Source organism: Nomascus leucogenys, chromosome 5, assembly GCF_006542625.1.
Source record: "Nomascus leucogenys isolate Asia chromosome 5, Asia_NLE_v1, whole genome shotgun sequence".
Taxonomy (NCBI): domain Eukaryota; kingdom Metazoa; phylum Chordata; class Mammalia; order Primates; family Hylobatidae; genus Nomascus; species Nomascus leucogenys.
In genome coordinates, this window is record NC_044385.1 from 43,052,129 (window position 1) to 43,196,307 (window position 144,179).

At 43.9% G+C, this 144,179-nt stretch overlaps 1 protein-coding gene across 2 annotated transcripts; it reads left to right on the plus strand.

The window, feature by feature from the left end:
• Window positions 1-448: 448 nt before the first annotated feature.
• Window positions 449-69,855, plus strand: PGM1 (phosphoglucomutase 1). Of its 2 annotated transcripts, none has more exons than XM_030812942.1 (11): window positions 449-947; window positions 38,877-39,039; window positions 39,394-39,540; window positions 41,139-41,264; window positions 44,222-44,412; window positions 45,627-45,781; window positions 48,395-48,510; window positions 58,190-58,325; window positions 61,345-61,528; window positions 64,010-64,144; window positions 69,223-69,855. In XM_030812942.1, the coding sequence occupies exons 1-11, from the start codon at window positions 702-704 to the stop codon at window positions 69,310-69,312; spliced, it is 1,689 nt and encodes a 562-aa protein (XP_030668802.1). In that variant the 5' UTR covers window positions 449-701; the 3' UTR covers window positions 69,313-69,855. The 2 variants fall into 2 exon arrangements, with proteins under 2 accessions (XP_030668802.1, XP_003265220.1); XM_003265172.3 differs by lacking the exon at window positions 449-947 and adding an exon at window positions 32,921-33,220.
• Window positions 69,856-144,179: the final 74,324 nt, after the last annotated feature.

A 144,179-nucleotide genomic window follows, 5' to 3' on the forward strand; every position in this document is an offset into this window, starting at 1 on the left:
AATTTCCGTTTTGTAAGCATAAAAAGGGGAAAAATAAAACCCATACTTTAGTACGGTTTAGAAACACTACACTCAGCAAGTCACAGCTAAGTCACCGTCACCAATGGTAGTCAAGTGTGTGGTGCAGCAGGAAACACTTGGAGTCGACTCCTTTACGGAACTCAAATGCCCTCACATTTAGGGAGAAATAGAAAGAATTATGACTCATGAAATCGAGCTGTGGCTGGCACTTCTGTCCCTCCCAACAGGTTTCCAGAAAGCTATTTACACACGATGCATTCGCCAAACCACTGGAAATCATTCTACCCTATACTTTTTTCCACCCTGCCTCACGTCCTTGCCCTATGACCGGGTTCCTACCCCAACCTCTGCCCCAACACTTAGGGGAGGAGTTGCGGGCCTCTTTTTACAGTGGATAGGATTCCGAAGGGGAGAGTGAATCAGTAAGGCTCCACCCATTTCACAGGAGGCCTAGAGACGGCCGCTCCCCTTTCCCCTCCCGCCGGACCTGCCAGGAGGTGGGCTGGCGCGGAGGGAGGGCCCTGTCCCCTGTCCCTTTAAGGAGGAGGGCCAAACGCCGACCGAGAGTGCGGCGTAGCCCCCACCCGCCGCGCCCTCACCCCAGAGCAGCTGCAGCCCCAGCCAGCCGCCCCTCCGCCAGCGGAGTCCGCCGCTCTGACCGCCGGCAGCAAGTCACCACCATGGTGAAGATCGTGACAGTTAAGACCCAGGCGTACCCGGACCAGAAGCCGGGCACGAGCGGGCTGCGGAAGCGGGTGAAAGTGTTCCAGAGCAGCGCCAACTACGCGGAGAACTTCATCCAGAGTATTATCTCCACCGTGGAGCCGGCGCAGCGGCAGGAAGCCACGCTGGTGGTGGGCGGGGATGGCCGGTTCTACATGAAGGAGGCCATCCAGCTCATCGCCCGCATCGCTGCTGCCAACGGGGTAAGGGATGCGCGGCCCCGCGCCGCTGTGCCCCCTGGCGCGTGTGCGACGTGCGGTCCGCGGCGCCCTCCCTCGCTCGGGGCCGGCTATTTCCGCGCGCTGCCGCCCAGGTCTCCAGCTCCCGCTCCTCCCCCTCCTCCGCGCTCGCTCTTCTGGCCTGGAGGACCGACGGAGGTCGCCAGACTGGGGAAAGTGGCCACGGGACCCGGCAGACCTGCTCGCCTGACTCCCGGGGCGCGGGGAGGTGCGGGCGCAGTCTACCAAGGTCACGCCCGACTCTCCGTCTCTAGCCGCTGCTTTCCCTCTCCCCGTACCCCGCCCCTCCCTAGGCGTCTGACATTTGCCTTAACCTTGCCGCCTTGGAAGATACGGTTACGGCGCAGTGCTGTCGCCTTAAGCAGGAAAGGTTAGACTGCCGCCGCCTCGCCCAGAGCCCCCTCGCATCCCGCCCGCTCCCCTGCTATTCTCGGCTAGTACTGGCGCTTCGTGCTGGCTCGGAGCCTGACACTGTGGGGCAAGGGTGGCGAGAGCACCCATCCCCCTGGGGCGTCAGGCTGGCAGATCTCAGCAGGCGGGTGCCAATCTTCTCTCCCCACCCCCTAGTTTGCCTTGGTTCCGAACTCCTGCCCTTTGTGCGGCCTGCTTGCTGGGGGGCAGGCTTTTGAAAAATCTAGTCTTTGCCCAGTGGTGCCCGGGATCTCTTCCACCGACGGGGCTGGAGCTGAATTTTCATTAGAATGGCAACATACCGAAAGGCGCCCTTACGCAAGCAAGCAGTCGTGGCAGGCCAGGAAATTAACTCAACACCTTGGTTCCGCCCCCGGCCAAGGGAAGTTTAACTGACTTGACTGGGCGGGTCCACTCGGATAGGGGAAATTTTAAAAAACGGTTTTTCAGTAAATTTGATAAATGGAAATGTGGGGCCGGGCATGGTGGCTCACGCCTGTAATCCCAGCACTTTGGGAGGCTGAGGGTGGTGGATCACCTGAGGTCAGGAGATCGAGACCATCCTGGCTAACACGGTGAAACCCCGTCTCTACTAAAAAATACAAAAAAAAAAAAAAAAAAAAAAAAAAAAAAAAATTAGCCGGGCGTGGTGGCGGGCGCCTGTAGTCCCAGCTACTCGAGAGGCTGAGGCAGGAGAATGGCGTGAACCCGGGAGGCGGAGCTTGCAGTGAGCCGAGATCCCGCCACTGCACTCCTGCCTGGGGGACAGAGAAAGACTCTGTCTCAAAAAAAAAAAAAAAAGAAAAAAGAAAATGTGGATTGATAAGTTGGGGCTAATTATTCACTTACTTTTGTAAAACATTTCTAAGGAGTTCTAAGGACCAAGTTTTCTATATTTTAAGTGAGATTTGACTTATGCCCAATTCTTCTGGAACGCATCCCCTGAAATGGATATTTGTATTCGTTTTAATAGTACTTTATTTATCTTATTTTGTTGACATTGAGTACTATTTGCCAAGCACCATGGTAAGCGCTTCATTTCTGGGTCTCATTTATCCTCCTGCAGCCCTATAAGGTAGATGCTATTATGGGTATCTTCAAGTTGCCAACGAGAACACTGAAGCTTAGGTAGGTTAAATAATTTAGAAAAACTATAATGGCAGCACTAAGAGTCCAATATAGATCTGCCAATCCCAAGAACTTGAACAGCTCCTGAGAATGAAGGGACCCTTGATCTCGAAGATCTGTTTTCCAGGCTCCAAAATCTAAACTGGGCGCTGTCTACATCTGCTTCCCTGGGCCAAACATTTATAAGCATCAGTGAGAGACGATTGCCTGGATTTGTTTACTTTGTGCTCCTGAATTTTCAGACAAGCACAAATTCCCATGAAAGAAGAACAGACAATAGCTGTATCCCAGTAGATCCCTTCATGTCCCTGTTACCACCTGTATTTGCATTTCATTCATTTATTCAGTCAGTCATTCAACAGATCCTGTTGAATACCATGTTCAGAGAAATGTGTGGACTAAAAGGAGGATGCAGACCCAAGACTTGTCCTTGAGGAGCTTACAGCAGAGTGGGAATTTTAGGTGTCCAGATGGAAATTTGTCCATTGGGAGTAGTGTGGGGTGGGAAGGAAAGAATTAGTTAAGACTAAAAAAAAAAAGTTCTTAAAACTTCATCACCCTTTAGCCATTGCCTTATTGCGCTTCTCTCAGCCAACCTTTGTAAAAGCTTTCTGCATTCACTATTTCTCATTCTCACCTTCAGTTTACTCGCCATTTCACTGCAATCTGGCTTCTGCCCCCTCCACTACTCCAGTAGAATTGCTCTTACGAAAGTTACTAGTGACTTGCCAGTTGCTAAATTCATGGAATACACTCTAGGTCTAATCTTATTTGGCCTTTCTGCTGCATTTGGCACTCCTGATTTTGTACTCTTGTAAAGTTCTTCCTCCCTTGGCCTTGCTTACTCTCCTGATTCTACTCACACTTTTTGGAAGTTCCTTCAGGGGCTGCACATTGACTGTTCCCTAGGTTTCTTTTTTCTTTCTTTCTTCTTCTTTTTTATTTTTTTTTTTGAGATGGAGTCTTACTCTGTCGCCTAGGCTGGAGTGCAGTGGCGCAATCAGCTCACTGCAACCTCTGCCTCCCAGGTTCAAGCAATTCTCCTGCCTCAGCCTCCTGAGTAGCTGGGATTACAGGCATGCACCACTACACCTGGCTAATTTTTATATTTTTAGTAGAGATGAGGTTTCACCGTCTTGGCCAGGCTGGTCTCGAACTCCTGATCTCAGGTGATCCACCCTCCTCGGCCTCCCAAGGTGCTGGAATTACAGGCGTGAGCCACTGCGCCTGGCCTATTCCCTAGGTTTCTACGCTCAGGTTGTTCGCTGATTTTGTTCACTCCGTCTACTCACTCGGGATTTAAATATGCCACTCTTTCTCTTGTGATATGATTCAGTCCAGATAGCATCTTCAGAAAGCTTTCTTGATACCCCATCCCTACCACTCTTCTCCACCTATTAAGTGCCACTTTCCCATAGATAATTCTAGAATATATATATTAAATTCTAGTGAAATTTTCTGTTTACATGTCACAGCCTCCCACTGGAGAGTAAGCTTCTTTAAGTCAGACCTGTGTTTTACGTGTATCTGCAATGCCTAGGACTATGTAGCATTCAATGAATTCTTGTTTATTTGCTCTGAACTGTGAGTCACTTTTGTATTCTAGCACTTGATTTAAAGCCAGCATATAGTTGGTGACCAATAAATTTATTCACATCAAACATTTATTATGTGCTTGCTTTGCATCAGACATTGTACTTGAGATACAAAATATTTTTGCCCTTGGGAAAGACATAGTCTGGGAGGGGTGATAGACAGGAGCAAGCAGACAGCACGATGTGTCAGGTGTTGTGATGGAGGGATGTGCAGGTGTCTTTAACCCGAAGGACTGTACTTGGGAAGGGAAGACGAAGGGAGGGAGGCTCCATAGAGGGGTGGTAGCTGAATTGAGTCTTAAAGAATGACTTGGAGTTCCCAAAGTGGGTTTGTCTGGTAGGAGGAATTCTCAGCAGAATGAATACAAATTGAGGGAGTTTAGATTAGATACAAATACAAATTTCTAATCCTTTTTTGTTTCATCCACAAAGGTTGGGAATAATACATACCCGGAGAGCCTGTTGTGAGGATTAGATGAAACAACATATTTACAAGTACCTCACTTGGAAACTATTGGAATGACAGATGTGTTATCAATGTTTTGTTGGTATTAGGACACAATCCAACCCGATGCAGATATGAGCCACCCAGATGGTCTACCACCTTCCTCTAATCCTCAACAGCCTCTTAACCAATATAGAGGGGTTCCGTGTTAGTCAGAACCCAATTGGGTACAAATGACAAAAACCTTACTTGGATTACTCCAAGTGAAAAAGGAATTTATTGGCCCATGTTACTGAAAAGTCCAAGAGAATCCCAATGAATTCTTTAGTTGAAACTACTCCTGGTCTCTAAAAATCACTTCTGGGTCTAATGCTCTGCAAATGACCAGCATCAGAAATTGAGGAGAGTTTAAGCTCACAAGTAAATGAATGTGTGCATATTTTGAAGGATGATTTATCACCACCCTAAGCAAACTAAAATAAATGCCTTCGTGGGAACTTATGAGTAAGGAGGGTATTTGTTGTTGTTGTCAAGTTACAGGGATTCTTTTGTCACAACTCCTTTGCTACTCATTTGTGCAAACTGTGGAGCCCCTTCTCAGAATATATATTTTTTAAAATTTGAGACATGGTCTTACTCTGTCACCCAGACTGCATCGCAGTAGCGCGATTGTGGCTTACTGCAGCCTCAGTCTCCCCAGGTTCAGTTGATTCTCTCACCTCAGCCTCCTAAGTAGCTGGGGTCTACAGGTGCGTGCCACCATGCCTGGCTAATTGCTTTATATTTTTTGTAGAGATGGGGTTTCACCAAGTTGCCCAGGCTGATCTCGAACTCATGGGTTCAAGCGATCTGCCTGCCTTGGCCTTGCCTCCCAAAGTGCTGGGATTACAAGTGTGAGCCATCGTGCCCGGGCAGAGTAATTTTATTTTTAAGTGAATAAACCAAAATACAAAGCATTACAAAGGAAGCAAAATTATACTGAAGTATAATCAAAATATTAAAAAACCAGATTCGTGATATATCAAGATACATGCTTCTTTACTGACATATTAGATAGCAAGATTTGTGGAGGATTTAATACTGCCTTACTTCAGAGTAGTGGTGAGTATAAACGATGTTTTGAGACGTCTGCAATCTCAGTATTTTGAGATAACTATAATAGGATATGAAAATATAATTTTTATTGATGATAAATTCCTAGGTAGTAGTAGTAATAGTAGCAGTAGTAGTAATAATACTGTGGTTTGCTTCCTACATTTATAATAAAAGGAGGTGCTAAATTTCAGTTAGATGTTAGTGAAAATAAAGATTGTTTTGTTTATTTTGTCATTCATATTTATGGATCCCACTGAATTCTACCCAAGCACCTCTTGAGGTAGGGGAAGGGGGTGTAAGCATCCCAAGTTAAGAACCCCACACTAAACAATGATCCTTTTTTAGTGTCAGATGATGCCTGCACCAAAATGGACCTCAAACACATGACCCAGAGGTTAAGGGTCTCATGTTCTCAGAGCAAACTAGTGGGACTTTGCAAACTTCGCCTTATAGTGGAGGAACTCCACTGTCTCCCGCTTGAAGTGAACCACCCTTTTCTGAACTTTCATGAGATCCATCTGCAAACACTGCTGAAGGAACATGTTTCTGGCTATAGCAGTTCACATTTCCTGAAAAGAAAATAAAAGAACACTGAGCAGGAAAGGGAAGGTTTTGAGACTCTTGGGTAGTTGGAGTTAGGTGGAGGCACCTTGCTACCTTAACTTTAAACCTTATATCCCTGGGGCAGTGATGACTTGGCAGAGAAACACCTTCAAGTCACTTTTTTTTTTTTTTTTGAGACGCTGTCTTGCTCTGTTGCCCTAGGCTGGAGTGCAGTTGCAGGATCTTGGCTCACTGTAACCTCCACCTCCTGGGTTCAAGTGATTCTTCTGCCTCAGCCTCCCGAGTAGCTGGGACTAGAGGCGCGCACCACCATACCCAGCTAATTTTTGTATTTTTAGTAGAAACGGGGTTTCACCATGTTGACCAGGATGGTCTGGATCTCTTGACCTCGTCATCCGCCCGCCTAGGCCTCACAAAGTGCTGGGTTTACAGGCGTGAGCCACCACGCCTGGCCCAAGTCACTTTTTAATATGCTGTAACCCCCACTTTAAAAAAAAAAAAACAAAACACTTTTTAAATTATGGTGAGGCCGGGCATGGTGGCTTACCGCACTTGAGTGGGTCACTTGAGCCCAGGAGTTCCAGCTTGGACAACATGGTGAAACCCCTTCTCTACAAAAAATAAAAAAACTTAACCTAGTGTGGTCGCAGGCGCCTGTGGTCCTGGCTACTTGAGAGACTGAGGTAGGAGGATCACATTCAGCCTGCGAGGTCAAGGCTGCAGTGAGCTGTGATTGCACCACTGCACTCCAGGCTTGGCGATGGCAAGACCCTGTCTCAAAAATAAATAAATAAATATAAAATGAATTATGGTGGGCTTTGAACAATTGTTCTCCCCTTGTTTACACTTTCTGATTTTGAATCAGCACTGAATGCCAGGATGGGTAACCTATTGTCCTTTCCATCCAGGAGCATACAATCTTTTGGGGGAGATAAGACGGAAGAAACACATAGACATACAAAGAACAGAATTAGAAGACATGCTGAGCTCAGCGAGAGAGAGAGAACATTTTGGATTGGGAAAGAAGAGGTGCCTGCACCTAAAACCAGTTATGTCTTGAAGAGTGGATAGTGTGCGATAGAAGATGGGGCTGCCCTTCAGGAAGGGGACCTGCCGAGAGAAGTGAGAAAGAGGGAATAGGCAGGACTCTTTTTTAGAGCCAGGCACTTAGTCACTAAACAATGTTTGTTACATAAAATATTTAAATCAACTTCCTTGGGAGTTTCTCTTTCTTGGCTTCACTAATGCTATTGGTGAAACATCTTTTTCCTTTTTCTTTCTTTTTTTTTTTCTTTTTTTTTATTAATTTTTTTTTGCACACAAAAACAAACATTTTCTAAAAATACATACAAACAAAAAGATACGTATCAAACATATTAGGAAGGTTGCACATGGGAAGTTGGGGAATAGAAATGGGGGGTGGGAATTAAAATAAATGAGAGAGGGACTTTATATGGATCAGTGATAATAACTCAATCCTCTATTTGACAAAGAAGAAGGAGAAGGAAGAGGAAGAAAAAGAAAGTGGGATAAAGGATCAGAAAGGGAGGAAAATAGAAAAAATTAGAGTATGACTCCAGGGTAGACCTGTTTTGTTGTCACTGAGTTGGTTGGTTGGTTTGTCTGTTGTATTTTTCATATGTTTCGCCATGTTGGCCAGGCTGGTCTCGAACTCCTAGCCTGAAGTGATCAACCCGCCTCGGCCCCCCAGAGTGCTGGGACCACAGGCGTGAGCCACCACGTCCAGCCCCCACATTGCCTCTGGCCTCCGTGGTAGACCTCCCAGACGGGGGCGGTCGGGCAGAGGCGCTCCCCACATCCCAGACGGGGCGGCCGCGCAGAGGCGCTCCTCACTTCCCAGACGGGGCGGCCAGGCAGAGACGCTCCTCACTTCTTCCCAGATGGGGCAGCCGGGCAGAGGTGCTCCTCACTTCTTCCCAGACGGGGCGGCCGGGCAGAGGTGCTCCTCATTTCTTCCCAGACGGGGCGGCCGGGCAGAGGTGCTCCTCATTTCTTCCCAGACGGGGCGGCCGGGCAGAGGCGTTGCCCCAGACGGGGCGACTGGGTAGACGCGTTGCTCATTTCTTCCCAGACGGGGCGGCCGGGCAGAGGCACTCCTAACTTCTTCCCAGACGGGGCGGCCGGGCAGAGGCGCTCCTCACTTCTTCCCAGACGGGGCGGCCGGGCAGAGGCGCTCCTCACTTCCCAGACGGGGCGGCCGGGCAGAGGCGCTCCTCACTTCCCAGACGATGGGTGGCCGGGCAGAGGCACTCCTCACTTCCCAGACGATGGGTGGCCGGGCACAGGCGCTCCTCACTTCCCAGACGATGGGTGGCCGGGCAGAGGCGCTCCTCACTTCCCAGACGATGGGCGGCCTTTCTTTCTTTTTTAATCAAATCTAATGCTCATGAAATTTTGTCTAATAAAAAGAAAAACATTCTCTCTTTTTGAGATAGAGGGTTTGTTTTGTTTTCGTAAACAAGATAACATAGGGAAGAGTGCTCTACTGTTTTGGAAAGAGTGACTCATTCAATAAATATTTATTGAGCACCTATTAGGTTCTGGGTACTAGGGATACAACAGTGAATTGAACAAAGTTTCTGCTCTACAGAGCTGTGGGGTTCTCGTTGAGCCTGACAGATGATAAACATGTCAAATGAAGATAAGTTCTCTGAAGAAAAATAAAACCCAGTAAAGGGGACAGCATTAGAGGATGGGCTGCTCGTTTTAGTGCAGCAATTGGGATGTCTGATAAACCTCATGACAGCAGAGACCTGAATGAAGTGAAGGAGTGAGCCATGCAGATATCCATGAAAAGACTTCCAGACAGAGGAAGAGTTAGATGGAAAGGATAAACACATATAATCATTTAATGTTATAAAATTATGCCTCAGGTAAATAAATGTAGCATACATTTTATTGTATAAAGCGTCCCAATATACTATGACATTTTACATACAGATTATAAGTATTATTCTATTATAAATTTATCTTGGGATAATAAGATGTGTAATCAGCATTGATCAAATATTTAACAATAATTTTTTTCTCTCTTGGACTCTAGGGTAGGGAAAACTTTTCATCTACTCTCCTAGTTTATATATTGGGGGCTTGCAAATTAAATGTAAAGGACAAATGAGCAACACAAAGACATTTGTGGGAGTTTACAGAAAAATGTGACAGGAGGCAATTAGACTTGGGGGCCTATACATCATCTCAGTAGGGGAAGGCGGAGGAGGAGAAGAGCATTTGCTGGAAACCACGACTTTAGGGAAGATAAATCAGCCCTTAAGAGAATAGGTAGGAGATGTGGTAGTTTTATGCCAGTGTCTATTTAGTTATGGTAATAAGAGTCGATCTTCCCTGGTTGTGAAACTCCAGAGTTCCTTTGGGGCATGCTGCTTTTAAGACAGATGAAGGAGTTTAGTAAAAAGCCTATTTTTAAATGACTTTGGCTCAAAATAATTTTTATGTCACACTGGTATAGTCTGGACCCCTTTAGACTTTAGAAGAGCTTTCAGGAGAATGATTTGAGTGAGCTACACTTCTAAGAAAGTGAAGCAGGAAAGTTTGAACTGATCCCTTTATTCTCCTCCAAGTTCCCTTGAGGCCCACAGAGACATATTCAGTTACTCTGTTGACTTTGAAGCTGTGCTCACAGTTGGGATCCACCTATGAAAAAATGGCTCCTGAGTGTGTTAAGTAAATAATGGCTAGCCAAGGGTTTCGGTTGGGAGGACTGTGGAGAAGACTTTTCTCCCCTGGGGTCCTCAAAGGGGAAATAAATCACAAGGGGGCAGCATAGGGAGTTGTTTGGAAAGGGTGAGAAGGCTGTGCTTAGTGTTGGGATATGTGGATGGATGTAAGCTGGGTTTGATTTTGTTTAGTTTTTTAAACTTCAGCTGTTGGAAGTCCTCCTTCCTGTAGCTTCTCCAAATCACCACTGAGCTGATTCCCCAAGGTGCAAAGACAGCCCTGAATTAACACAGTGGGGAATGCTAATTAAGTCATGCCAATAAAGATTTAATCATGAATCAGAAACACTTGGAAAATTATGTTTTCATATTGGAAAGATGTTCTTTTTTTCTCCATGAGTACCCCAAAGTGTTTTTGAAGGATGAAATGCGATAGGTGGTAGGACAGAAATATTTGGTTGACTTGTCCAGTATGCTAATGGTGTTGGAACAGGGACTCCAGTCTTCTGATATTTCATCTGGTTGGTCTTTTCCATAAATAAATATATCCCAGAGCAAGTAGTTCTGGGGATTGTTATAATATCCTGGTTAATAGCATGGAGAAACTGGCTTGGGCAATGTTAAGTAGGAGTTTCAGAGCTTTTCATATATGAGTCCTGAGAGTTTGTAAAAGGACCCCAAACAGAACAATTTTGGGAAATACCAATCTATACCATGCTGGGTTAATAGGACCATCTATACTATACAAGAATCTTCACACATTTAAGTTTCTTCTTTTTAAACTGCCATTTAAGGGCATGCAGGGAAGGTGAAATTTTGTTTTCGTATCCATTTATACCATATGGCTTATTTTGGCAACTAATATATGAATTTGTTCTTGGCTGCTTTGAGTGTGATTGATTCAGCCCAATAAGTATTTTCTAACCAGGTCACCACATGTAGGGTTATGAGGTAAGTGACAAAAGTCCTTCTGACCAAATATTAGTCCTGTATGTTGTACTCCAATATGCTCACAAGCATCTCTGTTGCTCAAGAGTGAATTGAAATGGCTACTACATTGTGTGAGTCCAGAGGGCTTAATCTGCATGGTGTCATAGCCATTTGGGGGCTAAACCGACAAGTGAGAGGATTGTAAACTGGCAGGGAGCTCAAAATGAGCTGATTGGTGAAACTTTATGGTGATCTCCTAGGATGCAGCAGAGAACAATACAGGCCCAGTCCTCACATGCTTGGGACTTAAGATGAAGGTTTGTGTTGGAGGCTAGGTGGGTTACGGACAAGCAGAGAACTGCCACAAGGTGCTGTCAGCACTGGGATGGAGGTGAGCAAAGGAGGCTAGGAAAGCACAAAGGAGGCGTGCCTGGTTCCAGCAGAGGGAGTAGGTAAATGACAACTAAAACCAGACCTGAAGGTGAAGAGCAGAGAGGAATGTTCCAGGCAGAACCAGAGGTGAGAGAATTTGGCATGTTGAAGAGAAAGCTCGCCTCACTGCCCCCCAACTCCATATTTTTGTTTCATACTCTACAAGGAGCAACTGCACTAAAAATGTACCTCATGTTTTCTATTTTACAAGTTACTGCCACATGCATGGCCTTATTTCCTGTCTACAGCAAACCTTTCAGGTGTCCCAGGTCACAAAGTCAGGAAAAGAGCCTGGGAACTGCCCCCACTTTTCCTAGAATGTAAGAGGTGTTGGGCCATGTTCCAAATACCAGGTTCCCACTGAGAGTGGCTGAGGATAATGCCAATCTGGGCAAAGTTTTAAGCAGGAAATGAGTATGTGGAGTAGGGAAGTGCAGAGATCTTGCTATGTAAGTCAGAGCTACTTTTCTTACTACTGGGTTGAATTAAAACCAGTTTCTGGAATCACAATGTAAAACAAAAGGCAAAATCCACCTCGAGGCACATTGGTTTTTATTCCTTAAATGTTTCATGTAAAAAAATGAAAACTGAGTCAGTAGAACAGAATCCTAAGACCAGATGGCTTCCCAGGATCAATGGGCGCAAGCCATTAACTATCTTCTAGTTAACAGAGGAAATTGCATTTTACAGTGGAATGGGTTCTAGAGTTCGAGTGGAAGATGAAACTTCAGTCAAAATCATCTTAAAGTCCCATAGGAAAGTACCACATTGGAGAACAAGGTGTAACACAACAGAGTATGTCTTTAAATAGCAGAAGGACACTCAAAATGCCCATACTTTCAAGAAGCACGTGGGGACTAAGACTGAGCTAGGGCCTGTGGTCACTGGGTGAAATGGTGGCAGAATTGCCCATGCTGTTTAAATTTCACTCTTTTCTTCTTTGTCTCCCTAGAAGTTCTATATACAACAGTTAAATTTGTGCAAGGTAAATACTTGTATGATGTGACTACACTGCACATTCTTTTTTTTTTTTTGAGACGGAGTCTCGCTCTGTCGCCCAGGCTGGAGTGCAGTGGCGCAATCTCGGCTCACTGCAAGCTCCGCCTCCCGGGTTCACGCCATTCTCCTGCCTCAGCCTCTCCGAGGGGCTGGGACTACAGGCGCCCGCCACCACGCCCGGCTAATTTTTTGTATTTTTAGTAGAGACGGGGTTTCACCGTGGTCTGGATCTCCTGACCTCGTGATCCGCCTGCCTCGGCCTCCCAAAGTGCTGGGATTACAAGCGTGAGCCACCGCACCCGGCCTACACTGCACATTCTTGATGCTACTCAGAGTGCACATATGAGAATCATCTCAATCATAATTCAACACATGCAACTTGGAGCACTTATGCCCTGTGCCTTTCTACCTGGCTTATATTTGAAATCTCTGTTAGATTTCCCTGTCAAGGCTTGGTCTTACCGCTGTAGATGTGTTTGGACCACTCTGAAAGAGTATAGTTTGAGGTGTCTTCCAAAGCGAATTTGATGTACACCACGTAGCCTATAAGGAATTTTTACAATTTTATAGGTTCAATCAACTGTTGTAACAGAGACTCAGAACAACAGTGGATTAAACAAGATGTTTTTCTGTCTTGTGGAATATTCTGGTGTCAGCAGGCCAAGACTAGCATGATGGATCCATGATGTTGGGACCCAGCCTCTTTAATCCTGTTGCTCTGCCATCTTGAAGGTGTTGCCCTTGCGCATCTGGTTGCAGATGACTCCCACCATCACATCCACATTTCAGCTAGTGGGCACAGGGGAGAGATGGGGCAGAGTGTCTTCCCCCTTTAAAATCAGGAAATTGCGTACCTAACTACTGCTCACAATCCATTGGTTAGATCTAACATGCAGGCCACATTTACTTGCAAGAAGGGCTGAAAATGTAGACTCTATATTGAGAGGCATATGGCCCCCTGAAAATGAGTGGTTCTGTTACCTTAAAGAAGAGAAGGAACACTAGAAATAGGTGCCATGGTCCACCTCTTTGGCCATGAAGACAACCATGCCCATTGTTCTTCCTGCCCATGAAACACAGCACTCCTTTCCAGTGGAGGCACCCCAAATTCCTTCCAGTTACCCAGTCAGTACTCAGTGTTCATAGTTCTCTCCATCAAGCCCATGTGTGGCTCCTTGTGTAAACTTAAAGGCAAATTATCAGGCCCCCCATCCCCACTACATAACTATGTGTAACTATATAGGGAGGGAGTTACATAACTCTGTGTGTGTGTATAAAGAAAGGGGATATAGTTGTATATTTACATATGTAGACCAGTCACTAGCCATAGGAGTGTTCACATTGTCGCATTGTGCTGGCTGGGAATGCGCACTCCTGTCCTGGCAATGGAGGAGTAGGTCCGCAGTTCCCTGTGGACCACCCTTAGGGAGGAACTCTATCTACCTGCTCATGTAAATATATTTATTAAGTAAATATATTTATTGAGTAAGAGTGGACATTGGAGAAGGCCCTAAAAGTCCTTTTGGGGCTGTACAGCTTATGTAACCTGCTTCCTGCTGATGAAAGTTGGAGGAAAAGAGGCAGGGGTGACTTTTGCAGGCCAGGCTCCTGGCTGTTTCACTGTACAGTACCTTCACAAATTTAGTAGGCTTCTGGCCTGTCCTGATCAGTTACATGTGCTGGTAATCACAGTGAAAGTTCTCACCGAGATAGTTTTGAAACCTAAAAACTTTGACTTGTATTTATTGGATGCTTTGTCCCTGCCTTGATTTCTCTATTACTGATGGCCACCTTGAGACAGGTGGAAAAGATAGGCTAGTACGAAGACAGTATCCTTAATCTGATTTTGCTGATGGGCTAGTTCCCATTGTCTGACAGACAATCCTGGCGAATATTTTATTTATTATTATTATTTTTATTTTTTTGAGACAGGGTCTCACTGTGTCATCCAGGCTGAGTGCAGTGGTGTGATCAAGGCTCACTGGAGCCTCGAATTCTCAGGCTCAAGTGATCCTCCCACCTCAGCCTCAGCCTGGGACTACAGGCATGCACCACTACACCTGGCTACTTGTTTGTATTTTTCTAAAGATGAGGTTTTGCCATGTTGCCCAAGCTGGTCTCCAGCTTCTGAGCTCAAGCAGTCCACCCACCTTGGCCTCTCAAAGTGTCAGGATTACAGGTATGAGCCACCGCACCTGGCGCTGGGAAAGATTTTAGACACAGCCTTCTCTGCTAAGCCTGCTGCTTACTGTATAGCTGATTTAACTTGGTTGCACAGATAGTTGTCATCTCAACTCTGCGATGCCACAAATTCCTGGACTTGGGCAGCATCATTTGCAGGCCACAGTAAAAAAAAAAAAAAAAAAACTTCCCTTAGCAGAGCCCAACCTGCCTTTATTTCTGTCTACAGAATGGCCAGCCTTTGCCTGAGCTCCCATCTTTATTGTAGCACGAGGTAGTCGACAAGCACTCATGTTCTGAATTCTCCAACCATTTGTCTCAAGCTACAAATTTGGTTGGCCAGTAGTCTGCCTTCCATGCTATCAGAGGCAACAAATTTTTCCATGCCATAAAAAGCATGCTGATGCCACATGTTTTAGATTCTGTTTTGGTACAGAATACCAACTTTTTTGTTAAAATTAGGTTTGGCTGCTGTTAGCAGAGTTTCTAAATAAAGTACTTAAAAGTTGATAGTAATGGAACCCTTCATTTCATATCCTGGGTGTGGGCAGTCCAGGGTTAATGTGTGGCTCCATTATACACAGGGACCCATGCCCCTTTTCTTCTGTTGTGCAGCCTTCCCTGGAGTGTTGCTCTTATCTAGGTCCGGGATGGCTGCCCACCACCTTACCTTCATGCCAGCCAACATGCCAGCAGGGGGAGAAAGATGGAGGAAGGCACACCTTTCTCAGAGATTGAACGTATCTGTTGCACTCATGTCCCATTAATCAAAACTTAGCTAAGCCCACCTCTAGCAGCAAGGAGGGCTGTGAAATATCAGTCTTATTCTGGGTGTCATCTGTCAAGCTAAACATTGGGGACTTGACAAACTAAATGAAACAGAGAATTGATGTTGGGAAACAACCAATAGTTTATACTGTCCTAAGCATTCCTTCCAAATTTGGTGAAAATCACTGTCATTTTCAAGTGATAGTGTTACAGAAAGAAGACAGAACTTAATTTTATATGGGCAGCTAGATTTTTGGAAGAGACCTTGGCCATCAGTTATTCCAACCCCACTTTAGAAAGGAACCAAGGCACAAACATTGCCATTGTGCAAGAGTCTTAAACTACTTTATTGAGATACGATTCACATACTATATAATTTACCCACTTAAAGTGAATCATTCAATATTTTTTAGTATATTCACAGAACTGTACAACCATCACCACAATCGAACTTCAGAATATTTCCATGATCCTAAAAGAAACCCCTTACATTAGCAGCCAGTCTCCCTTGCTTCCCTACCCCTTCAGCCTTAAGCAGCCGTTAGTCTACTTTCAGTCTCTACGTTTGTGTGGGTAGACTTTACATGGACCAAACGTCCAGTTTTGGTTGCCAGGCAGGGGAAGTTACATTTACCAAGTGAAACCACAGGATCATGAGAAGCAAAGTAAGGGCTGTGTCAGGAGCAGCGGAATTAGTATCCCATGCTTCTGTATGCCTTGTCCTGAGCGTGGGAGGGTTAAAGATGTCCTCATTCGCAAGGAGCTGCCAGTTGAATGGGGAAGATTGACACATGCAAAACCAGACAGTAACCATTAGGTGTTATAAAAGCTAACACAAAAGGAAAAAGAGATGGCCGTGGGAGCTCAGGGCCAGCCTGGGATAGGCGATTGTGCCCAGGATGGGTGGTATGCGCGGCGAAGGAGTTCTGCAGAAGATAAGTGTGTCTTTCTCGGCAGACTCTGTCCACAGCAGACCAGGCTGTCAAAAAAAGGAGGCGACATTTCTCCAGAATAGCTTCTTCATTTTCATGAGGGTAAGCAATCAGATTTCTTTTTTTATAAACATATTTGAACTTATATATCCAAATTAGTATCGTACCCTGCCAAATCGCCACTCTGGGAACCGTGCGCACACTCCAGTGATGCGTCTCGTGCTCAGAGCATTTGAAACTCCTCTATGGGAATTATCTTTCAGCCAGTCGGTTTATGGGTCACCTAGGAAAACCAGTCACATTATTTTACAGTCATGCCTCATTTTTCACCTAAAGCGATGTAACAAGATTTGATCACCCACTTTATTCATTAGACATGGCTCCAGCCAATTTTTGTCTTTTTCCAAAGTTCAAATCTGTTCTCAAAGGATGAAATTTGTCATGACTGAGGACTTTCAAAGAAAGTGCCACAGACAGTAAAAACAGTTCCCCACTAAAAAGAGTTAGAGAGATGTCAGCATTGTTTGAATAAATATGTTGTTTCCCAAGGTGATTGTTTTGAAGGAGGTAATGCTAATTGAGATGAATGTACTCTGGCATAACTGTTTAAAGGGAGTTACTGTGTTTTATACTGTTCAAGCACGTTGACCTGTAGAGAGGAGCTTAGGAGACAGTTCTTGCCGAGGCAGAGTGTGGCATTCTGCTTTCTGCAGCCTACCGCGGTGGCCCGGGGACACAGATCTCTTCCATTCTGGTAAACATTTAAACCTGCTTAGGTGAGGCATTTAGGAGCTGTACAAAATGGGAAGGTTTGTTAAAATATAAACAGACAAAATGGCCAAATACCCGGCCCTGACTGAGGAAGAGAGTCGTGTCAGCTCTAAACCACAGAACCTGAAACCCAAATGCTAAGCCAGTGCCCACCTTGACTCTGTGAAATTGTCCCCTGACTTCAGAGGCCAGAAAATGGATCTGGGATGGCATAACTGGGTGGGGACAGGGAAAGGCCTTTTGATTTAGCAATAAAACTATTAGGTTACACCACCTCCATGGGGACTTTGAAAAATGCATTCTGTGGAACAAGATGAAGTGCTTTTTAAAGGAAGATTTTGAAATGAAGCAAAAGGGAAATAAGTGTAGAAAACTCAGATGGAATCAGGGATAAGATTGGCACCTGTCATGAAAGCCCAGCTTCCTCTCTGGGCTGGGCCCACAGTTCACTCCAACCGCTTTGTGGTCAAATCCATGAGAAAATCACTTACCCCACAGTTTGCCATAGACAGCTCCTCCATATGTAGAAGTGGTATTCAAAAGAGTAATCGTAATATCTGCCTTGAAACATTCTTGTGAGGATCAAATAAAATTTGTGAAGCACTTATGGTAGGGCCTGACATTGTAACTGGTTAGTAAAGAGAAGATTCTGATGATTCTATGATTATTATGATTATCCCAAATACTGAGGCCATTGGAAGGCAGAGGGAGGGGACAAGAAGATGGGCCTAGGGAGGGTCTTTGTGCCTCCTACCACCCTCACTTTTTGGCTGTCCTATCCTGCCTCTGTCCACACATTATCCCTTGGACTTTACCTGTCAGGCAGAGGTTCACAGTTGCTGTAAATCTCAGCCACAGGCCCGTCAATCTAAGATCTTCACCTGGTTTGAGTCACCAGCTAGCAGTGGCTGGCTAAGGATGGATATTTCAGGATGGATCTGTGGAATGGTTACTGGGTCCAGGCCAATGTCTTGCTGCAGATGGGAAGCTGCAAGAAATGTATGCTGGCATTTCTGGAAACCTCCCAGGACATGTGGATGTGTTCATTTGACAAGCATTATGGAACACTCTTTGTGTGCCAGGCACTGTGCACAGTGGTTGGGGGTACAGGATGAGTAAGACAAAGTCCTTGTGCTTAGGGTGCTCATGCTGGTGGAGGAGACAGGCACTCCATGGCTAGTTACAACAACAGGGTGTGAATGCTAGAACAGACAGTCCTTGACTTACCATGGAATGATGAATTACAGTTGTTCAACTTTACAGTGGTGTAAAAGTGATACACATTCAGTAGAAACCATACTTCGGGTTTTGGATTTTGATCTTTTCTCAGGCTAGCAAAATGCAGGATGATACTCTAGGAGCGAGCCGCACCTCCCAGTCCACCATGCGGTCCCGAGAGTAAACGACCAGTAATGTACAATACAGGATACTGTATTTAATAAATTACATGAGATCTTCCAACATTTTATTATAAATTAGGCTTTGTGTTCAATGATTTTCCGTAACTAATAGGCTAAGGTAGGTGTTATGGGCACATTTAAGGTAGGCTAGGCTAGGCCATGACGTTTGGTAGGTTAGGTGGATCAGATGCATTTTTGACTGATGATATTTTCAACTTACAATGAGTTCCAAATGGAAGTCAGGCCACTTGGTGGCTACCTAATTTTACCACATAACTTCAGTTCATAGTAGCGGGTTGGAAGTGAAGACTTTGAGCCTTTGCTTCAAATCTCAATTTCATAATTAATTGTACACTATTATGTATTCCGCTTAACTTATCTAAAACTGTTTTCTCGCCAGTAAAGTGGGATTAATTCCAATATCTGCTATGTCAGAGAATTTTATGAGGATTGAATGAAATAATGTACATACAAAGGTTTTGTGAATTCTAAGGTGCAACTCAAATATGAATTATTTGGTTGTTTTTGAAACTCCACTGTTGCTTCAGGAAAGTCACTCCACTGGACTAATTTAAGCCTCTTGCCCAAAACAAATCTGTACACACAGTTTCGTCTAGTTCTCTCAAAGTCCAAAACTCAGATGTGCTAAAGAATAATAAAAAAAAGTTACAGGCATTATGCCATTTTGAGAATCTTAGTGGAATATCAAAATTACATCTTTTATGTTAAAATTTATGTTAGAAGTATATATAATCTTTGGTGTGAGATCTGAGTTTGATTCCTGGACATGCTAGTTATTAGCTGTTTAATCTTGGGCAAATTGCTTGAGCTGCGTCTTTACTCATTTGTGAAATTAAAATAATATGTTGGGGGTTTTGATGGGAAATACACTTTAAACTTCTTGCTAAAGGTTTCCCAGCCATTACCCCCTCATTTTAACTTCTCTTCTTCCCAGATTTGCCAATGACCTGTCAAGATGCTCTACACCTGTTAGCTTATAAATTTCAGAACAGAAATGTCTTTCTTACAGAGAGTGTTTCATGCATAGAGCCTGAGGGGAGGGAGAACTGTTCTATATAACTTTAGGTTTTCAGTAATATGTCATCAGCCTGATACTTACTTTTCTCAAAAGAACACAGCAGCCAGCCCCAAAGTAAGCAGAATTGATCCTGAGTAGCTTAAGTACTGATTATGGTGTTTTTGTATGCCAGGTCTACCCCTTACAGTTTTAGGATAGTGGTTGTGGTAAATAGTTGGTTGGGTCCACTTGCTCCAGAAACCTCCCTGAATAAGATTTGATGGGGTGCTTTCCATCCCTGAAACATTTACTGAGCGTTTTCTTATTGCTTAATACAGTGCTGTGTATTTGGGGCATGCAGTAGTGCATAAAACGGTCTCTGCAAGTGGGCATCGCAATATAGTGTGAGAAGTGCCTCGTTAGGGTGTACTGGGGGCCCTAGGGAGGGGAACACGCAGAGGTGGTCAGAGGAAGCTTCCCAGGGGAGATGTGTTTAAGCCAAGTACTGAAGGATGATGAAGAGGAAGCCAGGAAAAAGTGTAGACACGGGGGTATGAAGAAGACATTCTATGTAGAGGGAGCAGCACTTGCAAAACAAGGAGGTCCTTGTAGAAAGTGAAACCACAGCCTTAGACTGTAAAGTAGGACTCATCCTAACTCCAGCATTGCAGGAAGGTAAGAGGGAGGCCACCAGTGACTCAGCTGCCTTAACCCGTGAGGTCACACAGGTCCTTAATCCCTGACGCTTTCTTTTATACACAGGCCAACCTAAGATCCAGTCTGGGAATTATCTTAAGGCCCAGCCTGGGAATTCTCTTATGGCCCTGAGGGAAGGGAGGATTTTGGAGACAGGATCAAAAATGTAAAAAGCTATCTGTAGGCCTGGCGCAGTGGCTCACACCTGTAATCCCAACACTTTGGGAGGCCAAGGCAGGCAGATCACAAGGTCAAGGGATCAAGACCATCCTGGGCAACATGGTGAAACCCCGTCTCTACTAAAAATACAAAAATTAGCTGGGTGTGATGGCACATGCCTGTAGTCCCAGCTATTCAGGAGGCTGAGGCAGAAGAATCGCTTGAACCAGGGGAGGTGGAGGTTGCAGTGAGCTGAGATCGCACCACTGCACTCCAGCCTGGCAACAGAGCGAGACTCCTTCTCAGAAAATGCTATTTGTAAGGAGAATTGGGTTGAAGTATTTGCCCAGTAACATATTAAGGCTATCAGGAGCTGGACGTGGTGGCTCACACCTGGCCTGTAATCCTAGCACTTTGGGAAGCCAAGGTGGGTGGATCACTTTAGGTCAGAAGTTCGAGACCAGCCTGGCCAACATGGTGAAACCCCATCTCTACTAAAAATACAAAAATTAGCCAGGCATGCTGGCACATGCCTGTAATCCCAGCTACTTGGGAGGCTGAGGGAGGAGACTCGTTTGAACCTGGGAGGCAGAGGTTGCAGTGAGCTGAGATCATACCATTGCACTCCAGCCTGGGGAAAAAGAGCGAAACTCTGTCTCAAAAAAAAAAAAAAAAAAAAAAAGGCTCTATCAGTTTGCTATGACTCTATCTTTCTTTAACCAGCAGGTTGACACGTAACACCATCTGCATGTGACCTACTGTCTTCACTGGGGCAAGCCTTCTAACTTGGGTCAACTGGCCTGAACCCATATGTAGAATGATTGATGTATAGTTCACTAAGTTAAATTATACATTTGTAGACGCAAAAAAAAATTAGACATACAGTGTGGTTGTATTGTATCCTACTGCTCTAATATTAGGAAAGGGGCTGGGATGCTAGCTCAGCTGTGACCCTCTTTTTTTTTTTTTTTTTTGAGACGTAGTCTCGCTCTGTGGCCCAGGCAGGAGTGCAGTGGTGCAATCTCGGCTCACTGCAAGCTCCGCCTCCCGGGTTCACGCCATTCTCCTGCCTCAGCCTCTCCGAGTAGCTGGGACTACAGGCGCCCGCCACCACGCCCGGCTAATTTTTTGTATTTTTTTAGTAGAGAAGGAGTTTCACTGTGGTCTCGATCTCCTGACCTCGTGATCTGCCCGCCTCGGCCTCCCAAAGTGCTGAGATTACAAGCGTGAGCCACCGCGCCCGGCCGTGACCCTCTTTTTCTTGTTTGCATTCATCTCTATTTCTCTCTTACTCTCACCACTTTTCTACCTCATGTTGAATAGCGCTATGAAGACCCCTCCTTCATCACTGTGCCTGCAGTTATCCTGGGAAGCAATTATAAGCTTCCAGCCTCAACCATGCAGACTAACCGGCTCTACTTCCTTCACTATTGCAGTTTCTAGTTCTGTTCATAATTGTTGCACAAGACTTTGTGCTATTGCAGTTACTTGGAATGCCAGTTCCCAGGCAGAGTGCCCTCTGTTGCAGACACCTTGTGCTTTGGGAAGTTGTCTGTGATTAGGGGAGTAATTTTCTATTTGAGGTTGGTCTCAGGAAGGGAAACCACTCCCGACTACTGCCTGAAAACTCGCCTCCTTGCTCAGAAACACTAATTACAGGGGTCGTTTGATGCTCTCACTTAAATATTTTAGTCACTCACACATTTATTGACTATCTGTATGTGCCCAACCCCATTCCAGGTACTGAGGTTAAAAATGAGTGAGATGCAGTCTCTCTCTCCACACCACTGAGCAAAGGAGGAAGCTTGTTTGTATATATGGAGCCATGGCCCATGCAGGGTTACTTAATGCTAGACACCAAACACTCTGAAGCAAAGAAAAGGTGTAGGGGGTTGGGGGCAGGGTGGGGGAATAGTCTACCCAGAGTGCCTGTCACTCAGACCAGCCACTCTGCTGCAAAAGGAGTTGGCTTATCTTTATTCTTTTTTAAGCACTTAGCAGTTTCCTAGGGCTGCCATCTGCCGTAACAAACTGTGTGGCTTAAAACAATGGATATTTATTCTCTTGCACTTCTGGCAGCTTAGAAGTCTGAAATCAAGGTGACAGCAGGACCATGCTCCCTCTGAAGGCTCTAGGGGAGAATCTTTCCTTGCCTCTTCCTAGCTTCTGGTGGTGGCTAGCAATCCTTGGTGCAGTGTAACCTCAATCTCTATCTCTGTCTTCACATGGCATTCTTCCCTATATATCTCTTCTGTCTCTGTCTCCAAATTTCCCTGTCCTAAATCCTGTCATTGGATTTAGGGCCACCCTAATCCAGTATGCCCTCATTGTAACTTGATTACATCTGCAAAGACCCTATTTCCAAATAAGGTCACATCCCCAGGTACCTGGGTTAAGACTTCAGTATATCTTTTTTTTTTTTTTTTTTTTTTTTTGGAGGGGGTGGGAGTAGTGCACCATTCAACCATGACATCTATGCTCTGTCCACCAAATGCAGGTGGGTTTTGTACAGACACCAAAGCACATATACTTTGCACTTGGCCAATAGCCCTTTGGGAGTCACTTGGGATCTATTTCCTCTTCATTTTCTTCAAGTTTAAACAAATGTGATCATCCAAAGGAGCCATACGTAGCCCAGTGATGAGAAACATGAGCTTCGGCTTTAAAACCGGCGTTGAAGCCTGCCTTTCTAATTTATTGTGAGTCCTTGAGCAACTCATGTAACTTCTCTAATCCTCAGTTTCCTTATTGGTAAAATGGGAATAGTGAGAATACCTACACTGCTGAGTTGTTATTAAGCCTGCATGAAAACCTACATGTAATGATATTCACTGTGCTGAGCACTTTACATGATCTCATATAATCTTTTCAACAACTCTTAATTGATTGGTATTTAGACTCCTGTTTTACAGATGCAGAAATAGAAGCTAAGTGATTTGCCCAAGATCTCCAAGATACTAAAAAGTATCAAGAGTTGGAATTTGAACCTGGATTTCCACTGTGCTCTATTCCTCAAGACCCTTTTAATAGTTATCTAGTGCTATAGTCTAGGGGTTCCTAAACTTTTTAAGTGAAAGTCCAACTTTTTATATCCCTAAAGCCTTGCTCTCACTGAAGCCTTGATTGAGGCCAAGAGAGAATGCCTTGCTGCTGCCCCCACGAACCACTGCCCATCTCAGGAATTCCCATAGATGCCCACATTTACCCGCATGCTGTTTTAAAAGCTTTTGTTTATTGAGTATTTGCTGTTCACCTGGCTGCATATTACATTACGAGGCAAGGTAGCATGACAGTTATGTGTCTGGGCTCTGGAGACAGACTGCGTATGACCTGGTGTCTTCTTAGAGCAAGCCTTCTAACTTGGGTCGGCTGAATCAAATCTATATGTAAAATGAATGATATACAGTTCACTAAATCAAAGCCCATCTCCACAATCTGCCTGACCTTGGACAGATGACATAATCTCTATATCCCCCATTTTCCTCATCCCTAGGATAAGGGTTGAGAATAATAAGCCCCTATACAGTTGTGAAGATTAGATAAGTTAATGCTTGTAATGCATTTGAAACATGACTCAGCACATTGTGGCCTACTGAATTTATCTTCTACTATATACAACAACCTTTAAGCAGGCATCATTGTCCTTACTATTTTACAAATAAACTGAGGCCAGAGAGGCCATACACCACTAGAAGGTTCAAGCAAAGCCAGGATTCAGATTCAGGCCTGTTTGACTCCAGAGCCCAGTGGTTAGAGCAGGTACTGTACTTGATTCTTTAAATCCTCCTTCTGCTACCTGTCCCATTCCCCCAGTGCCTGGACCATTGGAGATGTTTATTCTGTATTTATCCACAGATAAACCCATTGCATCTATGCCCTCCTACCTGGGCTTACCTGCTTTCGAGATCAGGGGATGTGTTAGAAGGATGCGATCAGTCCTTATCAACACCCCTTTCTGTTTTTAGTAGTTTGAATAACATTTATTGAGTGGCTACTATATGGCCAGGCATTGTGATAATTATTTCACACATACCTTTCCTCATTTACTTTCAGAACCTTTTAAAGGAGGCTTCACTCTCCCCATTTTATAGAAACTCTGGCTTACAAGGACCCCATAGAAAAGGATGTTCCCTCTTTGTGGCCACCTTCATTCATGTCCTTTACAGCTGGACATCCTATTTTGGCCAGACCATATAACTGAAAGTGATCTTAATAATGAGAAGACAGAAAATAACCTTACCATTTCTCTCCTCTTCTTTTTTTTTTTTTTTTTTTTGAGACAGAGCCTCACTCTGTTGCCCAGGCTAGAGTGCAATGGCGCGATCTCGACTCACGGCAATCTCCGCCTCCCGGGTTCAAGCGATTCTCCTGCCTCAGCCTCCTGAGTTGCTGGGATTACAGGCCCTGCCACCACGCCTGGCTAATTTTGTATTTTTAGTAGAGATGGGGTTTTGCCATGTTGGCCAGGCGGTTCACTTGAGGTCAGGAGTTCTCTCCTCTTCTTAAAAGCCCCAGAGTCCCACCATATTTTAATTATTTGATGGAGGGCCAACCACTGCCTGCCACAAAACTTAAAGGGGCACAATTTCCCTTGTGATCTTGCTGAAGGGAGCACCTATATTTGTGCAAGGCAGCTCTGGGCAGAGGTGAGTGAAGCACTGCCACTTACGAGGCTGCTGGCAATCTTGCTTGTTTTTCCATTTTCCACCACAAGAGGGAAACATTTGACCATGAATGATTTGAAAATCAAGCGATTCCTTAACTGATTCTCTTTTTACCAAAGAATTTTAATAATTGTGCTCCTGGTAAGCTAGAACGGGGAAGGTTCTTCTGTTAGCGCCAAGTGAGTATTCTTAAGGGATTGAAATTCAAATTGTTTTGAGAATTCTCCAAAAAGGAAATAAAAGACATAGAAAAATGTTATATGAACCACATAAATGGCTGTTTTTATAGGTCAAAATGTTTGAATATGGGTCATTTCTGATAAAACAGGAGATCTTCACATGTGCTTTACTTATGAAAAGGGGTTCCTAAGCCTTGCACGTCTTCAAATTGAGGAGATTGTTTTCAAATTGTTTCAGACGTAACCACGTGGGTTCAGAATGGCAATTGTGCACATGGGGAATGCCTTCCATGGCTTCTCTCTGCCCTCTGAGTGCTCATAACTCTCTTGTAGGCTCCCAGATGAGTACTTTTTACTCCATTTTAAAATGATTTGTTGGCTTATCTATCTCTCCTTCTGCACCAAAAGTTTCTTGGCAACTTGAGTCTTCCTGAGGTGTACAGTGCCTGGTGAAATGAATACGACACATAGGTTTATATAGGAAATGTTGGGTAGGTAGATGGGTGAACAGATGGACAGCCAACTGACGCATGCTAAAGATTGTACACTCTCTGAGGCAGCTGTTTTGTTTGTTTTTATTTCAAAGTCTACTTCAGGAGTCTTTGTGAACATGGGATTCTGTAGAGCTCTAAGCCATCTGGCCCTTGTAATTCTTCTGACCTTGTACCTTCTTCCAATTTCAGTGTAATTTCTCCTTTTCTTTAGAGAACATTTCCTAACTCTACTAAAATGCACAAAGCCAATGGCCCATCCCAATAGTTGGGTATTAAACACGCCTGCATGTTTTCAGATTCAGAGCAGTGCTAAAGGCTAATACTTAACGCAGGGCTCGCAAAGCACTAGAACTAGCTGGTGCTAAGCTCTTTACATTTGTAAACTCCTGTCTCTTTATACAACAAATCTATACAGTAGCTACTTTCTTTCTTTCTTTTTTTTTTTGAGACGGAGTCTCGCGCTCTCGCCCAGGCTGGAGTGCAGTGGCGTAATCTCGGCTCACTGCAAGCTCCGCCTCCCAGGTTCACGCCATTCTCCTGCCTCGGCCTCTCCGAGTAGCTGGGACTACAGGCGCCCGCCACCACGCCCGGCTAATTTTTTTGTATTTTTAGTAGAGACGGGGTTTCACCGTGGTCTTGATCTCCTGACCTCGTGATCCGCCCGCCTCGGCCTCCCAAAGTGCTGGGATTACAAGCATGAGCCACCACGCCCGGCCTTACAGTAGCTACTACTTTCAATCCCTGTTTCAAAGATGAGAAAATAGAGGCACAAAGAGCCTACATCCCTTGCCCACGGTCCCCTAGTCAGAAAATGGTACTTGGCCTGTCTCCTTGCTGTGGACTGAGGGAGCTCAAAGGAGAAGGGGAGGAAGTGTTCTCTCTTCCTTTTCTTGCCTGTACTGGACAGCAGGTGAGGCCTGGTTCACAGCTGGCAAACAGGACCCAGGTACTACGGAGCCCTGGTCAGCCCTGTAAAGAGATATAAGCGGCTATAAGTAGCAGAAGCCCAGTTAGGGTTCAGTGAGCCCCCATGAGGCCTGACACACAAGGACTGCACATAGAGAGAGGGGTGTCTCCTGCAGCCACAGGCTTCAAGACCCTGAGACACATTTTGGGAGGCCAGGCGGGCGGATCACTTGAGGTGAAGAGTTCGAGACCAGCCTGTCCAACACAGTGAAACCCCGTCTCTACTAAAAATACAAAAATTAGCAGGGCATGGTGGCGCACACCTGTAATCCCAGCTACTCAGGAGGCTGAGGCACGAGAATTGCTTAAACCTGGAAGGCAGAGGTTGCAGAGATTGCACGACTGCACTCCAGCCTGGGAGACAGAGTGACTCCGTCTCCCCCCAAAAAAAGACCCTGAAACAAGAGGAACCCAGGCAGCATCTCCTGTTTCTTCAGCACATCTGCTTCATTTTCCTCTCTCTCTGCTGACCCATTTGTCAATGGAAGTTAGGTTTCTCAGTGTGTTATTTTTTTTTTTTTTTTACAAACTCATTTAATCAAGCACCTATGAATATTTCAAAATTTTAAGTCAAATATTTGTTTTCTTTTAAAATTCCTTATCTAATAAGGAAAACTTTTCAAGTATTCAAATTGTTCTCATGTAATTCAAATAATAACAGCAGATCCTTGCCCAGGGCATACTATAGCCGCCCTGGTTTCAGAACTATCTGTAAATTGCTTCATTCAAACATGACTACAACAAGTAAAATAGAGCTGCTATCATTATCTCCATCTTGACAGATGAGGAAATGGAAGCACAAAGAGGTTAAGTAACTTGTCCAAGATCATATTACTACTAACTGGTGGAATAAGGGTTCAGACCCTGTCACTTTGGCCTTAGAGTCCATTCCCTCAAGTACTATAGTATACTGTCTGCATGTAATGACTTAAACTTATAAATGTAACACAGTCCAAGTTTTCTGGAATGTTCCACTAATGTTTATAATTTTGATAAAATTCTTCTCATAAAATTCTTCTCATACCTCCTTAAACTTAAAATCCTGTCTAAATAAGTAACACAACCTGCACTTAATTATAAACTGGAACCACAAGGCTGATCTTTAGATAAACTAATATCCCACATTTCTTAAATGTATTTCAAATACCAAATATACCTAGTTTTCCCCCACTTACTCCAAAAATATTAATGCTATGTTCATTTTATTATTTGTATCCTATGCGATATACTTCATCATCTGTACACTTAATTTTGAGAGAGTATGTTTTAAAATGCCTACTTAGAAAACCATTTCTCTCCTCAAGTGATGAGGGGTTACCTTTCCAGTTGAATTGGAGTGACACCAGCTGGATGAGGTGTGGCTTGGCCAAGGGTCTGGATGTGGACGCTCCGAGTCCAGAATACCAGCGCCAAAAGGGAATCTCCAGTGGCTTGTGTTCCCAGCCCCTGTTCCCTGATTCTCAGATCTGATGAATCTGCAAGCCCTACCTACATGAGAAGATTCATCGGACCTATTTTCTGCTTGATTCTATTTCGAATTATTTTCTGATTCTTCCCGTACATCAGATCCACAACTCTTAGAGATGTGTGAATGATCCAGAGTTGGATCCTGCATAGCTGTCACGGACTCTCACATATTGTCAGGCTGTCGGCAGCAGTTCTGTGGATATTCTCATGACTCAACTGTTCTTGCCCCACAGCTGATAAGTTTACCTGTCTTTCTGGTTCAAGGGCTAACCTAATCTGACTAGTATACTTTTGAGTCCCAATTCTAGATTCCAAGGAGAGAAAACATGAGTGGTCCGGCTTTAGTCAGGTGTCTACCCCTTTGGCTCATGGCCTGGAGTCAGGGTCCTGGCGTAGAGAAATGGCCTCAGGCCTTCACTCTCATCGCATAATTGGGGGACAGTTCTCAGAGAAGAGAGGGGATGAGTAGAAAGCACAGTATGGAAGAAGGGTCAGAGGAAAGAGGTCGTTTAAGGAGTATCTTCACAGTAGGAAAGAGAGAAAAAACAAAACAAAACAAAAAACAAAAAAAACAGTGCTTAAACTGGGCCAAGAACTCAAAGTTGAAGCTGTGTGTAGAAAGCTGGCAGAGGAACAGTGCTAGACAAGATCACATTGACTGGGACCCTCAAAGCCACCCCAGCTAAGGATGGAACCCTTTTTGCAAGGCTTGGTTAATCTTTTTCCAGTCTTACTTCTCCAAGCCATTCAAGGCACCACTGCCAGCCAGTCAACTTTCCAAAAACATATTGGTTTATATTCTTTTTGCTTACAAATTTCCATAGTTCCCCAGCACTTTCAAAATAAAGTTGAGCACGATTCACAAGGCTCCATAGACTTGCCCCAACTATTTCTGCAGTCTCATCCCTGTCACTGCAACCTCTTGAGAGCCACAGCTCTATAAACACACCTTCAGGATAGCACCAAGGCCACCACGCTGTGATGGCTCCTTTCTGATGTGAACTTTTTGAGAACAGAGGCCCGTCCACCTTCGTTTCTATCTCCAACCTCACTCAAAATGTGAAAAAAAAATTCGTATCTTTACATCATTTTCCAGTTCATAAAGGCTTTCCTAGACATTCAGTGAGGCAACCTTCACAAAAACCTTGGGAGAGAGGTATTATTTCATGAAGAAATTGAGGCTCAGAAGGACAAGGGGGCTGACAATGACTGATAATCTACCTTTTTTTTTTTTTGAGACGGAGTCTCGCTCTGTCACCCAGGCTGGAGTGCAGTGGCGCGATCTCGGCTCACTGCAAGCTCCGCCTCCCGGGTTCACGCCATTCTCCTGCCTCCGCCTCTCCGAGTAGCTGGGACTACAGGCGCCCGCCACCACGCCCGGCTAATTTTTTGTATTTTTAGTAGAGACGGGGTTTCACCGTGGTCTCGATCTCCTGACCTCGTGATCCACCCGCCTCGGCCTCCCAAAGTGCTGGGATTACAAGCGTGAGCCACCACGCCCGGCTATGATAATCTACCTTATACCAGGCACAGTACTGGGTGTTTTCACATGTGACCTGTTTTCAGTTTTCTGAACAAACTTCAGAGCTATCCCCATTTTATAGGCTCAGATGAGTTAAGTAATGTGCTCTAGATTGTATCTCTCATACATTTTACAGTGAAAGGTTTGACCCCTAGTTGTATCTGGCTGCTGAGCCTGTGCCCTTTCCATTAGAACGTAGTGCCTTGCCTGGGGCTGAGCATTTACTACCTGCCTAGTTACTGGTGGCTGGAGAAATGAATGACCTTTTTCCACTCTTGGGGACAAACACTTTAAGCCCTCTGGAACAGGCATCTGCAGCCATCACAAGCAGAGGGCCTTAGGCTGGGGGGTCTGATTAACCCTGCTGCTTTAAGCCAAATTTCTGCCTTTCTGTCTAGTGCTTATGCCTGGAAATAGGATTATCAGGTCCATCCCTTATGCGCACTGCTGGGACATTTGCTAAAAAAGAACTCTTGGTGTGAAGAGGTGAACCCATTCAGGCCAGCCCTCATATGGGGCCTGGGACATCATTATTAACTGTCCATTAAATATTTTTTAAAGAAACATAGAAAAGAAAGAGTGAATAAAGCATTGGTAAGTCTACGGTTTCTGCTGTGCTCTACTGGGAAGGTATCACTGCTGATGCGAGTGGGAGCTGGAGTCTTTGCGAGGCTGGGAGCGAAGGGGTTCATAACTCTGCCATTGTGAAATTGATTGGACCCAAGACCAGTATGAAAGTTCCTTGTCTGAAGGGAGTAATCCTTAAATCCGCCATATGGTTTAAATGTAATTTGTGTCATTGTGAAGGAGTACTGGCAATGCAGGCGAATTCATTAGGCCAAATTGGGTTCGCTATGCTTGACAGTAACATTTCTGAAGATGAAGCTCAACCTTTGCTGGAGAGCTAAAACAAATGAGTTTCTTAATAGCTGCCCCACTTAGTCTGAGTGTCTTAGGAAGCTTAATGTTTTTAATGTCTCTTCTTTTTTACTATACTTCACAGTCCATCTAACATTGCTGCTTCTGGTAATATTTTTATATGGGGTTGAGTTCTGCAGTGTTCATAAAATTATGATCAGGCCCATTTTTAGAATAGAAGCTTTTCTAGGGCAAGGATTATGTCCTTTTGGTATAGTTTCGCATAGTGACAAACACCATGCCTGGCATATGTCGTTGCTTAAAATGTTGCTCTCATAGTTCTGCCCTCGGAAAGAACTTCACTGAGAGACTGGCAGGCTGCAGCAGAGACCAGGCTGGAGTGTGGTGTATTATGTGGGCAGAGAGGCTTTGGTATGGGATGTGGGAATATCCTTGTGCCCAAGCACCCCCAAATTTACCCTGGGATTTCAAGATCTCATTAAGAAAACTACCAATTAACGTGGTTGGCTGCTCTGTTAATCCAATGAAAAGATTATTGGAATGATATTTTATAAATCTGGATCTATTATCGAATATGTCAAGACACACATGCCAGCCTAATGTACAAGCCCATATAAAACCAGGGAAAACTTGGCACAGAACTTACAAAATAGGAATTTAAAAAATCATTTATAGTAAGTTGAAAAACAGTGGTTATGTAAACTGTTAATAAAGCAGGCTTGCTTTTTCAGTTAGTTTCTAAAGAATTTGATTTTTAAAAACAAATTAAGAGCCCAAAATAAGCTATAAGAAGTAGTTGTCTTTTGGCTGACTGGTTTTCAGTGTAATAGATGTGTTTTGTGAATTGTGTTAATGTTATGTCTCGAGGCATTTCCTGCGCATGGGCCAGGCCCATTTGTCATTTGAAGGGGCTCCCTTGCCAGTGGCCTACTTTCTGCCCGTGAGCCTGTTATTCCCGCTGGTCTTGTGCAGAGCAGCCCCGGAACACAGGGGCATTCTTGACAGAGGGCAGTTGGCAGCTACCAGTGCCTGTCTACTTTCGGATGCTACTTGACAAGTTAGTATAAAAAGACTCAGATTTTGTTGCTCAAGGGATGATTCACTTTTCCCTTGAAAACCTTAATTCCTCAGTGCATGCTTGGTCTGTTGTCCAGGCTGGAGTACAATGGCACGATCTTAGCTCACTGCAACCTCAGCCTCCCAGGTTCAAGCAATTCTCCTGCCTCAGCCTCCCAAGTAGCTGGGACTACGGGTGCACACCACCACGCCTGGCTAATTTTTGTATTTTTAGTAGAGACAGGGTTTCACCATGTTGAACAGACTGGTCTCGAACTCTTGACCTCAGGTGATCCGCCCACTTTGGCCTCCCAAAGTGCTGGGATTACAGGTGTGAGCCACCATGCCTGGCTGAGAACATACATGTATATATTTAAATAGATCATTAATAAAATCTCAGGGATCAAATGGAATTGGATATGAAATTTATTTAGGTAAAATGTTTTTAAACATCCTAGTTTCTTCAAATACAAAGGACTTAAACTGCTTCCCTAAAAACATTTTATTAAAAGTCAAGTATGCTTAAAACTGAGAAAATTTTAAAAACTAATCTTATATTCATATTATTTTTCTAAATAATAACTTGATCCAACCCTGTGTACTCAGAAAAACATATGTACATTTTTTTTCCATGTTTTGCTTACATTTTTAAGGACTTGGTACATCCTCATGCCTATTTTTTTGTATGTTCAAAGGAATGACCAAGCTTTCGGTTATTCAGGGCAACTTTGGAGGTATCTGTTCTTCTAGAACTGAACACTATTTTGTTAAATCTTTGGTGGCCAATGAATAAATCTGTTAGATGATTTTTTTCCTGATAGATTGCATGTGTGAAGTAAAAAAAATTTCTTAGGTTTCAAAATGACAGTGATGTAAGAAAACCACGGGTAACTTGAGCTCCCTCACTTCCATTTTAAGGTTGACCTTTAACTTGCTAGGTGGCGTGGAGCAACTTTCGCTGCAGATGGCCTTCTCAGAGATGAATGCCCAGAGAGGCTCTGGTGTAAGGGGTGGCAGGAGCAATGAGAGCCACACCAGGGTGTCTTGTTCACAAACCTGCTTCGTGGGACTGCATTTGCCCTCTTTGCCTGGGCTCTGAGAGTAGAGCCTGTCAGCCACCTGGTGTTTACAACTGAAGTTGGCTGCATGCAGCACTCCTTGGAGCTATCTCTACCCTAACAGGGAAATGAGACAAAAATAATTGAAGGGTATTTGGCTTGGTTAAGTGGGCAGAAGTGTCCTCATCAAAACAACTTTGAAGACCTGCTTTGTGTGTGGGTGCGAGTGGGTGTGTGGCCCTTAACTTGTTCACAAGGGACAACAACAACAAGGAATTAACCAAGCTTTCTCACTGAGAGTGATCGTCCAGGCAAACCCTCTATTTTAGTTACTCGTACGGCACTGTTGCAGCTTCAGGTTGGACAGACCTATTTTGGAGTCCCTTGACTGCTTTCTGGACACCCTCACTGAGCCAGTTGGTGGAAGTGAAGGATGAGTGATTTTGAAGAATGGATTTCTGAGACATACAGAAAAATGGAAGAAGGTCCTCTCCCTCTGTTGACTTTTGCTACAGCTCCCTACCACGATCAGAAACCAGGAACAAGTGGATTACGGAAGAAAACCTATTATTTTGAGGAAAAGCCATGCTATCTGGAGAATTTCATCCAGAGTATATTCTTTTCCATAGACCTAAAAGATCGCCAGGGATCATCACTGGTGGTTGGTGGAGATGGGCGGTACTTTAATAAATCAGCAATAGAAACAATAGTGCAAATGACAGCTGCCAATGGGGTGGGTATATGATAAGTATTGTTATGTTTCTGGCTCTCCAAATAACCTTAATTTTACAGAAGTATACAAACGTACAAGGATTTATATGTGGCATACAGTTCAATTCTACTAACATCCAGTTAAGTTTCATTGTAACTTCAGTGATTGTATATTGTGAAAATACTTCAGAAATTACATTAGCCACACTGGGATACAGGAATGTTAAGTTCAGCATCTTAGGTATTATGCTCTGTTTTGTTGCTTGACAAAGTACCTGTTGCTTTTTAGACATTTAAAGCACCCTCCCGTTCTTAAGCTGTTTTATCTACATTCTAACTAGCTTCAGGGGCACCCTGTCCTGTGTAAGAGGGCTCTACTGAATGGTGGAGAGAAGAGGATTTTGTTTTCTTTCAATGGCTTTCTTGTTGAAGTTCAGTCACTTGTCAAACAGGAAAACAAAAGCCAGGGCATGCTGTTGTTTATGGATCCTTGTAGTCACGCAGAAATACTAGGAGGAGGTTGGAAAATGTTAGGTGTGAACCTTTCGAGAGGACCTGTTACAGGGGCACCTGCTTATAATGACCTTGGACACAAAGAAGCCCTGTGCATGGTGAATTTGTGCAGCAGGGTAGAGATAATAACTCCTGTAAGACTATAGTATGAGGAGGCTCTACTAAACCTCTGCATCGTGAAAAACCGTGTTGGCTGGATTAAGCAAATGAGAAGGAATATTGTACCAGAAAGCATTGATCTTGATAATCGAACAATTCGCACAGCCCACTGGTTTACAGGAAGGTGGGCATCAGGACATTGATGTTTTTGCTCTGCAAATTCCTCTGTGGGACCAAAAATACATTTTTAGTGTTTTAGATAATGATTAGCAATTAGTTGGAGCACATAGTCCTTCAGTATCCACAAATTTTAAAATCTGTTGTATTTCTTTTCTGGAAGAGATTCTGATTCTTACAAGATAAAATTTAGTATTGCAACTAAATATGTTAGACATTCATTTTCAGTATATTTTCAAAATATGCTGAGCAGGTATGTTTGCAAAAGCCAAATTAAAACAAAGCAAAACAAAATAAAATGTACCACCACACTAAATTTAAAAATGTTTGTAGATCCTATTGTTCATAATGAGAGTTTTCCTGATACTCAGTTTCAGAATCTGAATGCCTCTTATGTAAAAGTTGCTGATAAAGCACTCAAATATGAAATTATTATGAAGCATACACATTTTTAAGATAAAATGTGACATGCCATAAATTTTTTCTTTGAGGAGAGCTGCAAAGGGAACGGTATTAAGATGCTTTTAATCTTTTGAGAGGGAATGAATGGAACATTATTTCTCCACATATATCTAGACTGTTGAGTGGATCTGGTACACTATCCCCTTTGCTGTGATATATTTGGCTCCATTTCATTTTTGTGTGGAGCTGAAGGATGTGGAAGAAGTGGTAGGAATGTGTAATGCAGGCATACCCTACAGACTTTCTCAGATTTGCCCTCTGAAAGTTTGCTAAATAATACATTTAAATGATAATAATGGACTAAATATGGTAGCTGCCTATTTGTTAGAGCTGTTGGCAGCCCAAGCAATATTTTCAAATCTTTTCGAGGTAAGCTTAGAGGTGAGAGCCGCCTTATTAAAAATAACGCTGCATTTAAAACAGTCATGCTAACCAACTGAATTGCTTAAAATATTAGTGGACTGATAAAGCACTTCAATCTGATGCACTTTAAACCTGTGAAATTCTAAAGGGTTTGATTTCTTCTCTTTCTAGCATATCCTGAATTCTGACTGTTTTAACATGCCTTTGATTATGGGTAGGACTGCAGGGAGGAAATCTAAAGGAAGGGTAATTATTGCCACAGATTTTGACAAAAGTCAATGCTCCTTTCTCATTTTCATTAATACCCACTGTGCCCATAATCTGATTCTTGGAGGGCTTTTCAGCCCACTGAGCTAAATGGAGATCATTTTATTTTTTCCCTTTACCATACTTTATCTGGTGCATTTATGGGTTATGAGTTTCTCTTCATTTTTATTTACATAGAGCTCTCTGCTTTTAAAGGACATTTTATTGCACAAAATAAGATGTTGATGGGCCCCTTTCAGAATATTGATATCTCATTCAGTCCCCAGAGCTCTAAACTGAGAGGTAAGTTTAGAGGTAAGAGCAGGACCCATGTGCATGATTACAGGACAAAGAAAAAATGGAACTTGTTTTTTTTTTAATGAAACCTAAGAAAATACCAAGCCCTGTCTTCAATTAAAAGGAATATTTAAAGTTTACTCCCTGCCATGTTTGACTGTTAGATGTTTGGAGAACAATGAAGTGCCCATTTTGGTGGGGAGGCGTGAGTTTTAAGGAAGGAAGTCGTGGGAAAGGAAGGCAGGCAGGGGAGGCCATTTGAGGATGGACTCTTAGTGCCTGGCTGAGGGGGTTATCTCTGACTTGGGAGCCAGGAAAGGTGAAATATACATAACATCAGATTTACCCTTTTAACCATTTTCAGTGTATGGTTCAGTGGCATTAATTACACTCACAATGTTGTACAACCATCACCACTATCCATCTCCAGAGCCTTTTTTAAAAATCATCCCATACAGAAACTCTGTACCCGTTACACAATCATTCCCCATTTCCACTCCCACCAGCCTCTGGTAACCTCTGTACTACTTTCTCTCTTGATGAATTTGCCTATTCCAGTTACCTCATAGAAGCAGAATCAGATAATCCTTGTCCTTTTGCATCTGGCTTATTTCACTTAGCATAATGTTTTCCAGCCTTATCTGGGCTGTAGAATGTGTCAGAATTTTATTCCCTTTTTTTAAGTTAAAAAATATTTATCCTTATGATCTGGCAGTCACATGAGAAAACAAAAAAGAAAAAAAATTATCCTATATATGTCCTTCCAATCACATCCATATCTATAGATTGCAATGTCATCTTTGAGTACAGTGACAAATTCTTTAAAAAGTTTTAATTGTGGTAAAAACATAATAAAATTTACCACCTTAACCATTTTTAGTGGTTCAGTGATGTTAACGGAACATTGTTGTGCAACATATCTCTAGAAATTTTTCATCTTGCCAAACTGAAAGTCTATGTCCATTGAACAACTCCCCATCTTTCTCTCTTCTGAGCCCCTGGCAACTACCATTGTACTTTGTGTTTCTATGGTGTTGACTTCTTTAAATACGTCATGTAAGTGGAATCATACAGCATTTGTCTTTTGTGATAAATGCTGTATGACAAATTTCACTTAGCATAACGTCCTCAAGGTTCATCCATCTTGTGGCATATGGCAGGACCCCCCCACACACACTTTTAAGGCTGAATAATATTCCACTGTATGTATACACAATATTTTGTTTATCCGTTCACCTGATGATAGACGTTAGCGTTCTTTCCACTCTTTGACTTTTGTGAGTAATACTGCTATGAAATTTGGTGTTTAAGTGTCTGTCTACGTCCTGCTTTCAATTCTTCAGGTATATACCTAGAAGTGGAATTTCTGGGAGGGTTTTGGAGTCAGAAAAGGGACACAGAATTATGATTTAGAAAGATGAACTAGATGGGTTTGAGTAGGTCAGATGGATCCAGCCAGGGTCGAGTAAGAGAGATTCATGTGGGAGAGAGGCAGGGGAGGTTGAGTTAGGAGCTGTTGCAGTGGTCCAGGCATCTTTAAGGGAAGGAGGGTAATAGAGCAGTGTCTCCCCTGTATCAGATCGAGAGCAATATTCCTGAGGGTGATTCCCAAGAAAGAGCCTGATCTGGAAGGGGAGTTCTTCCACCAGATGTACCTCTTCTTGGGCTCAAGAGAGAAGCTACCTTGCTTCTATCTCTCAACTTTCCTTCTTACTCTTACCCCTGGCATAATCCCCTCAGCCTGGAACCATTGCAAATCTCACCATAAGGAATGGTAGAATTAAGGGGTGACATGGGTGGTGTAGCTTAATATTATCAGCCTCTCCTTCCACACCAAATACAATCTATATAAAAATTGGTATGCTTGGTGTGTAAATACAACTCGACAAGCCACCCCTAAACCCCTCCTATGGACATTCTGGAACTGCCTGAACATAGGCTTTTATTCTCATCACAACCATACCTGGAAACTGCTGGAAGGTGAAATGTCACTGTGTTGAGTCAGGAGGTTTCAATACTTTCCCCCACCATGGCCGCTAATATGCTGTGTGGCCTTGTCATGTCATCTATGCCAGTGTCTGCCATAGCACCTTTCCATTAATGCTTGTTATTATTGCTGCTGGATGGAGGCAAGAATGAATGAATGGGCAGGATCATGATAACTCTGGACCTCAGCTTCTTCATGTTTGCGGTGGTACTTGGGAGGAGCAAATGTGGGAATGGATCAAAAGTACCATGGGATGTAGAAAGCACTCTGTAGCTAGTAACAATCATCGGTATTGATTCCACACTATCTGCAGGTTCCTGTAGTCTAAAAAGCAGCCTACTGACAGCATCCACCCTGGTGGTCACCATTTCCTGGGGAAGGCAGGATATAACCAATATATTAAGGGAGCTACAATAAAAATTGTTCAGAGATCAACATATGAGAGCCAAGAGGTAACTGAAGTGAACCAGCTGCTCCCTGGGAGGTGGTTGGTAGTGGAGTGGTTGACAGTTTTCAATGAGCTATGGAAGGGTGGCAGAGCCAACAGTCCCAGAGAAACTCTCCCCAGGGAATCCAGGTATCTCATGGACATTTTCAACATTAGAAACACATCTTCCACCATCAAGTTGTTTCTTCAATCATATTTATCTTGGATGAAGCAAAAAGAAATAACAAATGGAAGATGTAAAAAAATCCCTGTTTTTTAAGAGGAACTGACAGCACCTCAACCTTCTTTTCCAACTTGAGTCATGTTGAAACAGATATAAATTACTGTCATTTTAGCAAAAAAAGATTTAGGAGCGGTACTGATACCGTCTGTAAGAGATGTGGGAAGTTAAGTTAAGAATGTAACAGAAGTCCCATCTGTCGCCCTTTCATGTAGGTCGTTCTGACTGGTTTACTCAGGAATAACTCCAGCATTCTTGTCTTAGGCCCAGGAGATAACCCAGGTACACTGTAACAGAAGTAGGTGTATCTTGCTTTGAGGAAACCCACTATATGAAAAAGCCAGGCTTGACTGGAAAGATAAATTGATGAGTCATTTTTCAATAATCTTGATATAAAATTTGCCCTTTTTACTTTAAAAAAGCCTTCTCTTTGGGTAGAATCCCTTTAACTAGCTAAACCTTTTCTTTTCTCCCATTGTGGATTGAAAGTATGATTGAATTGGATAAAAATGTGGGTTTTCTCATATTCTTTCAGTGCATCCAAATTGTGACCCCGATGTGGAAAGGCTCTTTTTAATATGCTGTGTTTTCATGCTGGAGCCTTACAGCGCACACACACCATACACTTCTAAAACTACAAAGTCCCAAAAACCATCTGAAGGAACTTGTTCAACATTGCTGATTCTACTTCAGTAATATGGTGGAGACATCCAAGCTGTAGGTTTTTATTAAATGAAATCTTTTCTTGTCCAACAGATTATTATTATTATTATTTTGTCCATCTGCCTGTTGTCTTGGTGTTGTTTCTGAGCTGTGACTCTGGATGTATTGATGTTAAAGAGTGTGTTCTGGATTTCTTCTCCTAGATCGGTCGCTTGGTTATTGGACAGAATGGAATCCTCTCCACCCCTGCTGTATCCTGCATCATTAGAAAAATCAAAGCCATTGGTGGGATCATTCTGACAGCCAGCCACAACCCAGGGGGCCCCAATGGAGATTTTGGAATCAAATTCAATATTTCTAATGGAGGTGAGTTTGCTGTCATTTTGAGGACAGGTACGTTTATATCCAGTAGGATAAACCAATACCTGGAGCCTTGGGAAACCAGGGTTTTGGTTCTGATCCTTTGCAGGGGGTAGGGAGGCGCTCTTTGCTTCATTTCATTGACAGTGAAATGCTTCTCATTTGACTATATCTGAATATGAAGAGCCATGCACGAATCTTCCTTAACATGATATTTTCTTTTAGAAAAATCCTGCTAGTTTGCTGGCTGAATGATGAAATGGTAGATGTGCTAGTGAAGAGGAACTGATGAGCTTTGGATTCTTTGTATTTCCATGTGAGCTGCACGAAGTGACCCACTGTTTGCTGTTTGGTTTCCAGGTCCTGCTCCAGAAGCAATAACTGATAAAATTTTCCAAATCAGCAAGACAATTGAAGAATATGCAGTTTGCCCTGACCTGAAAGTAGACCTTGGTGTTCTGGGAAAGCAGCAGTTTGACTTGGAAAATAAGTTCAAACCTTTCACAGGCATGTTTACTTTCCTCCTCTTTCTCCCCACTCCTATTTCCAAGTTGAGCGATTTTCCTTTCAACGTTTTAGTAGAGGGTCTTCAGCTTTGGAAAGATTTCCGTGAGTGGTCTGTAAGCTTTGCAAGTGTTCGTTAATTAACAAGTCTGGAATTAGGTTTGGGAGTCCAGAGACGTGGGCTCCCTGGGCCCTGCCAGGGATCAGCTGCATGACATCGGGTAAGACATTTCCAACACCCTAGGCCTCAGTTTTCATGCCTTGACTAGAAGACCTGTAAAATTACATTCATAGTTAACTTTTATTGACCTCTTGCTACATACCAAGGTCTTTACACACGTTAATCTATTTTATTCTCACAGTAGATCTGTCAGGGCAGCACTGTCAGCATTTGCTATTACAGATGAGGAAACAAAGGCTGAGAGAGATTAAGTAACAGGCTCAAGGTCACAGTCAGTGAATGGCAAAACCAGGATTTCAACTCAGGTTTGAATGATTCGCAAGACTACACTTTCCATTTTAGTTTTCCTCATTCAGTAAAATCAATCAGACCATTTTGGGGGAACCAAATTGCAACTCCCTACATAGGCAGCTGTGGCTAACACTTTGTTGTTGAATTATTATAATAGTTGACAGAATAAATATTTATAAAAGTATTCTGATTAATAAAATGAGGATGAGATGATTGGTAATGAACTTGCATTTTGACTTTGCCCTAACATGTTTTCTTTCTTCTGGATTGCAACTTTATGGAATGCATTTTATTAGTCATTCAGTTCCTGGCTAAAGGATGGATTGCATTTTTTTGTTTGAACCTACTCATGGAGAGCTGACAGTTGCATCCTAACAAAGATAAAGTGACACTTTGATCATCTCGAAGACATTCTTGAGGTTCAGAAGATACCAGTAGAGAGTTTCTTAAATTCTTCATATTTTGAAAATGTTCAGAACCCCTGAATATCCAGCAGTTCTGAAAATGTTCAGAAGCCCTGAATATCCAACAAGAACAACAATACTAAGTTCTTATATTTATATAAGTTTTATTTTTCTTTTATTCCTTAAGCAGTACCTGTGAAAAGTGATTCATTAAAAAATTTCATTTTCCACTTAGTACCATTAAGTCGTGATGACAATGGACTTGGAAAAAGAAAAGGAAAGAAAAGTAGGCATTGCATTTTCTGCTCTCTATAACACCAAAACACACCTCTCAAGATGACGAATGGGGAAGCACTGTGGTGGCATAGCAGAATTTATACAACCTCTGTTGAAAATCCCCAGTGTGCCTCATCCAAGCTGTGTGGGCAAGTTTCTTAACCCTTCACATGCTGAGTTTCCTCATCTATCAAACAGGACTAATAACATTTACCTCTTAGGAAAATTGTTAGTATGGGATAAGGATTGGTAGTATTAGATAGTATTGGATAAGGATTGGTAGTATTAGATAGTATTGGATATCATTTAACAGTTGTATTATTGGAGCTGTTCAATAATTGTCCTTTTAAAATAGCAATAGCAGGTTTACAGCAATATAATCACATCAGAATATAATATTTCTAAATGTGTTTAGTCCTTCCATCTTTTCATGTTGCCTGTTCTCACAGTGGAAATTGTGGATTCGGTAGAAGCTTATGCTACAATGCTGAGAAGCATCTTTGATTTCAGTGCACTGAAAGAACTACTTTCTGGGCCAAACCGACTGAAGATCCGTATTGATGCTATGCATGGAGGTATACAATCATTTCTTTTCAATTCCCATCTCTCGAGGATAGGAAGTTGCCCTCTTCTGTGTGTATCATGATGCTTCAACAAGGCTTTTCTCAAGTCTCTCTGATGGTTTTTAAATAGGGTTATTTTGCAACCGGAGCAATAGTCACACAGATAAAAATCTAATTGTATGTAGCGAAAAATAGTAGAGACACTCCTCGTGGTAAGCTTGTGTGAAGGTCAGCGTTTCCACATTAAGCATCAGGTTCTGAGTAACATGCAACTGCTGTTGTGGACTCTCCCTCCCCCTCAGAAGATACCTTACATTCTTGCTGCGCGCCTCCATGTATTTCTGAGAGGACGGTCATTTGGGAGATGTGATACACATACTTCTGAGCCCCACACCCCCACTCACCTGCCCCCATATGCTCCTTTTCTTAGAAGAGGGCAAGAGCGAGCTGAGGATTAAATTCAGGAACAACAGGATGTGTGCAGCCCTCTCTTCTTCCTCCGTGGATTGCGTGGTCAGGTCCATAGAGAGGGCAGCTATCGCTGTGAACCAGAACCACGAGGTTTTCTCAGACATGTAGGTATATGAGAATCCCTGAAACCTATACACATACATCTGCCTGGTTGCAGAAGCCTTTCTGCCTGCGATTGAACCCTTTTAGTGATGCGGTTCGGGGATTCCTGTGACACTGCAAACCACAGAAAGTCTTCTCCTGGTGAACTAAAACCTTCCATCCTTGAAACTTCTCCCCTTGGGTCCTAGCTGGCCTCCGGACTCCCATAGAATGGATCTACTTCCTTACTCAGACAAAAGCGATTCTGTCATTTTAAACCATTCAACAGATGTGTATTGCATACCTGCAACATGCATGCCTGGGGAATAGGCAGGAACTGGGCAGATTACTTTCTTCAAAGAATGTGCAATGTTTGGGGAGACGAGGTGGGTAAAAAACTAACCCCGGGGTGAGGTGCGGTGGCTCACACCTGAAATCCCAACACTTTGAGAGGCCGAGGCAGGTGGATCACGGGGTCGGGAGTTCGAGACCAGCCTGACCAACATGGTGAAACCCCTTCTCTATAAAAGTCTCTATAAAAATACAAAAATTAGTCGGGTGTGGTGGCACATGCCTGTAATCGCAGCTACTCAGGAGGCTGAGGCAGGAGACTAGCTTGAACCCAGGAGGCGGAAGTTGCAGTGAGCGGAGATCACACCACTGCCCCCCAGGCTGGGCGACAGAGCAAGACTCCATCTCAGAAAAACAAAAAATCCCTAAAAAACTAACTCCTGCCAGGCCAACAAAATGAGAGTTGGAATTTCAAGTATTCTCTTTGGGGTTGGAAGAAGGCATAATTTGACTAGGGGTATAAAGAAAGGTTTCCTGGAAGAAGTGGCATCCAACTCATTCTTATGAAAGAAAGATCTAGAGTGATGAAAAATCAAGCAATGGTCGTTCTCATGGAGTCGGTGGCTGTGGCAAAGGCATGAAGGCTTAAAAATGGATGTCACATTAGGGAAACGAGAGGCCTGGGCTGGCTGGAGAATGGGGCATGTGAGGAGGGCATTGGGTAAGAGGAGCTTCTCAGGAAGTAGACTACTTTTCTCCAGGTCTTTTGGCTGTTCCTCTAATGCTTTCGTTTCTATATGCCTCACAGCCCTGGCTGCCTTGACCTCATTCTGTGGTGTGTCAGTAACCTGCTTAACAGGTGACCCCTCATAGGACACACTTAATCTACAGTGTTCTGACCTCTGGGGCATGTACTGTATTGGGATTCGTACCATCCTTGATGAAAATACTCTCTCAGCATTTCAGAGATGCGTGTTCTTGGTAGTTATAGAAAATGCCACTGTAAACATATGTAACTGGCTTCTCCTGTTTGTTGTTGGTGGTGGGTTTTTTGTTTTCTTTTTTTTTTTGAGACAGAGTCTTGCCCTCTTGCCCAGGCTGGAGTGTAGTGGTGCAATCTCAGCTCACTGTAACCTCCGCCTCCCAAGTTCAAGCGATTCTCCTGCCTCAGCCTCCTGAGTAGCTGGGATTACAGGCACCACGCCTGGCAAATCTTTGTGTATGCGTGTGTGTGTGTGTGTGTGTGTGTGTGTGTGTGTGTGTGTATTTTTTTTTTAGTAGAGGCAGAGTCTCACCATGTTGGCCGGGCTGGTCTCAAACTCCTGACCTCATGTGATCTGTCTGCCTCAGCCTCCCAAAGTACTGAAATTACAGGTATGAGCCACCGTACCCAGCCTGTTTGTGGTTTTTTAATCAGTTTGTCAGCTAGCTTGTCATAGTAGAAAGATAACAGTTCTGAATCCCAATTCCCACTTTTCCTGGCCATGTAAGTTTGGGCAAATGTCTTTACCTCAGAACACCAGCATTCCAATGTATCTGTAAACTGCAGGTGATAATCATAATATAAACATTTATAACCTATCTGCCAGGGGCTATTCTCAGTACTGCATAACCATTAACTCATTTAATCCTTACATCAATCCTGTTAGGTAGTTAGCATTACTACCCTCATTTTGCAGATGGAAGAGACTGAGGCACAGAGAGTTTAAATAACTTTCCCAAAATTATTATATAGCCAATGATTGGCAGAGCTGGGATTTGAACCCAGACACTCTGATTCCAGAGTCCAGGCTCTTAAGCGTTAAGCTTTTCTGAAGGACTGAATGGGAAAGCACAGGTGTACAGTAGGGCCTTCATAATGGTTGGTTTCCTTTCCTTTCCCCACTCTGCCCTTCATGAACTGGCCCCACCTTTTCCAACATAATCTCTCATTGTTCCTTTTTAGAGAACATTCTTCTCCAGTCAGGCGTATCTCTCCACTAGTCCCTGAACACATTTCACACGTTCCTGTTGTTTCTCATGCCATTCTTCTCCCCAGAATGCATCCACCTTACCCCTGAATCCTCACATACTTTAAGGAGTTTCATTTTCTGATTCTGCATACTTTTATTCCATGCTGTATATAGTTGTGGGACCGTATGTAAAGAAGATCCTCTGTGAAGAACTTGGTGCCCCTGCGAACTCGGCAGTTAACTGCGTTCCTCTGGAGGACTTTGGAGGCCACCACCCTGACCCCAACCTCACCTATGCAGCTGACCTGGTGGAGACCATGAAGTCAGGAGAGCATGATTTTGGGGCTGCCTTTGATGGAGATGGGGTGGGTATAAGTGCATTTAAGTGAACTCTGGTGCAGGCCAGGCCTGATCCTGCAGATGGGGAAAAAAGTGGGCTGCTTCTGCCAGACCCAGGGAGTGACTGTTAAGCATCCCTCATTCTGACCCGAAGTCAGAACTAAATTATTAGAAGCCCCTCTTGAGCAGGAATAGGAGTCATTAAATGAAACCCACACGTTTAATTTCAGACATCCATACTTGCTAACAGTGGCACGATGATTAGGTTCTGATTATGATAGAATGACTGGTATTTCCTGAGCTGGGTGAGTTCTAGATGCCTGTCTTAAGGTAGGTTTCTGCTCTTAACCAGCAGCTGGCTACTTATTTAATCTCTGGACAAGGTTTTGGTCTTATAATATACCCATTCGTTCATTCACATGAGCTGAATATTGAAGCTATAATTTCATTGCCTATATGAAGATGATATTGAGAGAATTAACATTTTAATCATTCTCTACAATTAAAATGTTTAGAAATAAGCTGTTTTATTTACAAGGGTGACTATGTACCAGACAAGGAAGAGATGTGTCTTAGGTTTATATCCCTGGTATCTCACTGATGGTAGGCACTGTATACATTTACTTAGTTGAAAATAAATTTTTGTTGTTGCTAGTGTTACCATTAGCTAGAATCCACTGTTTCCTGAAAAATAAGTTTTCCCTTATCAAAATGTTGGGAAATTAAAGGGGTTCCAGCAGACATTATTCTGTAGTACATCTTTGTGATGCAGTGCATGCTGGGGGTGTTTTTTGGCCACCCTCCCAGTTACTGTGGTACACAGACTGTGGTACACAGCTTACCCAGTAGACCTACCAAACTATGTAAACAGCCAGTATTTCTTCTCTCATTGCATTTTCTCCTCCCCTGGGAAAAAGATGATTGGTTCCAGAGTCTGGAAAAAGTCTAGGAGGTTAAAGTTAGCTAGCCTCTGGAGGGAGAACAGAGGACTCAGCTCAAAAGGAGGTTGTGCTTGGATTTTAATTGAAAACAGTTTTAACTCTTTGGCATGGAGGTGCCTTTGGCCCAATGGTACTGTATAAACTCATTGAAAATAAAGCCCAGTGTTAAAAATGCAGTATGGAAAAGAGATCAATTTCAAATTTTATAGTTTTACATTTTATAAACCCCCCATGAAAGATAGTTTGATTTCTTGTAGTTTGATTAAAAGGTCTTTCTTTGATCCTCTCTTCTCCCCAAGGATCGAAACATGATTCTGGGCAAGCATGGGTTCTTTGTGAACCCTTCAGACTCTGTGGCTGTCATTGCTGCCAACATCTTCAGCATTCCGTATTTCCAGCAGACTGGGGTCCGCGGCTTTGCACGGAGCATGCCCACGAGTGGTGCCCTGGACCGGTAGGTGTCTCCATTCCCTTGGCCTTCCTGTCTCGGATCGTCCCAGTCTTCACCGTACCCTTCACTGTGCCTGGAACATGTGTCCTTCCCTTTCAGCATGGACATCTGATGCATAGAGTGTGCTGAGTGATTCTTGTGTGAGGGGATGGGTGGCTTTTTCTGGATTCGATGCCCCTCTCCGCACTCCTTTGGCACCCTGGGCCTCCTCCTCCTGGCGCTTACCACACTGTTCTAGTAGCCTGTTTTCTTGATGGGCTGCCCTGCTAGACTGTATATTTCTGCAGAGAAAGGACTGCCTTGTTCACCATCCTGGACTCTGCCTGACCATAGTGTGCCTGGCACATAGTAGGACAAACACACACACACACACACACATATAATTTTTTAAAGTTAATGAATAGTTGAGTGTTAATGAATAACAGTAGAAGTACTCAAGACATCATTCTGGAGGATCACTTTCCTTTTGCAGTGTGTACAGAGTGTGGGTGAAAGAGCAGTTTGAAGTAATTTTAGAGTTTTAACAACTGGATCACTCATGACCACACAAACACAGTGGATGTTTATATATCACTTCATTGTACAAAGACTTTGAGGTAGCTTGTTAGATCACACTTAAAAAATTGAAAAATGAAAGTCATAACAGATGAGGACCAGGGAAAGCATTAGTTAGAATATGTTAAGTGTGCAGGAAATGTTTGATGGATAAAAGGTAAAGAATGAATGAAACAGCCGGGCAGGGTGGCTCAAGCCTGTAATCCCAGCACTTTGGGAGGCCGAGGCGGGTGGATCACGAGGTCAGGAGATCGAGACCATCCTGGCTAACACGGTGAAACCCCGTCTCTACTAAAAATACAAAAAATTAGCCGGACGTGTTGGCGGGCGCCTGTAGTCCCAGCTACTCGGGAGGCTGAGGCAGGAGAATGGTGTGAACCCGGGAGGCGGAGCTTGCAGTGAGCTGAGATCGCGCCATTGCACTCCAGCCTGGGGGACAGAGCATGACTCCGTCTCAAAAAAAAAAAAAAAAAAAAAAAAGAATGAATGAATGAATAAAAGCTCAAGGCCAGGGAGGAAAGTAGGCTGTAATATATCTCTAGGCTCTTATAATAATAGCTGATATTTATTGAACATTACCTTGTTGTAGACACTAAATATTTTACATGTTTTAATTCATTTAATTCTCAGATGAACCCCATGAGGTAAATGCTGTATTTAACACCTTTTTTTCTGGTGGGAAAACCAAAGGACGAAGAAGTAACTTACCCGAGGTCACCCAGCTGGTAAATGGCTGACTCAGGATTTGAACCCAGAGCCTTTGCTCCCACCCACTGGGCCATGCAGTTGTTTACTGTAGAGGGGAGATGGTTATAGAATTGGTGCTGACTTTGCTTCAGCTAACAAGAAAATAGCCGCTAATATCCATATAGTGGTTTGTAGTTTGTATAGTGTTTTTTATATTCACCGTCTCAATTGATCCTCACAGCAGACCTCATTTTAAGGAAGAGGAAATGGAAAGTCAGGGAAGTTAACAGTCTTGTCCAAGATCTCACCACCAAATTAGAGCTAGCATTTGAGCCCAGCGCATCTACCGCCAGGTCCTGCATTTGAAATTATGAGCTGGTTTGAGGTCACACTATCATACGTTAGGCCTGTCAGGTCCTGGAATACCTTCTATGTCATCCAAGAACAGTGTAATTCCAATTTTTGGAAAAATTGATAACCCACATATAGAATCACAACTGAAGTACCTCATTACCCAGATAAAAGTTTATTGTACTTGCGTAGTTTTCAAAATCATAGATTTGATTTTTCCTCAAATATCAGAATGCAAAGCTGACATTGCTTTCCTGGAAATAAGGCAAACATTCTGGGGAGCCAATGTCACTCAAACAGTGAATGGAATTTATCAGGTAACTTTTCATGTTCAAAGGGAAAGGAATTTTTTTTAAGTCACTCAAAGGTTTTAAATAGTCTAAAGATACCTAGAGAGAAATAAAAGACGTGTTAGAAGGGAAGGGGAACCACGAATCAGTGTGGGTGAAGCCAGTACTTAGGGGAGACCCCACTGGGCGTTTCCCCTGGGGAGACTTCTGATGAGACAAAAGCAGCACTGACCAGACAGCTAAATACTGGGCGGTCGGTCATCCTGGCTTTGTGACCTTGGTCTGATCACATAACATTCTGGGCCCTGTTTCCTTCTCTGTAAAATGCTAACTGCCAAGACCCAGTATGTCATGATTCTGTGATTATAGGTGCATCAAAACATCATTCTTCTCTTCTTTATAGATTGATTATAGATGCAGTCTGTATCCCAAATGTGGGTTTAAATAGCCTAAACAGCAGCCCTGAACATTTTACTATGGATGCTTCTTCTAAAATATTAAACTCCATGATCTGAATTAATTCTTTCTTTTTCCACCTTCTCTGAATCCACATATAATAGCCCATTGTAGACAAGGTTTCTCTTACGATTTTCCACCAATCTTAGAATTATGTATGACTCTGAGCAATGCTAAATGGGACCCTTGATTACAATAACGATTGCCCTTTTCCGTCCCTCACATGGCTCCGCTGAGAGTGCTGCTGTGATGTAACTTTGATTTCATGCCTTTGAAGGGTGGCTAATGCTACAAAGATTGCTTTGTACGAGACCCCAACTGGCTGGAAGTTTTTTGGGAATTTGATGGATGCGAGCAAACTGTCCCTTTGTGGGGAGGAGAGCTTCGGGACCGGTAAGTCACACTCCTGTGCTAGCATTTTCCTCCCTGTAACCACTATTTCCAGTAAAAGCTTAAGACTGCTAAGGTAGCACTGAAATAGCAACGGTAGCCGATGTGTCCTAAATCAAGGTACATATTATTTATAACAACCCTGATGAAGTGTACACATTTGAAAAGGGGTGAGCACATTCAGCCAGAAAGGCTAATTTTACTTTCAGAGGATCACATCGACTCAGACAGGAAGCTGGGGGGCCGCGTCGGCAGCGTGGTCATTGAGTCTGCAGGGATTAAACAGAGCGATAAACAGATTTTTCTTCCTTCAGTGGTCAAAGAAACCTTACAAATGTTTTCATTTCTGAGAAGAAATACGGTGGAGCAAGTCGGTTTTTTGTTTTTATTTAAGAAGAGGTTTCAGCACAGCATTAAATCTTTCTCTTTTATAGGCCCAAGTTTTCTATAGCAGAGTAATCAAGGCTAAATGAAGGAAGACCATGAGGGTGGAACTAAGTTGCTAGGTGATCAAGAAATTAAAAATACATCCTTGTGCCTGAGGATGTATGTGTAATTGTATTAATATTAGAGTGAAAGAAGGGTACCTAGTATTCTCAGAGGATGACCCAAGACTTATAGACCTCACTCTCCGTGCTCTTCTTCCTCCTCTCTGCTTGTCCAAATATTGACCTGAACTGCCACCTCCTTCACGACCTTCTCTGCTACCTCATGCTGCCTGTATCAGTCTCTCTTTTCTAAACATGTATTCAGGTGTGTGGCCCTGTCCCATGTATCAGTCTCCGGCCAGGTTATAAGGTAGTTAAGTGACTGCATCTCTTCTCCTTTTATTCCCTCTACCCAATATTTTTAAGTAAATGCGCTGATCTTGGTCCTATAGTACTCTACTGTCACCCTTTAGTGAAGAAAAGAAGATCAAAATCAAGCATTCTCTCAGCTTTGCAATTGAGTTGCAATTCATGCCAGGTTAAACAGAACAGAATACTGATTTCATTTCCTTTCCTATAAGTCTGCAGGGAGGGCAGGTAGAATGAGCTGCTAAATTGGAGGCACATATTTACAAAGTTCTAAGCAACTTGATATTTTCGAGAGTGGTAATATTCCTTGGCAATGAACTGCCTTGATAGAATTGGAAGGTATGAAGGCTGGATGAGTCTTGGGGTTGAACAACTTCCACAACAAAGGCTAGACAGTTTCCGAAAGTTGTGGGTGTTTAAATTGGAGATTACAAGACCACTGCTTAGTCCTTTTCTACTTCATATAATGGGCATGGTGCCATGCTATTCTGAGGGATACTACATGAATGCCCAATGAGCCTATGAACTGGTCTTCTCCCATGAAACTCCCCACAGTGTCATCTAGTTGAGGCCTCGCATCAGTCATTCTTTATGAATGAAGATGTCTTTGAAGGCAGCAACTGTGTCAAAACCTTTGGTTTCCTGTTCCCCTGTACCTGTATCAGTGTTGAGCCTAGTGAAAAGATAAAAGTCTAGAGTCAGGTTTCCCAGAGCATGTGGGTATGCGGAAGAATACTAGTTCCATGACAGGGTTCTAGGGGTCAAGAAAAATTGGGAAAATTGGACCACACTTCTCTATCTTGGATATTCACAATGATATTAGCATTTGAAGATTCCAGAACATTCTGCCATAAAGAATCCTGTTAGTACAGTTTTGCCTAAATATAGTTTACCACTATATATAATAATTATGATGATATTATACAATATCATCACCGCAATAATGATTATTATTATTATCATTTCGTAGTATGTACAGTAACATCTTTTTCCACAGACGCATGTGGGAAGCCTTGGGCAGGAGGGATCAGAGCCCCAGAGCCAAGTAGGAATCCCTGGTGCTGACCAGCAGGGAACAGGCCTGAAGACAGGATGGCACAAGCTGCTCCTCTTACACGACAGGCCTTCAAATACAAGAAGCAGCTCTCAGGTCCTTCTTCAGGCCGTCCATCTTTGTTTCCTCCAGTCATTCCTCATTTCACATTGTTTATAGACTCAGCGCCAGCCTCTAGGTGCTTCTGAGTTTGCCAGTGCCACTCTTAGAAGGTGATGCCCAGAACTGAGCCCAAATCTTCCAGGGTTGGCCTGGCAAGTGAAGAGTGGGGTGGGATGATTATTTCTAGTGATTAGGACACTGTATTTTTCTTGACATAACTTTTCTTTATGTTAGTTTTTAGAAAGTTGCATAATACTGTTTAGCCCACGTAGGGTCGTGGGTAATTAAACCCTTACAGTTTTTACCTAGAACTATTTGCCAAGGGAAGTCTCTCATGTTATGTTTGTGGAATTGATTTCTCTGAACCAAAGTATTAGACTTTAGACTATTGTTAAAGTTTGTTCTCATTTATTAACACATTCAACAAATACCTAGTACCAATCATGGTTTTATATTTCATATCCAAAGAGAGAATGCTCTTCATTGTCATGAGGATAATCACAAGCTCTTTCTCTCTCTCTCTCTCTTCAAAAAAAGAAAATTGTTGTGTAATATTTCTGAGATAAACATTTAAACAGCCAGGCTGCATAGCCATAGATCTCCGCTGTTGTGAACGAGTGCAGCTGGACTTTTTGAACTGAACTCCTGATCTTCTTATTTATAGAGGAGTTAATTTTTAGCAACCATGTCCCTTGCTAGTGAATGTTTCCAACAGTTCTTTCATAGAGTTTCTCAGGGTAGACATTAGTGACTCTATGGACTTTGAAACATTTGAATTCTATAGCTTAATTGAGCACAGAGTGCTTTATTTCTGTATTTTTCCAGGCGATAGCAGAGATGATTTCTCAAAAACGTTTCCTTGACCTTTCAGAGTGGGCCAAATCCCCTGATTATTGGCTCTTGTGGCACCGTGTACCTCTTCTTTGTTGTACTTGTTGCAGCTGTGATTTTACAATTACTTATGGTTATTTGATTAATGTCTCTTGGCTCCACTAGACTGTATATGCCATGAGGACAGAGATCTTATGTGTCTTATCCTGCATTGTGTCCCTCGAGCCTCCCGTAGGGCCCAGCATAGAACAGGTGCTCAGTAAACGCTTGTTGAATGAGTTCGTGAACACTATTCACTTGGCACCTTCCATTTAGACAAACAGATTCCTGCTGTTGGAAAAGAAAGAACTTTGAAAGGTATCTGATGTAAATTCCTGTATGATGCTGGAACCACAGTGACTGGTCACAGCTTTCCGGCTTAACCACCCACCTCAATGGAGAATCCACACCTCACCTCTTGCCGTAGTCTGGGGCCCTTGTAATGACTCAACACCACTTCCACTCCACAGTCCAGGGTTGGGAACCCCAAGGTCTTTGCGGGAAGGAATGCACTTTTACAAAAGAAAAGAAGTTTGCTTGCAAAGAGGTGCAAAGGAGTCTAACTTCAGGACTGGCCCACCGAGTAAAACAAACCACTAGCATCTGAAGAACAATCTTGGAATATTACTAACATTGTACATTAGTCTGTTACATTAGTCTGTTTGTGTACATTATACATTAGTCTGTTTGTGCTGGAGGAGCAGCAGCTTTCTCACCTGGATATGGTAACCACAGAAGCTAGGACACTTCTTCAGAGGTCAGCTTTACAAACACCAGGGATAAATGGGGACCAGAACTAGACAGGAGGAGCCTGTTGTTGTTTGTTGATCTCATGGTACAAAGCTGTTTTTTCTTCCTAACCGTGGATGATTATGTACATGTTTATACACAATGGCAGAGGGCAGACTGTCAGTTCCATTCCACCTTAGAATTGTTGGGACTTTGAAAGTGAGGTCACTGAATAGTATACAATACCATGCATTTGAACCCTTCCTCAGGAAAATAGGGGGGCTTGGGAAAGAGCGATGGGAAACCAGGTTGATGATGAACTTGGTATCACTTAGAGATATGTAAGTTATGATCTGGTCAGGTCTAGAGGCTAGCAATATTTTTTCCCTGTCCTATCTTTAAAGGTTCTAGTGCTAATGCATCATACAGGAGTGATAACTTAAAGAAATACAGCATTAATGCTTTGCAAATTTCTTTTAATTTTAGTTTCTTATGAAAAGTCCTTCATGTTTGTACATTTTGCATTGATTCATTCCTCAAATATTTATTGAACTTTGACTTTATCCTGGATACTGGGTTAGACTCTGGGACACATGGTGAACAAGGCCTTCTCTCAGAGGGCTCCATGAATTACAAGTGTGCAAAGCAATAGAAGGTGAAGTACAGGGGTACTTCAGGAGCTTTATTCTCAGGGTGCCTAACTTGGTTCTGTGGTGTAGGAGATCAGATTTTCTTTCTGGCTTTCTGCCCATTCTAACTTGCATAGCTACTGAGTACATTTCCCTGTAGGCAAAGCCCACAGGGGAAGATTGTAGCACCCCATGTCTGGGCATAGCCTAGACAGAATACCCCAGTAGAACTAGGCTTATACCCTAATTATAACTCACTCAGTTAAACTGTTATCTGCCTGTCTGTCTCCCTCACCTGTATGTCTGTGCTCATCTGTGAGGGCAGGGGACACGCCTTGTGCATCTTGGTATCTTCTTATGTGCTTGGTACATGCTGGCACTGATTTACATTTGTTGAGTGTAAAGTGAAGTTTGCGTTAGGACACAGTTCCTGCTTATCAGGCACGTAAACTACCTTCTTCCAAAGGCACCTTTTGGGAAGGAAAACAAGTTCCAGGGGCAGTAATGAGGCAGGTCAGGCCTCATTGCTAAGTGGAAGGCCTGACAGTTCCTGGGGCCAGCCTCCTGGGGGCTGGAGTGGTCTGGAAAAGGCTTTCCGAGGAGCTCACCTTCCTTTCCAAGTGAAGTGGTTTGTTCAGTGGAAGGCCAAGAGGACAGGACTGCAGACACAGCAGGTCAGCTGAGCCTCCCAGCCAGTCAACTGGGGCCCGGCCATTCTTTGGGCAGACTGTCTTTTTTTTTTTTTTTTTTTTTATTATACTTTAGGTTTTAGGGTACATGTGCACAATGTGCAGGTTTGTTACATATGTATCCCAGACTGTCTTAACAACTGACTTTGGGCCAACCCCTGTTTGGGGAGTACAACTCATAGTTTAGAGTACGGCGTGATCACAGGGAGTGGTAGAAGCACAGAGGACATGGGGAGGGCATCCTGGATAAGACTGAAGTTGAAAGTAGTTGCAGGACATGTTAGCCAGGCTAGTAGGTGTATGTGGAATGGGCTTTCCAGGCAGTGAGAACTGTATGTTCAGGGGGCTGGAGGAGAGAGAGAAATTGACAGAAAAAGAAAGAGACAGACAGACACTAGTACTTTCAGGGAACTCCATGCAGCTGTTTTATGGCCGCCATGCCCCCATCCTCAGGCCTGTCTGTCACCTGGCAGGGGCAGAAGCCAGGACAGCTCCTGAGATGCCCATACTGGTAAATGTAACCCAATCCCTAACCTGTTAGCTCTTGGCTCCCTCAGGAATGGTTGACATTTTTCTTGGCTGAGACCCAGGATGTGCCCTACTGAGCCGAGTATGTGCTTATCACGAGGTGCTGATTAGGCTGAAGTAAAGTGACAGGTGTTTGAAGATGCTGAAAGGGTAGCATTCCTGTCCCCGAGCGGAGCAAGGGCGAAGAGAACCAGTGCAAAACCCACCACTGTCTTTTGTGCCAGCTGGGACTAGAAGTCCTTGCCCAGAGTGTTTTACCTTTCTCACAGTTAAATGAGCTTGGCTTCGTGTTCTTTCTAAAATTAAAACATAATGAAACAAGTAATTTATGTTCATTATGAGAAAATAAGGAAGGAGGAAAAAAACACTGTAATCCCAGCGCCCAGAGGAAAGAGCATATTAGGTTATATTCTTCCATTTTCTTCTCCAATATGTACAATCAAGGAGCATTATTTTTAAAAGCATAATAAAGTCAGTGGAAAATGTAATAATTTTCCATAAAAGCCTTTTATTTTTCCCTTTCTTCAAAACAGTAGTAGTTATGTTACACCTTATTTATACAATTTATAAAATTTATACAATTTATAAAATATTTCTACTTGCTTTTTCATAGTAATTTCTCAGTTATGAGAGAGAAGTTAGCATTATTTCTGTTTTGCAGTTGAAGAAACTGAGGCTCAGAAAATGTGATTTGTTCAAATTCAAGTAGTTTACAAGTTACAGAGCCTCAAATTCAGGTTTATCTGATTCTTAAGTATCAAGCTTTATCTACTGAGCCACAACTGCAAAAAGAATAGCTTTAGAAACACGTACCTGCACCACTGGTATTTTCCACTGGAAACCTGGCGTCATTCATCAGAACCCTGAAGAAAATGAAATTTGCTCCAACTTCCTGAGTATTAATTGAATTACCTGGAGTTTTTGATACATCCAAGGTGATTAGTGATGAACCAGAATATCCAAAGAGGCTGAGGATTATGCAATTGGAATCAGATATTTGTTTATGTTACCCAGGGCAGGTATTTTGTTTACAGTATTAGGTGTATGATTTAGTTATCTCCAAGTAACTTGGCCAGAGTTGGGTAAGATTTTTAGATTTTATTTTCATTTCCACATAAAAGAAAAAATCAAGTTCCTTACTTAGGGCAGGAAAAGCCACAAAGGAACACTGCCTTCTATGCTTTCAGTCTAGCCAAAAAAGAAAAAAGAAAAAAAATTAAGGAAAAAAAAAAAGAAGGAAGAAAAAAACCCAGTGGAGACAAATGATTCCAAGCTGTATACTGCTGTCATGAATTCCCAATATATTAGGGAAGCTGCCAGAATCTTGCTTCTCAGGATGAACTGTTGCCAAAACATATCATTTGCAAAAGCCGTAAGAGCCAGAGAGCTTTTTGCTCCTTAAAATAGCAGTAAGGGCAAATAAAAGTCTAAAGATAGTAAAATTAGGTAAACATTTTTAAAATACGTTATATAAAGCACTAAAAATATTGCCTACTCTCTAGTTTTGCTGGCATCCGGGTTTTGAGGACTGTTAACTTCTAAAAGTGGTATCCTATTGAAGAGAAAAGTCTTTTGAAAGAAAAAGTCGTGTTTTTTTTAAGAACCAAAAATAGAAAGAGAAAGTGTTGGAGTAAATCGATTGGTTGATTCATTCACACAGTCTTTCATAATTAGTTATTTACCATATTCCTTGTGCTATGCTAGTCACCAGACTTAATTACAAGGATGAATAAGAGATGCCCCTAAGAAGCACACAGTTAGTGGGGAGAAAGGCTCACAAACAGATGGTTGAGGTTCAAGGAGGCTGATGCTACCCCAGATGTTTTGTGCAGGTTGCTATAGGAGAAGAAAGAGAAGGGAGTTCATGACTGCCTAGGGAAGTTGGGAGCTAGCCTTAAAAAAGAGAGGACATTTGAGCTGGGTCTGAAAAGATGAAGAGAGGAAGGAAAAACAGCACGTGCCTCCTGCATACCCAGCATGGTGCTAGATACTCTTAACAATTCCAAGAAGAATAAGACCCAGCGGGAAGTGCAGCAGGGCAGGCACATAAAGAATTCAACATAGGATAATGTGAGAGCATGATTATAGAGCAATTATATACAGTTCTATTCAGAAATCAGAAAATAAGGCTCCATGTAGACTGCTTTCTTTAAGAATAAGGAGTTTAAAGGCAAAAAAATGAGAGTTGTGCTCCATATCAGGCTCTTGGAAAAGGGTGTCCATGCATATAAGCACATTCTCCCGAGAAGCCCATTTTAAAATTTTGTTAAAGATTTTAGCAAGGACCTTAGCAGGAGACAGATGTCTCCTTTAAGAGACATCATTAAGGTTTGTTTAACCAAGGTTTGTTTAACCAAATGGTTAAAGAACAGGGTCTTAGAGTTGGAGTTGCTGGATCCATGAGTAGGTCCAGTTTGAAGGCTTTGATACTTTTTTGCCAAATTGATGTCCGAAAGGATTGTGCCAGCGTCCACTCCCACCAGCTGTATGGTGGAATCCCATTTCCCTTTTATTCTCCTGGCACTGGCTGTTCGGAATTTTACACTTGTGGATTTTTACACCTTTTGTCAAGCAAGTAGCAGTTTCTCATTGTGGTTTTAACGTTAATTTTTCTTAAAAATAACACCAGCTTTTTATTATACTAATTGGTTGGGTGTATGTGTGTATGTGTATTATTTGGCAAATCGCCTATTGATATCCTTGGCCTGTTTTTCTATTGAAATTCTTTTTTCTTATTCATACATAAGAATTTTTTCTATATTGAATGTATTAAACATCTGCCTTAAAATATATCAAATGTGTCCGGGCACAGTAGGTCACGCCTGTAATCCTAGCACTTTGGGAGGCCAAGGCGGATGGATCACCTGAGGTCAGGAGTTTGAGACCAGCCTGGCCAACATGGCGAAACTCTATCTCTACTAAAAATACAAAAATTAGCTGAGCATGGTGGTGGGCACCTATAATCCCAGCTACTCGGGAGGCTGAGGCAGGAGAATCGCTTGAGCCTGGGGGGCAGAGGTTGCAGTGAGCCTGGGCGAAAGAGTGAAACTCCATCTCAAAAAATAAAATTTTATATATATAGTATTAAACATCTACCTTAAGTGCTATCCACTTTTAAACAACCAGATCTCTTTAATTTTTTAAAGTTTGTCAATGGGCTTTTAATTTTGTCCATAGTAGTTTTACAGTATAGAAATGCTGATTTTTAAGTAGATAAATACATCAATTTTTTTATGAATACTGAATTTACATTATCACCCCTAAGATTTATATATGTAAATATATAAAAAGACATGTATATTAATATAATATATACTAGTATTTAAAAGCTTTCAGGTTTTACATTCGAATTTTTAGTTCAACTGGAATTATTTTTGTTATGGTGTTCTATAGGGAAGAAAACAATTTTTTAAAGCTATTTATCCAGTTATCCAAACGCCATTTAAAAAGTAATCTACTCTTTTCCCACAGCCTCGCAGTGAGACCTTTGTCATACGCTCAAGCGTCATGCGTGCTTGGATCTCTTTCCAGATGCACTCTGTTGTTCTGTTAAGCTACCAGACTATTTGAATTATTGAAATTTTATAATGGTCATGTTCTTCTGCTGTTTGTTCATTTAAGATCTATTCTGTTTTTTCTTCACATTAATACTTTATAACTGATATATCAAATTCCACCTAATTATCTCACTGACATTTTTATTGACTTATGCCTTAAATTTCTAAATCACTTTGGGAAGCATCAATTTCTTTTCAGTATCATGTTGCCTACTTAATATGTGATTCCTCCTGTGTACCCAGGTCCTCAGTCAGGCAGTGTGACTCCTTTATTTGGATCTGCACACCTACTGTTGAGTACTGTATTAGTCTGTTCTCACGCTGCTATAAAGAACTACCTGAGACTGGGTAATTTATGAAGAAAAGAGATTTAATTGACTCACAGTTCTGCAGGCTGTACAGGAACCATGGCGGGAGGGCTCAGGAAACGTACAGTCATGGCAGAATGATGAAGAGGCAGCTGGCACCTTCTTCACATGGCTGCAGGAGAGAGAGAGTGAAAGGGGAAGTGCTATACACTTTTAAACAACCAGATCTCATGAGAACTCACTTACTATCATGAGAACAGCAAGGGGGAACTTTGCCCCCCATGATCCAATCACTTCCCATCAGGTCCCTCCCTCAACATGAGATTTGGGTGGGGATGCAGAGCCCAACCATATCAAGTACCTTTTCAGGTACTGGGAGAAAGCACGTTTCTCACAGCAGCTTGCTCTCCCCCCGCCAGGTTCTGACCACATCCGTGAGAAAGATGGACTGTGGGCTGTCCTTGCCTGGCTCTCCATCCTAGCCACCCGCAAGCAGAGTGTGGAGGACATTCTCAAAGATCATTGGCAAAAGTATGGCCGGAATTTCTTCACCAGGTGAGCCACAGCCCAGCTGGGGTACAAGGTAAGGTGAGGAAGTGGGCAGAGAGAATTCTCGCGCATCCACAGCCTCTCCTGTCTTAAGTGCTAATAAAACCCTAGTTCATCCAGCCTCTCTCAGTTGGAGACTTTAAAAATAATTCGCTCAGGGATGAAATGAAGTCAATTTTTATGTCAGCCATAAAGAGTGAGGCTTTAAAAATTTAGCTAACATAATCAAAAGAATAAATGCTTTATAAGCATTTTAAATGTGCCCACTGGGTGGACATGATCATAACATTGGATTTGGATTCAGAGAAATGGGTTAGAATTTTATTTCTTCCCCTTACTAGACTGGGGAGCCATTTAGCTTTTCTCTGTACTCAGTTTTGTCATCTGTAGAAATGGGAATAACAGTCCAGCTGTTGAGAGGATTAAATGAATAATGAGTCTGAAAATGTTTTGTAAACTCTGGGGCACTGAAAGCCTAGAAACTTTTTTTCATAAATTATAGAAACAGTTACGCTTAGTCCACATCAACTTTTCTGCCTTGTGAAATAGGTCCCCAAGGGCTATATACTTGTCAATATTTTTTTAATTTATTCAACAGATATTTACTGTATACCCAATTTCCATCGGGTGCTTGGAATTCAGCAGTGAACAAAATACTTAGAATACTTAGTAATTATTCTTTAGCATGCATACTTCTATTTTTTAAAAGCATTAAAAAAATTTTGACAGTAGTACTTTTCACTAATTCCAATTTGCCTTTTCCCTAGTTAGTGTAAAAATCTAACAAGAATTTTTCTGGACCTCAGTATTCCAATTATAGAAAGAAAATATGGTAAGAAACATATTGGATGAATTGTTTATGTATAAGAAGTGAATAGGTGTAATTTCTCTGGACCTCAGTTGCCTGTTCTATAAAATGGGTGAGTTAGACTAGAGAATTAAAAAAATATATCCCAGATTTTATAGTCCATGATCTCTGGATAGTCAAGAAAGAATTCAACTAAGTAAATTAAGCTCCTTCATCAGAATTATTTTATTAACTTTGGATGGGTTCATTGATCTCTTTCTCTCTCACGTTATTCTTTTGTGGAAGGAATAAGTAATAACTACCTGATACCACACAGTAGCCCTGGGAACCAAGGCAAAAAGTCCCCACTTTATAACAGACAGAAAAACCTAGTCATTCAGAACAGCAATCATGAACTCTCTAGAACCTAGAGTATCATAAAAACAGGGCCATGTCTGTTTTTGTACCCTAAGCACCCAATTCATAGTAGAGACTGCATAAATATGTTTTGAATAGATGAATGAATGAGTTAACAGGTGAACAATAGCCAGAGTAGAATAAGGTTAGGAGGGGTTGTTCAGAGAAAGTGTCACACCCTTGAATTAGTCACAATCCTCCATATAAAAACTACTTTAACATAGTTTTATTAATTATCAAATATAACTGCTAACCAAGTATTACAAATCAAGTCCTTAGTACCTGCATTTGTGATTAGTTAAAACTCCATTATACCTTCCACTTATTGAACAGAAGTGCTAGGCACTTTTGCATGCATTGTCTCACTTTAGCCTCAGAACAGTTATTGATAAGGTAGCTGAGATTCTGAGAGATAGGGCAACTGGCCCTGTAGTCACACAATTAATAGCCAATAGAGGCTAGATTCATAGCTCATCTGTCTGATTGCAAAACCCAGACTCTTTCTATTCCACCCCTCTGTGCCTAGGGTTTAGAAAACATTTCTCTGGAATACTCAGAGGTCAAAAATGTAAAGCACAAACACCTGGTTGTAATTTCTTGTTGTTTATCATGTTAACTGGGGGGAAAAGCTGACTTTAAGATTAAGGGGACTGTTTGGCCCTTGATTCATAGAATCCTGGAGCCAGAATAGGCTGGCCTTAATTCCTCAGCATTTCTCATGTCTCAGAGGTGTCATCTTGCATATATAGTATCTATTTCACGATTACAAATAAATATAGACTCTGCTATCTTGAGCTTCTAAAAAATAACTCTCTCAAGAGGGTGTATGCCACTAGGTCAAGAAAAGCCACCTGTACAAGTCTTTAACATCATAAGAAAGAAGTCAAAAAGAATTCTTGAAGGAAAACTCATCTTTATAGAATTTCATTTGTGGTGCACTTTTTTCCTTGGCCCTTTTTCATCCACACTGGGCCTCATCTGTCAGGGCGAACCCAAAGGACCTTGGACCAAAATCCACTCCCACTGAAAGGAGGGAGGTGGAACTTAAAATAAAACAAAATTAAAAAAAAAATTGGAAGAGCATCAGGATAAACAGCTAATGCATTTGGGGCTTAATTCCTAGGTGATGGGTTGATAGGTGCAGCAAATCACCATGGCACACATTTACCTATATAACAAATCTGCACGTTCTGCACATGTATCTTGAAACTTACTAAAATTAATGAAAAAAAAAAAAGAGGCATTTTAGATGTAAAGAGTCAGTGTTTGGCATCTTCATCTGGTCAGTGAAAACTTGGCCCTGCTTTAGGAAGCTCCTGTGGAGCTGGAACTCTCCTTAGTCAAAATCTCAGCAGCCTCAGGCAGGTCTCAGGCTGGGAGCAGGCCCAGCATTCACTCCAGAGAAGCCCAGGGAGCTTGGAGGAGAAGTGCCTGAGTCACGTGCTCCTTTCAAGAGAGTTCTCCAGAGATAACATTGCTTTTTATTTTACCTCCTCAGGATGTGGTGACTAAATGTTAGATAGCATCTTTCAAAAGCCTTTGAAACATCTTAGAGCTTTATTCTGTAGAAATGCCAAGATGGGTGTTTTCTGCTTATTCAGAAGCTCATAACCCTTCCCTGAAATCCTCCAAACCCTTCCTTTCATCCCTGGCCTGTTCCATCCCCAGTGACTGACAGGCCTGTATTTTTTTTTGCCAGCTTCTTCTGAAGTTAGATAGTTTTGGGGGAGGGCCAAACAAATGATGAAGAAAGTGCTGACTGATAGGCCTTGGTGTGATCTGCAGTCAGCCCGCGGGCCTCAACTTCGTGACTTCTTCCAGGTATGATTATGAGGAGGTGGAAGCTGAAGGCGCAAACAAAATGATGAAGGACTTGGAAGCCCTGATGTTTGATCGCTCCTTTGTGGGGAAGCAGTTCTCAGCAAATGACAAAGTTTACACCGTGGAGAAGGCCGATAACTTTGAATACAGCGACCCAGTGGATGGAAGCATTTCAAGAAATCAGGTAGAAACAGACCTGTGTGTAAGTGGGAGAGAGACCTCAGAACTTCATCTCTGACATCTCAAGGGAGAAATGAAAAAGTTCCTGTTGGCCATTTTTCTTTTGCCATGTTTTTCTAGGGTAGCTATTCTTACCTGGTTTTCTGCTGTCCCACGTGACTCTCACGTGCACTCGTTGGGACAGTGGTTTATGCCCTGGTTCTATGCACTGTCCGGTACCCTCATTCTGGGATTCTTAACCTGGACTCCAGCGGGATTTTTGCACCCTCTTGAATTATATGCAAGATGATGTGTCTATTGTACATGCAGAAAGGAGCCCCAGAATCTAAGAAAAAGGGAGAACTGTGGGAACCTAGATATCAACTCCTCTCTTTTCTGTCAGCAGATTATAGCAGAGCGACAGCATGTAAGTGGCACTATCCTTATACGTTTCTCTCATATGTTCTAATTTCTAAAGGAGAGAAAAATAGATGAGGCATTCCCAGACTTAGAAACGTTGACCGTCGTCATTCGCAGAACATGACTGGCACCCCACCTAACACAGCAGTACCTGGCAAGACACCGCAGTTTAGGACCTGGAGCATCTCTAGATGTGGCCAGAATTGTTAGTGCTTCCCTCACTGTGTGCTGGGTACCCTAGGCTGCAGGCTGGGTCAGGCTTTCTCCTGGCTTCTTATGAACACTTACGGCCCAGGGTTCTCTCACCTCTGCTTCTGTTGCCTGTTGTTGTCACAGAGTAAACTCATCTCTCGCAATTCATAATAGAATAAAGAGCAGGATGAAGATTCTGTTACAACCTCCCAGTTTACTTTTTTCCAATTGACCCAAATTTTTGGCCTGGTCCTTCTCAAGGCATCTCATAGGGTTTGGAAGGGCCGGGCTGTGGGATTTACTGGAAGCTTCTCTCTGGGGAGCAGGCAGTGAATGGATGGATGGGCCACAGCAACCCTCAGTGCCTGGAGTCTCCCGTCCTCAACTTCTAGCACAAGTGGTTTCTCATCCTTGTGCCTGTTTGCCATTTGTGAGAACTTTGGGTCCAGTTTGGATGATTGTAAATTATGCCTGAGATAATTAGAAGAGATACCTATGGTTGAGGAAGAAAGGGGTGTAGAAAAGAAAAGAGTGGAGCTGAGGGATGGCAGAGTGGGACAGAAGGTTGTGTAATTAAGCCTTCAGAGACAGAAGGGAAGTCCAGAAAAAGTAAATCCCAGCTCTGCAGTGCCTCTGGCATCTGCCAGGAGGGAGGAGAGGTGCAAAGGTATGTATAGGAGACAGTGGCCTAAGCTCGAGAGCTGCCCTCTATGCTGTAAAGAAAGCAGCTGCCCCACTTTCTGTCATCAGAAAACCCAAGCATTTAGATGTGAGACCAGATAGGAGAGAAAAATATGATCCAACATATGTAGATGGAACATCTGCAATCTAGTGAAAGAATTTTAGAGGCTTCAAGTTGAAGCTGTGAGGAAAGGAGAGCAACCCTGGTGTGTTTCTAGAAAGCAAGAAATGGTCAGTGAAAATGGACCGTATCCTTGCCGTAGTGACGAACTGTGGCAAGTCCTCTGTGTATTTCATCTACTGTCTTCACTAATCAGTGCTAATGAATGGCACCATTAAACACCAGATGGGGACTGGTGACGAACAGCAGGTGAGGAGCAGTGTCTTTTTGGTCAGTCTTTGGCGTTATGCAAGGTTCTCCTTTTTGCAGAGGATGGATAGACTCAGAAAGACTGAAGAGTCCTCAGGCAACTTCTGTCCTAGCCTTCTTCCCTCAGGCTGGGAAATATCTACCCCAGAGTTCCCACACATTTTTCCCCAAGTGAGAAGATAATTGATGTGCAGAGATACCGCTGGGGAGGAAAAAGAGAGGGCAGCAGAGAGAAGGATGGGCTTGGCACTTCAACGGACCTCGCTTTGAGTCATCAGGGATCGGCAGGAGATTGGCCACTGGCTCCTGCTTGTTAGGTTGGGAAGAGCCAGTCTCTGCCATTTGGGACCTCTGGCTTCCTGTTCTCTTTTGAGGACCTTTGCTAGTGGTTTGTAAGAGTCCTTCTCCTCATCTGCCTGAAACCTCTTCTGCTCTGGTTTCAGCCCCTTTGGTCCATTTTTCCCTCTTGATCTGGGGGCTGAATTTTTGCATCTAGCAGCTTTATGTGCTTCATTATTAAGCTTCAAACTGGAATGGTTAGTCCATAAATCACAGGGAAGTGGGGAGAGGAGGGAAGCCCTCACATCACCCAGCATCACTGAAGTCAGGTTTCCCCTGACCCTGGAAATGCTTCTCCCACCATAGCTAAGCCCCCATCAGCTGGATGCGGAGAGGGTGATGGAAGGCAGGCTCACGAGGTGCAGCTGCTGCCATTTATCAAGGATTTAACCCTCCAATTGATCAAGTATGGATGAAATTACATCCCCAAATAGACCCCTCATAATTTGCCAGCCTTCAATCTCCCAGCATATGGGGAAAAAAATCTCTGCTTATCTTTTCCAGGGCTTGCGGCTCATTTTCACAGATGGTTCTCGAATCATCTTCCGACTGAGCGGTACTGGGAGTGCTGGGGCCACCATTCGGCTGTACATCGATAGCTATGAGAAGGACATTGCCAAGATTAACCAGGACCCCCAGGTAACGCCCAGCCCTGTGCCCTGGTTAGTTCATTCTGTTCAAGGCAATGATAGTTTCCCATTGAACCTGTGTTTCAATGCCCATTTCTCAAATGACTCAACAAGGTACCAGCTGTGCTTACTTTCTTCCATGTTTCTTTCTCCATGTCAACAACATTATAGATAATAATTATAATAGTAAAAATAGGGAGGCTGAGGTGGGAGGATCACCTGAGCCCAGGAGATCAAGCCTGCAGTGAGCCAGGATCACACCACAGCACTCCAGCCTGAGCAAGAGTGAGACCTTGTATCATAAATAAATAAATAATTAATTAATTAAAAATAAAAAATTTTCTCAGCATTTATGGTTTGCCAGGCTCTGTTGTAAGCCCATTATGAAAATATACTCATTTAATTCTCAAATAACTTAGACTATTATTCTCCCTGCTACAGATAAGGAAACTGAGGCACAGAAAAGTTAAGCAACAGTTAATAGGTTTACATGCCTAGTAAGGATAATGAATCTCTCTCTTTTTTTTTTTTTTTTTTTGAGACAGGGTCTCACTCTGTTGCCCAGGCTGGAGTGCAGTGGCACAATCTCAGCTCACTGCAACATCCACCTTCTGGGCTCAAGCAATCCTCCCACCTCAGCCACCTGAGTAGCTAGGATTACAGGCACATGCCACCGTGCTCTGCTCATTTCTTTTTTCTTTTTGTAGGGAGGAGGTCTTAGTACATTGCCTAGGCTGGTCTTGAATTCCTAGCCTCAAGTAATCCTCCTACCTCAGCCTCCCAAAGTGCTGGGATTATATGTGTGAGCCACTGCACCCAACCCAGGATAATTGATCCTTAAATCAGCCCCTCATCTGGTGTTCTGCTCTGTCCCCAGCCTTTTTTTGCTTTGTTTGGTCTGATCACCTGCTTGGGCAGAACACACACTGGTTAGATTTGGTGGGGCAGGGAGAGGCAGTTTCATGTGTCTTCACAGAACAGTCTGCAGACCTGCAGCCTGGTGAGCTGGGTTCCTCAGCCATTCCCCCAAAAGTCTTCAGAAGTATATCAGAGTAAGGAGGGACTCTGGGAGCAAAGGGTGGGACAGTGAACTTGAAAGACAACCCCCAAAAATGGAGGAGCCAGGGGGAAGCAGTGAAGGACAAGACAGAGTTTCTTTAAGTGTTTTTCACAATCCTCATCTCAACCAGAGCTCCATAGCTTAAAAAAAGTTGGGGAAGTATTGTCGTATATTAGCCCCTTCTTGGTGATTCACAGCATACAATGCACCATAAAGGCTCCAAGAATTCGGACATGGTAGCCTACACCTGTGGTCCCAGCTACTCAGGAAGCTGAGGCAGGAAGATCACTTGAGCATAGGAGTTCTGGGCTATAGTGTGCTATGCCTGTCGGGTGTCTGCACTAAGTTTGGCATCAATATGGTGACCTCCCGGGGCAGGGGAACCACCAGGTTGCATAAGGAGGGGTGAACCGGCCCAAGTTGGAAACAGAGCAGGTCAAAACTCCCATGCTGATGAGTAGTGGGATCGCATCTGTGAATACCCACTGCACTTCAGCCTGGTGACACAGCAAGACCCCATCTCTAAAAAAAGAAAAGGAAAGAAAAAGAGGGTGCCAAGAAGACTTGCAGTAAAGGTGCCTGTTTACATAGCGTTTGCTGAAGGACATTTCTCCGAAGAAAACATACAAATGGCCAATAGGCATATGAAAAGGTGGTCCACATCACTAATCATCAGGGAAATGAAAATCAAAACCACGATGAGCTGTCACTTCACCCCTGTTAGGATGGCTGTTCTCAAGAAGACAAAAAATAACAAGTGTTGGGAAGGATGTGGAGAAAAGGGAACCATCAGACACTATTGGTGGAAATATAAATTGGTATAGCTATTTTGGAATAACCAAAAGTATGGAGGTTCTTCAAAAAGTTAAAAATTTTTTAGAACTAATATACGATCCAGTAATCCCTCTTCTGGGTATATATTCAGAGGAACTGAAATAAATATGTCAAAGAGATATCTGTTCTCTCTTGTTCATTCAATGTTATTTACAATAGTCAAGATATGGAACCAACCTAAGTGCCCATCTACAGATGAATGAAGAAATTGTGGAAAATTATTCTGCCCTAAAACAACAAAAACCACAATCTTGCCAATCTTGCCATTTGCAATAACGTGGATGAACCTGGAGGACATTATGCTAAGTGAAATAAGCCAGACACAGAAAGGCAAATACTGCATGATTTTGCTTGTATATGGTATCTAAAAAAAGTGAAACTTATAGAAACAGAGCAGAAAGGGGCTTACTAGGGGCCAGTGAATGGGGAAAATGGAGAGATATTGGTCCAAAGGGTACAAAATTTCAGTTATGTAGGATGTAGCAGTTCTAGAGATGGAATGTACAACATGATGGCTATAATGAATAACACTTGAAATGTACTAGGAGAATAGATCTTAATTGTTCTATCACCACCACAACAAAAAAGGTAAGTAGGTGACAAGATTGATACGTTAGTTGGCTTGACTCTAGTAATCAGTTCACTATCTATTTGTGTATCAAGACATCATATTATATACCTTAAATATAAACAATTTTTATTAAAAAATTGAAAGTAAAATAAAATAAATAGCATTTGCCATGCTTATTTTTCCACAAAGACTTTTTTCTTCTAACACCTAATTAAAATCCTATGAAACTCATTTGGAAACCCCTGGCATAGTGGTTTTGAGCAAAGTTAGAGAGATCTTGTTTTAAATTCTGTTCCTGCCACTTAATAACTGTGTGTCCCTGGGTAAGTTGTTACAATTTGATGAGTCTTGGTTTCCTTGTCTGTCAAATGGCAGAGTAATACCTACTTCATCCAGTTGTTACTGGGATTTAAGGAGATAATAAATGTAAAATGTTTAAACACTGTGGCTGGCATATAGGATTAACTTTTCAGAATAAGCAGCTCTCTTAGTTTTTTTAGTCTAATTTTAAGCATAACATAAAATTTGCTATTATAACCATTTTAAGTATATAGTTTAGTAATGTGGTACATATTCATATTGTTGCCCAACATATCTCTAAAACCTTTTTTCCCCAAAACTAAAACTCTATACCCATTGAACAGCACCTCCCCACTTCTCCCTTTTCACAATCCCTGGTACCACCTTTCTCCTTCCTGTGTCTAGGAATTTGACCATTGTAGGTACCTCACATGAGTAGTATAGTTGCTTTTATTACAGAAAGTGGGAGATGAGAGAATGCTTCACTTTTACATCTTTTCCAGTGGCCAGGCCCCAGTTTCAGTCATCACCAGTACCTTGTTGTGTTGTAGGCATCCCTAAAACTTCAACCAAAGGCAATGGGGTCTGCATTATAGACACTTAATAGCACAAGAGAAAAGGAAGAAGGAAATTGTGTTTGTCTTTTGATCATCAAGATAAATGCCTGGCACATGGTAGATTCAAAGAATGAATGAAATTTGTTTCCTCTGAACCATAGTTCTCAGGAGGTGGAATGGCAGTGGATGGTGTGAGGTTCCCGCAATGCCCAGGTATATCACCATCTAGCCGGGGAGCTGCCTTTCCTTATTCTGCAGCTGCTAGGCCATCAGCACTTTGTGGGGACTGCCCAAGCCCTAAGGGGAATGGCACGTGGTAGTTTCAGCAGGTGGAGTTGATTCTCCTTATCCAGGTATAATGAATCGGTGGAGATTTAGATAAGAAAAAGCAGCAGTCAGCAGTAGAAAATGTACTACTCCTGGCTCTGCTATTGAGTCATTTAGTCAAATCACTTCATCTCTTTGGGTATCAATTTTCTCATCTGTATAATGGGCAGTTCAACTAGATTAGTAGTTTTTTTTTTTTAATATTGAAAGCATTTATTTACTTAAGCAACAGAATTCTTTTTTTTCTTTAAGCAAGAAGTAGATGTGGGGAGGGGTTGTTGCATTTTTAAAGATTCCTGTATTAGGCCGGGCGCAGTGGCTCACGCCTGTAATCCCAACACTTTGGGAGGCCAAGGCAGGCAGATCACCTGAGGTTGGGAGTTCAAGACCAGCCTGACCAACATGGAGAAACCCCGTCTCTACTAAAAATACAAAATTAGCCGGGCGTGGTGGCGCATGCCTGTAATCCCAGTTACTAGAGAGGCTGAGGCAGGAGAATTGCTTGAACCCGGGAGCCAGAGATTGTGGTGAGCCAAGATCACAGCATTGCACTCCAGCCTGGGCAACAAGAGTGAAACTCCATCTCAAAAAAAAAAAAAAAAAAAGATTCCTGTATTAGTCTGTTTTCACACTGCTGATAAAGACATACCCGAGATGGGCAATTTACAAAAGAAAGAGGTTTGAATGGACTTACAGTTCACGTGGCTGGGGAAGCCTCACAATCATGGTGGAAGGCAAGAAAGAGCAAGTCATGTCTTACATGAATGGCAGCAGGCAAAAGAGAGAAATTGTGCAGGGAAACTCCTGTTTTTAAAACCATTAGATCTCATGAGACCCATTCACTATTATGAGAACAGCACAGAAAAGACCCACCCCCATGATTCAAACATCTCCCACCGGGTCCCTCCCACAATACTTGGGAATTATGGGAGCTACAAGGTGAGATTTGAGTGGGGACACAGAGCCAAACCACATCAATCCCATTGGGCACAGTGTGGGAAAGAAACTGGAAGATGCACAAGTGGATGTGGAGGCACTCACTGCTCCAGGTAAGAGACAGGATATTGACTTAGCAAAACTTAGAGCAGGAGAGTGGAGAGAAGAGGGGGCCGTGGAGAGAAGAGGGGGCCGTGGAGAGAGATTTAGTGGGGAAAAGTCACTTAGGCCTGCTCATGGACTGGGCATGGGGAAAATGCAGAGGAAGATGTCAGGAGCAACTCCCAGTTGTTCACTTTACGTGAAAGACTGTAGTGTTGATCCACTGAAATAGAAACTGCTGGAGCTAGGTATTGGGGGAAATAACATGTGTTTGTTTTTGGATTTGTGGAGTTTGAGGAGCCTTAGAGACCTAGAAGTAGGCAGTCAGACATATGGGTTTGGAGCTAAGCATCTGTGTTTAGAGGAAGTGATGGAAAAGCTTTTCTCTATGTCTTTCTCAGGTCATGTTGGCCCCACTTATTTCCATTGCTCTGAAAGTGTCCCAACTGCAGGAGAGGACGGGACGCACTGCACCCACTGTCATTACCTAAGAAGACAGGCCTGATGTGGTACGTCCCTCCACCCCCGGACCCATCCAAGTCATCTGATTGAAGAGCATGACAGCAACAAAATGTATTCACCAAGCTTTTTAGGATTTGACTTTTCCACTAACCAGTTGACGAGCAGTGCATTTGCAAGGCACTGCCAAACAAGATGCCCCTGGGAGCTGTGAGGGAAAGAGGACCTGCGGGCTTAGATCAATCTCAATTCCTTTTCAAGCTCCTGCATTGCTGCTGTGTGGGTATTTGTCTCCTTAGCATCAGGTACAGTTTACACTACAATGTAAGCTACAGGTGGAGCATCAGCAGTGAGCGATGTGGCAATGAAATGATGGTGCAAGTTCCTTTCTCTTTCCTGAATCTTCCCCCCATTTCCTGTTTACATGTAACCCAACAAAATGCAATTTCTGGTGCCTTCTGTCCAATCAGTTCTTTCCTCTGAGTGAGACGTACTTGGCTACAGATTTCTGCCTTGTTTTGCGACATTGTCCCATTCACACAGATATTTTGGGATAATAAAGGAAAATAAGCTACTATTGCTTGTCGTCTTTTTTTCTTAACTGCAAAGTACTTTTTTGATTTTAGAAAGAAAAACAAATTTTTTTTAGAAGGAGGGGAGTATTGTATTTTGTTTTCATGTCCTAGTCAGAAAATGAAACGGTCTCTGGGCTGGGTTGCAAATCCTTAGACTCAAGAACTGTAATTTTTTTTATTGTCCTGAATATTCTAAAAAGTAACATAAATTTTAAGAGAATTGTAATTTAAAATCTTAGCAGGGTCAACTGAGCTCTGGATTCTTCCAAGGTAGACAAATCAAGCTTGACATAGTTAACTTGGAACAAGGGAAAGGAAGAGTGATTTTCCTCTTCCTAGTGCTTAAATAGCAAAGCACTGGTACGTGCTCTGCAGTGCTGAGATGCCTTGACGCTTATTGAAGGGATGGAGGCAGAACCCTCAGAATCTGAGAGCAGGGTTACTGACATTTGGCCAAAAATCTGAGCCCACTGGCATCTTATTCATCTCAGAACACTTATATTCCATCCACGAGTATATTATAGTTAAAAGCATAGACTTGAGAGCCAACAGACCCAAGTTTGAATCCCACTTGAGATCTTGAGTGACTTTTGAATATCATTACCCTATCCTTAAAGTGGGGATGAAAATAGTTCTACCTTTATGAATTGTTGAGTACTTTAAGTGAGTACATTTGTGTAAAGCAGTGAGCACAGTATCTAGTGCATGGTACATTGTTAAATAAGTGAAAACTAGGATTATGTTTATGATACCATTTTTAGATTTTAAAGCACTGTATATACAGGAAAAACAAAAACTATAACACTAATATTTGTAACACATTTTACATTTCCAAGGTACTTCCACAAAGTCACCTTGCCATATGGGCTATTCTAAAAAGTCAGCCCAGCTCTCTACCCCTCCCCTACTCAGTATGGACTCCCTGGTACAGGTGGCAGGATCTTTATCCGGGGTAAGATTTCCATTGTTGCCAGCTCAGCAAACAAAACTGTGCTTTGACAATGATGACAATGATGGTGGTGGTGGTGATGAGTTTGTCTGGAATGTTAATTCCTTGCCAGTCACTATTCTGAGTGCTTTCCATATATTCTTTACATCTTCCCAACAACTCTGAGGTAGGTACTCTGAATATTCCTATTTTACAGATGAGGTTCAGTTACTCACCCGAGATCACACTGCTGGGGAGTGGTAGATGCCCCCAGACAGTGCAGCTCCAGCCCTACACGGTTCAAACCACTTCGGATTTCTTCTACGGACTGGCTACTTCTAGGCTACACCTAACATATGGAAGAAAGGTATGCAAATGCCCCTGTGCTTTACGCATTAAAGGGGGATACTATGTGCTCTGGATGCCAAAGACTGTTATTTTGGCATTATATTAGCTCCTGCGGAGATCTGGATATCTGGTTATGTCAGTCAGCCCAGAAATATGTATTGACCCATATTAAGTGTGAGGTGCTTCGGAAGAAGAGCTATATAACACAGAGCCCGTGCCATCAAGCTGCCTGTAAGACTAGCTGGGGGAATCGAGTCTAGCACAAGCAGAAACTGTATGGGATAAATGTTATGAGTTGTGTAGGCAATACCTACATATTCTCCAAGCACCTATTCTATCTCAGATGTTGGGCTAGATGCTTTCCAGTAACCCTTGAAGCGAGACATCATTATTCTCGCTTTCGAGTTGAGGCAACTGAAGCTTGACAGAAGCTTATTAATTTGCCCCAGGTTCTCAGCTACCATATGGTGGAACTGGAATTCTGACCCTAGGTATCGTTCATGTTTCCTGACCCTTTTCTGCCTCCTCATCTATTGAATCAGCTGTGGACACCCCCAGTTCTGTGGCCCCTGGAATGGCTTCAAAAATTTCCTTCTCCTCCCTGATCGTATTTCAACTGCTTTCCCTGCCTCCACTTGGCAACAGCTTGGAAGTTAAAAGCTCAGGGGAGGAAGAAGGAGGTGGCTGGAGCCATGGGGCAGTGAAGGTGGGTGTGGGTAGTAAGGATCACTGTCTCTCTCCAGGGCTTCCAAAGAGATGCTGCAGTGCGTGTGCCCCAGGGAGTGCCGGAGAGGAGTCCTGAGAGGCAAGCAGCAGGGCCCAGCCAGGCTTTCCCACCTCCCAGCGTTGATGTGGTCTGTGAGTCAGGCTTGTTTTCTTTGGGGTGTGGTGAGAATTACAGTGAGAAAACTGGGTTGGAACTGTTGGGGGCCCAATTCTGAAATTTCACTTTTCCTCTCCATCTTGACATTCAGCTGTTCTCTCAGAGAAGCAGTTTCCTGTTCAGCAATGTGCCCCAGGCCTACACAGTGGCCAGGCTTCCAGTGGCTGGGCTCTGCCTCATAGGGAGGGAAAGCAGAGGCCAAGCTCACTGTGGTTCTGGGGAGTGTCATCTCCTTGGCCCTTTGAGGCCAGGGTTGGGGACAGGGTCCCTCCGCCTTCTCTGCCATGCTGCTTTCTTCAACGTTTCTTGTTGACTCATTAGAAGCTGGCCTTGCTTATAAGAATTCTCCAGAAAACATATTACCATGAGTAAGAGGTGCCCCCCTTGAGTTTCTGCTTTCTGAACCCCCCCAGCAGAGGGGGTTGGATATGAGTATAACAGCCTTCATGCAGGACTCACTGCATGGCCCCTGGGCTTTGGCAGGGGCACCCCATGGCCTTCTGGCCTTCCCACTTGCCCCTTCTGATCCATTCTCTCCACACCACCAGCTAAGTGCTCCTTCAGATGTTGAAGTGCAGAGGCCTTTGTGTAGCCTCCAGGGCCATGTGACTCACCTGCCTGTCACTTACCTACCCGCTCCTCTCCCCCTACTCACAGCCTTACATTCCAAGCTTCAGTCATGGGGAACCACAGCAGCTCCCTCCTGCCCCCAGGCCTTGGAAGCTGCTCTTCTTTCCACCTGAATCACCTTTCCCCTCCATCCCACCCTCCACTACATTCTCCACCTTTCCCCTCCATTCCACCATCTGCCATATTCTCCCAACTCCTACTTGTTCCTCAGGTCTCAATTTAAACATCGTTTCCTCCAAGAAGTGCTTTCTGAGCCTCCAGTGTCTGGTTTGGGAGCTTTTTCTGGTGTTCCTATCACCTCTATTTCCCCCTTCGAGGCGCTTATCCCACTCTGTGTTCATAACCTGTTTACTTTCCATTTCTTCTACTGCCCTGGGAACTCCTACACGGCAGAGACTGCCTTTTTCACCCCTGTGTCTGGCACATAGCAAAAGCCTCATTAAATATTTTCAGAATGAGTGAATGAAATCTACTAGTTGCACAGCAGAGTGTTTCATTATGCTGGAATCTCCCTGACCTATGAGGCAGGATTCTCTCAATTTTACAGGTGACAAGTGATTTGAGCAACTTCCGTAGCTGGTCACTGGCTAACCAAGAACTCTTTCAAAAAGTGTTAAGAGGCTGCAAGTGAGAAAGCACCCAGGAGAGGCGGGCAGGAGGGTACTGGCAACAGATGGGAGTTATGTGTCATGGTCACTTTGAAGAAAACGTTTAATTTAAATGTTAAAACACATTTTATCTCCCACTGCTACAAAATTAATTGGGGGGTATAGTTGGGGAAGAGTTCTACTGAATACAGAAATGGTTGCTTTGAGGAACAGAATCAATAAAACCAGCCTCAATCCCCAAAGCCCCCCTCTGAGCAGATTCATGGAAAGGAACCCATCATGCGTAAAGTGGGTACCCTGGCACTGGGCATCATGCTGGCAGGGCACACAGCATCTACTTCTGGAAGTCTGAGAGGCTCTTCTCAGTTCCCATTATCAGAACAAGAAGCATTCCCACAAGTCGGCGTGTCATTATCCAAAACAAGTGAGGTCACTGACGGGAGCATGTCTCACGTCTGTCTGATGGTCCTGTGGAAACTGTGGAGGGCTTTGGTTTGGTTTTCACCAAATATGAAAGCTCCACCTACATCCAGTAAGTTGTCATTGTGGGTGTGGGTTAATAACTGTTTTCCAGAAAGCGTGTCTTATGTGATTCACTGAGTGCAGCTCTCCAATTAACAGAAAGGCTAGTTACGAGTAGCAATCTCTTTGCTTCTCATGACAGTGTCATTTCATAAAAGCTTCATCTTCATTGGTTTCTGACTTCACTTTTACATGATAGTAGGAGGGCTATTATTATCCCAGATAAAGAAGTGGAAGTTTTGAGAGTTTATGTGATTTGTGTGGAGTCCCACTAATGACGAAGGAGAAAGCAGACCAGCCACCTCCAATCACCCTTGGATGTTTGGATTTTTTTTTTTCCGTTCAACCTTCGCTGTATAACAAAGTATCCCAAAATCTAATGGTATTAAACTTTTGCATGATTTTATGATGCTCACAGACTCTGTGGGTCAAGAAACCAGTCAGGGCACAGTGGAGATACAAGTTTGTCTCTGCTCCACAAGGTCTGAGGCCTCATCTGGTATCTTTGTCTGTTTGGGCTGCTATAACAAAATACTATAAGCTGGTTGTTTTGTAAACAATAGGAATTTATTTCTTACAGTGCTGAAGGCTGGGAAGTCCAAGATCAAGGCACCAGCAGATTCAGTGTCTGGTAGGGGCCTACTTTCTAGCTTATACATGGTGCCTTCTTGCTGTGTCCTCCCATGGTGGATGGGGCAACAGGTCTCTCTCAGGCCTCTTTTATAAAGACACTATCTCCTTCATGAGGGCTCCACCCTCATGACCTAATCACCTTCCAGAGGCCCATCACCCACTGCCATCACCTTGGGGATTAAGATTTCAACATGAATTTTGGGAGGACATAAACATTCAGACCATAGGCTTTGGTCCTGGGTCCCCAAATTTCATGTTGTTCTTACATGCATAATATACTCATTCCAACCCATTAGCCTCAAAAGTCTTATTCTGTCATCAACTCAAAAGTCTGAAGTCCAGAATCTTTTCTAAATATCAGCTAAATCAGATATGGGTGAGGCTTAAGGTGCAACTCATCCTGAGTTAAATTTACTCTCCAGCTGTAAACCTATGAAATCAAACATGTTATGTGTTTTCAAAATACAGTGGTAAGATAGGTATAGTATAGACATTCCCACTCTAAAAGGGAGATATAGGAAAAAAGAGGGGTGACAGGTCTCAGGACCCAGGTCTGAAACCTAACCGGGCCAACAATGTTAAATCTTAAGACTGAGAATAATCTTCTTTGGTTTGCCATCCAACCTGCTGGACACACTGGGGCAAGGATTGGGACCTCAGGGTCCAGATGGCCCTACCTCCATGGCTTTGCTGGGTACAGCCCATGCTGCAGCTCTCATGGGTTTTAGTCAAGTGCCTACAGTTCTCCCACGCTGGAATCACATATAGGTGGTTCTACTGGTCTGACAGCAGCTGTACTAGACATTGACCTAGTAGGGACTCTGCAGTGGCCCAGCCCCCTTGGCAGCCCGCTGCCTGGGTCACACACCTGAGGCTCTGGGTAGTTCCATCCTTTAAAATCTTGATGGAGAGAGTAATGCCTCCTTGGCTTGTATACTCTGTGTGCTGGTAGAGGTGGCATCTTGTGGACACTCCCAAAGTTTACTCTCTGTGCCCTCTGGAGGAGGAGCAGCTACAGAGTACCACTATGCACTTGAACTCACTAGAGCTGAACTTGGGGCAGCCAAAGAAAGAGCTTGGCAAAGAGCAGACCCTTGAAATTGTTCTGTTCCCCCAGTGCCTTTCAGTCTGGACCTGTGAAGTGAGGGGCAGCCTTGATGATCTCCAAAATGCCTTCGGGGTTATTCCATTGTCTTGCACAATAGGTCCAGGCTTCTGTTTAGATGGGAGTCTAATCTCCCCATTGTCTGGATGAATAGCTCCTAGCTTTGATTGAGATAGCCCATCTGAACTAACTTCCTTATCAAACTTGGCCACACCCTTCATGTTCTCTCTGAAACAAGCTTTCTGATTTTTTCTAATATGGATAGGCTGAGAATTTTCCAAATTTTTAGGTTCTGCTTCCCTTTTGGTTAATAGTTGCATTAAATCACTTCTCTCTTCGCACATTTCACTATAAGCACTCAAGAGAAGCCAAACAGCACATTTTATACATTGCTTGGAATTTCTTCAGCCAAATATCCAATTTCATTGCTCACAAGCACGACCTTCTACAAAACACTAGAATAGGAACATAATTCAGCCAAGTTCTTTGCCACTGTATAAGAAGCATGGCCTTTCCTCCCCTGTCCCATAACATGTTCTTCATTTCTGTCTGAGATCTTATTAGAATGGTCTTCACTGTCCATGTTTCTGTAACTGCCCAATGGGTTCAGTTTGCCCCTGCCTAGACAGAGCCAATTTCTCAAGGCAGAGGAATTGCAATAGAGAAAGAGCAATTCTTACAGAGCTGTCTGTGTGGGAGATCAGAGTTTTATTATTACTCAAATCAGTCTCCCCAAGCATTTGGGGATCAGAATTTTTAAGGACAACTTGGTGAGTGGGAGAAGCCAGTGAGCCAGGAGTGCTGATTGGTCAAGTAAGAGATGAAATCATAGGGAACTGAGGCTCTCCTCTTGCGCTGAGTCAGTTCCTGGGTGGGGGCCACAAGAGCAGATGAGCCAGTTTATCGATCGAGGTGGTGCCAGCTGATCTGTCAAGTGCAGGGTCTGCAAAGTATCTCAAGCACTGATCTTAGGAGCAGTTTAGGGAGGGTCAGAATCTTGTATCCTCCAACTGCATGACTCCTAACAGGATTTCTAATCTTAACGGCTAATTTGTTAGTCCTACAAAGGCAGTCTAGTCCCCAGGCAAGGAGGTTTGTTTTGGGAAAGGGTTGTTGTCATCTTTGTTTAAAACTATAAACTAAGTTCCTCCCAAAGTTAGTTCAGCCTGTGCCCAGGAAGGAACAAGGACAGCTTAAAGGTTAGAAGCAAGATACAGTTGGTTAGGTTAGATCTCTTTCACTGTCTCAGCTATAATTTTGCGGAGGCAGTTTCTTTTCTACCAATGTTCTGCTCACATCCATATAGGTGTACTTTAAGAAGACTGAAGCTCTCTCTACAGCTCTACTCTTTTTTTTTTTTTTAAGAGAGAGGAGTTTTGCTCTTACTGCCTAGGCTGCAGTGCAATGACGCAATCTTGGCTCACTACAACCTCTGCCTCCCAGGTTCAAGCGATTCTTCTGCCTCAGCCTCCTGAGTAGCTGGGATTATAGGCATGTGCCACCACGCCTGGTTAATTTTGCATTTTTAGTACAGACAGGGTTTCTCCGTGTTGGTCAGGCTGGTCTCAAACTCCCAACCTCAGGTGATCCACCTGCTCGGCCTCCCAAAGTTCTGGGATTACAGGCGTGAGCCACTGTCCCAGCCCAGCTCTCCTCTTTTTCTAAGCCCTTACCAGAATTGCCTTTTATAGTTAATTCATGGCAATGTAAGTATTTTCTAGCATGCAACACAGACTTCTTTCAGTTTCTGTTGATTACCCCATTCCAAAGCCACTTCCATATCTCAGGTGATTGTTACAGTAACACCCCCACTTCTCAGTACCAATTTCCTATCTTAGTCTGCCTGTCTGCTATAACAAAACATCATAAACTAGGTAACTGACACAACAGAAATTTATTTCTCACAGTTATGGAATGGGGAAATGTGAGATCAAGGCAGATTTGGTCTTGTGAGGACCCATTCTCTGGCTTTGGTAGTGCTGTCTTGCTGTGTCCTCACATGGTGGAAGGTGTGAGGGGTCTTTCTTGGGCCTCTTTTATAAGAGCACTCGTCCCATTCATGAAGGCTCTGCCTTCATAACCTTATCACCTCCCAATAGGCTCCAGGTCCTAATACCACCACCTTGGGGCTTCGGATTTCTTTTTTCTTTTTTTTTTTGAGATGGAGTTTTGCTTTTGTTACCCAGGTTGGAATGCAGTGGCACGATCTCGGTTCACTGCAACCTCTGCCTCCCAAGTTCAAGCAGTTCTCCTGCCTCAGCCTCCCGAGTAGCTGGGATTACAGGCATGTGCCACCACACCTGGCTAATTTTTGTATTTTTAATAGAGATGGGGTTTCACCATGTTGGCCAGGCTGCTCTCGAACTCCTGACCTCAGGTGATCTGCCTGCCTTGGCCTCCCAAAGTGCTGGGACTATAGGCTTGAACCACCACGCCAGGCCAGGATTTCAACATATGAAATTCAGGGGGACACACATTCAGACTATAGCACCTGGAAACACTGGAACAGCCGGGAATGACTCAAATAGCTAGTGCTAGAGTCATCTGGAGGCTTCTTCACTCATGTCTAGTATGACTCAATGTCTTGGGTCAGCTGGGATTGTCAAATCTCACACCTGCACATGACCTCTCCTTGTTGTTTGGGTTTCTCACAGCTTGGTGCTGGCTTCCAAGAGAGTATCCCGAGAGCAAGTATGCCAAGAGGGTCCAGTGGCTGCTGTATTTTCCTTTCCTTCCTTTGGAAGTCATGCAGCATCACTTCAGCCATATCCAGTTGATCACCATCAACTCACTCAGCCCAGCCCAGATTCAAGAGGAGGGGAATTACCCTCTACCTCTTGTTGGAAGTGTGGCAAGGTCATATTGCAGAACAGTATGTGAGATGGGGGCTAGTGTAGCCACTTTTTGGAAAATACAGTGTCCCAACAGGATTTTCCTATTCTAAGCATTTCGTCTCATTGGAACTGTGTGATACATGGCCTTTTGTGTCTGTGGAGCTCTTATTTTAACACAAGGCAAATGCCCCTAAACTAAGTGCTTTGCAGAGGTGAACTCACTATACCTTTATGAGATGAGTACGGTAATATCCCCATTTTACAGATGGGAAACACAGAAAGTTTCAATAACTTGCTGCAAGTCCCAGCTGGTGAGTGGTGGAGCCAGATTTTGAACCCTTGTCCCTGGCACTGCTAAACTGTATGCAAATGAATGTCTTTTAGAGATAGGGTTTAATCTCCTCTATCTACAGTAAGAAAATGGAAGTGTATGATGCATTCATAGCTATTTATTGAGCCCCTACAATGTGCCAGACACTGCTACATCAGAGCCACAGATTAGGCAAGAAGAAAGGTAATTAAACCAATAATGGGAATTCCCTGCATCAGGCCTTGGGATAGAGGTCTCTGTGCATTGAGAGCTGTGGGAATAGCGGGGTGAAGGCATCTGTTCAGGGCACACAGCCCAGGGCCCGAGCCAACCTTTCTATCTCTGCCATTAGCAAAGCACACTCCCAGATGTGAACTCTTAGGGTTCGTTGCCGCCCTCCTTCAATGCCCCCAGGGCCTGCCTGGGAAAGGTGCCTGGCTTCACCTGGCCTGTCAGGGTCCAGGCAGAGAATCCTTTCCTGGCAGTGGCTGTCAAGGCCCTGCCTTAATCTCTCAGGTAGGCAAGCAGCTGCTTCCTCCCGACTGCAGGGCAGGGCGGAGCTGCCAGCCCAGTGTTTCTGGCCCACTCAGGGCCTTTCTCTTCTTACAAAGACTGCTGTGTTGGATCTGTTTTTCTAAGTCAGATAGTTATTTGATTTCCAACTCAGAACTCAGTGCCAGCATTCAGTGTTGCCAGCCTCACCGCCACCAGCCATGGTGCGAGAAGGAATTGGGGTTCCTGGAACATGGTCAGAGAATGCACTCCTTGATTCAGGGGGATGGAGGTCAGGAGTGGCTTCCCGCACCAGCGGCCTAACACTTGCCTGACTTGAGCTGGACTTGAAGGGGTTCTGGTGTCAGGAGGAGCTCAGGCTGTACTCGGCCACGTCACCTCTGTAAGTTGCCACAGACTGTAATGAAGACCAACCCAGAACATGCTTCTAATCTGTCTGTTCCCTCTGGGTCAAGTAAGCCGAGCCAGGGCAAACAGAGAGGGCATCATCCATGTGGGGTCATGCCTGGATGTGAGGTCATTCCTGGATGTGGGGTTATACCAGGATGTAGAATCCCAAGGCCAGGCTGGGCCTAAGTGGTGGAGAAATATTGTTAGTGGGGGCAGCCAAAGCCTCATAACAAAAGGGGACCCCAAACTAGGTTAAGAGGGAGGCAGGAGGTCTGAGCCAGACAATGAGACAAATATGAGGTCTCTGGCTGGCTCAATTCAGGCCACAAGCAGGTAGGGGAATGATGAGGACAGGAACTAGGAGGGTCAGAAACAGGTTGGGAGGGGGCCAGGAATGCCCAGATGGCTGGCGGCCAGCTAAAAGTGAAGGGCTGGCTAAAGACACCAGCTTGGGATTGTGGGCCTGCGCTCAGAGAGCATTTCTGTGGGTGCTTGTGCATCCTAGGCGGAGGGTCTTTGTCCAGAGAAGTTGTATGTGTGTTTCTTACAGATGCCTCAAGGGTATAGCTAGCCTGGAACCCTTTTTAAAGCTAATTTATCAGCTTAGGGATTACAGGACCATGCAAGCGGAGTGAAGTTTAACCCCAAACCCATGAGCATATTCATGTTTAGAAAGTTCCAAAAGAGATGGCTTTGTTCTACCCAGAGCCCAGGCCAAGACACAAATGGTCTCTCCGTGGTGATGGGTACATTTTCCCCCCAGTCCATCATTTCATCATTTGCTGAGGTGCTCAGCTCTAGGTGGGGTTTGGGTAGCGGAGAGAAAGGATGTCAGATCTAATACCCATCTCATTTAGGCCCAAGACCTTGTCTTATTTCCCCATGCAATTTAAAATCCAAATCTCTTGGTTACCTAAGAACTTTCTTTTCTTTCTTTTTTTTTTTTTTTTTTCTGTGACCGAGTTTCACTCTTGTTGCCCAGGCTGGAGTGCAATGGCGTGATCTCGGCTCACTGCAGCCTCTGTCTCCCGGGTTCAAGTGATTCTCCTGCCTCAGCCTCCTGAGTACCTGGGATTACGGGCATGCGCCACCACGCCTGGCTAATTTTTGTATTTTTAGTAGAGACAGGGGTTTCTCCAAGTTGGTCAGGCTGGTCTTGAACTCCTGACCTCAGGTGATTCGGCCACCTCGGCTTCCCAAAGTGCTGGGATTACAGGTGTGAGCCACCATGCCCTACTTACCTAAGAACTTTCGAAGGGAGCTACAGCTTTAGCTTCTCACTCAACCTTGTTTCCCTGTTTCCACCTTATCTTTGGCACATGAGGATTTCTCATACTTTCTTGCAAATTTTATTGTGCATTTACAAGGGCCTTTGCTGTGGTGTATGGAGTATTTCTGGGTAACTCATAGATAGCTGGGAAGTGTTTCAGTGTGCCCAGAATCTGAAGTCCTTTTGCTTCCACTCATGCCCCTCCATTCCACCCTTACAATAGCCAGTGTCATCTTAAAAAACAATAAAAAAATTTTTTTTCTCGTTTTGCACTTGCAACTTTTCAATAGTTTCTTACAGCTTTTTGTTCATTATAATATTGTTTTGTTAGTGTTTTGGGGTATCCCACAGTCTTCTTCATTTCTCTTTCTATAATCAGCACTCTCTTCCTTGGGCGAAACTCCTCTCAGATTCCATGTGGCCCCAGGGCTGTCAGTCACAGTGCCTTCTGCTTCCTTTCCCTTCCACCCCCATTCCTGCTACAGGGGCAGGAACTTGGCCCAGGGTAGACTAATCATTGGACCACATCCCTGTGGACATAGTGATTGGGCCAGTGAGTGGGCATGTAAACCAAGATGGACCAATCAGAGCCTTTCCATTGTGTTTTTTCCAAATGGAAGGTAAAGGGATAACCTTTTTGAATCATAGGTTACAAGGATATAGGCCTGATGAGTATCAGTGACTCTTTTCCTACCAGATTGACAGATCCTGTCAGTGCAGGAGAGAATGAGGTAAACTAATAAATTCAGAAACAAGCAGAGATAATAAATTAGTGGAAAAGAAAGTCCTTTTAAATGTTTTCATTTTTTTAGAAGATGGGGTCTCACTTTGTCACTCAACCACCATCATAGCCCACTGCAGCCTCAAACTCCTAGGCTCAAGTGATTTTCCTGCCGTAGACTGAGTACTTGGGACCACAGGCGCATGCCACCACATCTGGCTGGAAAATAAAATCTTTTTTTTTTTTTTGAGACAGAATTTTGCTTTTGTCACCCAGGCTGGAGTGCAATGGTGTGATTTCAGCTTACTGCAATCTCCGCCTCCCGGGTTCAAGTGATTCTCCTGTCTCAGCCTCCATAGTAGCTAGGATTATAGGCGTGTGCCACCACACCCAGCTAATTTTGTATTTTTTTTTTTTTTTTTTTTTTAGCAGAGACGAGGTTTCACCATGTTTGCCAGGCTGGTCTTGAACTCCTGGCCTCAGGTGATCCGCCCGCCTTGGCCTCCCAAAGTGCTGGTGAACCATCGTTGTTGTCTGGGGTAAATACCTGAGGTTCATTGTCTTGTGCCAAGACAATTAAGGACACGGACACACGCAAGGAGTGAGTTTAGGAGCGGAGGTTTAATAGGCAAAAGAAAGAGAAAGGAGAACAGCTCTCTGGCTTGTGAGAGAGATGGGCGCCCAAATGGGAATTCCGGCCTGTGGCAGAGTGCACCAGATTTTATAGACTGGCTTGAGGAGGTGGTGTCTGATTTATGTAGGGCCCACAGATTAGTTGGTCCAGGTGTGACGTTTACATAGCGAGGGGGAAGGTTGGCCACCCCATCCTCATCTTATTATGCAAACGGCCTTTCCACTTGGCTGGCGCCATGTTGTCTGCTTCTTATTGTAAACGTGGCTGGCAAAAAGGGAACATGAAGCCTACATTTTGAACATGCCTAGTCCCAGGTAGCCTTTTCCTATTGGCACAACTGCCGGTATTCACCCTTGCAGTCTTCCAGCTTGCTTATCTATGTCTGCAGCTCAATTTTACAAGCTGCTCTTTGTTAGAAAATGATTTGGGGGCTGCTTTTCGTTAAAAGGAAAACCTTGCTGAGAACTTCCTTACCCTCACTATCTGCCTACATAATTTCTTCTTAACTCCTATATCACTGGGATTACAGGTGTGAGCCACTGTGCCCTGCCACGAAAACCCTGGGCTCCTGGATTCAGCCATATCTGGAGCTTCAATTACATGAACCAGCAAATTGCCTTTTTACTTAAATGAGTTTCCATGTAACAAAAAGAGACTTGACCATGTAGAGCCACATCCTTCACTTGACGGTGGAAGACAAGGCCCTGTGTGATCTCCACCCTCACCTCACACTACTGTTTTCCTCCTCCCAGTGATCCATCAATACAGAACTTCTTTTAGTTTTTTTTTTTTTTTTTTTAGATGGAGTCTCACTCTGTCACCCAGGCTGGAGTGCAGTGGCGCGATCTCAGCTCACTGCAACCTCCGCCTCCCAGGTTCAAGCAATTCTCTGCCTCAGCCTCCCGAGTAGCTGAGATTACAGGTGCCTGCCACCACGCCCGGATAATTTTTGTATTTTTAGTAGAGACAGGGTTTCACCATCTTGGCCAGGCTGGTCTTGAACTTCTGACCTCGTGATCCACCTGCCTCGGCCTCCCAAAGTGCTGGGATTACAGGTGTGAGCCACCGTGCCCGGCGTTCTTTTAGTTCTTCAAGCAGGCCATGCTCCTTCTTATCTCATGGCCTTCTCACATGTTGTTCTTAACTAATTCCTATACATCCTTCAACTGTCTGCATGTAGGTCATATCTTTAGAAAAGGCTTCCCTGACTGCCTGACTAGGCCAGGGTCCCCCTACAATCCTCCTTTCCAGTATAAACTCCTGCAGCACCAATGCTTTTCCCTCTCAGCACTCATTGCAGTAGTAATGAATACATTCTTTGTTCACGAGATAATTCCTTGTTTACAGTCCATCTTCACCACTGGACTATAAGCTTCATGAAGTTAAGGACCATTTGTCTTTTTAAAATATTTATCTCTTTTGAGACAGTCTCATTCTGTTGTTCAGGCCGGAGTTCAGTGGTGCAATCATGACTCACTGCAACCTCCACCTCCTGGGCTCAAGCAATCCTCCTGCCTCAGCCTCCTGAGTAGCTGGGACTACAGGTGTGCACTACCACATCTGGCTAGTTTTATTTTTTGTAGAGATAGGGTCTCACTATGTTTCCCAGGCTGGTCTTGAACTCCCGAGCTCAAGTGATCCTCCTGCCTCAGTCTGCCAAAGTGCTGGGATTACCAGCATGAGAGACCACGCCTGGCCATGACCATTTATGTTCATCATCCTTGTGTACTCAGTGCCTAGCACAGTGCTTGGCACAAAATAGGTGCTCAGTAAACATTTGTCAAATGAAAAAAAAAAACGAATGATTGAATGTTTGACTTGGAAACCCATGCCTTCGATATCCACAGGCTTTGTAATCTAATACACAAACACAGGCAATCCTGATTCATAACCACAGAAGTTTCCCTGGGGTGGTAGAGAGCCTCATGCATGATTTAGTCAGGTATTTTGAGCTGGGATTCTGTCTGACCAGGCCAGAGTGGACCTTGCTCCCAGGAGATGGCAGTGTTGTGCAGTCTCTGACTCGTCAAGGCTCCCACACTGACTTCCCTGAGACCCTGGAAGCTATCGAGCTGGACCTTGACTTCTCAAGCCGTGGACGCCAAGTCCCAGGGCTAGCTTTTTAGAGGAGCTGTGTGTTCAAAGCAACTGAGAAGCAGAGCCTTTGTTCCAGAGACTGGCAGTCCCCCAATCCAAGATAAACAGCCCTCCTCCCCAGCTGGAATGATGGATCTGGTTTGGTCTTCTGTTCAATAACTCTCTTTCCAAGAGTGGCTCAAAGGCTCCTTTGCAGCTTTTAAATTTTACAATCTCTTAGGAGAGAAGACCCAGGCCACAGAGTTGCTACCTCCTGGTGCTTTGGAAGATTCTCCCTATTCATACTTTCTCTCAAATCCCACAGCTGCTACTTGCTGTGAGTGCAGACTAGCACAACCACCAACACAGACCCACAGGTAGACCATCCTGTTCAGATCCTGGCTCTGTCACTTACCATGTGACTCAGGACAAAGCCCTTCCCTTTTCTCAATAAAAAGAATAGTAATACCTATTTCTCAGGCTTGTGCTGAATGATTAAGCAAACAGTGCCTGGCACCGTGCACCTGGCACTGTGCCTGGAGCATAGTGGGTGCTTAGTAAACATCGGTTCCCTTCCCTCTCCCCCTCCCACACCGCGCTGCTGAGGGGGTTGGGGGAGGGAATGTGAGAAAGCTTCCGCAGCAGGATTTCACTAGCAAATGTCTAAAAACAACAACCTTCTTCACTTCCCTGGAGCACCTTCCTATCCCCAGTGTGACGGTAAAGCCAGTTTAAAAAGCGCTGATGGTCATTGGAACTCGCCCCAGTCAAATAATCCAGGTTACCAGTCCGGTCCATGTGAGCCCGGCTCCTGCTGCTCCCCACTGTGGGGAGCCAGGTGCTCCTGGGAATCCTGAGGTTCACCCTGGCCCAGGGGCCTTGGCTCCCTTTCAGTTTGTTGCTTTCTTTTGTGGTGGAGCATCTGGGCTGTAGCACTGGAAGCGTTTTGGCCCTGGTGCCGGGGCCCTTATCTCTGTGCTGTGTGAGCCCCATTCCTGCCATGTCAGAACCCATTAGGGACCACTCTGCTGAGGCTTTTGAAGGAGTAATCAGTTTTTAGAGGGAAGGGGCCGTGCCAAGCCAGGCCAGATGGAGTAAGTAATGAAGGCCCCAGATTAATCTCGCCTGTCTCTTTTTTCCAATATGAAGGCTCAACCCAAGAGCTTGGCAGTCTCAAGACAAATTATACTTGTCAGCTTCAAAGCATAAGTTCCCTTCCAAGCCAGAATGCACTTTCTCTCTTTCTCTCCGCGTCTCCTTCTCCCTCTCTCCTGAAATACAAAACTGGAGTAAAAAATGGGGTGCATATGAGATGTTGTGACATTTTTGCATCATCGTAATAATAAGAGCCTCCACTGGGCATTTACTATGTACTAGGCAACACACTGAGTCCTCTACATGCATTCAGCTTATTTATTTCTCACCATAATTCTACAAGATATATACTAGTATCCCTGTTTTATGGATTAGGAAATCGATGTTCAGAGAAGATGATTGATTCAAGGTCACATAGTAAGTTGTGAAGCAAGGATTCAAACCTAGGTTTGTGTTACTCCAGCCGCTACGGCATACACACCCTGTAGTTTTTGGAGCTGTTAATCTCTCTAAGTCTTCGCCTGGAGGGAGAGTCCAGCTCTGAAGCCAAGAACACAGTATCCTGCTCCTTCCCATTGTTAAACATTTTCCCTGCAGTCTTGGGGTGAGAGCAAGGGATAAGGGTTGGGTTCTCAGAAAAACATTTCCGGAGGTTACTTTTAAAAAATCCTAGTCTTTGAGATACAGATACATGGGAACAAAGATCCTGTGGTTAAATAAATTTGGGAACCACTACATGTAATTGTTCCTCCTGGAGTCACAAGACATGTGAGCAGGCAAGAAGTCTTAAGAGGTCCTCAAAGTAAAGACGCCCAATGAACTTAGTCGTATCCACTGTTTCCCCAAATTATTTGGCCCACTTGTGTTTTTCAAGGCACACCTAGAAAGCCCCACGTCTGCACTATAGCCTTGCTACTTCAAGTACTGCGCTCAGATCAGCACGGCAGCATCACCTGGGAGCTCGCTAGGAACGCAGAATCTCAGGTCGCACCCCAGACCCACTAAATTCCCAGGTGATTTGAATGTCGGAGACCCCGCGCTCTAGACTACAGTATAACCAAACTAAGCTCAGTAGACCGGTTATCTCACTCAGGAGACAAGCATCATTAAGCCGCCCAATTTTTGAGTGACATCAACACAAGTGCTGTACATTTGGAAAACTAAATTAGAAAGGAAGGACCAGTTTCTCTTTTGCCCAAACAGCCCCAGAATCACAACTAAACATAAACATGGCATAAAGAGTAGAATGCCTTATTTTACTAGGGCACTGGCCCACTTCTAGGTTTTTGGTAATTCCTCACTAAGAAGAGTTAGCTCTGTAAACTATTGTTTTCACCTTTATTTTATACCTGCTGCCTCAGAACTGAGTTCTTATCATTCTGGTTATCTTAACATTCTGGGTCAGATCCAGTACCCCCACCATCTGCCACACCTACTACCCCTTCTCCCCAGCATGATCTCAGCTCACTGCAACCTCCGCCTCCCCGGTTCAAATGATTCTCCTGCCTCAGCCTCCCAGGTGGCTGGGACTGCAGGCGTGTGCCACCATGCCCAGCTAATTTTTGTGTTTTTTAGTAGAGACTGGGTTTCACCATGTTGGCCAGGCTGGTCTCGAACTCCTGACCTCAAGTGATCCTCCTGCCTTGGCCTCCCAAAGTGATGGGATTACAGGTGTGAGCCACCGCACCCAGCCTTCCCAGCTCTTGCTTTCCATGTCCCTCCAGTGTCTCTGATTAGCTGAACTCAGCCAGCATCCTGTGGATAAGGAGCCTGAGAAGTGTTTGCCCAGACAGCCCGTGAGACTCAGCGTAGGGCAGGAGAAGGGTGGCGAGTGGATCTAAGAGCTAGCAGGCAGATGATTGCACGAGGCCCAACCCCTTATGTGAAGGAGGGCAGCAGACAGTTTCTTTCCTTGACAACAGGGCTGTAGCAGGGAACAAAGGGGATCTGGTAGGAGGAGGACAACAACACTAATGGAGTAGAGAGAAACCATAGGTGAAGAATGGACCTTCCCAGTGTTGCGGTGCTTCAGTGTTGCTTGGAACGAGGCTTGACTCTGGTCATAAAGTAGTACCTTTAATGCTTCCAAGTCACCTAGCTATTGTAGTGTCAGTAGCTCCCGTATGCCCCATTGCGAGTAGTCTCCAGTATCCATTCAGATCAGCTCCCCTGCACTCATATGCGGCCCCCCTTCATTGTTCTCTTCCTGGCTTTCTGACCCTCTTGGCTCCAGAGGCCCCCTCTGCTGACACACCACTTCAGGCCTCTCTTGTTAAGGAGATTTAGGACGCTTTTCTTTGGTTTGCCCCCAGGCCCTCTCCTGGACCTGGTTGCAAAGAATTTTAACTCATGGTCTCACATGGAGACCTAGGCATTCTAATTATCTTAACTGGCAGGATAAAGTAACAAGCAATTCTTGAATGGCTACTGTATGCTCATTGCTGTATTTGGGATCATGTGCAAGGCATGCTGGTCACTGGACAAGGATGCCAGTGGATTACCCCTTTTTCATTGGACAAAGATTACCCTTTTTTCTAGGTAATCCTTTCTCAAAGAAATTAGCTGCCTGCATGCCTGCCTTCCTTTCTTCCCTCCTCCCTTCATCAAATATTTATATGCCAGCTGGGGAATGCAGTGGTGAACAGGACATAGTCTCTGCCCTTAAGGAGCCCCAGTCTGGTGAGGGAAAGAAAATACAATTATAGTTAAATGAAAGAGGTGCACACAGATGGCTGTGGAAGCACAGAAAAGGGGCATCTAATCCAGCCTCCGGGAAGGGGAAACAGGGCTGTCAGGGAAGGTATGGAGGCAGTGATACCTGGCAGGGTCTAGGGTAAAAGCAGGAATTGACGAGTTTAAAATAAAGTTGCAGGCCAGGCACAGTGGCTCACTCCTGTAATCCCAGCACTTTGGGAGGCAAGAGGTGGGCAGGTCGCTTGAGGCCAGGAGTTCAAGACCAGCCTGGCCAACATGGCGAAAACCCATCACTACTAAAAATATAAAAATTAGCCGGGCATGGTGGTGCACGCCTGTAATCCCTGCTACTCAGGAGGCTGAGGCAGAATGGCTTGAACTCAGGAGAGGGAGGTTGCAGTGAGCTGAGATTGCACCACAGCACTCCACCCTGGGCAACAGAACAAGTGAGTCTCTGTCTCAAATTAAATAAATAAATAAAATTTAAAAATAAATAACATAAAATAAAATAAAATAGGGTTGCCAAATTTTTCTTTTTTTTTTTTTAATTTTTGCACACAAAAACAATAAACATTTTCTAAAAATACATACAAACAAAAAGATGCGTATCAAACATATTAGGAAGGTTACACATGGGAAGTCGGGGAATAGAAATGGGGGGTGGGAGTTAAAATAAATGAGAGAGGGACTTTATATGGATCAGTGATAATAACCAAGTCCTCTATTTGACAAAGAAGAGGGAGAAGGAAGAGGAAGAAAAAGAAAGTGGGATAAAGGATCAGAAAGGGAGGAAAATAGAAAAAATTAGAGTATGACTCCAGGGTAGACCTGTTTTGTTGTCACTGAGTTGGCTGGTTGGTTTGTCTGTTGTATTTTTCAAATAAAGATACAGAATGCCCAGTTATACTTGAATTTGAGATAAACAACAAATAATTTTTTTAACATAAGGATGTCCCAAATAATGCTAAAAATATTTCCATTATTTAAATTTAACTGGGTGTCCTGGATTTTACCTGGCACCACTAGAACTGTTAAGAGAAGTGGAAAAAGAGTTTCAGGCAGAGGGAGGAGCTTATTAAATGCTGGGAATTAAGAAGACAGTGAGTCAGAGAAACCACAAGATGTTCAGTGTCCAGGAAGAGATGCTTCTATTTCCCAGCCTAGAACAAAGGGATCTAATAGCTCCTCAAGAACGGAGCTCAAATCTTGCTTTTTTGTCTGTGCCTTCCTATAGCATCTACATGGACACCTGTGGGCATAAGGAGTCCTTCCAACTTCCACTGCCCTTGCCCACCTTCAGGCCCGTCCCATTTCAGATCTCCCAGCAGATTCTCTGCTTTCAACCTCTCTACCAGCATCCATTCCTGTCACATAAGGCTGAAGCTTCTAGGGCCACCTTATCATCATAGATGGCTAGAACTGGAAGGGCATTTGCATTTCAAAGATGAGGCAAGAGTGGATCAAAAAGAGAAAGTGGGTTGTACCAAGGACACCCTTGATATAATCAAGGTTAGTGGCAGAGCAAGCATGAGAACTCACATCTGTGACACTATCCAGGTTTCCTTCTTCTGTTACCCCTCAGCACTCTTCCTGAAGTCTTGCTGCTATGGCCCCTCCAAGCCTCACAATGAAATTTGGTCCCCAGTGTTGGAAGTGGGACCTAATGGAAAGTATTTGGGTCATGGGGGCAGATCCCTCATGACTGGCTGATGCTGTTCTCATGGTGATGAGTGAGTTCTCAGTCTGTTAGTTCCTGAGAAATCTGGTTGCTAAAAAAGAGGCTGCCACCTCCCTTCTCTTTTCGCTTCTCCTCTCACCATGTGATCTCTGCACACACTGGCTATCCTTCATCTTCCACCATGAGTGGAAGCAGCCTGAAGCCCTCACCAGAAGCAAATGCTGACACCATGCTTCCTGTACAGCCTGCAGAACTGAGAGCCAAATAAACCTCTTTTTAAAAAAATAAATTACCCAGCCTCAAATATACCTTTATAGCAACACAAATAGAATAAGACAATAGCTGTACCCATTTTGTCTAAATGTTTCTTATTTCTTCATTATCTCAGGAGACAATTAAACCATCCACTCAAACTTTGTCCTATTCATTATGGATGATTGTGTTTTCTCACCTTGAGTAGGTTGCTAACTCTCTGAGAACAAATTAGGTATGTCTGGTGCTTGGGTGTCATGCCCTTCTCATGGGAACTTCTGAAGCCCAGGTGAGTTGATGTTAAGTTTTGGGTCCCAGAAGTCAGAGTTGGGCACAGAACTCTTACCACAATGACCAGGAGTACAAACCACTAGAACAAGGGCTGAGCCAGAGTTCTTGGAATTATCCAAAGATCAAACTGCAGAACTATTATATTGGTGCAAAAGTAATTGCATTTTTCATAATTAATTGTGGTTTTTTGCAATTAAAAGTAATTGCAAAGGCTGCAATTAATTTTGCACCAACCTAATATCTCTACGGGTGTCCTGAACAGGAGCATGTGGCGTCAGGATCTGGACAGAAATGGAATGAAATGGATGTAAGTCCAGAGCAGAGAGAAGAGGCAGCAGAATTAGCATGGCGTTATGGGATGAATTATATCCTCCACAAAGAAGATTTTGAAGTGCTAACCTCCAGTACCTCAGAATGTGATCTAATTTGGAAATGGAATCTTTAGAGAAGTAGAGTTAAAATGAGGTCATCAGAGTGGTCCCAATCCAATATGACTGGTGTCCTTCTAAAAAGGGGAGATTTGGACACAAGGGACAGACATACACACAAGAACAATACATGGACATGAAAGTGGAGATTGAGGTGCTGCATCTATAAGTCAAGGAATACCGAAGGTTGCCAACCAACCCCCAGGAGCTAGGAGAGGGGCATGCAACAGATTCTCCCTCACAGCCTCGGAAGGAACCAACCCTACCGACACCTTAATCTCACACTCTGGCCTCCAGAACTGTGGGACAATAAGCTTCTGTTGTCCTAAGCCATCCAGTTTTTCATCTTTGTTATGGCAGCCCTAGCAAATGAATATACATAGAATATCTTGGAGTGCCCCAGGATTCTGCCATGGACCCTTGCTGTCCTCTGACTAGGTGGCATCTTCCAGTTCCGTGGCTTCAAAGCCATCTCTAAATCAGTAAATTCCTAATTTAGATCTCCAGCCATGGGCTCATCCCAGAACTTGAAGCTTCTGTATCCCACTGTCCATTTGTCACTTTTCTGGATGTCTTTTAGGCACCTCAAATTCATGGGGCTCAAACAGAAATCTTGATCCCTTGCACGATCATAGTCATCTTATTCTTTCCCTGGTGTGATGGTTAATTTTATGTGTCAACTTGGCTGGTCCAGAAGGTGCCTCAATATTTGGTGAAGCATTATCTCTGGGTGTGTCTGGGAGGGTATTTCTGGGGGAGATGAACATTTGTGTTTGTGGACTGAGGAAAGTTGATTGTCTTCCCTAAGGTGAATGGACTTTATTCAATCAAGGCCTGGATAGAATAAGAGGCTGAGTAGAAATAATTCTCTCTATATATCTGACTGTCTTTGAGCTGCAACATCAATCCTCTCTTACCTTCAAACTTGGACTGGAACTTACCCCATGGGCTCTTCTGGTTCTCAGGCCTTCAGACTTGGACTGGAGCTCTACCATCAGCTCACCTTAGTCTCTAGTTGCCACCTGCAGATCTCGGACTTCTCAGCCTTCATAATCACATGAGCCAATTCCTTACTTTCTCTCTCTGTCTCTCTGGTGTGTGTGTTCTGTTTCTCTGGAGAAACCAGACCAATGTATGTAGTTTTTCCCATCTCAACAAATAATCCCCAGGCATCCAGATGCTCAGGCCAAAAATCTAGGAGCTATCCTTCAGTTCTTTCAGTTCAATGTACCTGAGAGTGCCATCAACTTGACCTCAGAAATATGCTCTGAAACTCTCCACTTTTCTCTGCTGGTGCCAAAAAATTCAAGGCACCCAGATTACAGCAATGCGTAATCCACAGCTTCCACTCCTGCCTCACCCCCATTCTTCACACAGCAGCCAAAATGAACTCTTACAAACAAAACCACAGCATGCCACTCTCCTTTTAAAACCTTCTAATGACTTCACAACACACTTAGAATAAAAACCAAACATCTAGCCCCAGCTCATAAATGTTGCAGGATCTCGCCCTGACGACCTTTTCAACCTCCTTGCCTGGCGCCCTGGCTACCCTGGCCTGTCATGGGTTCCTCACACACTTTGAGCTTCTTTTTATTGAGACAAGGTCTCACTCTGTCACCCAGGATGGAGTGCAGTGGCACCATCTCGGCTCACTTCAACCTCCGCCTCCCCAGTTCAAATGATTCTCATGCCTCAGCCTCCTGAGTGGCTGGAATTACAGGCGTGTGCCACCACATCCAGCTAATGTTGTATTTTTAGTAGACATGGAGTTTCACCATGTTGCCCAGGCTGGTCTTGAACTCCTGAGCTCAAGTGATCTGCTCACATTGGCCTCTCAAAGTGCTGGGATTATAGGAGTGAGCCGCCGCTCCCACCTCAAGCTGCTTTTTGACGGACTCTGCACTAGCTGCTTCCTTTTTGCAGAAACCCCTTCGTCCCCTGCCCCCTGTCAATATTCTCATGATGGCCCCGTGTCCTTCAGATCTCTGCAAATGCCACCTCCTCAAAGAAGTCTTCCCTGACCAGCCATCCTGAAGCAGCTGCTTCCTGAGTTACATGCCCACAGTGCAATTGTCAGCATGAGTGGTATCTACTACTAGCAAACAAGTTGTCTGTGTTTTTGTGTGTTCATTTCTTTATTTATTTTCTCCCCCTCACAAGAGTATACAGTTCAAGAGAGATACAAGGTCTGCCTTGTTCACCATTCTCTATTCTGTTCCTAAAACAATACCGGGGCCATGGTGGGTGCCTGACAGGCATTTGTTGAATGACTGCCGTGTGGCTTTGAGATGTATATTCATGGCTCTTTGGACTATGCAGGTGGATCTGCCTGGTTTAAAAATAGAGGATTAGACAGACATTGACTCCTGGTACATAGTTGATATTTGTAGCAAGCATTCCGGAGGGCCCATTCCACAGCCCCGAAGCCCACCTCTGATTTCAGCTGCAGCTGTGGTGGGCGGTTCTATGCTTCCTGCTCCCTAAGCTTTTTTGTTGTTGTTTTTTTGACAGAGTCTCACTCTGTTGCCCTGGCTGGAGTGCAGTGGTGTGATCTCGGCTCACTGCAACCTCCTTCTCCTGGGTTCAAGCGATTCTCCTGCCTCAGCCTCCCAAGTAGCTGGGATTACAGGTGCATGCCACCATGCCTGGCTAATTTTTATATTTTTAGTAGAGATAGGGTTTTGCCATGTTGGCCAAGCTGGTCTTGAACTCCTGACCTCAAGTGATCTTCCGCCTTGGCCTCCCAAAGTGTCGGAATTATAGGCATGAGCCACCACGCCTGGCTCCTAAACTTTTCTTGGGGATTTTGAAGAGGCAAGGCAAGGAAAAGCAAAAAGAAAAAGGCACCGTCCAGAAGAGCTAGAGAGTTCATGCCCCTAGGATAATCTTCAACAAATGAGAGGTGGGAGTTTATGGATAAAAAGCCTCCAGTCTTACAGAGGAACTACCCGAGGTGTATGCTACACAATTTTTCATGGGGGCTCCCGTAGAAGTGAACCATAGTTGCCCATAGTAGTAACTAGTTCATACTCTCCTGTTGGCTGTTCCTCCTCCTCTGTCTTCCTCTCCCTGCCCTCTCCTTTCTGTTTTCTGGCTCACCTCCCAAGTAAACTACCTGCATCCAAATCTTTGTCCTCGGCTCTGCTTTCAGGGGATAAGATAATGCTTAATAGTTTTTGGATGCATGAGTGATTCAATTGTGGTAGACAGTTTCAAAGCAATTTAAGAAGTGTTCTTTGCCATATACTTGGAAAATATTATTAAAAGCTATTCTCAACTGCTTGTATAGCCTATAGATTAATATGTTTTTGTTATGCTGTTCCTTTTTTAAAATAGATTTTTATTTGTGTGGATAATGTCGATTTACAAAAGGATAATTTAGGTTTACATGCTTAAAGTTTCCGAGGTACCTTCTTTCCCATGGAATTCATTTGCCTGTTAGGCTCTAACTATTCCACTCTGTATGACCTTGACCTAAACACTTCACTTCTCATTCTCCCTGCATATAAAATGAGTGAGCCAGATAGATACTTTCTGCGGTATATTTAGGTGCTGAGTTTCCGTAGGTCTATATGCAAGACCAGATTGTGTTTATTGAAGGCAAAACAGTCCTATTTCGAGGGAGGGGCTGCTTCTTATGACCAGAGGTGGATGTATCATGAGGCTAGTGAAGCCTAAGCTTCAGGATCCTGCCCTTGCTCTGGCGCCATGCAAGGCCCCACTGGGAAGCACCCTAGCAATGTGCTCATGTGGTTATATGCTTTGGTAAAATGTGCAATCGTAATATTGTTTCTTGTTTTTCTCGATGAAGGTCTCCCTTTTTTATTTTTGGAAGTGGAGATTCGCTCTTGTTGCCCAGGCTGGAGTGCAATGGCGCAATCTTGGCTCACTACAACCTCCACCTCCTGGGTTCAAGCGATTCTCCTGCCTCAGTCTCCCGAGTAGCTGGGATTACAGGCATGTGTCACCATGCCCAGCCAATTTTTGTATTTTTAGTAGAGACGGGATTTCTCTGTGTTGGTCGGGGTGGTCTTGAACTCCCGACCCTAGGTGATCTGCCCGCCTTGGTCTCCCAAAGTATTGGGATTACAGGCGTGAGCCACTGTGCCCGGCCAGGTCTCCCACTTCTTTCTTTCTTTCTCTCTTTCTTTCTTTCTTTCTTTCTTTCTTTCTTTCTTTCTTTCTTTCTTTCTTTCTTTCTTCTTTCTTTCTTTTTTTTTTTTTGAGACTGAGTCTTGCTCTGTTGCCCAGGCTGGAGTGCAGTGGCGTGATCTCGGCTCACTGCAACTTCTGCCTCCCAGGTTCAAGCAATTCTCCTGCCTCAGCCTCCTGAGTAGCTGGGACTATAGACGCCTGCCACCACGCCTGGCTAATTTTTGTATTTTTAGTACAGACAGGATTTCACCATATTGGCCAGGCTGGTCTCGAACTCCTGACCTTGTGATCCACCCACCTCGGCCTCCCAAAGTGCTGGGATTACAGGTGTCAGTCACTGCACCTGGCCAGATCTCTTATAAGCTCTGCAAGCCTGAATCTGCCCAATGGCCTCTTCCTGTGCCCTGGTTAAAGTCTGTCATGACTTCTTGCTGTGGCCACAGTCTAGCTGCAATGACCGCAGCCTGAGGGGTCCACATGGAGAGATGCAATCCACTCTTATTTGCTGTGTAAGTAAACAATGGGTGCATTTAGATTTCAAAATGACTCTATCTTCAAAGTCCCTGAATTGAAGTCCTTGCGCTGCTGAACTATCTTTTGGATTTTAGAATCGGGGTGGTTCCAAGTCTTTTTTTTTTTTTGAGATGGAATCTCGCTCTGTCGCTCAGGCTGGAGTGCAGTGGCGCGATCTCGGCTCACTGCAAGCTCCGCCTCCCGGGTTCACGCCATTCTCCTGCCTCAGCCTCTCCGAGTAGCTGGAACTACAGGCGCCCGCCACCTCGCCCGGCTAATTTTTTTGTGTTTTTAGTAGAGACGGGGTTTCACCGTGTTAGCCAGGATGGTCTCGATCTCCTGACCTCGTGGTCCGCCCGCCTCGGCCTCCCAAAGTGCTGGGATTACAGGCGTGAGCCGCCGCGCCCGGCTGTTCCAAGTCTTAATTAGCACACTTTAGTCTAGACTACTTCTGTCTCCCTGAAAATGGTTTTAACAAATGATAGGTCATCTTGTTAGGTGGGCTCTTGGCCACAAAAGGCCTCGAATTAATCTGCTCCACAGTATTTATTTATATGTAAAGTTTACCTGTGATTATTGGGTGTTAGGCACTGTGTTAAGAGCTTTACAAGCATTGGTTCTCCACCGAAGAATGTTGTAAAGCATTATCCCCAATATGTCGATGAAGAAACCTAGGCCCAGAGACGTTAAGAAAATTCCCCAAAATCTCATAGCTCCAAAATGGGAAAGTAAAAAAAAATTTTTTTTTTTTTTAATTTTAGACAGATCTCGCTCTGTCGCCCCAACTGGAGTGCAGTGGTGCGATCTCGGCTCACTGCAACCTCTGCCTCCCGGGTTCAAGCGATTCTCCTGCCTCAGCCTGGCCCAAAGCACAAATTTAAAACAAAGTTTCAAGATCCTGCTGGCAAAATATCCATAGACTCTTGGAGATGACACATTTGAGGGACAACATTGGTTTTCAAGTTAAGATTTTGATATGCTTTTTAAAAATCACTACTTTTTCTTTCTTTCTTCTTTTATTTTTTGAGACAGAGTCTTGCTCTGTCACCCAGACTGGAGTGCAGTGGCATGATCTTGGCTCACTGAAACCTCTGCCTCCGGGATTCAAGCAATTCTCCTGTCTCAGCCTCTGGAGTAGCTGGGACTGCAGGTGCACGCCACCACGCCCGATTAATTTTGTATTTTTAGTAGAGATGGGGTTTCGCCGTGTTGGCCAGGCTGGTCTCGAACTCCTGACCTCAGGTGATCCACCCACCTCGGCCTCCCAAAGTGCTGGGAATACAGGTGTGAGCCACCGTGCCCAGCCAAAAATCACTACTATTTTTGTACTTATGTTTTACAAGTGACTATTATGCCATATATATGCATCATTCATTCCTTCATTTATACATCCACGCCTCCATCCATTCACCTACTCCTTCATCCATCCATCCATCCATCCATTCATCTATCTATTTGTCCATCTGTCCATCCAACCATCCATCCATCCATCCATCCACCCACTCACCCATGCATTGGTCCACTCATCATATTATCCACACATCTATCTACCTGCTCACCCACCCACCCCTCCATCCATCCATCCCCCATCCATTCATCCATTCACCATCCATCCTTCCTTCCATCCATCCATCCATCCATCCTTCCATCCACTTCTTCATCCATCTATCCACCCATCCACCCATCCATCCATCCATCCATCCATCCATCCATCCATCCACTTCTTCATCCATCTATCCACGCATCCACCCATCCGTCCATCCATCCATCCTACAATCTTCCCTGCACCAGGTCCTATTCTAGGTGCCAGACATCACACATCCATTTCCATGACACATTGCCTTTCATATTATTTCTCACACTCAGAACAGCGTCCCTCCTCCTCTCTGTCTGTCCAAATATTACCAGCTCTCACATGCCATTCAGATTCCTCATCTGCATTGAAATTTTCTCTCCCTACATTAAACCAAATAATTTCAGTCCAAATCTGGATTTGATGTAATATTAGGACCACAAGGCTGGGTGTGGTGGCTCACATCTGTGTGAGGCACTTTGGGAGGCTGAGGTGGGAGGGAGGAATCCTTGAGCCCAGGAATTTGAGACTCACCTGAGCAACATGGTGAGACCCTGTCTTTATAAAATAAAAAAAAAAAATCAGCTGGGTGTGTTGGCATGTGCCCATGGTCCTAGCTACTGGGGAGGCTAAGGTGGGAGGATCGCTTGAGCCCAGGAGGTCAAGGCTGCAGTGAGAAAAAAAAAATCCACAAGACTTAGAATTTGACAGATTTGGCTTAAAATCCCAGCTCTGCCCGTTCAATGGCTGTGTAACCAAATTGTTTTATTCTGTCTCTAGTTTCCTCATTTGTTAAATGGAAATAATAATAATTATTAGAATAGTAATTATGATAATATCTATCTTAAAGGTGATTGGAAGATTCAATGCAGTTGAACGTGAAATACATGGCAGGAAGTACACATGTTTAATAAAAGTTATTTTCTCTGTCTCCCTGTTGCTCCTTCTGTCTCCAAAAAACTGACCCAGTGGTCTGTACTGCAACTGACTCAGATTCGGGTTGTTAATTAATCATTTAATGTGTTTAAATCATTTCTCTAATAAGAAGCCTATGAATTCCTCAAATGCATAGACTACATCTTATGAATCTGAAACATCTTTCTCCTTGCGTGGGGATCCATATGGCGCTAGGGATGTAGGAGATGCCCCCTAAGTAGTTGTCAGTTCAAACTGGATTCAGCGTTTCACTCACTTCCCTCAGTTGCCATGAAAAAAAGGAATGAGGAAGCTCTGCAGGAGGTTCTGGAGGCCCTGAACCGGCCAGGGGTCCCGCGTGCCTGCTTGCTCCTAGTCCCCAGCAAGGCTGCTCATGTCTTGGGGGTTTCTCTATCAAGACTCTTATTCTCCCACCCAGGGTCTGGGGAAGGGATGAGGGTCAGGTGGAGAGGCAGGCGGTTGCAGAAGTCATGTCCTAAGTCTGAGTCATGTGCAAGGCTCAGCTTGGCATCTGGCTGTGGAGCCCCAAAGCTCTTGTCTATCAGGATCTCTTAATGCTGAAGGGAAGGCAGCCCAGACAGCACCAAGAGGGCAGGTGAAGGTGAATACAGGGACAGCCAGGCGGCGGCCAGCCAGGATGCTGAGTTACACAGCGGACCGAGACATCATTGGATTAAATTGGCAAGACGTAAACTGGTTCTGCTCCCACCGAGGGAGATGGCGACCATCAGTGGGAATGGAATGAAGCACACACTTGCTGGCCCAGGCTAATCTCTGCTGAGTTTTTGTGAAACTCAAAAATTCTGTATGTGTGGGACTCATACATAATCTGCTGAAGTTCTAAAAATCACAGGATGAATGCATAGTTCGTGCTATTTGCCGGGAACTTTCTAATTTTCGAAACCTTTTAAAGTGCCTCTTTAAGAAGTCCACTTTAGGAAGTCAGCAAAGAAAACCCAAGAGGGAACCAGAACTCCAGAAAGGGTGGAAATATTGTCAAATTTTCCTGAGCACAGATTCTGCTTTGGCCAGTAAACAAGAAGTAGTAATTGGGTCATTTCTGTAAATAGTATTTATTCATAGGAAATCAGCATTTACTTATGACATTTGTCCATAGGAAATCCCCAGCCCCACTTAGTAGCTGTTAAATAAATAATTCGAAAATAATTTCTGATAGCACAGCAAATGATTGGCGCCAGGGTGTGCCTCTGAGGGCAGGGATGTAGTTCATCTTGAGGGGGGCTTCCTCACAAACGGGTTCCAAGACTAAGATTCTAGTGCAAATGGTTTATTTAGGAAGTGGTCTCAGGCAACTGTTGTAGGGGAATAGGGAGGCGAGGCAGGGAGGGGAAGGAGGCCAGTGAAGAATGAATTTTTTTTTTTTTTTTTTTTGAGACGGAGTCTCGCTCTGTCGCCCAGGCTGGACTGCAGTGGCGCAATCTCGGCTCACTGCAAGCTCCGCCTCCCGGGTTCACGCCATTCTCCTGCCTCAGCCTCTCCGAGTAGCTGGGACTACAGGCGCCCGCCACCATGCCTGGCTAATTTTTTTGTATTTTTAGTAGAGACGGGGTTTCACCGTGGTCTCGATCTCCTGACCTCATGATCCGCCCTCCTCGGCCTCCCAAAGTGCTGGGATTACAAGCGTGAGCCACCGCGCCCGGCCAAGAATGAATTTTTTAAATCACCTTACCATCCGGGAAGCTGGAGCTTAACCCCACTGGGGACACACTGGGAGCTAATGTCAAATACCTGCCTTAGAGTTTACCTGCCTGAGGAGTGGGGGGAGCTACAGCTGCCCTGGGAGTGTTAATTCTAAGACTTGTCTGTTCTGTCTTGTACATGGGTACAGCAGCTTTCCTCCATTTAAAAAAAGAAAGTCCTTAAAGCAAAGACATATGGATGCTGAGAGTCTGTTGGGCCAGTTCACCCCAAAATGAGAAGATCTGAGGGGGCATAGCAGCTCTGCCACCCTGCGGTATCACCAGCCCCTAGCACAGTGCCTGGCCACAACAGGCAGCCTGTATTTTTCCACTAAATGAATGAATCCACAACAGCACCCATTTTAGAATGGCCACAGTGAAGGCTGGAGAGGTAACCCAACACACAATAGCAGGGCACCCAAGTGCAGGCATTTCTCCACATCCCAGGCTTTCAGGTACAACTATAAGACAACTTTGACTTGTGCTCTTGGGACTCTATTGTGACGGAGATGAAGAAAAGACTGAAAATTCTAAAACCAGTTAAAGCTAGAGAGGAAACAAGATACTCACCCAAGTCCAGAACGCTTCCTACAGATGTCCAGGAAATGCTGCCCCAGACTGATACTGTGTTTGCATCTTAGACCCAGAATTAAAAGCAGTCCCTCATTTAGGAACCAAGCCAGTTGGTGTGGAAGGCAACGTTTTATGGTATTAGAATCAGATATCAGGAGAGGTGAGGTGGGGGATGGGGCCAGAAGAGGCAGGGGATTGAGAAGAAGACCACACCCAAGCTCTTTGGCTTCAGGAAGCTTCCAGGCCACAGTGGGGACATACTTTGGCAGTTGGGCACACTGATTAGCTAACCTTGTCTGGATTGTAAATCTAGTTTCGTCATCTATTAGCTGCCGGCTTTGGACATTTTCTAGACTCTCAGCCTTAGTTCTCTTATTTACACATGGGGCTAATGCCCATCTCAAGGCTTTGTGAGAATAAAATGAAAGAATGGATGGATGACTTTGCACAATGTCTGCCAGGAACAGTGCTGAACACACAGCCGATGTTATTCTGTCCCAGAGACTCTGATCTGTTGGGCTGCCCTCAGGATCCTCAACATCTAGCACAGTAACTGGCGCAGAGCAGATCGTGAGAAAGAATGTGGAATTGAGTGAATTCATTTGTATTCTCGCGTATCAATGAACTCATCACCTTCTCGCCTTCCATCCAAGAATTGGAGTTTACTTTCAATGTCCTGAGCAAGTGAAACTTGAACTGAAAGTTTACATGAAGAAAACTTCATGTACCAAGTGCCAAGGCTGGGGACAGATTTACCGATTTTACCTTTGTGCCAGGCACTGTGATAAGCACTTTCTATGGAAAGTTTGAATCCTAAAAACAAGTAGTAGGTTAGAATAGGTCAAAATGGTTTAATGCTTACAATTTCATATGCTTCTACCGTATACATGAATTAGGTCTTACTATTTTTTACATTGTACACATGAAAACTCTGAGACATGAGAAAGTAAGCAACGTAATTATGGTCTCATAGACGGTGTTTCTCAAACTGTAATGTGCACTGGGGACCTTGTGTAGGTGCAGATTCTGATTTAGTAAGTCTGGGGACCATTTGAGATTCAGTGTTTCTCCAAGTTCACAGGTGGTTCCTGCTGGATGGACCACATGCTTTGAGAAGGTGATTTGAGTTTATCTGACTCAACTCTAGAGCTGAGATGGGGATCAGGTAAGGAGACTACCAAACAAACATCCTGTAATATGTTAATATTTTTCATAAAGGAAATTTTCTTTGATCCAACTTTAGTGCCTAGTATACATTGAGCATATGATAGGCACACATTGCCAACCAGAAGACTCCAGGATTTTTCTCTTTCATCTCCCTCCCTCCCTCCCTCCCTTCCTTCCGTCCTTTCTTCCTTCCTTCCTTTTTTCATTCTTTTTCTCTTTCTCTTTTTTTTGACTTCTCTTTTCCTTTGCTCATTATAAATTCATTAAATTTTTTTCAGATGCAAGTAATGCAAGTAGCAGAAACTGATTTTGGTTTAGCTGAGTCAAAAGGGGAATTAATTGGAAAGTCTTCCAATGTGGGCTCACAAAATTTCCAGAAAGTCTGGAAGACCATGTTTGGAACAGAGGCTAGAGCCAAGATGTATTAGTCAGGGTTCTGTAGAGGGACAGAACTAATAGGATAGATGTATATATAAAGGAGAGTTTATTAAGGAGTATTGACTCACAGGATCACAAGGTGAGGTCTCACAATAGACCATCTGCAGGCAGAAGAGCAAGGACACCAGTCCGAGTCCCAGAGGTGAAGAACTTGGAGTCCAATGTTTGAGGGCAGGAAGCATTCAGTGCAGGAGAAAGATGTAGGCCAGAAGACAAAACCAGTCTAATCTTTCCATGTTCTTTTGCCTGCTTTTATTCTGGCTGTGCTGGCAGCTGATTAGATTTTGCCACCCAGATTAAGGTGGGTCTGACCTTCCCAGTCCACTGACTCAAATGTTAATCTCCTTTGGCAACAACATCACAGACACACCCAGGAACAATACTTTGCATCCTTCAATCCAATCAAGTTGACACTCAATATTAACCATTACACAAGACAACCCCAGAGGGCCAAGATGCTGGAGCCCCAACTTTTTTTTTGAGACGGAGTCTCGCTCTGTCGCCCAGGCTGGAGTGCAGTGGCGCAATCTCGGCTCACTGCAAGCTCTGCCTCCCGGGTTCATGCCATTCTCCTGCCTCAGCCTCTCCGAGTAGCTGGGACTACAGGCACCCGCCACCACGCCAGGCTAATTTTTTGTATTTTTAGTAGAGACGGGGTTTCACCATGGTCTCGACCTCCTGACCTCGTGATCTGCCCCCCTCGGCCTCCCAAAGTGCTGGGATTACAAGCGTGAGCCATCACGCCCGGCCATGGAGCCCCAACTTTCACTGTCTGGAAGGTGCTATGTCTGGGGCATGGCCTCCTGATGGAAGCATGGACTCTCCAGCCAAGCTTATCCCCGGGTCTGTGCCCTTGACCCCCAAAACTACTATTATAAAATAACTGTAATGACCTTTCAAGTTTCACCATCCCCTCATGAGTCAAAGAGTATTCAATTGGCTGATGTTGGCTTACGTGCCAGGTTCGTGGCTGCCAGGAGACCAGGAGAAGGAGACAGGGCAGGGCACTGTCCCCTTCAAGCTACCCACAACAGGTGTTCCCCTAATGGAAAGGAAGATTGATGCTAGACAGCACAACCTGCAAATGTCCATCACAGCTATGCATGACTAGTTTCTTTGATTCTGCCTTCTAGAAAAAAAAAAACTCAGCTGCTCTGCAATTAGCAAGAACCTCAAAGAAAAAAGTGAAAAGCACAGCCTGAGAGTCTGAGAGCCTAATGACCTTGATTTAAACAATGTCAGGCATTTCATTCTGCTCAGCTACAGGAAAAAGAGGAAAAGGGAAAAAATAGTTTTTACCCTGATTTTAGAATCTGCTGATGAAAATTCGGAAGCACTTCTTGATGACGAAACCAAATGTGGCTTTCCACCGTTTGCCATGAGCTGAGAGACATACAGAAAATCTCCCTTTCTTGGCCAGGCGCGGTGGTTCATGCCTGTAATCCTAGCAGTTTGTTTGGGAGGCCAAGGCGGATGGATTGCTTTAGCTCAGGAGTTTGAGACCAGCTTGGGCAATATAGTGAGACCTCGTCTCAAACAAAAAAAAAAGATGAAAAGAAAATCTCCCTCTGGAACTCCCTTCCTTTCATGCTTTAATTAATTTCCACAGACATGTATTCAATGAACATTTATTGTGTAACTACTCTGTCTCCAGACCTGTGCTAGGTGCAGAGGAAACAATGATGAAAAATTGAGTTCCTTAGGAGAAGCTCTGATGGAGTGAAATTGTAGGATATGAATATGATACAATGAAAGTACGAGTTGCTGTAAAGTTAGTCCTGGAGGGCCCTGAGAACTGGGGAAAGATTTTTATTTAGGTGAGTAAATCGAGCCTGCCACTGGCTGGTAGATTTACTGTTGAAAACAAAATGTTCTTAGCTACAAAAGCAACTGAGTATTTTCAAGGCAAAAAGCCTCCATGCCCTAGCCTTATAGAACAAGTCACCTTCCATTTGTCACCAGTAGAAGGCGACAACACGATGGATTAAAGCTGGTCCTTAGCGAAGGAAACCAACAGGCAACATCTAACTTCTGATGTAAGAGCTGGAAAAATAGTCTGGCAGTAAAATCTTTTCTTTCTTTCTTTTTTTTTTTTTCCTTGTACAAAGCTATTTCAAAACTTTACAATCTGTTCTCAGGGAGTAGGCCCTTATGTTAGTGAGGAAGGAAATTCACATAAAGAAATCAGGTCCAGTGTAAAATCAATGGGACTTAGGCTACAATAAAAGTCTAGGGGACCAAAAACCTAACAAAAATATTCCTCACTGTCAAGATATAATGTGTCTCTATGCACCAATTGATTAACAGTATTTATAGAGCAACTACTTGGTGGCGTTCTAGGGACTCAGGGGTGTTCAAAAAAGGTAACCCTTCAAGAGAAATATGAATTTCAAGGTTTTTTTTTTTCTTTTAAGAACATGACATTTTTATTTTGGGCTGTACTTTATAAGGTATGAAAAGTAAATGGGATTTGCAATCACCATTTCTGCAATGTAACTTTGGGCTGCTGGTTTATACAAACACCTCCATACTCAAAAAAAAAATGCAAAATTATTTCTGTAGTTGAGTCATCTTATTAATCAACCAATTAATCAATACTGCGTAAGCACTCATGTGTTGGGATACTGAGGTTTCAAAGGCACATTTTCTGTTCAGAAGGAAATTGTGATCCAGCTAGAGAAGAAAAACATAGGAACAAACATGCTATTTAATAACAAGTAAAGGGCCTGGCGCGGTGGCTCACACCTGTAATCCCAGCACTTTGGGAAGCCAAGGTTGGTGGATCACTTGAGGTCAGGAGTTCAAGACCAGCCTGGCCAATATGATGATGGACTGAGACTGACTAAAAAAAAAAAAAAAAAGAGATAAATAATATGAGGATTGCCACTTAAAGGGCACTCCAACATATTGCAAACTCTGTGAGACCAGCGACATTTTGACATTTTGACTTGTTCATCAAACACCTTTCAAAGAGCTGGCATTTAGCGTTAAGTTCTAAGCATATTTACAGAGTCAATGAATCAACACACAAATGAATGAATACCATCTAAAGGGTAAAGAATAATTCATTAATGAAATAATATGAGGGCCAGTCATGGTGACTTACACCTGTAATCCCAGCACTTTGGGAGGCTGAGGCAGGTGGATCACTTGAGGTCTGGAGTTTGAGACCAGCCTCGCCAACATGGCAAAGCCCCATTTCTACTAAAAATACAAAAATTAGCCAGGCGTGGTGGTGGGTGCCTGTAATCCCAGCTACTCAGGAGGCTGAGGCAGGAGAATTGCTTGAACCCAGGAGGCAGAGGTTGCAATGAGCAGAGGTCGTGCAACTGCGCTCCAGCCTGAGCGACATAGCGAGACTCTGCCTCAAAAAAAACAAAAAAAGAAAAAGAACCGAGTGGTGGTTTGGATGGACAGTTGGGTGATGGAAGGCTGTCTAGAGCAGGGGGTGAAGCATGGGCTTTCAGATCAGGGGGTACCACCTGTGCTTGGGGATGACCCTGGGCAAGTCATCATCCTCACTGGGAAGCCAGTGGGGCTGGGTTTGATCCTGGATGCATGACCTAATCTCTGTGAGAATTTGAATAAGTTCACTATTCTGAGCCTTGGGTTTCTTGTCAGTTCAGTGAAAATGATAGTAACAGTACCAACTTAATGAGGTTGTTGTGAGGATAATCTAGATAATCCATGGAAAGAATTTAACCCACTGTGTAGTACATGACTAGCTCTTATGTTGATGGGGATTTCATTCCCTTTTCTGTAAACTGGGGATAACAATAGCCCACATTTAATAGGCCTCTTGTAAAGATTAAGTAATAAATGTAAACATATTTTACATTTGTTACATATAAATAATGCATGAATGTAAATTGCCAAGCACAGTTCTTAGCATATAATAAGTATTCAAGAACTGCTGGTAGTGAAAGTAAAGACCGCTTATGCCAGGGTAGTCAGGGGAAGCTTCTTGGAGGAAAAGAGGCTCGAAGGATGAATCATCTTTGGAAAGAATACAGAAGCAGGCATTCTTGCAGGGGCCCAGGCATATAAGCAAGTTATGGAGATAGAAATATGAAAGATGTGTGTTCGAGAAAAAACAGAATCCCTAAAGGAAACACCTGATCAAATCAGAAACTTAGAAAGGCCATTAGACTTAAGGATGGTCACACTTGCAGCAGCCAAAATTGAGACTGGGTCATGAGATGAATCACTTCAACAAGCCACTTCCCTCTCTGGGCCTCAGCTTCTGGGTTGGTAGAGTTAGACAGGAGTGGTTCCTCATCAGGGACTCTTTGAGTGCTAACATTCTGTAAATACAAGTTTGTTCCCACAGTGCAGTGTGAGCACACATGTTTATGCAACCCCAGAGGACTTTAAAATTGATGTGCGAATGTCTTCAGTGCTTACACCATAGAGGCTAGGTTTCCTTCAAGCCATTCATTCATTCATCCATTTTTCTAAACATTTACTAAGCTCAGACTATATGCAAAATACTGTTCTAGATGCCAGGGCTTTCTTTCTAAAACCAAGATCTGACTGCATCCCAGTTCTGCTTAGTACTTTCAATGACTTCTGGTTGACAAGCGCAAACTCCAGGCCACATAAACCATGTCCTTCCCTATTGCCATGCCTTGCTTTTGTTCCTGCAGTTTCCTCTCTCTAGATTGTCCCTCCAAGTCATCTAGACTGGCCAGCATCTAACGATCCAGACTCCTTTAAAATTTCCCTTCCCTTCTGAAGACATCACCAAATCTGCTTGGTCCTTGTCCCTAACCCAGACTGGTGTAATGCTTTCTCTGTGCTCACACAGCACTTTGTATCACCTCTGGTTACTGTGCTTGGCACTTTTTCAGTTCATCATTTGTGTGGCTTTCTTTCCTGCTAGATTTTCAATACAATGAGGCAGGAACAGTGTTTTATTCTTCTTTGAAACCTCAGCACCCTGCATACTGCTTGGCACATGAGCAATAATTAAACATTTGATGAATGAGTTTGTTGAAGCTTTAGAAGTGAATGTGAATGGTGATATGAATAATATGACAATAGTGACTATTTTATATCATGTACTTCTTACACATCAAATTCTGAGCCAAGTGCTCTACATTCATGATCTGTTTAGTTTTAATCCTCACAACAGGCTGTGAGGTAGGGGCATAGGGGATTGGTGAGACATGGTGTCTCTGGAGTTAGAGAGGACAGGGTTTGAATTCTGGCTCCATGAGTGCCTTGTACACTCTTGTACTTTGTGCCTTGCAGTAGGGGGCTTGGTTAAGGAGATGAGTGGGGCTAAATGCTCCCTCTGCTTACCAAACCAAGTACTCTGAAATGGGGCTGCACCTGCCCAGAGGAAAGCCGGTGCCTGCCCATAGGGTGCCCTTTTTGGAAGTGGATGGGAATGGTGATTTCATATTTGAAAAAGGGCACGCTATGGGCAGGCACTGGCCTTGTCTAACTCCAACCCATGCCAGCCATGTGGCATTGCACAACTTACTTAACCCTGCTTTTTGCCTAGCCTTTCTCATCTTTATAATGAGATTATGACACCACTAACCTCATAGAGTTTTTGTTAGGGTTAGGCAGGATAATGCATGTGGTATGCTTGGCACTTGTCTCAGATATGTATTCCATAGATGTTAGTTTTTATTATTAGTAGCAATAATAGCCCTACTTGCCAAATAAGCAAATTTAGAGAGAAAAGAGTTGGCTGAGAGCAGAATATGGGGGCACTCCTCCATTTAGAGGCAGCAGAAAGAACCAGGAGAGAGAAGGGCTGAAAACATTGCACAAGGGTGAGTTAGAGGAGAGGCTGGTCAGGTGTCAGGAACTTCTGAAAGATTAAGCTGGAAAAAGCCTGTGAACAGTCCCCTGGACTTGACAGTTAGAGATCACTAATGATCTTTGAATGAGAAGTATCATGACAGCAGTGGGAGAGGAAGCCAGATTGCTGTGGGCTAAGGTGTCAATCAGTGGTAAGACAGAAAGAGTGACTCTGACCTATTCATCAGAAATTAACTTGCGAAGTGCTTGTTTCTGTGCCCCCAAATTCATATGTTGACATCCCCAACCCTAAGGTGATGGTATTAGGAGGTGGGGCATTTGGGAGGTGATTGGGTCATGAGGTTGGAACCCTCATGGATGAAATTAGTGCCCTTATAAAAGAAGCCTGAGGCTGGGCGCAGTAGCTTACGCCTGTAATCCCAGCTACTTGGGAGGCTGAGGCAGGAGAATCACTTGAACCCAGGGGAACAGAGGTTGCAGTGAGCCAAGATAGCACCACTTCACTCCAGCATGGGTGAAACAGCAAAACTCCATCTTGAAAAAAAAAGAAGCCTGACACAGACCTCTTACCCCTTCTGCCATGTGGAAGGTGCTGTCTATGAGCCAAAAATTGGGCCCCCACCAGACACTGAATCTGCCTTGATCTTGGATTTTTCAGCCCCCAGAACTGTAAGAAATAAATTCTTGTTGTTTGTAAGCTACTCGGTTATGATATTTTGTTATAGAAGCCCAACCGGACTAAGACACGAAGGGTCAGAGGCAAATAGGTCAGTTGCTTTAGGAGGATTCAAATTGATAAACACCTTCCACGTACTTTATTTCTTTTTTTAAAATTTTATCTACATGCTTTATTTTAGGTGATAGGTATCCCCTTCAGAGGGCCAGATCAAGGGAGCTCTAGGGAGACATGGACCCCTGCCTGAACCCCATATCTATCTGGGGAATCTGGGTATCTCTCCATCTCTCCAGACTCCTGAGATGATAAGCAGGATGATTTATCTCAGCTACTCAAACACTGAATGGGACTGTCTTGTATTTAAGGAGAGAAGAAAGTTGAATGTATTTTTTTTTATTATTATTATACTTTAAGTTTTAGGGTACATGTGCACAACGTGCAGGTTAGTTACATATGTATACATGTGCCATGTTGGTGTGCTGCACCCATTAACTCGTCATTTAACATTAGGTGTATCTCCTAATGCTATCCCTCTCCCCTCCCCCCACCTCACAACAGTCCCCGGTGTGTGATGTTCCCCTTCCTGTGTCCATGTGTTCTCATTGTTCAATTCCCACCTATGAGTGAGAACATGCGGTGTTTGGTTTTTTGTCCTTGCGATAGTTTACTGAGAATGATGTTTTCCAGTTTCATCCATGTCCCTACAAAGGACATGAACTCATCATTTTGTATGGCTGCAGAGTATTCCATGGTGTATATGTGCCACATTTTCTTAATCCAGTCTATCATTGTTGGACATTTGGGTTGGTTCCAAGTCTTTGCTATTGTGAATAGTGCCACAATAAACGTACGTGTGCATGTGTCTTTATAGCAGCATGATTTATAGTCCTTTGGGTATATACCCGGTAATGGGATGGCTGGGTCAAATGGTATTTCTAGTTCTAGATTCCTGAGGAATCGCCACACTGACTTCCACAATGGTTGAACTAGTTTACAGTCCCACCAACAGTGTAAAAGTGTTCCTATTTCTCCACATCCTCTCCAGCACCTGTTGTTTCCTGACTTTTTAATGATGGCCATTCTAACTGGTGTGAGATGGTATCTCATTGTGGTTTTGATTTGCATTTCTCTGATGGCCAGTGATGATGAGCATTTTTTCATGTGTCTGTTGGCTGCATAAATGTCTTCTTTTGAGAAGTGTCTGTTCATGTCCTTCGCCCACTTTTTGATGGGATTGTTTGTTTTTTTCTTGTAAATTTGAGTTCATTGTACATTCTGGATATTAGCCCTTTGTCAGACGAGTAGGTTGCGAAAATTTTCTCCCATTCTGTAGGTTGCCTGTTCACTCTGATGGTAGTTTCATTTGCTGTGCAGAAGCTCTTTAGTTTAACTAGATCCCATTTGTCAATTTTGGCTTTTGTTGCCATTGCTTTTGGTGTTTTAGACATGAAGTCCTTGCCCACGCCTATGTCCTGAATGGTATTGCCTAGGTTTTCTTCTAGGGTTTTTATGGTTTTAGGTCTAACATGTAAGTCTTTAATCCATCTTGAATTAATTTTTGTGTAAGGTGTAAGGAAGGGATCCAGTTTCAGCTTTCTACATATGGCTAGCCAGTTTTCCCAGCACCATTTATTAAATAGGGAATCCTTATCCCATTGCTTGTTTTTGTCAGGTTTGTCAAAGATCAGATAGTTGTAGATATGCGGCATTATTTCTGAGGGCTCTGTTCTGTTCCCTTGATCTATGTCTCTGTTTTGGTACCAGTACCATGCTGTTTTGGTTACTGTAGCCTTGTAGTATAGTTTGAAGTTAGGTAGTGTGATGCCTCCAGCTTTGTTCTTTTGGCTTAGGATTGACTTGGTGATGTGGGCTCTTTTTTGGTTCCATATGAACTTCAAAGTAGTTTTTTCCAATTCTGTGAATAAAGTCGTTGGTGGCTTGATGGGGATGGCATTGAATCTATAAATCTCCTTGGGCAGCATGGCCATTTTCATGATATTGATTCTTCCAACCCATGAGCATGGAATATTCTTCCATTTGTTTGTATCCTCTTTTATTTCATTGAGCAGTGGTTTGTAGTTCTCCTTGAAGAGGTCCTTCACGTCCCTTGTAAGTTGGATTCCTAGGTATCTTATTCTCTTTGAAGCAATTGTGAATGGGAGTTCACTCATGATTTGGCTCTCTGTTTGTCTGTTATTGGCGTACAAGAATGCTTGTGATTTTTGTACATTGATTTTGTATCCTGAGACTTTGCTGAAGTTGCTTATCAGCTTAAGGATATTTGGGGCTGAGACAGTGGGGTTTTCTAGATATACAATCATGTCATCTGCAAACAGGGACAATTTGACTTCCTCTTTTCCTAATTGAATACCCTTTATTTCCTTCTCTTGCCTGATTGCCCTGGCCAGAACTTCCAACACTGTGTTGAATAGGAGTGGTGAGAGAGGGCATCCCTGTCTTGTGCCAGTTTTCAAAGGGAATGCTTCCAGTTTTTGCCCATTCAGTATGATATTGGCTGTGGGTTTGTCATAGATAGCTCTTATTATTTTGAGATACGTCCCATCAATACCTAATTTATTGAGAGTTTTTAGCATGAAGGGTTGTTGAATTTTGTCAAAGGCCTTTTCTGCATCTATTGAGATAATCATGTGGTTTTTGTCTTTGGTTCTGTTTATATGCTGGATTACATTTATTGATTTGCATATGTTGAACCAGCCTTGCATCCCAGGGATGAAGCCCACTTGATCATGGTGTATAAGCTTTTTGATGTGCTGCTGGATTCGGTTTGCCAATATTTTATTGAGGATTTTTGCATCAGTGTTCATCAAGGATATTGGTCTGAAATTTTCTTTTTTGGTTAAGTCTCTGCCAGGCTTTGGTATCAGGATGATGCTGGCCTCATAAAATGTGTTAGGGAGGATTCCCTCTTTTTCTATTGATTGGAATAGTTTCAGAAGGAATGGTACCAGTTCCTCCTTGTACCTCTCGTAGAATTCAGCTGTGAATCCATCAGGTCCTGGACTCTTTTTGGTTGGTAAGCTATTGATTATTGCCACAATTTCAGAGCCTCTTATTGGTCTATTCAGAGATTCAACTTCTTCCTGGTTTAGTCTTGGGAGGGTGTATTTGTTGAGAAATTTATCCATTTCTTCTAGACTTTCTAGTTTATTTGCATAGAGGTGTTTGTAGTATTCTCTGATGGTAGATTGTATTTCTGTGGGATCGGTGGTGATATCCCCTTTATCATTTTTTATTGCATCTATTTGATTCTTCTCTCTTTTCTTCTTTATTAGTCTTGCTAGTGGTCTATCAATTTTGTTTATCTTTTAAAAAAACCAGTTCCTGGGTTCATTAATTTTTTGAAGGGTTTTTTGTGTCTCTATTTCCTTCAGTTCTGCTCTGATTTTAGTTATTTCTTGCCTTCTGCTAGCTTTTGAATGTGTTTGCTTTTGTTTTCTAGTTCTTTTAATTGTGATGTTAGGGTGTCAATTTTGGATCTTTCCTGCTTTCTCTTGTGGGATTTAGTGCTATAAATTTCCCTCTACACACTGCTTTGAATGTGTCCCAGAGATTCTGGTATGTTGTGTCTTTGTTATTATTGGTTTCAAAGAACATCTTTATTTCTGCCTTCATTTCATTATGTACCCAGTAGTCATTCAGGAGCAGGCTGTTCAGTTTCCATGTAACTGAGCGGTTTTGAGTGAGTTTCTTTTTTTTTTGAGACAGAGTCTTGCTCTGTCGCCCAGGCTGGAGTGCAGTGGCGCAATCTCGGCTCACTGCAAGCTCCGCCTCCCAGGTTCACGCCATTCTCCTGCCTCAGCCTCTCCAAGTAGCTGGGACTACAGGCGCCCGCCACCACGCCCAGCTAATTTTTTGTATTTTTTAGTAGAGTCAGGGTTTCACCATGGTCTCGATCTCCTGACTTCGTGATCCGCCCGCCTCGGCCTCCCAAAGTGCTGGGATTACAAGCGTGAGCCACCGTGCCCGGCCTTGAGTGAGTTTCTTAATCCTGAGTTCTAGTTTGATTGCACTGTGGTCTGAGAGACAGTTTGTTATAATTTCTGTTCTTTTACATTTGCTGAGGAGAGATTTACTTCCAACTGTGTGGTCAGTTTTGGAATAGGTGTGGTGTGGTGCTGAAAAGAATGTATATTCTGTTGATTTGGGGTGGAGAGTTCTGTAGATGTCTATTAGGTCCGCTTGGTGCAGAGCTGAGTTCAATTCCTGGGTATCCTTGTTTACTTTCTGTCTCATTGATCTGTCTAATGTTGACAGTGGGGTGTTAAAATCTCCCATTATTATTGTGTGGGAGTCTAAGTCCCTTTGTAGGTCACTCAGGACTTGCTTTATGAATCTGGGTGCTCCTGTATTGGGTGCATATATATTTAGGATAGTTAGCTCTTCTTGTTGAATTGATCCCTTTACCATTATGTAATAGCCTTCTTTGTCTCTTTTGATATTTGTTGGTTTAAAGTCTATTTTATCAAAGACTAGGATTGCAACCCCTGCCTTTTTTTGTTTTCCATTTGCTTGGTAGATCTTCCTCCATCCCTTTATTTTGAGTCTATGTGTGTCTCTGCACATGAGATGGGTTTCCTGAATACAGCACACTGATGGGTCTTGACTACTTATCCAATTTGCCAGTCTGTGTCTTTTAATTGGAGCATTTAGCCCATTTACATTTAACGTTAATATTGTTATGTGTGGATTTGATCCTGTCATTATGATGTTAGCTGGTTATTTTGCTTGTTGGTTGATGCAGTTTCTTCCTAGCCTCGATGGTCTTTACAATTTGTCATGTTTTTGCAGTGGCTGGTACCAGTTGTTCCTTTCCATGTTTAGTGCTTCCTTCAGGAGCTCTTTTAGGGCAGGCCTGGTGGTGACAAAATCTCTCAGCATTTGCTTGTCTGTAAAGTATTTTATTTCTCCTTCACTTATGGAGCTTAGTTTGGCTGGATATGAAATTCTGGGTTGAAAATTCTTTTCTTTAAGAATGTTGATATTGGCCCCCACTCTCTTCTGGCTTGTAGAGTTTCTGCCAAGAGATCAGCTGTTAGTCTGATGGGGTTCCCTTTGTGGGTAACCTGACCTTTCTCTCTGGCCACCCTTAACATTTTTTCCTTCATTTCAACTTTGGTGAATCTGACAATTATGTGTCTTGGGGTTGCTCTTCTCGAGGAGTATCTTTGTGGTGTTCTCTGTATTTCCTGAATCTGAATGTTGGCCTGCCTTGCTAGATTGGGGAAGTTCTCCTGGATAATATCTTGCAGAGTGTTTTCCAACTTGGTTCCATTCTCCCCGTCACTTTCAGGTACACCAATCAGACGTAGGTTTGGTCTTTTCACATAGTCCCATATTTCTTGGAGGCTTTGTTCGTTTCTTTTTATTCTTTTTTCTCTAAACTTCCCTTCTCATTTCATTTCATTCATTTCGTCTTCCATCACTGATACCCTTTCTTCCAGTCGATCGCATCGGCTACTGTGGCTTCTGTAGTCTTCACGTAGTTCTCGAAGCTTGGCTTTCAGCTCCATCAGCTCCTTTAAGCACTTCTCTGCATTGGTCATTTTAGTTATACATTCGTCTAATTTTTTTTCAAAGTTTTTAACTTCTTTGCCATTGGTTTGAATTTCCTCCTGTAGCTCGGAGTAGTTTGATCGTCTGAAGCCGTCTTCTCTCAACTCATCAAAGTCATTCTCCATCCAGCTTTGTTCTGTTGCTGGTGAGGAACTGCGTTCCTTTGGAGGAGGAGAGGCGCTCTGCTTTTTATAGTTTCCAGTTTTTCTGCTCTGTTTTTTCCCCATCTTTGTAGTTTTTTCTACTTTTGGTCTTTGATGATGGTGATGTACAGATGGGTTTCTGGTGTGGATGTCCTTTCTGTTTGTTAGTTTTCCTTCTAACAGACAGGACCCTCAGCTGCAGGTCTGTTGGAGTTTGCTAGAGGTCCACTCCAGACCCTGTTTGCCTGGGTGTCAGCAGCGGTGGCTGCAGAACACAGCGGATTTTCGTGAACCACAAATTCAGTTGTCTGATTGTTCCTCTGGAAGTTTTGTCTCAGAGGAGTACCCGACTGAGTGAGGTGTCAGTCTGTCCCTACTGGGGGGTGCCTCCCAGTTAGGCTGCTCAGGGATCAGGGACCCGCTTTAGGAGGCAGTCTGCCCGTTCTCAGATCTCCAGCTGCGTGCTGGGAGAACCACTACCCTCTTCAAAGCTGTCAGACAGGGACATTTAAGTCTGCAGAGATTACTGCTGACTTTTTGTTTGTCTGTGCCCTGCCCCCAGAGGTGGAGCCTACAGAGGCAGGCAGGCCTCCTTGAGCTGTGGTGGGCTCCACCCAGTTGGAGCTTCCTGGCTGCTTTGTTTACCTAAGCAAGCCTGGGCAATGGCAGGCGCCCCTCCCCCAGCCTCGCTGCTGCCTTGCAGTTTGATCTCAGACTGCTGTGCCAGCAATCAGTGAGACTCCGTGGGCGTAGGACCCTCCGCGCCAGGTGTGGGACGCAATCTCCTGGTGTGCCGTTTTCCAAGCCCATTGGAAAAGTGCAGTATTAGGGTGGGAGTGACCCAATTTTCCATGTGCTGTTTGTCACCCCTTTCTTTGACTAGGAAAGGGAACTCCCTGACCCCTTGCGCTTCCCGAGTGAGACAATGCCTCGCCCTGCTTCGGCTCGGCTCGAGCACGGTGTGCTAAACTGACTGTCCTGCACCCACTGTTGGCACTCCCTAGTGAGATGAACCCGGTACCTCAGATGGAAATGCGGAAATCATCCCTCTTCTGCATCGCTCACACTGGGAGCTGTAGACCGGAGCTGTTCGTATTCGGCCACCTTGGCTCAGGAGATCGAATGTATTTTTTTTAGGCAGAGTACAGTCAACAGAATACAAAGCGAGAGAAGGATGAGGTCAAGGACCCAGGTGCATGGATTCATCCTGGTGGGTGGTGGGGATGGAGAATGCAAGGGAGAAGACAAATAGACAAGTCAAGGATACAGCAGAAGGAAGATGAAGGACTCTCTGATGGTCTTTCTTGGAACAGAAAAAGGTAAGGTCTGCTGAGAGTTCAGGGAGCAAAAGGCGAAGGGCCGTGCATTGGTCAGGACAGGTTAAATGCTGCAACAAACAATCCTCAAGTTTTAATGGCTTACTATAATGAAAATTTATTTCTTTTCATATCAAGTCCAGACAACATAGGGTTGGCAGGAGCCTCTGCTCCATGCAGTGATAAGGATCCAGGATCCATTCATTTTATGATGACTTCCTCATTTTGTGGGGCCTCAAAGTCCTTTTCTGAACCTTCTTCATCTGCTGGCAAAAGCAGGAAGAAAGAAAACGTGGAGGATTGTGTAGGAGATTTTATAGACCACTCCTGGAGGTGTTGCACATTACCTTTGCTTATGTTTTCTTGGCCAAACTTCAGTCACCTGACGAATCTTAACTGCAAGGGAGGCTAGGAGGCATCATCAAACAGTGTGCGCAATACCATCTTGTCTGTGTCCTCAGTGACCAGTGCCTTGCACAATGTCTGGGCAATAGTGGATACTCAGAAACATCACTGAATAAGTACATAGGTGAACATGATCTCATCTGGTCCTCACTATTCTCTCTACTGGTACCCTGCTTGAGGCTCAAAGACAACATAGACCTAATGTCCTAGATATGAGCTAAAGTTTGGGCTTATGCTTAGAGCTGGTCTTCCTATGATGCTGACATACTGCAGGGATCCATTCATACTCTTTGCACTGGTATGTTTGCTAGCTGGGGGTAGACCTGAAGTCTGTAGTTAGAGAATCTGGCAGAATTATACTGCTTTCCTCTCAGGGAAAGAAATATCAGAGTTTTTCTTTCAAAGCCCAGCACTATAACAAGTTGAGTTAATGATTCTATAAGTACATTAACCAACTACAATTTCCAATCCAAATATGAGATTACCAGCCCATGATTTGGCTAACCAGATCCTCCCTGAGCCATCCAGCCCCTTGCTAAACTAGCAAGTCCCAAGATGAATGGACAAGTTACTGACTGAGCTAACAAGTCCCCTTTTAAGCTAACTAGTTCCTAGGGTCACAAGGTATCGCTGATTCGACTGTGTCCTACAGATAAAGCTTAAAACCCAGGACTGGGGTTAATCTTCTCCAAGACCTTTATAATGACCCTTTTTATGGATAACATGCACTGTAGAAGGGGAAGGAAAGCTGGTCATGTGAGTCATAACTTTCCTAAAGGTCAAATAAAGGGCTCTTTATCAGGCTGGTGAAGCTCGCCTGCAAGTGCAGCATGACGCGAAACCGTGTCGGGCAGGGAATGCCAAGGATATTTTTATAAACAACTCCAGAGCCATCAACAATGTGGGGCTGGTGCAGAGATTCCCATATTTGCAGATGATATTTCCGTGAGCCAGGGTGCCTGTGAATGAGAGTGAGTGCCAACAAGCCCAAGAAGGAGAAGGAAGCAGAGGCAGGCAGTTCTAAAACAAGTCAGTGTTTCAGGCCCGTGGAAACACAGGGGCTGAGGCGGACATCTCTGACTCACTCAGCCTGGTGTGGTGCAGTAGAGAAAGTGCTGGGTAGCAGGGCGTTGAGTGGATGGGAAGCGAGTAGGGTCTCCTAGTGCCAGGAGTCCTGCCCTGACTGTAGAAGGCAGCTGGGCCCTTAAGGATAAGAGTTCTATTGGCAAGGAGACAGGCATCCCATTCAAAGGGCAGATCCATGGAGCCCTCAAGAAACATGGACCTCCCCGCCTAAACCCCAAGTCATCTGGAAAATCTGGCCATCTCTCCAGCCTCCTGAGATGACAAGAAGGATGAATTTCCTCAACTACCCAACTCCCGGCAGGACTGTCTCCCGTCTCATGATAAGGCAACTCATTTCAAAGCAATTTAAAGTCCAGGCCTTGGAGTCAGTGGGTTCTAAGTCCCCAGTTACCACTAGTAGCTATGTGGCCATGGGCAATTCATTCAACCTCTCTGGGCTTCAGTTTCCTCTGTAGAATAGCAATACTATTTTGCAGGTTAGAGCAGATTTATTTAATGAGATTGTGCATGAAAAAAGCCTAACCAACTGCCCAGAAACCAGTAGGTACATAATATACAAACTTGATTCTCTTCCCCTCAAGCCTGGCTTAGCACTCTCTGGGCCAGGCTTAGGCCTTCCCTTGTCACAGTAGAGCCTTGGATAGGCATGTGGCATCACTTCTACAGTGCCCACCTTAACTGCCTGCCCACCAGACGTGGGATCCTGCCTTGCTTCCCTGGCCCATGTGGGCCTGCTGATGGCTCCAATCTGCCTGGCAGGAGTTCTCAGGCTATGATCATTCTGAGATCATTCAGGCTTGTAGAGACACAGGGGTGAGGACTCATTCTCAGGTTATGATCAAGACTCATGCCCAGCATACTTATTCTTGGAAATAGCACAGTGCAGGCAGGCAAGGTACTGGCAGGTATGGATCAAGGCTGGGAACCTCTGCCAGACTTCACATAAAGAACTAAAGCCCGCTCATGAATGAAGGCAGTTGTGGCTGGCCTGCCCTCTCCTTCATGTCTCTTTCTAACAGTGTCCAAATTAATGTTCTCCAGCTCTGCAGAGGAAATATTCTAAAGCATAGTAATTTGACCTAAAGGAGGACTAAAAGTCAGACAAAACTTCTACCATGTAATTTACATGTGCTGTGCTGATGTGGATGGGAATATGTTCATGGTCAACCAGGGAGCCTTCCACATTCTTGAGTCAAGTTGGAGTGGTGTTTATTGTGGTCTAGGGAACTCTTTGGACAGGCAAGACTCCAGGCCAGTGTTTATGACAATGGGGGATCTCTAGATCACCTTTCCCAGGACATCCAGGGATGCTTGTGCACATGTGCACACTACATTTCAGGAACTCTATCCTTCCTTCTTTTTTTTTGTTTTTTTGTTTTTTGAGACAGAGTCTCACTCTGTTGCCCAGGCTGGAGTGCAGCGGTGTGATCTTGGCTCACTGCAACCTCCACCTCCTGAGCTCAAGCGATTCTCCTACCTTAGTCTCCCGAGTAGCTGGGATTGTAGGCACATGCCAGCACATCTGGCTGATTTTTGTATTTTTAGTAGAGACGGGGTTCTACCATGTTGGCCAGGCTGGTCTTGAACTCCTGACCTCAAATGATCTGCCTGCTTCGGCCTCCCAAAGTGCTGGGATTACAGGCGTGAGCCACCGCGCCTGGCCCATCCATCCTTCTTGACTCCATCTCCTTCCTTCTTCACTCACTCTGCACCAGCCACCATGGTCTTCCCAGCTTGAACACTCTAAGCATTACCCCTGGAGCCTTTGTTTCCACTCCTCCTCTTGCCTGGGAACTCTTTCTTCCCCCATCTCCTTCAGGACTCATCAGAGAGCATCTCACTGACCATCCTTTATAAAACGGCACCCCCCCAAACTACTATTCCCTTATCATGGTGATTTTTCTTCTTAGAACTGAGCTTCAGACCTATTACTACTTATTTTTTGTTTACCGTCTGTCTGTCTCCTACAAAATCAAGCTCCATGAAGACAGGTTTTCATTTTCATTTTGTTCACTGCCGTCTGCTCAGTTCGTAAAACAGCCAGGCCCCTAGTAGGCCTTTAATACTTGGTCAATAGTTGTGGGACTTGACCTTCAATTTGGCCTGTTGTCCATATATAGTGAATTAGGTAGAAAGCTATCATTAATCACTTTACACAGATGAGGAAACTGAAGTTCAGAGAGGTTAAGTGACTTGCCCAGGGTCACTAACTAGGTAGAGAGAAGGTCATAACCAGAACCCAGATATCTTGAATCTCAATATTATGCAAATTATGTGAGCTATTTGTGCCTCCTTAATTCTTCAGCCCGTTTCCCAAAGGACATCACGTTGTGTTGCCTTAAAGACTGCCTTTAAATGGAGCACTGACTCCATTTGAGCTTGATCGATTCTGCTCACAGACTTCTCAAAAACTGGAATTTAGAGGTAACAGGCAGAGACTAGTGCTTTTTAGTACAAACCACTTTTCAGTTTGTCCAGCGTCTACTCTGAACTCTGTTTATTCCAAGTCTAATGCAGAAAATACATGCACTAAAAAACAAATTAAAAATAAATGATAAGTGAGTTAGAAACTGCCTGGGGCTGTCAGGAACTTATGCACTGTGCTATGTGGGTTTTGAGTAAATATTTGCTTTGCAAGCCAGGAAGCAATATGTATTTACCAAGGCAGTCTCTGGCTGAAGGGCACACATGCTACTTCTGGGGCTTCGCGCAATCTCTCCAGAGAAGTGTGCACGCAGGCCTAAGCACCACAGCATTCTGCAGAGAGGAGGCAGCTTGGCATCAGAAACCCGGGTTCTCGTTTGAATTCTGCCCTCTCTAGTTGGGCAAAATTGGGCAACTTACTGCTCTCTCTGGGCCTTTTTAGCCCTTAGCATCCTATGACTTTAAGACAGGCCTGAAAGACTTGTATCAAAATAAAAATAGTTAGAAAGAATAATAAGACCTAGTATTTGATAAAACAACAGAGTGACTGTAGTCAATAATAATTTCATTGAACATTTAGAAATAACAAAAATAGTATAAATAACAAAAAAGAGAACATTTAGAAACAACAAAAAGAAATAACAAAAAGAGCACACAGATGAGGAAACTGAAGTTCAGAGAGGTTAAGTGACTTGCCCAGGGTCCCCAACTAGTTAGAGAGGAGGTCATAACCAGAACCCAGGCATCTTAACACAAGACATAAATACTTGGGGGGGATGGATACCCCCTTTTCCATGACGTGATTATTCAACATTGCATGCCCGTATTGAAGTATCTCATGTACCTCATAAATATATACACCTACTATGTACCCACGAAAATAAGAAATAATAAAATAATTAAAAGTAAAAATTAAGAAATAGTTTTCTGGTCAGGAAATGGTTCAGACGTGAGGGGGCGGGGAAGAAGTTGTGAGTGCTTTTCTGTCTCTTTCTTCTATCTTTTCCTTGAGTTAACTCTTTTCTTTCTTGTTTTTACTCTCAATTCAAGCATCTCTTTCTCTAAGCACTTGTAACCAATGCCAGAACTTCCTGAGGGCCTTTGCTGTGTTCTTCAACAACAGCTAGTACCTGTGCCGAAAACAATCTGTGCTTGCAGGATAAGTGTTCGGCTATGTGGAGTGATGCGGTGGGCAGCGCCTAGAGGTTCCTCTGTCTAAAACATCACTCATCAGATCACACAGTGGGAAAGATGCTCACAGAGCACATTCACTCAGCAGCTGCGTATTGAGCTCCTTCCAGAGGGATATGTCAGCCAACAGAGCTCAGCCTGGCCCTCGTGAAGCTTAAGGTCTGGCGATGGAGAGCTGGTTAGGGAATCAGCCCTAGTTCATGCTCCCGTGAAACTACTACAGGAAGCTGTAGCCACAGGAGGGACAACTCCTTCCAATCTCAGTCTTGTCGAAAACCCTGGCAAACCTTTCCAAGGTGTAATATGTGGCCTCTAGAATAAGATCTGAAATTATTCAGATAATTTCAGAAAATAACTTCAGAGAGCTGAAGTTATTCAGGCAAAGGTGAGGAGGGAGAAAGTGTTCCAGGCTGAAGGTATACGTGTGTGTAAATGCAGAGGCCAGGCTGGGGGTGGATGGATTCAAAGAAGGCAGAGAGCAGGGGGGCTGGAGTGGGAGAGGGGGGCAGGAGATGAAATTAGAGAGGAAAGGGGGTGGGCTGGGTCTTGCCTAGAGCCTTGTGAGCACTTGAAAGAGTTTGGGCTGGCCGGGCACGGTGGCTCATGCCTGTAATCCCAGCACTTTGGGAGGCTGAGGTAGGTGGATCACCTGAGGTCAGGAGTTCGAGACCAGCCTTGCCCACATGGTTAAACCTGTCTCTACTAAAAAACAACAACAACAACAACAACAACAACAAAAAACAAAAATTAGCTGGGTGTGGTGACATGTGCCTGTAGTCCCAGCTACTCGGGAGGCTGAGGCAGGAGAATCGTTTGAATCCGGGAGGCAGAGGTTGCAGTGAGCTGAGATCGTGCCAATGCACTCCAGCCTGGTCTACGGAGCCAGACTCCGTCTCAAAAAAAAAAAAAAAATAGTTTGGGCTTGTGCCCAGGGCAGTGGGCAGTTCCTGGAGCTTGGGAATGTCACATTCAGATTTGTACTTTAGCAAGGTCACTCCCCACCTCTGCAGAGTGTACAGCCCCGCTCTGGAGGGAGGCAAGGCTGGAAAACCAGGGACTGGGTGACCGGGTGAGAGAAATCATAGAGCAGAGCAATCTTTTGACTCCGAGAGCAAGTCCAGGCTGTGGAGCTTCCAGAACAGGTTTTATCTGCTGTTCTTTCTCAAACCCCTGTGGTTCCTTTTCTCCATGTGGCCACAGCATTCTCAAACTTGATTTTAATACATTCTGGGGTTTTGTCACATTAGAACAACGGGATACAACCCCGTTGAGCATGAGAACTGTTTCTTAATGTAAAAGACTTCACCCCCACGTCACAGTTCTGGTGCTTTTAGTATCTGTTAATTGAGAAAATAACTAAGGAACAAAGCCTCCAGGAGATGGAGGCACACTTGAGAATTACGCCCACGTCTTATGGGAGCCAGGATTTAACCAGTCTGTTGACATGGCTGTTGTAACGTATGCATCCGTGGAGCCATCTGAAAGAACTCTGCAACCCCCACCCCCAAGGGGTTGGGAACCGTTGTGCTGGAACATGTGTGTTAAGAAGCCACATAGACATCTGTCCCCAGAGTGCAGTGCATGGCTGCCTTCTCTGTAAACCGTGGGGTGCATAAACTCAGCTGGTTCTAATTGCACAGAGCATGCCATATTGTTGCCCGATGTAATGTCAATTTTATTTATTTGTGTTTGTGAAAAGCAGGGTTGATTAGACCACTTAAAACTACACAGGCTGGTTAGAGCCAGGCTGGCGTTAGTGATTTCAGCTGCCTCCCCAAAGTCATCAGCACTCCCAGCTCTCAGCCTCCCTCTGAGAATGTAAACTAGGGGCCTTGTGCTATCATGATTTCTATTTCATCCTGACTCTTATAAACTACCATATAAAAAGCAGCTGCTGATGGTTTTTTTACATTTCAATTTCATTTTGAGGCTTGGAAAATCACAAAATAAAAATAGCCCTGAGAGTGGAAAGTTTGGGGGAGTTTATTTAGCTTTCTTTGAAATCTACTTTGTGAAGAAATGTCAGTCATGAGATCTCTCTTGGTGGAGTGCTTTAGTGTTGGTGTAATTCTTTTACATCGCTTTCTCCTGTGTAATCCTAAGAGAGATGCTGTGAGGTGTGAATGATTACTATCCTCATTCTGCAAACGAGACAGAAGCTCAGAGAGATGAAAAGACTGGCCTGGGCCAAGATGGCATGACTGGGAATGGCAGAGTCGGTCCAGGTAAATCCTTACCCCAAATCCTGGCCTCCCCTTACAATCTTACACCTCTCCATGCCTGGTTCCTGCCTTCCTCCTTCCTCAGGTGTCCAGACCACGTCTGGAAAAGCATGGACTCTGGCTTAGTCACCGGGCAACTTCCTCCCTGCCAAGAAACCTACTGCTTAGTATAAGACTATTTACTTACAGACCCTCTGGGTCCCCTTGCAGGTGGCCAGCTCCTTGAGGACAGGGCATTTGACTTTGTCACCCCTGTGTCCTTAGGACCTAGAACAGGGTTTAGTACATAGTAGATACTTGGTAAATGTCCTCCAAATGGAAGCATCATTGAATAAGAAAGGTTGTTTTTTTTTTTAATCATTCTATTTCATTCCATTTTGGTCCTGATTATAAATTGGCCATTAAGAGATTGATTAAAGTCTTGAGGTTATTACTGGGCTTAACGTTTTCTAAACTGTGTTTCGAGGAATGTTCTGAGATATGTCAATAGGCATTCCCCTAAAATTAAAATTTTCGTGGTCATAGAAGTTTGGGGAATACTGATTAAATAAATTCAACAGGTTTTTTTAATTGCAGTTGTTCTCAAAGCATAGATCCTTCTCCAGGTCTGGTTCCCTTCAAGATCTCCCCATCTGTATGAGTTGGAGGCATACTTCTCCTTTCTCATGGTTGTTTAATGAGTAACTTTTAAACACACATCTGCACTCGTACACGGAACTCTTGTCCTGAGTGGCCCATTGTTTGTAGGGCTGCTTCTCTCACAGTGTCACCAGTTCTCAGCAAAGCCGCGAGTGTGTATGTTTCTCTTCTTTATCACCTTCTCTGCCTCCCCGCATAGCCAGGCCATAGACCTCCCAGTGCCTGAAAAACTCCCTTCCCTTTTTCCTAAAAAGTACTAAAGTCTCTTTCATTTAAAGAAATATTTCCTTGTTCATACTGCTTCCTCAGGCTGTGGCTCTCTTTTACTTCTGCTCTTTGACTTCAAACTTTCTTGAGGAGTTGAGCACATCCAAAGTCACAATGCCTTCCTGAGGGCAGTCTGCCTCCAATGAGTAGTGAATGCAGAGGGGTTAAGCCAGCCTCTTTGCCCCAAGTCAGGATTACTCTGCAGGTCCATCCAAGCTCCAAAACTCCACCTGGGATTAACTGAGACCTTTGCTTCAACACGCCGTCTTCCTCTAGCCAATTCTGTTCCTTCACATCTGTCAAGGTATTTATTCCAAGAATGCTCCCCAGTTCCTATATGCTGATGTCCATCTCCAAGTCTGCTTCCCAGGAAACCTGACCTGCAGCAGTTGGTTCTTGGAGTAGCCAAGAATGTAAATATTAATGGGAAAATTTTAAGCTGCATTTTGAGCTGGCAATAAGAACGCCATCATTGGTGGTAGATGGAATAGAGATGGCTCCGGGCACAAAGTAGCAGTACAGTTGTGAAAATTGTCATCATGGTGAACTGGAAAGGTATGTACATGCAAGGAATATCGTGGTGGGTCAGGTGTTTGGGTAATATGGAGTCATAAAGAGAATGAAGTTGGAAGGATGTATCTGAGAGTTATTGATGCTTTTGAGAAAGATAATGAAAGGCTGAGAGTAAATATTTAGCAGCATAGAAAGAAATTCTCATCTCCTGAGATCTGGAATAGAAAGAGCTGAGGATCAGGCCCAGGATTTAGTTATAAGAGAAGTAGAGCTTCTAGACCCAGACGGGGCTATTCCACCAAGGTTGAGTCCCAACCGGGAAGAAATGGAACCCTGTGTTATGGCAGGAGGACATCTGGGTTGACGCACTTCAAAATCTTGAGTGTCCAGATTCCCCTGAACTCTTTGGGCTGGCAGAAGTAGCCCCGCACTCCCTCTTAGAGGCCAGTGCTTCCCCCTTCTTGTAGACAATGTAGAGACCATTACCCTTCAAGTGAACACATGACCTCCCTCTTTACCCACCTTTTGGCCACAAGACAAAAAAAGATAGAATTAAATCAAAACGTATCCTTGCCGGGAAAGTACTGAGCCTATTCAGGTAAGAAAGAAACTAGATTTCAGAGAAGCTGTAGGACCTAACCCACAAGTACAGAAGCTGGGAGAGTATGTGTGGGCCTGGACTCTGAGAATGCTGGATCAAGGGGAGACCAACTATACAAGTGGATGAGGGAGAGTTTATAGGTATGGCAGCAATCTCCCTGCCTAGGACCCTGGGAGGCAGTGTTAGCACACCTCCAGGTGACTCTTAGAAGGTTGGAGAGGGCTATGACCCACAGAAGTGAAGTGGAAATACCTGAGTCACTATGGAAGACGTTGAAAGGGGAGATTGAATGGCTCAGAGAACTGTGCATACGAGAATGAATAAACTATGTAAGGCCGGTAAATCCACCAGAAGACTCTGTTCAGCAGGTGGGCTCCGGAAACACTTCGTTTGCCAAGCAATAAGCAACACACTGACAAAAGGACCATCATCACGGAGAAGCTCAGTGATGGCCACTCTCTATAGACCAGAGTTAATGCTGGGAGATTTGGGCTCCTAATAACAATAGGAATGATTAGATATCAAAAATAGAGGCCAGGTTTCAGCATTTAACTATGAGAAGCAAGGGAGGTGCAATTATCATAATAACAATAGGAATGATAAGATCTCGATAACAATAGGGATGATAAAATCTCAAAAATAGAGGCCAGGTTTCAGGATTTAACTGTGAAAAGCAAGGTTGGCGCAATTATCATAGTAAGTGGTAAGACAGAAAAGCCCAATCTGCTATGGAGATGGTGTAATGTCCCCAGTAGGTCAAATACTCAGGTCTAGGAACCAAGGGGTTTGTGTAGGAATAGCCTCCTTATCATCACTCTCAGTTATTCACTTGGGGAATTTGTGCTTCATTTTCACAGCCCTGGTTTCTAGAGGCTTAGCAGTGTTGGCTCACAGAGGGTAAAGTGCTTCCACCAAGGGACACAGCAAGAATCCCATTAAATGTTAAGCCACATCTTTCTCTCTAGTCCCTTCAGGATTCTGACAGGAGTAATTGATCCTGACCATCAGGAAGAGGTAGCACTGGTGTTACACAATGGGGGCAGGGAAGAATATGTTTGGCACCCAGGTGATCCATTTGAGTGTTTCTTGATACTTTTTGCCCAGCTTTGATGATAAATAGGTAAGTGTAGGAGTCATTGCCTGAGAAGATCAGAGGAACAAGAGTTCAAATCCCTCGGATATGAAGGTCTGGGCACCCTCACCAGGTAAGCTATCTAAACCTGCAGAGGCAGTAGCCGAGACTGAGGGGAGTGATAGGAGACGAAGAAGATGCTGAGTATCTGTTTTGTCCTTGGGATCAGGTGCAGCAGGCAACACATTAGTTTACAGCATTAACCTTCCTCTTTTAAGTTTCTCTAGAAAAACAGGTCCACTAGAATCCTGAAAGATCTGCTTTCAGGACACACACCAAAGGAGTGGATCTGAGCAACATGAGGCATGGACTGGCATGGATGCTGTGGTGCCCCAGCCAAATTCTGTCTCCCCACTCCCAGGATCAAAGCACTCATTCCCCCAGCTATTAAGCATGTTGACAATTGACAGCATATGGCTGACTCCAGTCCCAGAGGCTGCCCTCAGCTGAAGAGCGTTGCCTTGCTCAATGCCACACACCTTCCTTAAAGGCAGCCCTGAGCGTAATGGGTCATTGCTGTGTGGTCATAAAAGCTCAGCCCCGTTGCCCCAGTTAGGAACAATGCTTCAGGGCTCTTCAAACACCAGAGCTCTCTATGGAATGGGATGAGGGCTTTTTTGTGACTGCATCACAGCCCAACTTCACTCTGTGCTCAGTCCTATTCCTTTGCTTGTTCCACAGATCCCAGTTCTGAGAGCCCTCCCAAGTGAGTTTTCAGCATGCTAATCTTTTACTCAGAGTCTGTGTTCCGGAGAACAGGGAGGCAACACAAAGCAACCCGCAGTTCCAAACAACAATAAATTCCAAGCTGGATAATAAAAAAATATGTATATATGTGTATATATTAATATATATGTGGAGATATATATATAGGCAAATCATGGCAAAACTTCAGAAAATCAAAAAAGATATTTAGAGATGGGAAGAAGGAGAAGATAATGTCAGAAAGACAGAACTTTTCTCAAAAGAGCAGCAATTTTTCTGAGGGCTGACTTCTCTAGAGAAAATATTGAAGCCAGAAATGGGTGAAATGAAATGGTCAATGCAGGGACATAAAGTAACCTAGAATCTCATACCCAGGAAAATAACCAGTCAAAAATAAGGGCAAAATACAGAACATTTCAGAAAAAACAAAAATGCAGTAAGTTTACAAACAGAAGACACTTAATAAAATGTTTGTTAAGGAATATATCTCAGACAGAATAGATAGAGGGTGCAAGGACAGATGGTGAATGTGTATTTTGGTAAATTTACAGATAAAACTTAAGAAAACGTTTAATTTATGAAATAATAATGTCTAATGTCTGTTGGGGGCAAAGAGCCTAGAATAGACAAAAGTAGCATGTGAATTTAGAGGAGTGGGAGATCAGATTTAAGGCACCCTGAAGTCATAGTGTATTTGGAGAAAAAAATACTATTTAAACTTTGTTCAAAAGAATGACATATGACATAGCACTTTAATTAATTAATTCCAAACTTGTAGGGGAAGAATTAGGATGGGGAATAGAAAAAATGCAGTCAATCCAAAGGAGGTAGGAAGGGTGGGTGTAAAACAGGAAAGGCAGAATGAATAGAAGGATACATAGAAATAAGAGAGTAGACATAAATACAAACAAGTCAGTAATCAAAATAAGGGGAAAAAATTCTGGGCATAGTGGTGCACCCTTGTAATTCTGACTACTCGGGAGGCTGACGTGGGAGAATTGCCATAGCTCAGGAATTCAAGATCAGTCTGGCCAATATAGCAGGACCCCAACTTGAAAGAAAAAGAAAGCAAGAAGGAAGGAAGGAAGGGAGGGAGGAAAGAAAGAAAGAAGGAAGGAAGGAAGGAAGGGAGGGAGGAAAAAAGAAAGAAAGAAGGAAGGAAGGAAGGAAGGAAGGAAGGAAAGAAGAAAAAGAAAGAAAATAATAAGAAAGGAATGTGGTGGCTCACGCCTGTAATCCCAGCACTTCGGAGACTGAGGCGGGAGGATCACGAGGTCGAGAGATTGAGACCATCCTGGCCAACATGGTGAAACCCCATCTCTACTGAAAATACAAAAATAATAACAATAATAATAAGCTGGGTGTGGTGGCGTGCACCTGTAGTCCCAGCTACTCGGGAAGCTGAGGCAGAAGGATTGCTTGAACCCGGGAGGTGAAGGTTGCAGTGGGCCAATATTGTGCCACTGCACTCCAGCCTGGGGACAGAGCGAGACTCTGTCTCAAAAAAAAAAAAAAAAAAGATAAAGAGATAAGAAAGAAAGAAAAGAAAGCAAGCAAGAAAGAAACAGAAGGAAAATGGATTAAGCTGTCCTGTTAAAGCACAAAGACCCTCATACCGCATAGAAACAAACTCCAGCTATGTCCTTTCTACAAGAGACTAACTAAATAAAACACAAGGACAAAAAAAGTTTGAATGTCAAAGCCTAGAAAAAATATGTCAGGAAAATATTAACCGAAAGAAAGCAGGCCTGCAAAACAAAATGGACTTTGAGGAAAAAAGCATTGAAAAAGATAAAGAAAATCACTACATAATGCTAAGAGGTTCGATTTGTTAGGAACACAACAATTGAAAACTTATATTTACCTAATAGTACACCTTCAAAATATAGAAACAAAAACGGTTTGATCTATGAAGAGGCATTAACAAATCCTTCACTATTTTAATACAGCTTTCTTGGTTATTGGTAGATCAAGTAGAAAACAATGTTGGCAAAGATTTTTGAGATTTGAACAGCATCATGTAAAAGCTTTCAGGACACTGCTTTGGTTTACCATCTCCCCCAGGTCTCCACTTCACCCCATGTACACTCCCATCGCTCTTGTCCTGACTTTTTCATTCACGCATCTCAGGGTAGTCCTTGATTTGTGTCGGCACCACCGGTTTTATTATCTGCCTCTGGTTTGTGGCTTTACCCATATTCTCAATTTTGCCTTCATAGTTTCTTAAGCAAGATTTCTGTCTTCCAGTATCTTAGCCAAAGAGAAGTCGAAGCAGGGCTAGACTTTAACCCCCTTGTCTTCCTCATATTACAAAAGGAGTCGGGGACAGGTTCAGATATCATATAAATGTTAGTGCTTGGCACATGTTAGGTAAGTGCTCATAAATGTATGTAGAACAAAAGCAATAAATATTAACTTATTTGAAGGATTTTTCTCCCAGCATCATTTACTTCTGGATCAAAGTGCTTAGGCATATCAGACCCTAATCCCTAAATGCAGACAGCTTTACCCGTTTTCCTTCTCCCAGCCCTGCATCCCTACACATTCCAGGTCTTTATCTTTCTTCTCTAGTCCCTGTCTCCTACCACTTAGTGCCAACCACAGAATGAGAGAGGCTGGGGATGGTTCTTCCAGTAGAGCTCATTGCAGAGACAGCACTGGTACACGGAAACTACCTCATATGCAGCACTCTCCCACCTGACAGCCTTCTTAGAAAATGAGAATTCATCTGGCAATAAATAACAAGGGCTACAGAACTGTTCCTACTCTTTGACCCAGTAATTCCACTTCTGGGAATTTTCTCTAAGGAAATAACTTAAGGGGGAAAAATCCATCTGTCTAAAGATGTTCACAACAGATAATTCATAAGAAAGGAAAACTGGAAACAATCCAAATTCCCAGTATTGGGGAGATGGCAGGCAGATTGTGACACTGTATCACAATGGAATACACTACAGCTATTACAAAGGGCAGTTATATGCACTAGGCCAATTCTTGGAAGCGTACCTGTGAAGTTACATTCTGAGAGAGCAGCCTACCTGAAAACTCACCATTTATTGTCTGTTGCTTGTAAGACACTCCAAACCTGGTTCTAAGGATGACGAAACTGAGGCTCAAGGCGTTTATTGCCCTGCCTGGAGAGAAATTGTAATTCAAGACTGGATCTCTCTGATCCCAACGTCCATGTCCTCCTATACATGTATCTCCCAGCTGTGTCTAATTTTCCAGCAAAATATAAAGGGAACAGAGAGTGATCCAAGCAGATTAGAGTTCTGTTTTTTTATTTTTTTTGAGATGGAGTCTTGCTCTGTCACCAGGCTGGAGTGCAATGGCGTGATCTTGGCTCACTGTAACCTCTGCCTCCCAAGTTCAAGAGATTCTCCTGCCTCAGCCTCCCGAGTAGCTGGGACTACAGGCGGCTGCCACCACACCCAGCTAATTTTTGTATTTTTAGTACAGATGGGGTTTCACCATGTTGGCCAGGATGGTCTCGAGCTCTTGATCTCGTGATCTGCCCACCTTGGCCTCCCAAAGTGCTGGGATTACAGGTGTGAACCACCACACCCTAACTAGAGTTTATTTTTAATTGTCTTAATAATGAGAAATGTTTAAATTTTTTTTAAAAAGAGGAATAAAACAGATCTGTCTCATGAAGACCAGGCCTGACCATAGCTCGGTCCAAGGGTCTGTGCCATGTAGACACCCACATTAACTATGTGTCTCCATTATGTACCCAAATACCCTGAGGGGCTTGTTCAGTGCGCACATGCTTTCTTCCCTGAACCCCTGCTCTGCATTGAAACTTTATGTCTATGACACAGTGAGCTACTGCTTGTGGTAGAAATATGGATATTTATTTTTGGTTTGTTTGGAGCCAGAAAGAAAGATTGAAAATCATTGGTTAAAGTGTTGTCCTCAAAAGGTTCCTGTGAAAACCCAGGAGCTTGTGACACAAATAAGAAGAATGAATGTTTTCCAATTTTCAACATATGACTTGATATAGGCATATTGGGTAAAATGGAAGATGCTTGGGTTTTGTGTGAATTTTGGAGTAACAGTGCTTTAGGTTCAAGTCTTGGCCCAATTGTAATTGTGGCTAAGATCTATTTTATTTTATTTTTTAAAATTTTTATTTATTTATTTATTTATTTAGAGATAGAGTTTCACTCTTGTTGCCCAGGCTGAAGTACAATGGCGTGATCTTGGCTCACCGCAACCTCTGCCTCCTGGGTCCAAGCGATTCTCCTGCCTCAGCCTCCCCAGTAACTGGGATTACAGGCATGCACCACCACGCCTGACTAATTTTGTATTTTTAGTAAAGACAGGGTTTCTCCATGTTGGTCAGGCTGGTCTCGAACTCCCGACCTCAGTTGATCCACCCGCCTCGGTCTCCCAAAGTGCGGGGATTACAGGCGCGAGCCACCTCGTCTGGCCAAGATCTATTTTAAACACACCCACACATCCCTGGCATTTGCCCTTAGAAACTGTTAGAACAACATGTCTACCTTGCCCTTTACCTTGATATCGTTGAATTTTGCCACTGACAAATTGTCCTGGTTCTTGGACTAATGATGTCTCAGTGAAAGATAAGGATTAGAAATACTTTGTTTCTAAAGATCTTCTGTTCTTTAGCTGATGCCTGCGTTTCTGTTCCTTGTCCTTCCCTAGTACATTCACCAACCAAAGTTGCAATGGCAGGAGCCCTTCTGGCTTCTCCTAGGGCCACCTGCACTTGCCTGCAGTCCAGATGGCTGACTTCCCCACTTCCTCCTTCATTACCTCTCATTAGAGAAGCAATTGGACTACAGGTTTGGACTGACCAATGAATAAAGGGCAAGGGGCCACTTCAAGGTATTTTTAGTCTTAAAGAAACTATAAAACCAACCCAGACGCAACAATGGGGGGACTCCAGGCTCAAAGGCAGTAGGCCCAGAGGACAGCTTGGCATGAGTGCATCAGCTTCAGAGTTGTGCTTCTTGGCTGTTCTTCAGAGTCAGCAGTTGTTCCCTCAATGACTTTGCAGAAGTGGCAAGATGAGGTTGGTGGGGAGAGACAAGCGGCATGGGTTTGTCTTGCCGTCAGCTGATCCACCAACCCTGCTAGGTTCCTGCTGCCATGACCACAGCCTTCTAGTTAAAAGTAATACTTTTCTTCATATTTTATGGCAGATAGTTGGGATTTTTACTTCGCCATTGCAAATACACAGAAAGGAAACAATAACCCCAGGAGTGAGGAGTGGGCAGAATAATTCAAATTATTAAAGTCAGAACTGGGTCACTGGGCAGGAATTAGAAGAGGGAGCTTGTGCTGTACAGACCTCTAGGAGCTACCAGCAAATACAGTGCTTACTTGCACTGTGACTTTGAGCCAGGTGCTTAACCTCTCTGACCTTGAGGTTCCTTATCTGTAGAAAGGGCTAATCCTTCCCATGATGCAGCGTTGTTATAAATATTAGAGAAAATGTGTCCAACATACCTGGCTATTAGTGCCCAGAGTGACCTTAATATGGAAATAGCATCTGGTCAGAATGAAGGGTCCCACCCTCCATGTGCCCTGAACACATAGATAGTATAACTACAACCATGAACTATCCCACCATATTTTAATGGCATGCCATCTTTCTCACTGGTGTGTAAACTGTGAGGAGAGACTGAGTCAGATTCATCTCCGTGTCCTCAGGGTGCGGCTGGTACCTGGAACCATGCCAGGCTCAGAGTGGATATTTTTGTACTTTGAAATTGTAAATTAGTATTTGGATGATGAAAACACCTCATTCTTTCTCTCTTTCCTCTGCATTTGCCTCTTTTGTTTCTTAAATGTAAAGGAATTTAAACCAAATAGGCTTTTTGTGATCAGATTGGGCTAGGCTGTGTTTCAGTAACAGCCCAGTCTGAAATCTCAGTGGCTTAACTTAACAAAAGTTTATTTCTGACTCATGCAAAGTCCCCTGTGGTTATGGGCGACTCTCCAGGACAGCTGTTCTCCATACAGTGGCTCGGAAACCCCAGGCGCCTTTGATCCGGTGGCTCCATCATCTCAGCACAAGGCAAAGCAAGAGCCCCTGGAGAGCTGCACCCTCCAGGCTGTGCTTCAGCCCAGAAGGGCCACCTGTCACTTCCCTGCAGAGCCCCTTGGCCAGACGTAGTCACGTGGCCACATCTAACTGCAAGATAGCTGGGAAGAGTAGTTTTCAGTGTGCCCAGGATGGAGAGCTGAGCTGGATCCTAAGGTGTCCTAATAATGCCCAGTGTAAGGGCTCAAGCTAAAATGCAAAACAACCCAAAGCAAAAGTGGAAAAATCACCCACATTTGTTGTTCCTTTTATGAAACATACATTTACTTATTTAACCAATGAATATTTGTTGAAAACCTATAAGGTACCAAGCATTGCTCTAAGTACTGGGGCATAGTGGTGAATAAAAAGGTCCCTGACATCGTGAGCTTATATTCTGTTGGGGAGAGACAAACAATAAATAGGTATATAAACTCTCAGATGGTTATATGTGCTATGAAGGAAAATAACAAAATAGGGTAAAAGGATAGAAAAGGAGAGAGGAAGTTACTATTTTGGATGCGGTAGTAGAGGAAGTCCTTTCTGATAAGAGACTTGATGAAGGAAGAGATGACATGCCAGTAGATGAGGTGAAGGAGGGGAGACACTGTTACAGTCAAAGGGAAGACTCAGTGCAATGATTAGTTCAATCATTTAGTTCATTAATTCATCAAACATTTATTGAGCTCTTACCACTGTGACAGACATTCTTTAATAGGGTTGGTGATACAAATGTGAATAAAACACAGATGGCAGCCTCCAGAAGTCCACAGTTCAGTAGGGAGACAGATGTGCAAGCAAATATGTACATTAAGAAGTAAGGAGTCAGATGGGACACAAAAGAAAGAGTGAAGTTTCCGTTTGGTTGGAGAGGGTCAATGAACATGTTATACAAGAGGTGACTTAATAGTCTAAAGTAGAAATTAAGAAAATCAGCAATTAACATAAAAATATTGTCTGTATTATCTACTGCTTTATAACACAATACCCCCAAACTGTGGCTTAAACCATATTTTTTTATTTCTTATGATTCTGTGGATTGGCTGGGCTCTGTTAGACCATTCTCCTGGCACATCTGGTATTAACCAGGTAACTTGTGTGGATACATTCAGCTAGGAATCTGGAAGGGCTGAGTATCCAAGATGGCTTTATTCCCATGTCTGGTGCCTCACTGGGGGTGGCTGGAACATCTGGGAATGACTGGGCCTCTCTCTCTCCCTATGTGAGGTCTCTCCTCTAGTCTAACTTGAACTTCTTCACATGGTAGCTGAATCCCAAGAGAATGAACAAAGGCTACAAGGTCTCTTAAGAACTAGAAGTTGGCCGGGCATGGTGGCTCATGCCTGTAATCCCAGCACTTAGGGAGGCTGAGGTGGATGGATCACCAGAGGTTGGGAGTTCGAGACCAGCCTGACCAACATGGAGAAACCCCGTCTCTACTAAAAATACAAAATTAGCTGGGCGTGGTGGCGCATACCTGTAATCCCAGCTACTCAGGAGGCTGAGACAGGAGAATTGCTTGAACCCGGAGGCGGAGGTTGTGGTGAACTGAGATCGCGCCATTGCACTCCAGCCTGGGCAACAAGAGTGAAACTCCGTTAAAAAAAAAAAAAAAAAAAAGAACTGGAAGTCACAGGATTATTTCCACTGCATTTGATTGGTCAAAGCCAATCAGAAAGGCAGCCCAAGGCTGGCAGCAGTGGCTCATGCCTGTAATCCTAGCACTTTGGGAGGCTGAGGTGGGAGGATCACTTGAGCCCAGGAATCTGAGACCAGCCTGGGCAAGATGACGAGACCCTGTCTCTACAAAAAACAAAACAAAACACAAAAACTGAGCATAGTGGTGTGCATCTGTAGTCCTAGCTACTTGGGAGGCTGAGGCAGGAGGATCCCTTGAGCCCAGGAGTTTGAGGTTGCAGTGAGATTCAAGAGGAGGGGAAACAGACTGAACCTGCAAGCCTGTCTTGGCTGGGAGGAATTTTTGGAGGTCATGTTTTCAGATGATCTATTAATGCCCTGAACATTAACAGTACAGTAAAGCAGGTGTGTCTGTGTGCTTCCATGCTACCTTCTCCCCACCATATGTGCCTGTGCAGAAATCACTAATTGATTTCAGCACACCTGCTGAGCCTAGGCTCTTTCTCAAGTCAGTACCTCAGGTAGATTGGCCAGATTTGGGATAAGAGATGAAACTCATTTGCCATCCCAACCAGAAAGGAATATAGAAACCGCCAAAATTGTATCTCTGGTATGATTATACTGACTATAGCTCTTGGGTCTGCAAATGAAGAAGGATGGGGACAAGCAATAAGATTGTGAGTCATGCTTTTTGTCATGTTTTTGTAAGAAGTAGGCAGATTTAGATGCCCAGGGGATGTAAACATTAAAAAAATTATATTATGGGGCAAAAAGAGAAAAAAGGGGATTGAGTGAAACAAGCATGACTGGCCCAGAGAGAAATGAATTTGGAGGGACCCAGGGAGGGGAGCAGGTGACACAGGCTTGTCAAGGGGTTCTGGACTGAACAACTTTGGTCTGAACAGGAAACTGTACTTGGTTTCCAGCCAGAATGAGCTTGGCACTCCCAAGCTCTGGGGTTTGGGTAACTAGTCTAGTTGGGCTTAGAGATATAACAGGTTGGAATGTAAAGGCAGCTTTATGTGTCCAACTGTGCTAGCTGAATTCTACTCAATTCTTCAGTGCCTGCATTTGACCTGTTTCCAAGGGGTTGGAATCCCCAGATGTGTCATAATGTGTTAAAATCAGTTTTGTGCTCTAAACTGCTGGGAGTGTTGTATTTCAGGTACCTCATTGTAAAAGAAGGTTACAGAAGTTAGGGCTGCACCTGTAAGGCCAGAGGTAACATAGAAGAAGTCTATGTTATTGCTTTTGGTGGTGGTGGCAGCTGAATTAACTAAGCTCCAATGCAGCGGACAAGGCATCTTCTGAGAGATTGGACATATGGCATCTCCTGATCCTTAAAATTATAGATTATTTTAGCCCTACCTCTTCAGCAAAGCAAAATCCTCGTGTAGAGGGACTGTGTGTGATTGAAGGCAAAATGTCTTTTCCTTTCCCCCAGCTGGGGGTGATGTGGTGGGAAGTATGCTGGATTTGGCCTCAGGAGGGGGGTTACCTAAACAGCAACTGTAGTGCATAGTGGGTTTCGGTGTCATCTAGACCTGGACTTGAAGCCAGACTCTGCCATTTCCCAGCTGGATAGCTGGCATGCCTTAGTTAGCAAGTTTGTAAAGTGATGGTAATGACACCTACTTTTCAGAGTTGTTGTGAAGATAAGTATCTTCAAAGTACTAATGATAAAGGAATAGTATTTGCAGAGCTCTTGTCGTCTGGTACCGTCTCTCATCATTTTATTAGTGCTTATCAGCCCTCAGGCCTTCAGATGAATGACTTTCTTTCTTAGCTAAAGCATTTGAATTCGGCTGCAACTTAGAGGGAGCTAATCCAGTTGCCAAATGGTCCCAGAAGTAGTGGTCCAGATCCTCTCCCTAACAAGCAGAGGAAGATGCTTTTGTGTAGAGGCTTCAAATCAGACTATCTGTGAGGCCAGGTCACTGTAGGTTCGGGAATTCAGGGAAAAACTTTTCCCCAGATAAAATAGAAAATCGCATTTCCTGACATCTCAGCCACCATCTGGGTTTCTTTCTACATCAAGTATCATATTTTGGCTACTGTACCCTGTTAAAACATTTACCATAAACTCTCCCTCAGGATATTTCAAGGACCTCCCAATAAAACTTCCTAACCAGAAAAACCCCTTTGGAATACAAGAGATGGTCATGGATTAGGAGAGGGATCAAAACACTTCAATTCATCACATAGGGAACCTTCTCTGGTGGGGCTGTCACAAGGATATTTTATGGAGAGATTCCTTCTTTTGTTTTATTATCAATGTAATGTCGCTTAACTCCAAAATATTTCTCTATTGCCATGTGCTACAGTGTTTGTCTGATTCCCGTCTGGGCAAGGCTCAAGGCTTCGTTCAGATTCCCTCCTAAACATTCTAGAAATGCTCCCTGTGTTTCTGGTTTCAGGGTATTTGCCACGAAGTTTCAGTCTTGCAGCTGCTCATGTGTTCTGGTGGCAGATAGAAGCTGGGGGGTTATCACATTCAAGCAGGTACTGAGAGTTGAATGCAAGCCAGGCACTGTGCTAGACAGTGGGGTGCGGAAAGCCATGAGACAGGCTCAGCCCTGGGGTATTCACAATCTGACCAAGGGCCTTTCCTGTTCTCAGAAAGGGTGGGTAGCCTATGTGTAGCGTACCTTATTGGTTTAACTGACCATCTTTGAGGTGGAATGAATTATTCCACAACAACCCAGAACTTTGGCACTTTGGCCTCATCTGCCATATTTAGTTAAGATAATGCTAGATGTCACAATACACCCCCTAAATATAGGATGAATCAACAGAGTAGAAGTTCATTTCTTGCTCACATTAAGCCCAAATGCATGTTTCCAATTGCCAAGCTGCTCTTCTCCAAGCAGAGATGCAGGGACCCAGCAAATGAAGGAGCCCTTGTTTTTCCCAGTTGCTGGGGAAAGTGGTTAAAGAAGGTGCCTCATTTCTGAAACACTCCAGCGCAGAAGCAACAGACATCACTTCTGCTCACCTTCCACTGGTGAGAACAAGTTACATGGGCACACCAAGATGCAAGGGGAAAGAGAGACCCTGGCCTGGTAGTCCCTTTCTGGTGACATCTCTCCACCAGGAAAGGGGAACATGAACCTCTGCTGGACAGCTATCTGTCTTTATCACATCTGCCCCCCACTGGTAGGTAAAAAACTTGGATTACTTCCCCACTGAGTTGCTTGTCTGCCTCCTTTTTGTATCTCTGGTCATGTATCTTACTCAAGGATCTTCTAATTCTCTTTCTAGTATAATGTGATTAAAAGAACACTGAGCTGGAATCCGAAGACCTGGGTTCTGGAATTATTCACACTTCCTCACAGGATGATCTTGAGCAAGTCATTTTCCCTCATGTGTCTGTTTCCATATCTGCAAAATAAAGGCATTAATAGCTACTATACAGAGGCGCTAGGAATATTAAATATGATTCACATCCAAAGTACGTAGTATAGTGCCTGACAAGAGAAACTCAACATATATTGAGTTATGAATTGAATGATGAAAGAAACTTTTATCAGTCATTTTCCTACCACCTTCTACTGGTCCCTGTGGCTGTGTGTATTGGCATTATTTAGGTATATGGGGGCATGGGGAGGTGATGGGAGGGGAACTGGAGTTTTCCCAGCTACTCAATAAAGTCACTGAAGGCAGGAACTGTGTGTGAGCTCCCTTTTATAGGTCCCCCTTCAGGCACACGGAGCGGATGCCTAGTAAACTGGTGAATGCATTTTGTTGAATCATGGATGAGCATTACACCATTGCCTCCAAGGGGCTGAATACTGAGGCAACCACAGTTATGGCTGTACTCTAGAGCTGGAGCTGCCTCATCTCCAAGAATCAGACTATGTTTGTTCTTCTGATTCCAGGGTGAAAGGCAATGTTTCCAAGGTGGGAAGGTAAGTCCTGGTCCTTTCCTGACTGAAAATGTGAGAGGACCCTTCTGTTCACCAGGCAGATGGCTTCTGGCCTCTGAGCTGACCTCAGTAGTCAAATTGCCCACTTGGGTATTCAAAGCAATAAGTCCTTCTAGCAAACCATAGGCAACTGCGGTTAGGCTTGAGTTTGGTATTCAAACTCAAGTCCTGCATGGGCCACGACCTTAACAGGGCTGAGTGGTCAAGTGAAAAGACCAGGGGCTTTGCAGTTCCACAGCGCTGGCTTCAACTCTGGGCCTGGCAGGGAGGCTTTAGGCAACTTCTGCAGCCATCCCAAGACTCAGTTTCTTCATCTGCAAAATGAGCACCACCATCCTGCCACCCTTTCTTGCTTTCTCCTTCTCGTACAGGGTTGCTGAGAAGCAGATGCATTTGAAGCTTGAGAGGTTAGGCTCTGGAGGCAGATTCCTGGTCCATGTGATTGTGGCAAGTTACCTAACCTTTCTTTGCCTCAATTTCCCTGTATGTAAAATGGGACAATAATCCTACTATATATGCTTGTGAGTTAATTTATGTGAAATGCCCAGAGTAGTGCCTGGCAATCAATAATAAACAATCAACTATAATAAGTAATTAATAGGTACTATTATTTTTAAATCATTTATTTTATTTATTTATTTATTTATTATTTATTTATTTATTTATTTATTTTATTATTATTATTTTTTTTTGAGACAGAGTCTCGCTCTGTTGCCCAGGCTGGAGTGCAGTGGCGCGATCTTGGCTCACTGCAAGCTCCGCCTCCCGGGTTCACGCCATTCTCCTGCCTCAGCCTCTCCGAGTAGCTGGGACTACAGGCGCCCGCAACCACGCCCGGCTAATTTTTTGTATTTTTTTTAGTAGAGACGGGGTTTCACCGTGGTCTCGATCTCCTGACCTCGTGATCCGCCCACCTCAGCCTCCCAAAGTGCTGGGATTACAAGCGTGAGCCACCGCGCCCGGCCTATTTTATTTTTAATTGACAAGTAATTATTGTACATATTCATGGGGTACATAGTGATATTTTGATACATATAATATGTTATGATTAGATCAGGGTAATTAGCATAGACATCATCTCAAACATTTATCATGGCTTAATGTTTCGAATATTCAATATCCTCCTTCTAGCTATTTGAAACTAAATATATTTTTGTTACCTATAGTCTTCCTACAGTGCTATAGAATACTAGAATTTATTCCTCCTATCTAGCTATAGTTTTGTATCCTTTAACAAATCTTGGCTGGGTGTGGTGGCTCACGCCTGTAATCCCAGCGCTTTGGGAGGCGGAAGTGGGAGGATTGTTTGAGCCCAGAAGTTCAAGACCAGCCTGGACAACATAAGAAGACCCTGTATCTACAAATAAATTTTTTTAAATTAGTGCATGCCTGTAGTCCCAGCATGTTGGTAGGCCGGAGTGGGAGGATTACTTGAGCCCAGAAATCCAAGACCAGCCTGGACAACATAAGAAGATCTTGTATCTGCAAATCAATTTTTTTAAATTAGTGGGGTGTGGTAGCACATGCCTGTAGTCCCAGCTACTTGGGAAGCTGAGGTGGGAGGACTGCTGGAGCCTGCGAGGTCAAGGCTGCAGTGAGCCATGACTGTGCCACTGCACTCCGGCCTGGAAGACAGAGCGAGACCCTGTCTCAAAACAAAAGCAAAAATAAAAATAAATCCCCTCCCTCCCTCTCCTCTACCCTTCTCAGCCTTAGTATCTTCTGTTCAACTTTTTGCTTCTATACGATCAACTTTTTTGTTTTAGTCTCCACATATGAACAAGAGCATGTGGTGTTTTCTCCTGGCTTATTTCACATAACATAATGTCCTCTAGTTTCATCCATGTTGCCTGGAATGACAGGATTTCATTCTTTTTTATGGCTGAATGGTATTCCATTGTGTATATGTACCACATTTTCTTTATTCATTCATCTCTTATTGGACGTCTAGGTTGATTCCATATCTTGGCTATTGTGAATGGTACTGCAATAAACATGGGGGTGCAGATGTCTCTTAATTGCTCTTATTAGAACTATGATTACTATTAGGAGAATTCAATGAATGTAGCATTGTTTGAAAACTCTGAAGTCGTAACCCTTAGATTTTATTACTAAAGCAATAGGCCTTCCCTGGTCCCCACTGAGTCATGCTGCTGCTCCAGCCCTATTTTCTGGTCTCTTTGCAATTGTGGGAAATTTCTCAGCACCAATGGGGGCACTTTCTTGACTTTTATGCTTCTCTTTGCTGTGGCTGAGAGCTGGTGGGCTTCTTCCAGGTCTGGGCCTGTGCTCTGGTGTAGTCTACCCTACAGTGTTTAGAATGCATGTTCCCCTCAGTACAACTCCTAATCGCACTCACTGAAGCATATCTGCGTGTTTGTACTATCCCTGGAGTGAGAGGGAACTGGCCCGAGGCCAGCACCACAGACTACAGAGGGGAAACTGCGATGCCAGGGTCTCTTTTAGTGTGAACCATCTTCTGATACCCTACTCTGGGAAACTGTGGGACATGGGGTTAGTGGAGGGAAAGACCACCCACCTGGAGGTTAAGAGGGTGGGGCTTGGGATCTGACAAATCTGCATTTGAATCTGTTTCACTTTTCCGTAGTTGAGTTATGTTGGCTCATTGACTTCACTCTTCTGAGCCTCAATTTCTTAATCCAGAAACTGGGCATAATAATACCTACTGCCTAGTGGTGTTGTGGATCAGATGTTTCAGTAGCTGGCATGTAGCAAGTGTTCAACTAAAGCCAGTAGGCCACGAGCCAGCAAAACCAGGTCCTAATAAATCAGCTACAAGTGTTCTGCAAAGCACTGGGCAAGTCACTTAACATCTCTGGGTCTTTATTGTCTTCATCTTTATACCATGTCAGTTTAGCTAAGTTGGAATCACGTTTCCCAGAATTCCTTTTCCTGTGCAGATCTGATTTTAGAGTTGGCCACAGCACAAATCTGTGCTAGATCTGGAAGATGGAAGTGAAGCAGCAGCCATTTTTATGTTGTGGCAGCATACACACTGTTGCTAATCTGCTTGCTCAGCTTGGTGTGTGGCTGCCCAGGTCCCACAGCTCCTTCAGCTCCTGCAAGATCCTTTAGCTTTTGCCGGGCGCGGTGGCTCATGCTTGTAATCCCAGCACTTTGGGAGGCCGAGGCGGGCGGATCACGAGGTCAGGCGATCGAGACCATGGTGAAACCCCATCTCTACTAAAAATACAAAAAAAAAATTAGCTGGGCGTGGTGGCGGGTGCCTGTAGTCCCAGCTAATCGGAGAGGCTGAGGCAGGAGAATGGCGTGAACCCGGGAGGTGGAGCTTGCAGTGAGCCCAGATTGCGCCACTGCACTCCAGCCTGAGCGACAGAGCGAGACTCCATCTCAAAACAAAAACAAAAAACAAAAGAAAAAAAAAGATCCTTTAGCTTTTACAAGTCCCATGCCAGGGTGTGTGCAGTTGCATGCTGCATTAGTCAGGGTTCTCCAGAGGGACAGAACTAATGGGATATATCTATATCTATATCTATATCTATATCTATATCTATATCTATAGGAGTTTACTAAGTATTAAGTCACATGATCACAAGGTCGCACAATAGGCCGTCTGCAATCTGAGGAGCAAGGAGAGCCAGTCTGCGTCCCAAAACTGGAGAACTTGGAGTCTGATGTTCGAGGGCAGGAAGCATCCAGCATGGGAGAGAGATGTAGGCTGGGAGGCTAGGCCAGTCTCGTCTTTTCACATTTTTCCACCTGCCTTATATTCTAGCCATGCTGGCAGTCGATTAGATGGTTCCCATCCAGATTAACGGTGGGTCTGCCTTTCCTAGCCCACTGACTCAAATGTTAATCTCTTTTGGCAACACCCTCACAGACACACCAAGGATCAATACTTTGCATCCTTCAATCCAATCAAGTTGACACTCAGTATTAACCATCACACATGCAAAGAGCACAGCTTCTTCTGCAGGTCCTACACAACACTGAGGGTGGAGGACATGGTAGACACGTGCAGCTTCCAGTTTACCTTCATGGGTTCCTCATTTTCCACTAAGTTCCAGTTCATTCTTGGTCTCCATCACTTCATGTCCAGCTGTCCTTCCTGACTTCCAGCCTGGCTGACCTGTATGAACTTTAGGCACAACACCCAACACAGACACTTCAGCAGCCAATGCAATTGCGTAAGGTCTAATTTCTAGAATACACTCCTTATTCTATGTCAGTCTTAGTGAATCTACTTCTCTGCTCAAACTCTAACAGATACAGTGGGGCTAGTAGCAGCAACCTCACAAGGTTACTTGAAGGATCAAATGAGATAAGGGATGAGAAACTGCTTTGAAAAGTATAATGTGCTTTAGGTGTGCCTTTTAAAAAAATCGCATATAGAAAAATTATTAATGAAACTCAAAAGTATAATTCTTTCAAATATTTTGAAAGCAAAACAAAACTGCAAGCAGAACTACTGGTCTCCCTAAGTCCTGCTCCACTATCTTCTCTCCAGTTGCTCAAGCCACAATTCCTAGATGACCTTTGACACCATTCTCTCCTACACACCCTTGCACGTATTCAGAGCTTAGTCACATCTCATTGCCTACACTGCTAACACCCTGGTGCAAGCCACCATGCCTCTAGTCAGGATTATGGCAACAGTCTTCTCCCTGGCCCCTTGCTTCTACTCTTGCCCCAAAATGATCTGGTAAAAACTCGAGTTAGATTATCTCATTCTCTGCTCAAAGCCAGTCAGTTTCTTCCCTCTTGGAGGAAAATCCAAATTCCTCTCGATGACCTGACAGGTGCTTGACTCTTCCTGCATCTCTCATCTTATTTCCTACCATCTTTTCCCTCACTCACTCGGCTCACCATACTGGCTTCCTTGCTGCCCTTAAACATGCCAAGTGTGTGCCATTTCTTAAAACCCTTTTTCCCGTTTCTCAGAGAGAAGGATCATACCCTGAAATGATGTGTCTCTGGTGTGACTGTTGGCTTAGACACATCTGGGAAGTTCGCTTGCCACCCATACACAAGTATTTACCAGTAAACTATACGACCACAGACCAAAGCTGGATGCCATTCTGGAAAACGCTTTTTACCAAGAATTAAATGTGAAGTGAGGTTGCTGTTAGTCTTATGGTTAACAATGACAATTTAGATTTTAATTATTACTACCCACAACAACATCTTGCATCTCTGTAGCTATCCAGGGTTTTCAAAATGCTTTCATGTCTGTTATTTACTCTGGTCCTCACAACAGCACTAACAGTTGGGTATTATTTTTCCCTGTTTTACAGATAGGAAAACTAAGGCTCAGAGGAATCAATTAACTCCAGAGTCAAAGAGATGATGGTGGTTGACAAGATTAACTTTCAGGCAGATTTGCTGAGTCAAGGCTCCGTACTTTTCGTACTACAATTAGGAACTTGCCAGGAGAACCTTATTCATAAGTAGGGTCAGATGCAATGTGAAGAAAGTTATTCTTGCCGTTGCCACCGCCCATGATTCAAAATGCTCCTAGCACGCCTAGACTTCTGAAAACTTTACACTTCCTTTTCAATGCAAATATCCCTGGGATTTGTGTGTAGAGTCAACCAGTTTGCTTTCCTCCTGAGGTACCGCCACAGCAGAAATGGCCTTTTTTATTAATTAGCTGGGTGTGGTGGTGTGCACCTGTAATCCCAGCTACTCAGGAGGCTGAGGCAGAAGAATCACTTGAACCCAGGAAGGCAGAGGTTGCAATGAGCCAAGACTGCACCACTGCACTCCAGCCTGGGTAGCAGAGTGAGACTCTTTCTAAAAAAAAAAAAAAAAAAAAGGCCTTTTTTGTCTTATGGGAAATTGAGGAAGAGAGAAAGGAGAAGTGTTAGGTGACAAAAATTCCTTGCTTAATGAGACTTTAATCATGCTCCTGAACCTTCTCCTAGGCCCATCTGTACACTTCCTTAAAAAATCCAGTTTTAACAAGAACCCTGTTAGTCATTTTAGCAAGAGTGCCCCACCCTCTTTATATGATCAGTTTTCTCATCCTCCGCCATCGCCCAGGTGACTTCAGACCACCCTGGCCTGCCTTCAGCAAGAATCCTGTTAGGTCTGTATATTAGTCAGTTCTTGCACTGCTATACAGAAGTACCTGAGATGGGGGTATTTATAGAGAAA

Bases quoted from the DNA above. Each gene is read 5' to 3' on its own strand.
- PGM1 (XM_003265172.3), top strand. From the start codon at position 32,921: ATGAGTGATTTTGAAGAATGGATTTCTGAGACATACAGAAAAATGGAA. The intron at 39,040-39,393 runs GTGAGTTTGCTG...TTTGGTTTCCAG, and splicing joins ATTCAATATTTCTAATGGAG to GTCCTGCTCCAGAAGCAATA. The intron at 61,529-64,009 runs GTAGAAACAGAC...TATCTTTTCCAG, and splicing joins GAAGCATTTCAAGAAATCAG to GGCTTGCGGCTCATTTTCAC.